The sequence below is a fragment of the Armigeres subalbatus genome, chromosome 2 (genome assembly GCF_024139115.2).
Source record: "Armigeres subalbatus isolate Guangzhou_Male chromosome 2, GZ_Asu_2, whole genome shotgun sequence".
Classification (NCBI taxonomy): domain Eukaryota; kingdom Metazoa; phylum Arthropoda; class Insecta; order Diptera; family Culicidae; genus Armigeres; species Armigeres subalbatus.
In genome coordinates, this window is record NC_085140.1 from 449,079,215 (window position 1) to 449,223,393 (window position 144,179).

The 144,179-nt window shown below is 39.2% G+C and overlaps 4 protein-coding genes across 10 annotated transcripts; 1 reads left to right on the top strand and 3 right to left on the bottom strand.

Moving 5' to 3' along the window:
• Positions 1-28,958: 28,958 nt before the first annotated feature.
• On the bottom strand, positions 28,959-65,277 carry LOC134213719 (1-acyl-sn-glycerol-3-phosphate acyltransferase alpha). Of its 5 annotated transcripts, XM_062693014.1 has the most exons (7): positions 64,503-65,277; positions 53,957-54,763; positions 31,057-31,235; positions 30,580-30,713; positions 30,273-30,454; positions 30,003-30,168; positions 28,959-29,940 (listed from the first exon to the last, which is right to left on the bottom strand). In XM_062693014.1, exons 2-7 carry the CDS (start codon positions 53,984-53,986, stop codon positions 29,780-29,782), a joined length of 852 nt encoding a protein of 283 aa, XP_062548998.1. In that variant the 5' UTR covers positions 53,987-54,763; positions 64,503-65,277; the 3' UTR covers positions 28,959-29,779. The 5 variants fall into 5 exon arrangements, with proteins under 5 accessions (XP_062548998.1, XP_062549000.1, XP_062549001.1 ...); XM_062693016.1 differs by lacking the exon at positions 53,957-54,763; XM_062693017.1 differs by lacking the exons at positions 53,957-54,763; positions 64,503-65,277 and adding an exon at positions 45,036-45,059.
• An 11,163-nt stretch (positions 65,278-76,440) lies between these two features.
• LOC134213721 (1-acyl-sn-glycerol-3-phosphate acyltransferase alpha-like) lies at positions 76,441-110,223 on the bottom strand. Of its 3 annotated transcripts, XM_062693020.1 has the most exons (6): positions 109,370-110,223; positions 78,562-78,845; positions 77,615-77,793; positions 77,421-77,554; positions 77,176-77,357; positions 76,441-77,111 (listed from the first exon to the last, which is right to left on the bottom strand). In XM_062693020.1, exons 3-6 carry the CDS (start codon positions 77,683-77,685, stop codon positions 76,797-76,799), a joined length of 702 nt encoding a protein of 233 aa, XP_062549004.1. In that variant the 5' UTR covers positions 77,686-77,793; positions 78,562-78,845; positions 109,370-110,223; the 3' UTR covers positions 76,441-76,796. The 3 variants fall into 3 exon arrangements, with proteins under 3 accessions (XP_062549004.1, XP_062549003.1, XP_062549005.1); XM_062693019.1 differs by lacking the exon at positions 78,562-78,845; XM_062693021.1 differs by lacking the exons at positions 78,562-78,845; positions 109,370-110,223 and adding an exon at positions 82,268-82,416.
• Positions 78,852-93,408, top strand: LOC134213722 (uncharacterized). The gene is made up of 6 exons (XM_062693022.1): positions 78,852-79,135; positions 79,211-79,468; positions 79,532-79,631; positions 92,678-92,779; positions 92,843-92,998; positions 93,069-93,408. Exons 1-6 carry the CDS (start codon positions 79,056-79,058, stop codon positions 93,120-93,122), a joined length of 750 nt encoding a protein of 249 aa, XP_062549006.1. The 5' UTR covers positions 78,852-79,055; the 3' UTR covers positions 93,123-93,408.
• Positions 110,224-111,732: 1,509 nt separating the features above from the next.
• Positions 111,733-128,981, bottom strand: LOC134218173 (1-acyl-sn-glycerol-3-phosphate acyltransferase-like). Its single transcript, XM_062697067.1, has 4 exons — positions 128,812-128,981; positions 128,539-128,743; positions 128,339-128,472; positions 111,733-112,373 (listed from the first exon to the last, which is right to left on the bottom strand). The coding sequence occupies exons 1-4, from the start codon at positions 128,840-128,842 to the stop codon at positions 111,817-111,819; spliced, it is 927 nt and encodes a 308-aa protein (XP_062553051.1). The 5' UTR covers positions 128,843-128,981; the 3' UTR covers positions 111,733-111,816.
• Positions 128,982-144,179: the final 15,198 nt, after the last annotated feature.

Sequence of the window (144,179 nt, forward strand, 5' to 3'; positions counted from 1 at the left end):
ATCTACAGAAATGATCGTCTTGACAGCGCCTGTGGTGGGGTCGCCATTGTCATTAATAGACGTATCAAACATAAATTATTTTCTTCGTTTGAAACCAAAGTTTTTGAAACCTTGGGAGTTTCTGTTGAAACAAATTTTGGTCAATTTTCCTTCATTGCAGCCTATTTGCCTTTTCAATGCAATGGGCAGCAAAAGAATTTGTTGAAAGCTGATCTTCAAATTCTGACTCGCAACAAATCAAAATTCTTCATAATTGGTTACTTCAATGCCAAACACCGTTCATGGAATAATGCTCAAAGCAATTCCAAACGCAACATTTTATTTGAAGATTGTTCTGCGGGATATTATACTATTCAATATCCCAATGGCCCTACTTGTTTTTCTTCCAGTCGAAATCCTTCTACAATTGATTTAGTTTTAACGGATTCAAGTCAGCTGTGTGGCCATTTGGTAACTCATGCTGACTTTGACTCTGATCACCTTCCTGTGACATTTGAAATCTCACAAGAAGCCATTTATAATCCAATCAGCTCTACTTTCAATTATCATAGGGCTGATTGGGATTTATATAAAACGTATATCGATAGGAATTTTGATGTTGATATTCCTCTCGATACCAAAAGTGATATTGATAATGCGAAGGCAATACCAAAGAACTCGCGATCCCGCGTTGAAAGTTATTTGGCGAGATTTGCAAAATGAAATTAAAAAACGTTTCGCTATTCTGAGTTGGTAAACTTTGAGAATAATGTCTCAAAGTTGGATCCCAGTTCGAAACCCTTTTGGAAATTAACGAAAATTCTTAAAAAAAACCTCAAAAGCCAATTCCAGCGCTTAAAGAGGGAAATAAAATTTTATTAACAAATGGCGAAAAGGCTCAAAAACTTGCTCAGCAGTTCGAGAGTGCCCATAATTTTAGTCTAGGTCTCACTAGTCCAATTGAGGATCAGGTTACACGAAGCTTCGAAGACATTCTCAACCAAGATAATGTTTTTGACCCTTCGTTGGGAACTAATTTGGATGAAGTGAGATCTATTACTAGAAAATTTAAAAATATGAAAGCCCCGGGTGATGATGGTATTTTCTATATACTTATCAAAAACTTCCTGAGAGCTCTTTATCCTTTTGGTTAATTTATTAAACAAATGTTTTCAATTGGCATACTTCCCAGATAAATGGAAAAACGCCAAAGTTGTTCCAATTTTGAAGCCGGACAAAAAATTAGCTGAGGCTTTAGTTATCTCCCAATCAGTTCGCTTTCTTCAATAAGCAAACTGTTTGAAAAGATTATTTTAAATAGAATGATGGAATGGATTCTATTTTTGCTGATGAGCAATTTGGTTTTCGCCATGGGCATTCAACCACTCATCAGTTATTTAGAGTTACGAACTTAATTCGGCTCAACAAATCTGAAGGATATTCGACTGGAGTTGCTCTTCTTGATATAGAGAAAGCATTTGACAGTGTTTGGCATGAAGGTTTGATTGTAAAATTGATGAATTTTAATTTCCCTCTGTACATTATTAAACTGATCCAAAATTATGAATTGTAGGTAAACTATTAGAATTCAATATCTGATAGATTACCTGTAAGAGTCCCAAGACAGCATACAGGGGCCCATTTTGTATGACATTTTACTTCTGACTTACCTGATTTACCGCCAGGGAGTCAGCAATCTTTGTTTGCAGCTGACACAGGTCTCTCAGCCAAAGGGCGTAGCCTTCGTGTCATTTGTAGTAGATTGCAAAAAGTTTGGATATTTTCTCCACTTACTTGCAAAAATGGAAAATTTCCCCGAATGCTTCCAAAACTCAGCTTATAATTTTCCCACATAAGCCGAGAGCTTCTTATTTGAAACCTTCTAGCAGACATATTGTCACTATGAATGGGGTTCCAATTAATTGGTCTAGCGAAGCTAAATATTTAGGACTTCTGCTAGATCAAAAATTAACTTTTAAAAATCACATTGAAGGCCTTCAAGCCAAATGTAACAAATATATTAATTGTCTATATCCAATTATAAACAGAAAATCAAAACTTTGTCTTAAGAACAAACTTTTGATTTACAAACAAATTTTTAGACCTGCCATTGTATGCTGTGCCAATATGGGCTAGTTGCTGCAATACCAGAAAGAAGGCACTTCAGAGGATTCAAAATAAAATTCTGAAAATGATTCTGAAGTTGCCTCCGTGGTATAGTACCAAGGAACTTCATAGAATTTCTAATATTGAGACATTGCAACAAATGTCCAACAAAATAATTTCCAATTTTAGACAAAAATCGTTGCAATCTTCTATTGCAACGATTAGCTCCTTGTACCCTTAGTATAAATTAGGATAAGTTTAGTTTAAGTAGAAAACATTGTAATTCCTACATGGTTCAATTCAACCAGAGGAAAAATTCTAACTGCCAGAGGCAATTGAAATGTATTAATAATAACTAAAACTATAACATAGCAAATAAGGATGATAGTGTTAAGAAAACACGGAACACCTAGTCTAAGAGATGAATGCATGTATTAGATAATTAGCAAATAAAATTAGTAAAAAAAAAAAAAACCGTAGTATTAACGTTGATAAGATTCTTCGAATGGCTAGTTTAAAATAAATCAAAACGAAAATAACCTTGGAATTGCCAAAATTTAATCAAAACCATCCATCCAATCATGAAAAATGTGTCTTATGTTACTATTATAATTATATGCGAGTTTGTATTTGAACCATTTCGCTATCAAGCGCCTTTTCGCATTGTTTCATTAAATAAATAGGGAAGATCCAATAATTACGAAACGCAAAAATCGGCCTTTTTCTACCCCAAACCCCTCCCCCTGTGTCACACTTTTTGTATGAAACATCTGAAAATTTGTATGGGTTGTCACACTTCAGGGAGCCCTCCCTGCTCCCTCTAAGTATTACGTACTTTATGGATGTTCCCATAGCCTAAAACACACCTCCGAGAAGACCAATTTCTTGTCAGTATTCTTCCATCTTGACATCTCCCAGCCAAACATCTTGGTAAATTCGTTGTTAAAAAACGACTCCTATTGCTCGTTTGTTCACCTGAAAACGAGTCGAATTGAATATTATCGTTTAAAAAAGTTACTCTATTATCGCAAGGAAACAGTCACTACCGCCAGCCTGCCATTGCCGAATCTCGACACATCCATCCGATAATGATATCGTACCCCACAGCACAGTGAGGAACTTTCCAACGATAAAACCAATTTTCCCTTTGACTCTCGAGCTTTGTGGTAATTGAATTTGGATATTAGGAAAGTTTTTCGGTTGTCAGAGCATGTGTCTATTTACTTATACCGAAAAATCCTCAGCTTTGCAGCATCACCGTTCCCGAAAGAGTTTCGTCGCATACATAACTTTATCCAGCGGATCTTACCGCCTTTCACTGTGCGTGCACCTCCGGAGGTAAACCGAAAAGAATGTCAACTGACTTTTGACTCTACCGCAAAAAGTTATCAACTCCGGCTGGTATCAAACAAACTTACCCCCGGATCAGCCGCACTGAGAAACATAATACCTTTTACCGTGGCATCCGTAGCGAACCGCCATACCTATCTCGACGGAAGCCGAAATTCCGGATTATCAACAATGACACATCTTCCCCCTCAAATACCTACCTTGTGGAAAAAGGGAGGCTTTGAGGTATGTGAAAGCGTTTATCGAACTGGGATCCGGCCTAGTGAGATTTGATCTAATAGACCAAGCGAAGAGAAGTTCCATACGGACGAATGGAGAGCAGGTAGGGAGGGATAGATATAAGAATGGAACCTTCGAAAATATTTTAGACGGCGAAGGGTGACCAAGTTGTTTTCCTTTCCTACCTTTCCTACCGGAATTCTTTCTGTATCGTTAGAGCAGTTTAAGTTTTTCCTCACTATTTTTGTAGATGCATAGATCAAATTCAAGATGGAGCATTACTAACATTTTATTGTTTTATCGGGATTCGATTTTTCATCACTCTTTTCATAATATATATGTATTCGCCACATATGATTGATATAACAAAAGTAGAAGTAGAATTTTCTCTTGAATTCATTAATTCACAAGTTTCATGGGCACCCTAGAAGACATTATTAGAAAGCTGGCATCCATACGAAATTGAAAGTTTTTCGATTCCAATGGCACCGTAGTAGGTGAAATGATGAAAAGAATATCCGTCCTACATTCGTTGACCCCGGAAGGGGATTTTTCGTGCCCAACTTGGCCAAACAGAAGGGGAGGCCAAAATAAATTGCAGAAGCGGTTTACAGCATGTTTACTTTATACGAGGAATCCCAATAACTTCTCTAAGGAATCCTAGAATGCGAACAGTACAAAGGGAGCTCCAGCGAAGCAATCAAAATTTTCTTATTTAACACCAATGATTGTTTAGGGGAGATCCAATCGACCGGCCACAAGATGAGAACGATAATTTAAAAATCCTCACCACAAGATTGCGTCGAGCTGTTGTTAATACTCTGCGGCGGAAAGCCATGATAATGTGTTTATTTTGACAACAGAACTTTTTCGTCTGCGAGGGAAACTCGCCAGTTTTAAACTGCCAAATCATCACTCAATCATAATTAGATGCTAAGGGAGATAATCCGCTTAGAGGCAGCCAGCTCGTGACCATGCTTGTTAAATAGAGGCGGGGAAGAAAAGAAAACTGCATGCACTTTAACATCATAATCAACTGTTAAATGTGTTTCCCTTTCTTTGGTGAATCAATGTACTTTACGAGACCAATGCTCGTGAAGGACCGACGCACAGTTGGAGCTTTCGAAAGGAAAGTTCCACATACCACCTATGGTGGGGTGCAGATGGTGGACGGTATGTGGAGAAGACGAATGAATCACGTGTTGCATGAGCTGTTGGGAGAACCATCCATCGTTTACACCGTGAATATCGGATGACTGCGGTGGGACGGGCTCATAGTCTGAACAGTCCGTTGATTTAATCGGAGCTAAATTGTGTAATTTTGGATTTATTGATCGAATAGCATCAGCCGAAAACTTAAAAGTTCATTTAAGCTTATGCAACAACCGATTGAGCTGAAATTTTGAGAGGCTGATTTTCTTACCAGAAGACACAATCCTGGTGGGTGCCCCGTGGAATTTGACAACTTTTTGTTTCCTAGGCCAGTCTAGTGGCCATGAGCAGAACATTTACTTACTTACTTACTTATGGATCCTGTACACCTCCGGTGGTGCAAAGGGCCGACTTGAAAGATCTCCATCCTGAGCGATGCCCGGCTATCGCTTTAACCTGTTGCCAGGTTAGATTTCGGTCGACTTCTTTTATTTCTTTATTGAGGCTTCGCCGCCATGAGCCTCTGGGTCTGCCTCTGCTGCGATGTCCCGCTGGGTTCCAGTCTAATGCTTGCTTACAGATTTCGTTTCCGCCCCTACGTAGAGTGTGGCCGACCCAGCCCCACTTCCGATTCCGAATTTCTGTTGCTATCGGCCTCTGGTGACAACGACGATGGAGCTCGTTGTTTGAGATCCAGTTGTGAGGCCACCAGGCCCGAATTATATACCGCAGGCATCTGTTAATGAACACCTGCAGCCGTTGAGTGTTCTCCACTGATACACACCATGTTTCGCTAGCGTATAACAGCACAGATTTCACGTTAGAGTTGAAAATTCGTATTTTGGTGCGTTCACTTATCTGCCTGTTTTCCAGATATTTCTTAAACTCGCAAAGGCAGCCCTTGCTTTCTTGATCCGTGCGCCTATGTCGATCTTGGTACCGCCGTCTGACGCCATTTGGCTACCAAGATATTGGAAGCTTTCAACATTCTCCACTGGTTGCCCGGCTACTGTGAAACTGGAAGGAGTCACCGTGTTTACATCCAACGATTTGGTTTTGTTGACGTTGATGACTAAACCTGCCGAGGAGGAGCGATCGGCAAGGTCGTTGAGCTTACTCTGCATATCAGAGCGCCGTTGCGCGAGTAGTGCAACGTCATCCGCCAATTCGAAGTCGTTTAGGTGCTCCATGGTTATAGGCTGGCATAACAGCCCGCGGTTTGGTTCACGGTCAATCGCATCTACCAGAATCTCATCGATTACGATGAGGAACAGTAACAGTGATAGAATACATCCTTGCCTCACACCAGCTACGACCCGGATAGGGTCGGACAGGACCATTGTGCAGCACTCTACACGAAAAGGCCTCGTACTGTGCTTCGATGAGGCCGATGATTTTCTCAAGGAACACCCTTGCGTCTCAGGGCGCCCCACATATTCTCGTGATTGAGACGGTCGAAAGCTTTTTCGTAGTCAATGAATACCAAGTAAAGGGACTCTTGGAATTCGTTGACCTGCTCCAAAATGATGCGGAGCGTGACAATATGGTCCACACAGGATCTTCCGACACGGAATCCGGCTTGCTGCCGCCGGAGAGTCGCATCGATCTTCTCCTGAATCCGGGCTAGGATAATTTTGCACAGAACTTTGAGAACGGTACCCAGCAACATAATGCCTCGCCAGTTATCGCATACAGTCAGGTCACCCTTTTTGGGCACCTTCACTAAGATACCTTGCATCCAGTCGACCGGGAAAGTTGCGGTGTCCCAGATATTACGAAATAAACGATGCAGTAGTTGAGCGGATGTCATGGGGTCAGCTTTGAGCATCTCGGCTGATATGCGGTCGAGCCCTGGGGCTTTATTCGATTTCATGCTTTGGATGGCTGTTTGAATCTCTAGCAGTGATGGAGCTTCGGTATTGACACGTGTTATACGTCGGATCCTAGGCAGATCATGCCGAGGTGGTGATGGCCTGGGTGGCACTTGAAAAAGTTGTTCGAAGTGCTCGAACCAGCGTTTCAGCTGGTCAGTTGGGTCGGTCAATAACTGATCATTCGCGTCTTTCACAGGCATCGTTGCATTCATCTTCGCCCCGCTTAAGCGTCGTGAGATATCGTAGAGGAGGCGAATGTCCCCGGTTGCGGCGGCTCTCTCTCCTTCGTCGGCCAGAGAGTCTGCCCACGCTCGCTTGTCCCATCGACATGAGCGTTTTACTTCCTTCTCAAGAGCCGTGTATCGTTGACGGGCTAAGACTTTGGCTCCTCTGGTCTGGCTCTATCGCGACTTTGGCTTCTCTTCGCTCCTCTATCTTCCTCCAGGTTTCATCGGTGATCCATTGTTTTCTCTGGGTGCGTAGTTCACCCAGATTGTTCTCGCTGGTGGCGATGAAGGCATTCTTGATGGCGGTCCATTGGTCTTCCACGCTGCCACCTTCCGGAATATCTGCAGCACGCGTCTCCAGTTCTTCAACGAAGGACCGTTTCACCGTGGCATCTTCCAGTCGGCGTGTGTTGAATCGTCGTCCAACTCTTTCCTCCTGCCGACGAATCCGCGCAATGCGCAGGCGTATTTCGCCGATGAGGAGGTGATGATCAGACGCGATATCGGCACTACGTTTATTCCGTACATCAAGAAGGCTCCGTTTCCATTTTCGGCTGATGCAGATGTGGTCGATTTGATTTTCTGTAAAGCCGTCACGGGAGACCCACGTGACCTTGTGAACCGGTCGATGAGGGAAGAGCGATCCCCGATCACCATGTCGTTATTACCACAAAATTCTGCGAACAGCTCTCCGTTTTCGCTCATTTCTCCGAGACCATGGCGTCCCATAATGCGCTCATGGTTCGAGTTGTCGGATCCGATCTTCGCATTGAAGTCGCCCAAACAGATCTTGATATCACCCTTCGGAATTCTATCTACGACGGCATTGAGTTGACTGTAGAAGTTCTCTTTGTCTTGCAGATCGGCAGCATCGGTTGGCGCATAACATTGGATTATAGTAAGGTTTCGGACCCGTGTTCTAAATCTGGCAACGATTATCCTTTCACTTATAGGTTCCCACTTCATAAGCGCAGAGTGTGCCTGAGCGCTTAGTAGGAAGCCAACTCCGCGATGCCGGGGAGCGTGTTCACCTCGTAAACCAGAGTATAGCAGAACTTGTCCCGACGGCGTTCTGTGTTCTCCAAAGTTTGGCCAACGGACTTCACTCAGTCCCAGGATCTCAAGCTTCATGCGGCGTGCCTCATTGGCAAGTTGTGCCAGTTTACCCTGCTGGGCTAGGGTTAAAACGTTCCATGTTCCTATTCGTGTCCGTTGTTTCGCGCTAAGAGTCGTCGCCGTAAAATCAGTCCGAATTCTTTCATTATCGGATTCTCGAACAAATTGATGTTTCGGGAACAGTAGGTTGTTGGCCCAAGGTTCCCTATCCACCGGGATGGGGCTGCCATCTTAGGTATAGCTTCCGGGGAATAGTATTTCATACTCAGCCGCTGGATGCCAGAACAGACGCTGTTGGAGCCGCACCTCCTTGGTGGACAGACGCTCGATCAGTCGGGTCAAATTTGTTTAAAGTCCCACCCAACACCAGGAGTGCTAGTGCGCTTTGAGCGGCACACGGTCGCTTTGATAGGGCCTGCTTGGGGACACATGCAGCTTTTTATAGAAGTTCAACAGAGCCCACTGTCGAACCCCACCACATCCTAGGCAGACCCCATAGTACGCACCCTCTCACTCTAGCTGATGTCAGAAGGACAACAGTGCCCAGGCTGCACTACCAGCTAAGTACGCAACCCTTAGCTGGCGGTCAATTGTCATCGGAAGACCCGTGGAAGCGTGAGTATTGGAACTTGTGAGGACCAGAGCTATGTTAGGCGCCCCTTCCCGGATGTCAACTCACCATTTCGCAGCCCAGCAGAACATTTGGAGAAGATTTTTATGTACTGCAAAGAGCTTAGACACTTAGTGACTAGACACATTCTTTATCAGCAAATACACTGATCAAGTATATGTTGTGTGTGCTATTTGCCAGCCGGTCGTCAAGCGTGTACTAGTCCACTGTTATGGGTTCTGGCACATTTTTCTGACGATTTTATCGGTGGTAGTGTCCATTCCACATGCCTCCAACTGGGGACAAGTGAAAAGGGTGTTCTTAGCGATTTCTGTCACGTGTCTAGGAAAATGCGAACAGGCGGGGGAAGCCGCAAATTCAAACCTGTGCAGGTATCACCTGAAGCATCCGTGGCCTATTAAGAACTGGGTCAAGCCAAAGTTTACCTCTCCATGAGGTCTGATTAATCAATGCAGAAACTTTTGGGAATAGGGACTAGGCGATGGGTCCACCTGCCCTTAGCCCAGTTGTCCCTCTCCCTTTGCCATTTGGCTACCGTTGCTGCTTTGATATTCCTTCGAGTTTTCCTCCTCCACCGCCAGTTTGATAGGCATCATGTCCGCGAGTACAAATAGTACCGCAGACAATTCGACCTCCACGATGGACTCTCCATACATGGTCATGGTAACGTCATCGGCGAATCCCACTCACTTGACTCCTGGCGAAAGCTTCAACCTCAGCATGCCATCATATATCACGTCTCCACAGTATCAGAATTGATCCTTGCGAGACACCTCCACCTAACCAAGCCCTCGTCTGTCTCGTAGAATCTTGTACAGCCCTAGCGGTACTCCCAGTGGCAGCAACAAGTTTGCGATCTCCATCCAGCACGCACTGTTGAATGCACTCCGCACGTCGAGTGTTATTACTGCGCAGTAACGTATACCGCGTCGCTTGCATTCGATGGCGACTTCAGCGGTGTCAACCAGCGATTCAATTGTACCCAGGGTAGACCGTCTTCTCCGAAAGCTGAATTGCTCGCTCGATAATCCTCCCGCCTCCTCCACGTATGGTGACACTCTGTTTTGGATCAACTTCTCCAGTAGCTTCCCTACCGTGTCTATTAGACAGATTGGTCTGTACGTTGAGGAGTCTCCTGGTGGCCTACCCGGTTTCGGTAACAGGGCCAAACGCTGTCTGATCCTTATATCCGGAAATATCGGCTCATCCAAGCACCTCTGCAGGCTGACCTGAACATTTCCGGATCGGTCATTATAGCTCCCTTCAAAGCTACGCTCGAGATCCCGTCCGTACCAGGTGCTTTACTCGTACCAGGAGCTTTACTCGTACCTGGTGCTTTAGCTACTCTACCGTCACCCTCGCCATTTCTTCGTCAACTGCTCCTACCCTCACTGCTGGCGGCCAATGGGTTGGACCGCGGTGCGGGAACAGTACTTCGATTATCGTCTTCAGCCTCGTTGGACATCGCTCGGGAGGAGAGCCATCACCACCCGATAGGCATCTCCCCATGGGTTCGAATTGGCGCTCTGGCACAGTCTGTCGAAGCAATCTTTCGTGCTTTCTTTGATGGCCTTTTAGGGAAAGCACTGCCGCTTTAAAAATCTCGATGCGCGCTTCCCCTACTTCCGCCGAGCGTAACCTTTGTAATCTTCTTCTACCCCTGAGGCAGGTTGCTTGAAGGGCTGCAATTTGCTCGCTCTACCAGAATATCTGGAGGCCTGCAGTTCCGTGGTCGTAACTTTCTTGGCATAGTAGCGTCACACGCTCGAGACAGGACCGCAACCAGTTCGCCGCCGCTCAAACTTTCCGTGTTTTCTTCCAGACCCATACCTTCTTTTTTTATATCTTTATTAGGGGGCTTTCAGCCCTTGGCTGGCTCACCTCCGAAAACCCATAGCTTCTCTGAAGGTCCTACCGTCGAAGGGGACGATCTTCCACGCCCGGATTGTAGGAGTAACTCCCCGGCATTATCTCCTTGTCTCGCTGCTTATCTTGTACTGGACAGCCAACAGTGACTGTGGATGTAACCGTCGTCCACCCTCCACTGCAGATCACCAACCAAACTTGGACTGCAAAATGTTACGTTTATTATCGATTCCACTCCGTTTCGCTGTAAGGTACTTCTCGAGCCTTCGTTGCACAACACGACATCCAGCCTGAAGCCTCTAGCAACGTTTGCCCTCTCCGGTTAGTAAAGCTATGTCCATTTAGAATCCGGAATAATAAAATCATATATATATCTCGGTAACGGATTGACGTACAAAGAAGGTTAATACATCAAATCAGGGGTAATTTACTGTACTTTAAGGAAAAATTATTGATACAAATAATTTCTTCTTGTTTCTAGTGAAAATTCGCACCCTCTTCTTTATTCCTCTCATCAAAAGTTGCACACCTCCGGAGTCAACTTCCTTGGCACATTTGTTCCACATTTCAGGCATCTGAGTCGCGACCCGAGCTGTTTTTCCACTTTTTCCACTTTTCTTAAGCTTCCGCTTCATTACTACCCAAAATGTCTCGATGGGCCGAAGCTGTGGGCAGTTGCGTGGATTTATGTTTTTATCGATGAAATCTTCGTTATTATCACGGTACCACTGGATGACTTCCCGGCTGTAGTGGCAACTCGCCAAATCTGGCCAAAACTTCACGGGACCTTTATGGTGATTATAGAATGAAGCCAGAAATCGGCCATTTTGTAAACCACGTGCTTTTCCTACATTTTTTTCAAGAGCACAAGATGAATGAACCATAACGCGTATGGGGCTGAATAATGGAAGATCGTTTGCTTAGTTATGCTGAACATTAATAATTTGAGTTTCGGCACTGTACGAAAACTATTACGCCAGATTTGGGCTTTTGGAAATGTATGTGGATAAGCGTGTGGTGAATTTGAAATTCACCACGGGCTTCATTCTATAATCACCTTATGGGCTTTATGGAAGGTCAACCGCGGTTTTTGAGACATTCCTCCTTGTACAGCTTCGAGTCCATCGTCTTATTCGTCACAAACACTTAGGTCTTTGCCCCACAGTTGCATATCCCTTTCCAAAATCATCCTTTTTTTTGCAAGTTTGTCCAAAAATCAAACTTAAACTTCGCAGGAACTACTCCTCGTGCCGTCACCATGGAGAATTTTTGGCTAGGAAGCTGTTCGAAATCCATTTTGACGTAGGTTCCATCGTCAATGAGCAGGATTATCAACGTGGGTGTGCAGACTTCTTTCTCTCCTTTCGGCTTCCATCTGGAATAATTTTTGACACGCTGCTCGAAACTTCGTGAAATTTATTCCACAGCAAGTGAGCGCCTAGGTAGACAAACCCGCTGTAAAATAATTCTTGCAGCGGTCACTTTCCGTGCTGCTGCAATACAATAAATGATTCCGGATTCTAAATGGACATAGCTTTACAGCAACTTCCCCACTCTATCGCCCACGCATTGAAGTCTTCTGCAATGACTACTGGCTTTCTACCCACCAGGTCTTTTAGCTATAACTACACCCTCCGCTCTTGCGTTTAGCACCTCTTGGATCAGGTATCTTCCCGTCGTACAAACCGCCGTTAATCTGGATCCATCCGCTACCCAGTTTCTGTTACCGGCGGGGATGCGGTACGGGTCTGCCAGGATAACTATGTCCGTGCTCGCTTCTGCTACCGACTGCTACAGCAACTGCTGGGCGGCCGCACAATGCACCATTGCAATGGTTGAGGTTGAGCTGCGTTACTTGTACGGCTTCCTCGTATAACCACCCAACAGACACGCAAGTCCACCCATGGCGTGGTTGTGTTCCTGCTTTCTGTTTGCACATAACGGGTGGCCGCTGAATAGCGAGAAAGTAAAGAATGGCTCGAGAAGAAAACTACAAAGAAGTACAGTTCAATCTTATATACGTTACATAAAAAGTTGACATTAGTCTTTTAACTTAGATTAATGAATAAAAGCATATGGTTCGTGGTACGCCGTGCGGCGTATTTTAATCTAGCAGGTATCACATGACCGCTGGACGGCTGCCATTTCCGGATGATGTCTCTGATCCTTTTGACGAGTTGCTTCGTGTCTTCGGCCTTCCAATCACCTTTGAATACAATGGAGCTCAGTAGACCAAAAATACTTTAACAGTTTTCGAAACATTTTCAGGCTTGAAAATTGTCCACCGTGTACTTTCCCCACGATCTTTGTTCGCTTGAAATAATTATACAATGCGCTGTTTTGACGACATCTTTTGCTTTATCGCACGTGCGCGCTTTATGACCATCTTCGCCGCACCGCCTGCATAAGTTATTCCTGTCCGGCCCGTTCCAACCCCACGATTTGTGTCCCGCTCCGAGGCAGCGGAAGCATTTATCGACTACCGGTGGTTGGTAGAGGCTGACTGGACATACTGGCCATCCAACTTTCATCTTACCAACTTTGATCACCTTGTTGGCGTCGGTGGTCGGTAACTTCACCGTGGCAATCTGCGTCCCCTGCGGTCCTCTCTTCCAATGTCGTGAGCTCATCCAGCAGTTTACAGTGGAGGGTCACTTCGTCGTGTAGAGCCCTCACCTTTAAACTCTCGTCTAGGACTTCCTGGGCTAGCGCTCCATATGAGGTACCGCTCGCCTGTGAGCCCTTCTGTGACCCTTTACGGACCAATTTTTTCCAAGCAATACCATGCAGTAAATTTGATGTACTCCCCTTGTTTTGGTGCTCAATAATGAAAATATGGCTAAATATGCAAAAAAAAACTTTTTTTGGTTGTGTTAGGTCATTCAAATTGTCCTTGAGTTCAGGGTTCAAATCTACTCTTGAATCGATTGTATTTTTTGAAAAACAAGGAATCGTTATGAGGTCAACTATATTCATCTTACCTTCTGAAAACCCAATAGACTTCCTAAGATAGTTTTGAGATTCCTAAGACAGATTAGATGGAAGCCTATAGCTAATAACTGGTGAAGAGTTTTGAATTATTCCATCTATTAGAAAAATTTTATTAACAATTTTGTTAAGCGTTGTTTGTATATCATTCATAAAAAGGTGGTTGGTTGTCAGCACCTCCAAAAACTCATTCAAAACTCTGAACTACGAATTGAGGGTGTTATGGCTAAATATATCGAGATTCATTTTGACAATTGTAATGAAATTTATTGCATTTAAATACCTACCGTGTACACATTTTATCAAGATTTTAAAAATTGTTGTTCTATCTTACAACTTGGCTTATAGCCAGAAATTAGGCAATAAACTGATGATTTGCCGGATTTTCGCCGAGCCGCAGAATTTAAAACTGAATGTGTATGTTTTCTGTTACAACGGGGTACCACCTTTACGCCAAAAGCAGTGCACCGCGTATCTGTTTTCAAGTCTTTCCTTCAATTGATTTACAATGAACGCAGCGCCGTCGAATATCCATCACAGTTATTAAATGATCTTTTTCCATTCACCGTCGTTTCGCAATCCTCCCAACCGTTCTCTTGTTCTCGTTTGTTTGTTGACTGTGAGAAATCATCTGCTTAGAGAGCGGAATCAAAAAATCTATAAATTGCTGTTAAGTTTTTCCTTTCAGTTCCTTGTTTAAAATAAACAATTAAAATAAAAAGCATTTGAAACAGTGACCATGACGTATTTAAAAAAAAATCGTCTCCAAAATTTATTGGTTTTCCGGTTAAAATCATACAGCGCATACAGCATACATCATACAGTCCTGCCTGATCAACGCCACCCATGTACTTGTTATAAAATTCTATTACTTCCGGACAACTGACATTTTGACGCCCTTCAGTCTTACTAGTGCGTTTCACAGTTGTAGTTTGGTCATAGTGACTGTTACTTACTATCAAGACTTCCTTGGTATCTTGCCAACGGTTTAGTGTAAGTCCATCCTTGTACAAGATTTCATACTTGTATCAATCTACCATTTGCGGTTTCATCGGATTATACTGTTTGAATGCAAGCCTACCTTTGCCTTTCGTCATCATTTCGTCAATGCTTTGAAATGTACAGTTTGATTGAATACGTTGAAATGAATTGTTGAAAGCAGGAAGCTTTTCCAACTGGTAGAGCTTTCTAGCTTTCTAGCTTGTTTGGGGTGTTGAAATACAGTTTCGAAAATATCAACTTGAACCGATTACGGGACATAGTGTCTTTGATCAACTTATTTTCTAGTGATGGTTTGCGTAACCAGTACATCCTCATCTCGGGTAAACGATTGTAGCATGATACTAAAACAATCCCGAAAATAGCATAATTATCCGAAAGCGTTGCTGGCTGTACCGTCTTATTTCTCTTACTGCCGTAAATCAGCAATCTTTCATTTGTGTGCTTTTGGATAAGTTCAAAAAAGTTTGCATTAAGAAAACAGAAAACAATGTCAAGTTCTGTATAAGTTTCCGAAAGTTCATCAGTTATGGTAACAATGCTTTCGTCTGGAGCGTTTTGAGTGAATGAAAGTCTTGAAATACTGCTTGCAAATCTAATACCGTTTTATCAGTACGACCTATTTCACTCGATCTAAGAAGCGTATTTTTTATCAAAAAACGAGCAATGGGTAATGTTTTCAACATAACCGCGAGTAGACGTAGGACTTGTATAAACGTAACATATTTACATTTAACTTCTAACTTTTGGATCTATAGAGTTTGATTATAGGTATTGATATTGGAAACGACAACTTCCATGCTGTGTAGAATTATTAGCAATTTGTTTATTCAAAACTTCTGGAAATAAAAATAATAATTAAATACATAATTAGAATTGCTTTGTTTCTAACTATTAAGCCCTTATTTACTCAAGCAAATGTAGGGCATCTTTAGATTTCTTATTGATGATAGTATTTGAAGTTTAAAAATTGTATTTATAAAACTTCCAGACTTGGGCAAAATGTGCTATTTTAGGGGAACTGTCCCGTTTTCCAAACTAAGAAATACAGCACCAATTTCGTTGCTTCTTTTTGCTAACATGCGTGCTTACTGCTGAAAAAAAATCACAACAATAAGAAACAAGTCAAGGAGCAGTAACCCTACTAAAATAGAGGAGGTACTGCTAATACGTCAACGAAAAATTATATAATGTTTTGATCCCAAACTCCGAGTCTACGTCAAGTTTAATAATACAATGTCTCAGAAAATGAAAAACAAAAAATAAAATAAAGTTCATTTAAATATTTTTCTGGAAATTATTTTTTACAGACTTTTTTAAAACATTTACATGTAAGACAGCGAAATTTTCTAATCTAAGTGGATATTAACACTATTGCTGATTGTGCATCTTTAATTGCTAATGCCTTTTGCAAATAAATGAAAGTAATTATTGCGCTTTTTGCACTTTATAAGAGTTCTGCGAGATTTTTTTTCTCACAGTCATCTTTTTCTCACACTCAATACACTCAAAAAAGTTTGATTTTCCGTGCATAATATTTGAGTGTTAGTGCCCAATCTGAAAACAAATAGACGTCAAATCTTGGCGGGAATCGATTTAGTGTACACGCTTACATGTGACTAACGAGTAATGGGTTATAATTGGGTAAATTTCAGTAACAAAAATCGATCAAGCCGAAATGAGAGTGAGTGTGAGAAAAAGAAGCGGGCAAATCACAATCTACACATAAGGGTGATATCAGGAGTGATTCAGTTTCATTCTAAACTTTCGACCATTATTCTAGTTTGAATCTGGAGCAAAATAGAACAAACTCGCTGGTTTCCCCAACAGTGTTCTATTCATGTTTTTCAAATTTTCAATTAATTGAAATCATTATGTTACTGCCAAGAAATGCGCCGGAATTGCAAAGTGGATTGATCCGTAGATAAAATGACGCATCCACACACCAAAACAATTGAAAAATATTTGAATCTCGTGATTCAATCGTGGTTCAAATCTGCAGAAAATAGAACGGAGCGTTATACCAGTTTTATTTTTTTGACAGTTGACTGGTATAAAAACTGAATCTAGAACAGCTGCTGGGAAAATGAATGTTTCAGATTCATATTCAAACTGACGGCCCCGAACGATTTGAATCACTGCTGATTTTACTCTAACTCTTCAAATTGGTGAAATCGGCAATATTTTAATCGAATTTTTATTTTCATCAGCGTACTTATATTTTTTTCTAGGGAATCAGAACTGTTATAGTATAACCATGTTTCAATGTACGTGTGGTTCAGTATCAAGCACAACTTAACATATGGTCAGTCATATGACATGACTCATACCCATCCCGGGATCATATGGATTATGAAACCCATCACCTGGATGAGCAGACCAAATCTCTCTAATTTTATTCTTCCTCATCCACCACCGCTGCCCTCGCTGCCACAGCTATCATCGGCCTGTAGCCGTGAACCCCGAGCGATGCGATGGGCGATTGCATCCATCGCAACCGACACCACTGCATCCGACCATCATCAAGCACAGAATGACAAAAAAATGCGCCCACTTCTTTTATGCATATTCGCAGACCCACCCACCGGCAGTTCTACCGCTGCTGTCGCTGTGTAGGTAAACACAGCGAACGAACGAACGAAACGAAAAATGCAGGAGCAAAAAGCACGTCAGTACGCGCTGCTGTCACAAATTGTAATGACTCGCACACGGCAGGCACTGCTTCTTTTATACACAAAGAAAATCTTCCGGTAGACCCGAACATACCGTGACATACCGCATTCTGATGTCCGTGTTATGAATGCACGGGATTGGTTACATATGAAATTTTGACTGACTTTGACAAGAATTGAAATTTTCAGTAGCTAATCGTTAATAATCTTAAGTTTCAATAAAATAGGCAAAATGGTGGAGAGTGTCCAAGTCGATTGATATATAATTCTTAAAAATCCATCGAAAGATAAAGGCGCTAGAAACGTTCAAAATCTTCCCTTCCCAGCGTAACGCTCTCGATTTCCAAAAATCTAAATGGCACCCAGTATAGTAAAGAAAGACGTAAGTCCTACGTCAAAAAGTACATTTGTTATTACTTATATTTTCTATTTGAACTAAATTGTTTAATGTTATTGAAAAAATGCACTGCATTCTTGCTTGAGCTTAAACTTGATTGACTACCCGTAGTTGCTACTCTATTCAGACCAGACCGGCTGTTCTTGCAACAAATGCTCGCTTGGGACTATCTTTAACCAAATATAATATACTTTATTATACTTTAAAATCTTTGCTTTAATGTTCAAGTACTGGTGATCTCATTTGGCGCCTGCCACGTCATAATGCAAGTCAATATAGAGAAGGGGCACGAAATGATGATGCAACCCATTGGCGCTGGCAGTGGGTAGGACAAGTAGGACATGTCCTACGCATGAATGTTCCTGGGTAGGACAGTCAAGGCATTGGGTCGTATGAATAAAAAGTAGCAAAACTCAACGCTTGTAGTATCTACTCAAAAATAAAGTCCACAGAGAAAACTACATGTTCGATATGAATAAAAAATGTTTCGAACTTATGACATATGCTACATTCGAACATAGCCTTTACTACAGTTTACTATCATTTACTACATGGAGAAACGTCAAAACAAAACAGACCCCATGATGACGATGATGATTTCATCATTTTTTGCGGCTAATCAACAAAAGACATGTCTGTTTTGTTTGTTTTCCCTAAATTAGACTTCTATTTTCAAGAACAAAGCCGATTCGCTTCGATTCTAATAAATAATCTGCATTGAAAACATGAGTAGCAACGTCTTAAGATCACTCCTGACAGAATCCAAGTTTCAAAGTGCTCGTGTTTTCGGGGGCACACCACGCACACCACTCGATACGGAAGCAACGCACAACTGTCATTTTTATTTTTTCACGCATGCTGCGACGCAGCAAAGCTCAATCAACAAAAATGACAGTTGTCCCCCGCCTCCGTATCGAGTGGTGTGCCCCCGAAAACGCGAGCACTTTGAAACTTGGATTCTGTCAGGAGTGACCTTAAGCAGACTACAAGAAATCAGTAGTAAACTCTTGTTTACCGAATCAGTTGTTTGTAGTATGTTCGAAATGTGTAGTGTAGTAAAGTCTCTTTTATTCATACGAACATGTTCCATAAATGGCGTTTACTACTGAAAATGTAGTAAAGTTGAACTTACTACTTTTTATTCATTCGACCCATTGTCCCACCCATGATTATGGTAAGAACCTGAGAGAGAGAAGACAGCTCGCTTTATTTACGTTCATCCTAATGTCACCGCGATCCAGTCACTGCGAACCGCAAAAGTAAACACTGCGATGCAACTTCAAATGGCCGTAACCAGAATTATTTATTTGGCAATTTATGTTCGCAACTTTTCTTATATCTGCTACAATGAATTCAACCCGTAATTATCCAAATGAATGATCCCGTATTATGAGAAATCGGGTTTGTTCCACGTTAGGAAGTTCATAACCATTAAAATCAGCTAATTCGAACAAGTTTTTATTGGAGTGAAAAATGTTGCTTCCGACGTTATGAAATGTTACTTTGATTTGTTGAGTTTCCACGTTTTCGAAACAAATAAAGAAGAAGAAGACATAGTAAATAAACGATCTGTCAGTGAGCTGGCTTCTCTCTCTCAGGTAAGAACATATCATCTAGTTAATTGTTTATATTGATTTCTAGATTTCTAGTTCTATGTACAACAACATAATCAATTATTATGCAGCTTAACGTGTGTAGTTTTGTACAGGGTCATTGTCTAGCTAGATCTGTGTGTTACCAAAGGAGATATCAAAGTTATTTACAGTAAGTAATACACAGTAATAAACTAATAGAAGTTCTGGTATCCTGGAAAAACATTTCAATCATCACTTGTCATAAGACGAGTTTGTACAATCCCATTGAATTCCACCACTTAATTGTATCTTGACAGTATACAATGTATGTATTTCGACCTCAACAGTAAGGCCGTCTTCAGTGTCATCTCTAAGTCCGCATAAAATCTAGTTTGCAAGGAGTTCTGAACTCCACCAAATATTTTTTTATGGTCACATGTTTCTTCACATGCTACGGTCCAAAAAAATTCTAGTTGTTCTAAACGTCCAAAAAGTTAGTAGACGTATTTCGCGCCAACTCTTCTATGGGGCTGGCAGCACCATCTCATAATCGAATGAAACTTGGTGGGCATAAAGATATGGTATTTCTAAACCACTCTTCATACTTAGTTTTTCAAAAATTGTCAAGAGTAACATTTTATGAGGGCCTAATTTTTTTTCATTGACTCTAAAATTACACGACTTACAAAAAAGTGTTGTATAGCGGACTGTCGTGAAATTCCCAGAAGTTTTTTGGAAAAATATTCAAAAAATTAAAAACCGATTTCTACACTGAAAAAAAAGCCTCGGGCTGAAAGTCTCGATAATAAAGACAAATATATATATATATATATATATATATATATATATATATATATATATATATATATATATATATATATATATATATATATATATATATATAGGAAGGAATTTCTTCAGAATTTCCAATGAATGGAATTTTCTAGAAAACTAGCTTTTTTCACGAGAAATCCTCTGGAGTTTCAACGGGATTGCCATAAACTGTCGGCGGTGACGGCGCACACCTCTAACCACCGTGTGTTCCTCCGGGATATCTGGAGGATCCCAAAACATGAAAACCACCAAGCATCAGGCACCACCACCAAAGCACCAAGATTTTTCAGATGCACTTGATGTTGTGGCTTATACATGTCGTGGCCTTCCGAAAATTCCGGAATATTCATGAAACAAAACTAAAAATAATGAATTTTATCGCATAGCACCACTTGACATTCTAACATCGGAGTTTATTTCATTTGATTTATTCAAACTAAGGACTATGCAATACATAAAATTCATCTACATTCAGCTCGGTCTGCAGTTGCACGTCGCCACTTTGTACTCCACGGAGGGACCTCAAATCGATCCACCTTGCTCTCTGCGCACCTCGCCTTCTTGTCCCCTACGGATCCCTATCAGGAACCATTTCACCGGGTTATTGACCGATATTCTGAGCATGACATTGTGTATGGATCACCTTGGCCACCGAGTGATTCTTTTAAAAATTAAAATATTCATTTCACCATTACGGAAGATCCATTAATTATGTTACCCAAAAAGGGCCATTTTCAATCCCCCAAATGTTCGGGATTTGAGTTAAAACGGTAGCCTTTACGTATCCAGGTTTTTATTATAGCTGCGGATGAACTGTGACAAACATTTTTCCGTTTGCCTTGTACAGTTACTATGGCGCAATCCTAGTTGCCTATGAGTTGCCTAGGGCAGTGGTCTCCAGCATGCTTACAATCAAGGGCCGTATAGCAATTTTGAACTGCAGAAACGGGCCGCAGTACATACACATATGCTTATAGCTTAATCAAAATTATTTTCAATACACCTATTTCACATTTGAATAAAACTTGTTGCTATGAATCTTCTTCAAATAACATACTAGTAAGCACATTTTATTCTACGGGTTTTATTGCCGTAGCTGTCTTCTAGTTGATACTAACAGATACTTTTGTGGTAGCGGACTTGGCACGAGAAACATATTTTCGCATAATGTCACCCGATACTAAGATTTTAAATTTTTATTGAAGGATTATTGTTCACTACAAAAAAGTAACGATTCCTGATTATGGATCATACGATCGTACGTACGTTTTAATTATACTCGGCTACTCAATCTTATAATTTTTACAACAAGTTTATTATTGACCCGACGTTTTGCCACGGGGATTGTGACTTTTTCAAGGGGAAAACATTTTTATTTTTTAATTATTTTAATAAATATAAGTATCGATTCCTTAACCTCATTCTATGGTCTTTCAATATGCAACAAATTTTCGCGTAAATTTATGGAATAAAAGAGATATTGATTAGCTATGATTTGACTCTGATAATTCTATTTCCAATTTGGGTAGTCAAAATATGGAAATCTCCCAATTCTGTGCCATTGAATAGATTAAAAGAAAAGATAAGAGACTCCACTGATCGTTACTTGGCGTGTCAAATAACGTCAAACATGTTTCGGAGCCAGGTGAACTTGCCAGCAATTTTGAATAGAAGTTGAATAAATAAAAAATCTGAATTCCGCACTAATTACCGTGTTTCCAGATTTCCGATCAATTGAAATTTACTTTCAATATCATCAACTAATCGGAGCATGGACAAAATCTTGACTTTGTTAAACAATTTAGGTAGTTAAAAGTACTTTGATATTCAGCTTTTTTTGACGTAGGACTACGTCTGTGTTTTCTATATTGGGGTACACTTTAGGATTGCGAAAATCGGAGACCGTCACGAAAATATGACAGATTTTGAACTTTGATATCTCAGCCGTTTCTCGATGGATTTTCAATTTTTTTGGACCATTCGATCAAGGATGAGTCAACGCTTCTTTGTATTTATTTGAAAATACTGATTTTCAACTATTTATTATCGATAATTGATAAAAATTTAGAAATAGATCAACCAACCAATCACGTACATGCATCACTAGCACAGACATCAAAAATCAATCACTTGCGGGTTTGGATCTAATCATCAGTTTGAACAAGGTTTCACACAGAGCAGACGCATCAAAGCGATCGCAGCGGAGCGGACACAGCATCACGGAGGCACTAATAACATTTTCAAAGGAAATCCATCGCATTGGTGGTGGTGCTCGATGTGTTGCTGCAGATCATTCAACCTCAACGAACCAGCATTTCATATGAAGAAAGGGTTGACCATAAAAATAGCACTGTGGCGATCCCGCACCGCCAGTGCCAAAAATTGTGGTGTCAGTAAGTTGGGAAGGAGCATAGGGAAAAGAAAAATTGGTTCTTCTCAGGACCAACATTTTATGAAAAAAGAGTTAATTGCGTTAATGGACTGTATCGGTGGCATCGGGTCTGGCGTGGTAGCTTGGTTGCCTTTAGTGATCTCCCTCCGACGCGCTATCAAATTCGGTATTTACGATTAAGTTTTACACTTTGAAGAAAGTTTATTTCGGATAGTCGGATCAACCTTCTTTTGTATAAAATGGTGGCTTTTGTATAAAATCAATGATGACGCCACCTGCCGAGAGATAATAATTTGTAATATGAAGAAACTTCGTCTTGAGTCAAATTTCTGTTGTCATTCCTCGCAGCAATACACATCTTAGATAAACAACATCTCATAAACAAATTCAGAATCTTGCGAGAAAATTTCATAGGATTCTTAGAATTTGTCATCCTCCGAACGGTCCGTTGTCTGCGGAATCCCGATCGAAATAGCTCGCGCGCGCCGAAAAGCAGCTTTCTTATATCTAATGTAGTAATTCCATTAGCCCCGCCCCTTCATTATCGTTATGAGTGCACATTATATTTACACCCATATCAACTCACAAAGGGGCGGGGCTAAAGGGCTTATTTTATGAAATACAAGAAAGCTGCTGTTCGGCGCGCGCGAGCCATTTTGATTGGGGTTCCACAGAGAGCGGTTCGACATTCGATGCAGCGGAGCGGACACAGCAGCACGAAGGAGTGGGTGGTAGTGTGGCAATGCTGAAAAATTATTCCAACCTTTGAAGGCTTAGCGAAAAATCATCAAGTGGCGGTCAGACAGTTGCAACGCAAGGTGTCGACAAGCGGTTGGATGCAGTTAGTTATTGGAATGGCAATTGGGAAAAGAAAATTGGTTCTTCTCAGGACCAACATTTTATGAAAAGAAAGAGTTTCGGTGGCATCGGGTTTGTCGTGGTAGCTTGGTTGCTGTTAGTGATCGCATCCATTAAAATTTACTACATCATCTCCCTCCGAAGCGCTATCAAATTCGCTATTCACGATTGAGTTTTGCACTTTGAAGAATGTTTATTTCGGATAGTCGGATCAACCTTCTTTTATATAAAATGGTGGTATTTGTATAAAATCAATGAAGACGCCACCTCAGTGGAAAATATCTACAGCAACGGTGAACGTCGCTCGGACAGACAGATGCCAAGAGATAATGTTTTGTAATATGAAGAAACTTCGTCTTGAGTCAAGTTTCTGTTGTCATTCCTCGCAACAATACGCATCTTAGATAACCAACATCTGATAACCAAATTCAGAATCTTGCGAAAAAATTTCATAGGATTTTCAGAATCTGTCATTCTCAGAATGGTCCGTTGTCTGCGGAATCCCGATCAAAATGGCTCGCGCGCGTCGAAAAGCAGCTTTCTTATATCTAATGAAGCAATTCCATTAGCCACGCCCCTTCGTTAATCGTTATGAGTGCACATTATATTTACATTTATATCAGATCACAAAGGGGCGGAACTAACGGGCTTAATTTATTGAATACAAGAAAGCTGCTTTCCAGCGCGCGCGAGTCATTTTGATCAGGATTTTGCAAAGAGTGGTTTAGCAAGATTTTACGCTAGGAATGGGCGTTTTTCGGAAAAATATCGATACTGTCGAATCGATGTTTTTGCCTTTCTCGTATTTATTATCGAAATATCGATGCGGCGTTGAAACATCGATATTCCGATAAAATTAAAAGCACGAGCAAATAAAAGAAATAGAAAACCTTAGATTTCCCATTTTAGATCATCGAATCACACATCAAAAAATCGATACGGTCAAATATCGAACTTAAAAAAATCGATACAAAATATCGATTAATCGGAGCGAAAATATCGATTCCCGATATATCGTATCGGTATCGCCCATTCCTATTTTACGCAGAGCGGACGCAGCGGAGCGAACACAGCAGTACGAAGGCGCTCTGGTAGCATTTTCAAAGGAAAATCATCGAATTGGTGGTGAAAGTCTGCGTTGGTGGTCGTCATTCAACCTCAACAACAAATAAAAATCCTGTGAGGAAATTCCATTTGACTGCCACTGACGCCATACATTTGAACAAACTCATTGCATCATCTCCCTCAAACGCGCGCTTGTGGTTGTGCTACCAAAGGGCAACTTTCGGTCGTCGCCATACGTTAGTAACCTGGAAAAAAATTTCTAATGACTAACGAATCTAAACCAAAGAATCTTGCCAGAAAATTTCACTTTCCGTCAACGACGGCCAAATCGATGAAGACGCCACCTTAGTGAAAAATGACGTTTAGCTGCCTTAGTTTGTCAAATGGCGCATTATTAAAAACAATAAATCTTTCCAAAATCGTCATTGTCATTTAAACAGCCGAACAGTCTGTTTGCCTGGGTAAATAATTTCCCCAACAATCAAAACCTCTTCTTGTCCTGAAAAGGACTGTTTGTAATTTATTCTTCAAGTCCCGCTCACTTTCCCCCAGCGCTACAGAAAACGATGCATGTACGCTTCCATCGCCGGCGGAAGTCGAACGTTGCAAATTAATATATTTGTGTTTGGTTTCGCGCCACCTCCGATTATGCTTATTTTTCCTTTATTCCGGACATTTTTGAAATAATGTCTTCTAGGATTCTGATGATATCCACTGAAAGATAGACGAGTGGCTTCAGTGGCGTTGCGGCCGATGAGTCGTTCCTTTTCCACGGCTGGTTCATCCAACTGGGAGCTACTTTCAGTTTCTTGATTCGGTTGACCTCCGAGCAGTTTACACAATGCTAATAAATTGATACAAATTATGATGAAAAATACCCTCCATTTCGTATAGCTACGTAGTCCTACGTCACCTTTGCGTACAACCTGATTGGGCTGCACCTTTGAGTTTTCTGGAGTTAAAAAACCAATTCAAATTTTGCCAAATCCTAACTTGTATTGAAAGATTTCTCATTTCAGAGCAGTGTATGACAACATTATTTTTACCTCAAGTCCAACATTCAGTTCGTTTGAATAAATATGTGAAAAAAAACTATTTTTATAGCCCGGGGCAATACCATCACAGTTGGTTGTTGTTGTCCTACGTAATATATGAAGTGATGAATTTAATCAATCACGATGGTTCTTAAACATCAAAATGATGTGAACTTGACAGATTCCCTGAGAAGCACATACAATTGGGCATGTTGAAAAGCATTTGGTGACATCTAATGCGTATCAACGGGTCACAAGAAGTGTATATTTTGAAATCCCTCGCGGGCCGCAGCAAAAGGCTTCGAGGGCCGCACTTTGGGGATCACTGGTCAAGGTATTTGCGAAACAGTTTGCTTGTCAAAAATTTTCTCTTGATTCTTACGAACTAATCGATTAATATCGCCACTTTTGGTCAAACTCAAGGTATTGGTATTGATTGGACCATGATTTACGAGAATAGTCGTGTTCCAAGCCTTCTAGTATGTGCTTTGTTTTCGACGCGTTGATGACCCGATTCCCTCGGATTTTCTCCAGTCAGTCTGATGTAAATATTACTTCTCCTAACTGTGTGCAGTTGTATCGATATCATTGGGGTGGCCATGTGGCTGAGTGGACCTCATGAGAATCGTGTCAAAGGCTGCTTTTGGTGTTACTCTCTCTAATCCAATAGACTATGGGCCACAAATGATGTTTTATATTTTTCTTATATTAAGCAATGTATAGATAGGAAGAAAATATCCAAATGATAATAATCTACGCCCCAAATACAGAGATTGCCTTCGAGTGCTCAACCCTGCAAACATATAAGATGTAAGAGGTAAGGACTGGACACATGGTCTTCAAAATATGCCATTCACCGGAATAAGGGTACAGGCTTATGCACTTAACTCTTTATAATAACAAGGTTATACAAATTTATTATTTACTGACCCTAGAATCCGATCATCCTTCATGTTATTCAATACTAGAGTTAGCGTAACAATCACCGTTGATTTGCGTTATGTCGTTGCATAAAATGTAGGCTACCTTTTCATTTGATTCGTATATCTTTTGCGACTATGACTGATTGCGACTATGTGCGGTTTAGCAAAGAGCTCTGAAGCTAATAGTGCGGGGTTTAGCACACATAGGTATTTCGGTCTTTTTTATTATCTGCAACATAAAAAGTATCCACCAACAAATGCAAGAGAACAATTTTGACCTTTTCACCTGAAATAAACAAATTAGTAAATACGTATCGTAGTATTGAAACTTATTTATTCGAGTAATTCCGCGTCCATGGATCTATGATTGACTAAATTGCAGTTTGATCGTTACAATATGGATATTGAATCGTATGTTCCTTGGCTGTACGCTGCGGCATGGAAACAGTTTGCGGGATTAAAACTTTTGACATCTGTAATGTTTGGTGCAGATTTCAAGGCTACTTAGGCCAGTACCATAAAATTTGTACAACGCATACATCAAAAATATGTAATCACAGTTTATTTTTGGCTATCGTAAAAAGTTGGATACTTTGTATACTGCCCTTCTACGCATAGTTGTCCCATGTTAGTTTTCCTGGATTTTGACTTTTCGCTATAGAGCAGTCTATTTTGACGCATACTCTTAGAAAACTCTAACAGATTTCGAACTTTGTTCGGAAAATCATTGAAAACAACATCAAGTCTATTTGTACCATTGCTTAATTTCTACGCATAATTGTCTCGCGGTGATTAAATTCATCATTATGGCGGATTCTGTTATTTTATGGAGCAACACACATTCAAATAGCATTTTCTGTTTAGATCTTCCAATCTTAGCCTGTTCCACTGGTTTAATGGGGGAAATTTGTACGATACATTTTCTCATATGCCGTTTTTTGAATTTGGTACAAGCATGCGTAGAACGGCAGTATACGAGAAAGGTAAAACTCGAGAAGCTTTTTTCATACCCCTCATATTAATACTAGTAGAACCTGCCAGATCTTGTTCAGGTTTGCATTTTTTGCGTTCAATAGATGAGCCCATTGCAACGCCGCACTCAAGATCGACTACAGCGCAATCTGAGAGTGCAAGCTTGACAATGGCCGTGACTAGCGTGTGCGTCATTGTGCTTAATAATTTATGATTGTCACTGCTCGGTTCCAAAGGCCACTTATTTGCTCAATTTCGATATAAACTACACTTTAATTATGTGACTGTCCGTCCAATCACGGAATGTTTTCTCCACAACACACCAGACCGTTGCATTTTTATGATGGTCCTGCTTTACCAGCACAATTCTCCGCTTTTTCATATATACAAACACAGCGGATCCCAAGACGAATCGATTAGTGAAGAAATCTTGCAAATCGGTCCATCCGTTCTTGAGTTATATTGCCTCAAAGGAAATGTAAATTCATTTTCATATATAGCAAATTGTAACGACCTAAGGTCCTTCTGCCGACGAGACTGTGAAGTATGCTGTGTAACCGTTAAATCACAAAAAAGGGATTAAATCACATTCACAGTTTACGAGTGGAAACGCGCAAGTATGGCGTACCTATCAGTGTGTGCTATCGGTGCACACAACCACACAATGATAACAATGTTGAGCCACTAACACAAAGAAGGTACACATTCAAGCAGACCCCGTAAAACAAATAACAATAGTAATCGGCTACTTCCATTATCGAACAGTCAAATCAAACTCAGTAAGCCGTTGCGCATCACACAGCCATGTGGCACGTGATCGCGTGCAAATTCAAAACAACTCAAGCGCCAAACAAACCAACCATCAAAGTAAAATGTCCAGCACCGGGCCCGTGTGTCGAATTTGTCTGTCGAACGACGAACTGCAGGTTTCAATTTACGGCGCGTACGCCCGTAAGCATCGACTTTTGGTGAAAATACGCGTGTGTCTGCCGATTACCATCGAAGAAAACGATGCCCACTCGAAGACGATTTGTTCCAGCTGTATCTCGATGCTGAATCGGTACTACGATTACTACTGCAACTCCCTGACCACGCAGCGCGTCCTGGAGAATGGAGACTCGTCGTACAAGGAGTACTTTCGAAAAAAGGTAGATCAACGATTCGCGGCCGCGGTAGCGCATCACTCGCGACAGGAAAAGGACACGAGAGTCGTTCCAGCGATTATGGATGAGCCGAGCACTTCACTGCAGTCGTCGGACGAACGAGATGCTGCGGATCTGCTGACACAATCACCACGGTCTCCCCGGATGGTGGCCGTTACGAATGTGACGTATGTGGTGGAACCAGGCAGCCCGAGACCTCCGACGCCATCGGTTAGTTTTTTAGATCTGGGAAGGAGTTATAAGAAGAAAAAGAAGAAGGACGTTGCACCTCGGCGGATGCTTATGACATACGACGCTAGGCTGCCGCGCGTATCTCCGGTATTGTTTGAAGATAATGTTTCAGATGTACAATAAAGAATTGTAATTATGTGTTGTATATAGTACGATATTTTATTATCATGAGGACATTCATTCCATTTCAAAGCAATATTCTCAACCCGTTGTGTGGCAAACTGCGGTTATGAACCAAGCAGAATGAACAGAATGAATACGTACTGCATAAGGATTCTAATGTTAATAATAATAACTATGGACCGTTTTCGGATATACAATTCAAACACAACCATATTCACTTCTAGAAATTTTATCAAACGTGTATCACAAGTAGAAATATTACTAAAATCTCATTACTCTAAATATATGTAGCTTTGGTTAGGAATATTATAGCGCCATTGCTTCTACTGCTATTTACATTCAAGATAATTCCGCATCTCTGACAATCTTTTGCATCAACCCACATATCTACTTTTTTTCAGAGGAACATTTTACAAAAATTCAAACCAATTCATTCACCCACCCCACGCAGAATGACATGTTTCCATTCCAAGGGAGCCTGTACCCGTCCATTCATTGCAATTGCTAAGACACGATGTATTATGAAACTTTCTATGACCATTACTTGCAACTACTTACAGCAAAATTAAAACCAAGCATTCAAAACCAGCTTCCACAAATCGCGGTCTTCTATACTATGTCTAGTCTAATGAATAAATTCCTTTCTAGGTATAATGAATTGGTTGGTCCTTCGAGGACAGGCGGGGGAAGATTAATTCGTTGAGCAATCCTTCTTGCCCTTGTGCCAATTTTCCTTAAAACCTAGTTCAATTTGGGATATAAAATAGCTCTGCAGCTCAAGCGCTTCAAGGTGGGAGGAGAGGATGAGAGAACACTTCATTCCTTCAATTTACGGTCAAGAGTTGCGTCGTTCTTTTGATTTGCCGGCTCGTGACGCGAAAAAAAGCTGTGGTAAATGAAAGAGTTCTTCGTTTGTATTTTTATGCTGCAAATTAATGCCCCACCCCATGTTGGACCTATGAAAGCATTCTGATGCTTCTGTCTGCAAGTGTTTGTAGTGTGCGTATTTAATTTGTACTGTTAGCGAAGGAACTTTACAAGCTCTTGCTGATATTATTAATCGCCAACGATTCATCAGTGAGTGCTTCGTACTCGGTTTGCATCAGTTTTTGGACTCGGTCCATCAGAAAAGGCATATCTTCTTTGGTCATTCCGGCACAGGAGATTTCCGGGAGAATTTTGATGATGTTTTTACCTGGAAAAGCGAACAAAGTAAAAAGGATTCTCATGTGGAACGAATATTAATGAAGATTCAACCTCGATTGAAAAGTTTTGCTTTTGAATTCAAGAAGTGATATTTGGAAATGACTACAGGTTGGATGTAGCCTTGAGCTTCTATAGCCACGTGGAAGGAACCTTTTTTAAATGGCAGTAAATTGTCTCCGTTTCCTCGCGTTCCTTCAGGGAAGAATAGGATTTTGGCCTAAAATGATCAAAAATAGTGCATCAAAGTTTTGACGAAAGTAGCTTATCAAATATAATTACAGTCAATTTTTCTACCAAGTGCAGTTATTCAACACAACTAACCTGTTTTTCGTTAATTGCCTTTGATTCTTTATTGATTGTCGATTTCGCAGTGTTTTTATTCTTTCGATCGATGAACAATGTTCCCCAAAGCCAACTGGCCAATCCGAATGGAAACATATAAAGGACCTCCCTCTTGGCTACCACAGTTGCACGTCCGATGATGGGCCACAAATAAGCTAACACTGAAAGTTGTCGATAAAACAAAACAAAAAGCAATTCATTTATCATCTATTTGAATGTGTACTCCCAAAAGCCAAACTAATTGCCAATTTCCTGGCTATATTCCCCCACGCAAACCAAAACTTACCGACCAAGTCCAATGCGCTCTGGTGGTTCATTAGGACGACCCCTCCATTCTGTCGATTAACGTTTTCCCTGCCGCGAACCTCGAACGAAGCGCCAAGCATTTTCCCAAACTTCGTACACAGATAGGCGGGCAATCTGAAAGCGTGGACATGTGCAAGAAAGCAAATAAAACTGTCATTACCAATAATAACGGCTTCTCGTCTTGGAATAGCCGAATAGAACCGCAATAACTAGACAATGGCCGTGTCTAGCGTGTGCGTCATTGTGCTTAATAATTTATGAAGTAAATTGTCCCTGCTCGGTTCCGAAGGCCACCCTTGCTTATTTGCTCAAATTCGATATAAACTACACTTTAATTATGTGACTGTTCGGTTCGTCCAATCACGGAACATGCAAGGGCGCCTTGTTCTATGGGACTCATTTTCCAAAGGGAAATTACTTACGCTAATGGATGCGCTCGTTGAGACAGGATACTTACAAGGCATTCCGGTAGTCGCGTGGTCGTAGAAGCATTAGAGGCACGGGACCCACGGCGCTTATCACCGACAGTATTATGAAGATGAAAAATTTGAAATAGTACCGGGCGGTAGAGGACAGGGTGATGATGAAGAATGCCATGAAGGCAAGCCCCAGTAGCTCACTGTTGGTGGTCGTCATCTGCAAGGAGAGGATAATGAGAAGGAAAATGGGTTACCCAAAAATCTACGAATAAGAGATGTAACAGTGCCATTACGGGAGTTTACGGATGTTTTATATGATATGGCATATATGTCGTTGATTTTGAATTCGCCAATAATATTTATTTTTAGTACGTCACTCATCAAAATTCTAACCTTGCACGAAAACCCGTTTTGCTCAATTTAAATTTACGTAGCAGTTTCTACAGAGATAGCACAAAGAGATAGGCTTGCAATCACAATTTGTTGAAAACAACACCTCTGTCTACTCTGATCAATTGAATATTTATCTAAACTGATTTGATCATGGTTCTGCATAACTTGCAGTTCTTGTGACATTTCGTTCGTAAATTAATTATCTAGTCTTGTCTTGTCTTAGCACATTCACAGCCAGTATTGAAAAGCATCCTGGAAATGTTGGTTGTACTTCCGAACATTTTCTTGTCAGCATTGATATTTGTAGCACATCATGAATATGGCACAAATATTAAAACGACCAGACCCACCGTATAGGCTTGGTGACATTTCGTTTGTCAATTAATTATCATCAAATTAATTCATATCAATTCATCATGTGTGTATACATTTGATGAAGGATTTTTTAAGTTATGGGGTCGAGGGATAGCCAGTACGGTTTGTGATCATTTGGATCTGCCACACGAAAATTTGAACAAAACAATGGGAATTTTTTGATGGCGCTTGGTGCAATTTGACAGGAAAGGAATCAAGATGTGCAGAGTTGCGCTAGTAAAGCAATGCTATCAGCCAAATAGAATAAGATGCCCCTTAGTAACATGCCGCCAGAGCAGCTCGAGATTTGGTACACTGTCTGTCACACCCACCATGATCTCGTTGATCATGATGAGGAACAGTTGTGCTCATTCTACGTCTCGAATGACTCGAAAATAGTCGAATTCGACACGTCTCACGTGAGACGACCGTGTAATTTGGATGGGAGGTATCGACAATTGTCACTTCATTCAAAACTCCTCACCTCATACGAGACGCAGAATAAGCACAAATAACGGAGATACAAACATCCTTGCCTCACTCCAGCAATTACCCGAATTAAGTCTGACAAAGCTCCGTGGCTTTGTGCACACATTATGTATCGCAAACAAAAACAGGATCTTGAACAAATTCATCACTCCCTCATGTTATAACAAGTAACGCCCTTTTAGCCCAATTTTTAGAAAAACATCCGAAATAAAATCATTACACAGCTCAACAAGATTTTGTCCCTAACACCAAAAAATGTGTCCCTAGTAGATTTTGACTCGCTGAATCCGAATCTGACTTCAGATTTGCTCTAACACGTCGAGATTTTGAGAAATACCTCAATAAATGTCCTAAAATTAATGATTTTGAGCATTTTGGAACAGCAATCGTTAACCCTATAAAAAGAATTACTAGTCAATCAAGGTCCAAAATGGTTCTCAAACATCTAATCTTTCGAAATGTGGTGCATTTTAAGCAAGTTAATCATAATAAGTGTGATTTATCTACAATTTTAGCAAGTGAAAGTTATTTAAAAATATGTTTTATGCAAGCCATCTTCGAAGACTTGTATACAAGCCTGGTTATTTCCTGTGAACGGTTTTGAGAGGAAAGTAACAAGAATTCAATATAATAGTTTGTCCAAGCAAAAAAATAATATGTTTCCATTGAAGTAAGTTCTATTGGATGGAAATATGATATTGTATTTCCTCTGGCGCGATAAATTCAATAATTGCTCAAGTGATATGGTGTATTTAATGTCAATTGAAGCTCCTTTATGATGTTCATTCGAATAAAGCAAGTACGAGAACTGTGCGCAGTTCTGTATATTTTGATTATTCCTGCTATTTATGATCATTCCAATATTCCTATGATAGACATTTGGGCGAAAAACTATCAATTAGCTAAATCAATCAACGAATCGATAAGTTGCATTCGATCGTTCGTTGTGTATGATTGCATACAAGCTGAAGCGAAGTTGACGGCTACGCAACAGAAGCCTGAAAACGTCAACAACCTCAACAAGCAATAATCCCAATGCAATTTCTTTTATCTATGGCCAGCTTATAACAGTGAAACGGGAAAAAGTTCACTAGTTTTATCAAGCTTTGTTATGTGCTAAGACGCAAAGTTATGCGCCAGAAAAAAAACTTGGGCCCGCTCCACTTGTGTGCTGTTCAACATGTTACAGTTACCCGAGCTTATGGTTGAATGATTCACCATTTCTGCACTCTGATATTTCTCTTATTTAAGCATGAATGAAAAAATTTACGATGAAGTTACAAAATGTTTAAGTTTCAACTTATTTTCCGAGTGCTGGAATGTATTTTATTAGTCATTGTGGCTTGAATGCTCTGGTAGGGGATGTAATAGAGGATTTGAATTTGTTCAAATTGCAATCCGATCTGTTTCCTTGTTGATTAAAAGTAAGGAACTTTCTGAATCATCATGTTCGCACTATATTCTAGCACAACACAATTGCAACATGGTAACAGATTACGTGTGGTTATTGGAAGTTGATCGATAAAAAAAAACCCTGATCAATCCACCTAGCGGTGATGGTGCCTTTCTCGTGCATTAAAAATAGTATTTTGGCCATTACTCTTGAGCCCATAGTCCGATCTGGCCAGTTTTCAATAGGAAACAATGGGAGAGTATCCTGCGTCGAATGCAACTTGTTGCGAGTAAATCGATTTAGGATATGTGCCTGAAAAATGAGTGACATTTTTTTTTGGGGTGGGTGCGCACAGACACACACACACACACACACACACACACACACACACACATACACACACACACACACACCAAACCTTACATCGGTTTGGACATACTAATTCACCGTTATGTCCAGAGTGCGAGAATGTCGAAGAGACTCCAGAACACGTGGTATTCGATTGCCCAAGGTTTGCGGAAGTACGTAGAGGAATGCCTGCCCTAAGGGCGGACAACATCGCAGAGCGAATGTGTCACGAAGAAGGCACGTGGAATGTGTTCAGCAGAGTCGTGACGCAAATACTGTCAGAACTGCAGCGTAGATGGAGAAGTGACCAGCGAATAAGCGTAGTCTCGGGGGGAATCCAGTGTGAGTCCAGTGAGCAGTGTTTGGCCTCGGGTCGTCGGGGCGCCAGCGAACCGGAAGTCTTCTGCCAACCGGAATCGTTGGACCGACCTCGGCACTCGAATTGCCAACCTGCTGAAGAAAGAAGAAGGAAGTGCTTCGGGTATGTAGGGCACCGCCAGTGCGGACGTCATCCACCACCGGAACTGTCGGACCACCTCTGCAACCCGAAGACGAAGACGGCGCAATGCGCGAAAGCGTCCCCTGCGATAGCCGCCGGTAGTCGGGGCACCATCAGTGCGGAAGTTTCCTTCACCGGAACTGGTGGACCACCCTCGACGCCGGGGGAAGTCAGGAGGATTCGAGTCAGGAAGTTCGGTGCATGACCGTCGAGGGATCGAGACTACGTTGCAGTGGAGCAGTGGATTAGCCAGCCAGTCGGCGAACTAGCCTAAGCTAGGGGCCGGAATTTTAGAAGAAGTGCATGAGCACAGCCCCCCCCCCGAAGTAGTCGCAGCATCCCGTGGTCCCGGGGGGATCGAGGCAAGGAAGATAAGGGACCCGGTTTATCCGGGAGGCACATTTTTAGCAGGTCGGGAGGAGCCCATCCCTGTTCGCCTTCGAGCATAGTGTGGATGCTCGAGGTGTCTGTCGCGCAGATTTTTGATGGCCTTTAACCCTTGTAAAAAAAAAAAAAAAAACACACACACACACACACACACACACACACACACACACACACACACACACACACACACACACACACACACACACACACACACACACACACACACACACACTATAAAACGTTTGTTTTTGGAGCGATCATATAGCCTTTACGCATACTTAGTATACGAGAAAGGCAAAAATGGATATTTTATCGAAAGTCGAATGAAACATATATTTACAAACTGACTAGTATCTCTATACTTCATTCAACATTTTCATATCTCAGTTCCTCTGGCCGTATGTTGTTGAATTTTTGGTGGATTCGAACTGGTGGTTAAGCATATGCGGTATTTCGAAAAATTTCGTTTCAGGTGGTTCGAAACGAAATTCCGCGGAATTTCGCGGAATTTGAGCATGGCGAAATCTGATTTATTGATTTCGTTTCGTTTCGTAAAATTACAAAAATTTCGCTTGAAAAAACTAGCTCATAACGAAATTTAACGGAATTCCGCGGAACTTCGAAACAAATTTAGACTTAAACCATACTGTCTCGTAGGTCATGTATTATCAAAAATTTTGGCTGCGCCGCTGAACCATAAAGCTGTTTTCAAAACTTTATGTTATACAATTTTTTCTATTAACGCCTACTACAAAATTCCATTCTGAGTCGACAAATACGTATTCAGTTTTTTTCTAAAAAAATCTTCGATGTTTTGTTAGAAATGTGCAACAGAAAACTAAAAATTTCTTATATTATTCTATCCCATTTTTTTTTCAAAAGTTATCCGACTCAATATTTAAGACGTTAGGGTCAGAGTGTAAATGTAATCAGATATGAATGAGATCAGTACAACTTTGTCAAAGAAGCAAAGTCGTGGCGTGGATTCCCGAGGTCCTTGTGAAGTATTTTTAGAGCGCCTCTTTTTTAGTAAAGGCCAACTTCTTCACCTCTTATGTCTCAAACCAGATTTAAGCGCATGACTAAGTACATTCGAGTTTTCAAAATAACTTCGTTTACAGTAAATATTTAGTCGCTTACCATGGTGGCTTCACATGAATTACCTTTTCAACAAACCAAAGATTCCTTTCCCGTGGCGCTTACGGAGATACAGAGCAATCCTCTTATAATCTTATAATAATGAGTATCAAACTAATTCTCCTCTCCTAATCCTAAATTGACTGTAAGGGCGTAACCGGCTCATACTGTTCGAGCAGCTGTTTCTTACTCAATTGAAGGGTTTCCGAGCCTCTTATAAAAATGTTGAATTTGGAAGGAAAAAGACAGGAACACCGTCTTCGACCAGAAAAAAATGAAAGATGATATTGCAACACTGACTAAATGGTTGAAATTTAAAAAACTGAATATACAAAAAACAAAATCAATCGTTGTAACCAACAAAAAACAAATAAACGAATTAAAACTTTATATTGACGGAACAGAGATTGATAGAGTAACTGTGTTTATATTTAGGTGTGCATATTGATCAGAGATTAAATTTTAAAGAGAATATAGATAATATTGTTAGAAAAGTAGCAAGAAAGTAAGGTATGTTAGCTCGTTTGAGAAGTCAGTTAACTTTTTGGAGTAAAATCTTTTTGTATAAGTCTCTAGTTGCACCGCATATGGATTACTGTTCGTCAGTTTTGTTTCTGGTTGGCGACACGCATCTCAAAAGGCTACAAAAATTGCAGAATAAGTTTATGAGATTAATTTTGAATTGCAATAGATATATTCCAATCAATATTATGTTGGATGCACTACAATGGCAAACTGTCAAACAACGAATTACATTTAATGTGCTCGTGCTAATTTTTAAACTAAAGAACAATCTCATGCCAGAATATTTAACAAACATTATTGTTACAGGACAAAATTTAAATCAGCATAGAACTAGGCAAATTGACGATTTACGTGTTGTACCATTCACAATGGCGACAAATCAAAAGTCATGTATTATAGAGCAATAAGAATTTTCAATGAATTACCTTTAGATATAAAAAATGCAAGAACTATTATAGAATTTGAAGGAAAGTGCTCTGAATTTGTAAAAACTATGTATATGTTAAGGTGTAAACTGTATGAATTAATTCTAATTATCTGAAGATAAATAAATGAACTAAATATTATATTATATTATAATTTATTTAATTTACAATAGGAACTGCTGCCGTAAAAACTTTGCGATCACATTTCTGAAATGCAATCTGAAAGACTTATCTTTGTGCATTTTAAAAATGAGCAGAGGATTCGTCTAGCGAGCAAATAGTTTTGATTTAGCTCAATACCTTAAAACCTCGCTGATAAATGAATATGAAGTATGCTTCAGCTTAATCACATAAGTCTTAAATGAAATAAGGCGAAATAAAGTTAAATAGAATTTAAATAAGAAAAAAAAATCCCAAAATTCCCATATTTTTATAAACATACTCACTGATATAAAGCTGAACTGATATAAAATTGATCAGATTCGGAAGCACCCACTCCACAGTGAATTCCTTTGAAGACGGCACAAATGGAACACGGCGATTTATCACAGCCTGCTTATTATGTTACTATAATTCAATTGGTCGCAAAGCGGTTATTTGACTTTGAGAAAATGAAATTAGAATTGCCTACATAATGTAAAATCAATTCAATAAAAATTCACGGGAAAAAAATTAAAATTTCGTTTTGTTTCGAAAAATTTCGAATTAAATGGACGTTGATTTCGTATCGTTTCGAAGTCTCGAAAGTAAATATATATTTCGTTTCGTTTCGAATCAACACAGACATTTTAAATTTCGTTTCGTTTCGTCAGGAAAAAGTGTCTTATCGCATACCCTTACTGGTGGTGATGGCGTTTGCATGCAAGTTTTTGAAACGGACTTGTATGGAATATTTTTAAATTAAATTCACTGAACTTAAATTCAAGGAAAACCGAATAGAAAACAATTTTAACTTGCAAATCTGATGAAAATTCAATAGATCAGATGTGCTTATACCGTTTCGGGTATTGATTGACCTAAAATTATGTTTATATACTACAAGAAAATCCTTCGAAAAATGTCAATTTCTTCAAATTAACGGTATTAATCTATCTATATCTCAAAATTTGGACGTATTAGAGCATATCTGAGGACAGATTCGGATTCAGCGAGCCAAAATATACTGAAGACACATCAATTGGTTCTGAGGACCCGCAAAAGGTTAAATTTTGTTCCCCTGTGTTATTGTTGTTTTTTAAATGTTTTATACTATTTTATGCAGCGCAATATATTATTGCAAATTGTGTATCTGATTTTGATTTTTTTAGTTTGGTTATTTTGTATCGTAACGATTCACTAACTCGTCGTCTCCCGGTGTATAAGTTACGGTTGTCCAAACCCCTCCCTCCCCCTCAAAGGTTCCATCATTTTTGCTCAAGGCCCTACACGTAAAATCAATTTCACACTGCCCTTCGATGAGGCCGACGATTTTATCCGGAACTCTCTTGCGTCTATGGACGCCACGGATTTTCTAAATTGGATCCTAAAATGAAGAATCGATATTCGATTTTCTTTCAGAAAACGATGAAGTTAATCGTCCTGAACACGTAAGTTTTTCTTCAAACTCAAAAGTCGAAAGCAACATTGTTTAATTTGAAATTTTGAAATAGATGGAAAATATTTCCTCGACATTTTCGGTCTTGTTTGACGTACGGAATAATATGATTCAAACGCACTAGCAAAACACCGCAGGGCACTTGACAGTTATTATATGAGCCTGACGTTTTTGGCTTGATGGTTCATTCGTTCTGATATGTTGCCGTTGCTCAACCCAAAACATGTCTTGGAAAGTTTCAAGCACAAAAATATCATTTTTACTGACTTAGACTATTATCAGAATTTATGTACAGTAGACGTAAGATAACTGCAAGTCATTTAACTGCAATGCTTTTTAACTGCAATTCGATAGTTGCAACAGTTTTGCAGTTATCGGACCGCTAAACTCCAAACTGATGTCAGACTCGATGACACCTGCATCGCGCTGCATATTTGGATGCACTTTTCTTGCATCTGACGTAGATTGGCAGCTTTTTGACGTCTAGAATGCGTTGCAGTTATCAAACGGCATTCGTTAACTGAAAAGTAAACATGTTGCAGTTATCAAACGGCTACTGTAACATCGGTTCATGTATTCTGGACCGATGCACTATCGCTTGCAACCATAAACGATGTAGGGCTGTAGGACCCAATTCAAACAGCCAAACGCCTTTTCTCTTGCGGAATTTGTTGAGCAAACGTGACAATATCAGAGTGTTCACTCATCTGTAAAAACAAAATTCCTTGGTTATTCAAGGTGCTTTACATTACTGCCAAAAAAATAACAAATGTGCCATATATAGGGGAGGAGGTTCGGTTGTGGGCACCGTTCGGTTATGGGCACCCCTATGTATCTTTTGACAGAAAGAGATGCTGTCATTCTGACAACCGTCATTTGTTTGCTATAATAGCATGATGTTTTGTGCTCAATATCAAACCGGATGGGCATCTCTACTTTGAACTAGAAACAAATAAATTTTTCGTACAAGAAAAACAACACGAAAGTTTTTTTTTGCCTTTTTCAAAGTGTCATAAATTAAAGGATTTAATTCAAAAAGTGAGTTCTAATGCGTATTTACACAGTAACTCTATTAATCTATTTTGAGGCCCAATGTCGATTGCCATCAAAATTTTAGCGCGAATTTTTTTTTTCTTCTCGTTCCAAAAAGGCTGCGAAATTCGGTTGTGGGCACCTTTATTGGTTCGGTTATGGGCACCCTCATTTTATTGATAAATCATTCAATATCGTTTTACTTGTCCCTTAACTTATTTTTAATAACGTTTTAAGGCAGTTTTTATAATTAGTTTGACATAATTGTTCGAAATAATGAGTTTATTTAATATTTTTGTTCTTTGGGCATGTCTAGTCATTATACACACACTTTTTGGAACAAAGCGTTGACCGATTTGCTTGCAACAAGTTGCATTCGACGGGGAATGCTTTCCCATTGTTTCCTATTGAAATTTGGTCAGATCGGACTATGGGATCAAAATTTATGGCCAAAATATTATTTTTTGAAATGAACGAGAAAAGCACTATTGCCGCTAGGGTGGTTAATCAGGATTTTTTGACTGTGATGCATACCAATAAAACGTAAATCAATGAAAAATAAAACCCATTTACCTAAAGTGCTATTTTAGACCTTTCTTATGTGATTTTTTTCAACATCCTCCTTAATGCACCGAGGGAGGCATCATCACTGCTAGGTGAATTGATTTGAGTTTTTTAGCGTCTCCTGGCTTTTAGAATGAATAAACTATTCCTTGTCTTTAAATCTGGGTGGTTTTTATTCATGCTTCTTTATTTTTAGCTAAGTTTTCAAGGGTGCCCACAACCGAACCACGAAATGAAAATGTCCAAAAATGTCAAATTTTCTAAATTGTCAATATTTTTTCTAAATCGATGAAATCATATTAATTTCTTTGCTAGTAGTAAGGTTATAAGTTTAGCTTTCGATTGCTATGCAAATGTCGACATAAGATCAACCAGGGCCAAAGTTATATTTTTATAATTCCAACAAGTGAATATTGCGAAAAACCTTTTTCAAAAGAATTTATTGGAGGCTTCACATTTTTTCGCATGCTGTTAGGAGAACCATCCATCGTTCTCACTTACTTACTCATGTATCCTGAACACCTCCAGAGGTACATAGGGTCAACGTAAAATATCTCCATCCTGGGCGGCTGCTCGCTTTACCCTTGACCCAGGTTAGATTCCTGTCGACTTCCTTTATTTCCTTTATTAGCCCCTGGGTCTGCCTCTGCTGCGATGTCCTGCTGGATTCCAGTCCAGCACTTGCTAGCAGATTTCGTCTCCGCTCTTTCGTGATGTGTGGCCGACCCACCTCCATTGAAGCTCTCGAATTTCTGTCGATATAGGTTTTTGAAAGCATCGTCGATGGAACTCAGCATTCAAGATCCAATTGTGAATCCACCAGGCCCGGATTATAAAACGTAGGCATCGGTTGATAAATGCTGCTGATACACACAAGTCTCACTGGCGTATAACAACACAGATTTAACGTTTGAGTTGAATATTCGAAATTTGGTGCGTTGACTTATCTGATTGGATCTCCAGATTCAGTCAGAGTCCAGTCGCAGCAACCGCTTTATTACGACCTACGCTCCTCAATTTTCAGCTTGATTGCATCCGTAATCCACTCCTTCCGCTGAGTGCGCAGCTCACCCAGGTTGTTCTCGCTTGTTTCATTAAAGGCATTCTTGATGTCCGTCCACTGATCTTATACGCTGCCACCTTCAGGAACATCCACTGCCCGAGTTCCAAATTCTTCAATGAAGATCTTGATGTCACCTTTCGAAACATTAACCACGACGGCATTAATCAGCTCATTGTACAAATTCTCCTTGTCCTGAAACTTGGAAACTCGGTGCATAACATTGGATTATCGGGAGGTTCCTTACCCGTGCTCTGAATCTGGTAATTAATTGGTTCCCACTTGATGAGCGCCGCCTATGTATGGGCGCTAAGCAGGAAACCAACTCCTCGGTGCCGGGGAGCGTTGTTCCCTCGAATACCGGAATATATAAAAACCTGTCCCGATATGGTAGTTTCTGTTCTCCTAAATTTAGCCAACGGACTTCACTCAGTTCCAGGATTCCGAACATCATGCGCCATGCCTCTCTGGCGAGTTGCGCCAGTTTACTTTGCTGACCTAACGTTAAAATATTCCATGTTCCGATTCGTGTCCTTTGTTTCATGCCAACATTCTTCGCCGTTATATCAGTTCTCGATCTTTCTTCGTTGGTTTCTCGAACGGTTTGTTAAGTTTCGGGAGCAGTAGGTTGTTGGCCTAAGGTTGTCCCTATCCACCGGGATGGGGCTGCCATCTCAGATATAGCTCCCGGGGAAAACATTTCTTACTCAGCCGCTGGATGTTAAATTTGTTTAAAGTCCCACCCAACACCAGGGCTAGGCTAGTGCTCATTGAGCGGCACATGGTCGCTTTGATAGGGCCTGCTTGTTACACTACCAGCTAAGTATGCAACCCTTATCTGAATCCTAGAAATTGTTTCGAAATTTCCCTCAGAAATGCCTTCAGAACTTCCCCCATGATATCATTCAGAAATTCCTTAAGAAACTCCTTCCAAAATTTCTCAAAAAAATCCCTCGGAAATACCTTTGTAAAATACTTTGGAGATTTCATCAGGTATTCTTTTGAAATATCGTTGAGAATTCCTTTAGAAATTTCTTCGGAAATTTATTTAAAAATTCTTTTGGAAACTTCTTTGAAAATTCCTTTGGATTTAAATTCGTTAATTTCTTTAAAGAAACTTTCCAGAAATTAGTTGTGAAATATCTTTGGGATTTTTTTCAGAACTTCTTACAGAAATTCTTTTTGAAAAATCATTTGGGGATTCCCTTACGAGTTCCTTCAGAAATTCTATAAGCTATTTCCTCGGAAATGTTTTGACAAATTTCTTTGAAAACTCCTTCAGAAGAATTTCTTTAGAAACTAATCCGGAAGTACAATTGATGCAAAAGTATAAGTTTTGGAAATTCCTTTACGAGGTTTTTTTTTTAAATTTTAGTAAATTTATCCCAGCGATTTCTTTGGAAATTCTTCCAGTAATTTTTCAGAAATTCCTTCGGACATTCCTAGAGAATTTATTTCAATAAATCTATTCAAAAATTTATTCGGAAAATCATTTTGGAATCCCTTTGGAAAATCCATTTAAAATACTTTTTAGGAATTCTTTTTAGAATACGTTTAGAAATTCCTTTAAAAATTCCTGTTGGAAAATCCATTCGGAGTTCTTTCCGGATTTTTTCGAAAATCCTTCACAAATTCCTCGAGATTTTTTTTCGTAAATCCCTTCAAGTTCTCCTTCAGGAATTACTTAAAGAATCCATCGAAAATTCCTCCTGACATTCATTTTAGAACTGCTCCAGGAATTCTTTCAGAGACTTATCTTTTTAAATTCCACCAGGAATAATTTAGAAAATTGTGCAAATAAATTCTAGGACATACTCCTTCAGTGATTCCTTCAGAAATCCTCTGGAATTTCTTCTAAAAATTGACCCCAAAGTTCTTTCGCAATGTTCCTCTAAAAATTGCTTTGAAAATCCTTAGTAATTAAGTATTTTTTAATACATTCCTTGAAAATTTTCGGGTGAATTTTCAAAAAAAAAAAACGAAGCGATCTCTTATTGATTTCCCGAATCAATTCTCAGATTTCTCTAGGTATTGCTTCGGAAGTTCACCAGGATTTTTTTTGTTGATGTTATAAAATAAATGTTCAACTCATTTCCAATTGCATGATATGATTGATACATTAATTCACTGGGCTAACTATCGAGAAAGTGTATGGATTAATGATTAAAGTAAGGAATGCCTTCGTATATTATCCAGGAATTCGTACGAAAGCAATATATTATCAAAAGAGTGTTTTTTACGGAACAATTTTGGCGTTATATAATCTAATTTAAGGATAAATATTCAAATCGGTAGGACACGAGTCCTAGCTCGACTCAGCTCCGTCAGTGGAGGCTAATACCAATTGAAAATCGGAAACGTAAGTGGGACTGGGTTGGCCACAGCTCACGTTAAGGCGGAAATGAAATCTGTGAACAAGCATTAGACTGGAACCCAGCTGGACAGCAGAGGCGGACCCAGAGATTCATGGCGGCGGCGTATCCTTCATAAAGAAGCAATGGTTTAGTTTGGATGGTTTCTTCAATCTCCTGCGTTGATGGAACTTCGGAACGCTGGTAATGCGTCGCACTCTTGGCGGCTCATGCCAAGATATTTATGGTTAGCCAAGCGTCGAAACTAGAATAAGTTGTTTGAAACAACTTTTTAGCTGATCAGTCGGTGAGTAACTGACCTGTCGCGTTTTTCACTGGCATCCTTGTATTCATTCTTGCTCCATTTCGTCTTCGTGATGTATCATAGAAGAGACGAATATCACCAATTGTTGCGGTTTTCGCCCCTTCGCCACTACTCACGCTCGCTTGGCCCATCCGCAAGAGCGTTCAACTTCCTTCTACAGAGCAGAATACCGATGACGAGACTCATATTTGGATGTTCTAGTTTTTTCTTTCTCTATCATGGCTTATGCTTCTCTACTCTTACATCTGGTTGCTTCAGTAATCCACTCTATTAGTTGTTCTCGCTAGTTTCGATAAAAGCATTCTTGCATTATTTTTCCGTTACTTACTGCTTTTTTATCGCAACCACCTGCCGGAACGTTGACTGCGGGGTTTCCAAGTTCTTCAGCGAATGCACAGCTGAATTGCCTAGTCAGCGTATTTCGAAACACCGTTTGTTAAGTTTCTCAAACAGTTATTGGCCTAATGTCCCTATTCACAGGGCTTCCTTCTTAGGTATACTTCAACATTTCTCATTCACCCACTAGATGCCTGAACAGACGCTGTTGGAGCCGCACTTTCCTTGTGAACAGACGCTTGATCAGTTGCGTCAGATTTGTTAAGAGTCCCACCCCACAATCCCAGTCCTGGATTGTTCGCTTTATTAGTAGACCTGTGCGCCGTTTGAAATTTTATCTGCAGCGGCGTGGTATTCAATTTTAGCCAGTGGTGGCGGCGTGGTGGCGTCACGCAGTTGGTGATCGGCGGGAACGGCGAGGCGGCGGTTCCTCCAGGACTTCCTCCGGAAGTTTCTCCAGAAATTCACCCGGAAGTTCCTCCAAAAATTCCTCTGGAAATTTCTACAGGAATTCCTCCGGAGATTCTTCCAGTAATTGCTCCGAATGTTATTCCAGGAATTCATCCGAAAGTTATTCCAGGATTTCCTCCAGAAGTGAGTAAACATTTTTTTCCGAAAGTTCATTCCAGTTCATTCAGTTCTTCCGAAATTTCCTCCGGGAAATCTTTCAGAAGTTCCGGCTGGAGTTTCACAAGGAGCTTCTCCAAAAATCACATGATAATTCACTCTCCTGAAATTCCATTTGAATTCCGTTCAAAATTCACACAAAATTCATTTGATCTAGGGGTCAAAAATGGACATTTACCTTACGGTTGATTATGCCTCCAAGTCGTACAAGTTGTAACGTCTCCTGCCGGTTGACCCTCCCTGCTATGAAGCAATATCTCAACTGGTCAAAATACACAAGGCAAAGTCAATATTAGATAACTGATGAATGAATCATTAGATACCGATCGTTTGGTATTTTTTTTCCAGACAAAGGTGATTCCTATCACCCAGCTAATCAAACATGCCAATTTGATGCGCACTTCAAATAGATAACGTAACGTTGTTTACCAACAATTCGTTCACAAGCAGTAGTACACATGCAGATTGCACCTATACGGATTCAGCGTAACGTGAATGTCACGGCACGTTATTGCCGGCAGCAAGTCGTTTCACACAGCCTTATTGCCCCAAATCGGTTTACGTAGTCGAGTCCAGCACAAGGCAGACGCGTGTTCTTTTCTTTTATTAGATGATTAGTCCCAATTCACGAACGCATTTGAAGTCGATGCTGTCGAAATAATAAATTGGTGATTCTTAATTACTGAAATATTTTTTCCGTGAAATGTGGTTCTACTATGATCTAAGTAGTAAACAAATCAACGTAACATGGGGTACGAGTAGATTTTTGTTTTGTGAAAGCTATTGTGCATTGGATTCATTTAATTCAGCCGTGAAGTTGTACCCTGTTGGGAATTAGTTTCGGACAAAAAACAGCCTGTGGCCCCATATGGGCAAAGCATGAAGTTAATTCTGTGTAACCATAACCATTCATAAGAGCCATGACACCGGCATCAGCTGTTCGGTAGCGTGATTCAAACTTATCGGATGAGTCTCGCAGCCAGCACAAGCAGTGAATGGCACTTGAACAACGGCTGATTCGATTAAATTACCAGTTCTCCTCACCAATCATTATCAGCCAGGCAACAGGCTTAATAGACGATTGACAAAGTACTACAACGACAAGTAGTAGATTGTAATGAAAGGGCAATCAATAAATATTGATAAAACTTTCAGTGGCTGTGGTGTGAAACAACGCAGCAAGTGAATCGTTGAGAGCGGGTAGGCTTTACTACAATCAAGTGGATATGATAGACTACGGATGGTATGATTTGATAAAAACACGATTTTGGTTCCGTGCATGCGTTACAAGAATATTGCAGACGAAATCTATCTCATAAAAAGGCATCAAGTGGTAATAGCTTCGACAGCTTCGAAGCGACACACATTAGAAAGGCTTTCTAATGAACAAAAAATATTAAGATTATGCCTTTTTCGTCATCAGATATACAGTCGCATCTCCACATCTCGATATTGAAGTGACCATCTAGATAAGAAGATCGAAAAAAAGCTCGTTGCTCTGGAAAACGACAACAAAATGTCATTTCTTAAAAGATATTTTAGTTACTAGATAAAGATTGTCGCTTCGGTTCCCTTTGTGGGGCCGTACACATATTACGTAAGCACTTATGGGGAGAGGGGGGGTCGGTCAATATCTTACGCTCCATATAAATAAAAAAATCATTTGTATGAAAAAAATCTTACATGCGGGGAGGGGGGGTCGAAAAACCCAAAAAAATTGCTTACGTAATAAGTGTACGACCCCTGTTCTGCTGTCCGAAACATGTGTGGTACCTAACTGTCAAATCGTATGTGTTTTTCCTTCATTGACATTTAGATCCCCTATCCTCGCTAGCAAAAGATGTTCCGGACAGCGACGACAGCGACAATCTTTATCTGGTAACTAAAATATCTTTTCATTTCTTGGTTTTGATGTGTTTGTTATTGCGGGGAAGGGCCGTTTGGCCGAATACCGTTCGGCCGAACCCCATTAGGGCGAAAGTTGTTTGGCCGAGAATACCATTTGGCCGAACAGATCATAAGGCCGAACAGACCACAAGGCCGAAAGTAATTTGGCCGAATAGGACATTCTGCCGAACAGAACACTTGGAAGAATCGGTTATTTGGCCGAACAGGACATTTGACCGAATAAGACATTTGAAAAGTGAGAAATGAGGTGCGAAAAGTGAGACATCTCACTTTCACTCCTTATTTCTCACTTCTCACTGTAAAAAGTGAGAATTGAGAAATGAAGAACGAGAATTGAGACGTCTCACTTGTCGCTCTTCATTTCGCACTTCTCACTGTGAGTGAGACGTCTCACTTCTCACTTCGCACTACTCACTTCTCACAGTGACAGGTGGAAAACAAATAGTGAGAAGAGAAACGCCTCACTTTCAACACCTAATTTCTCAGTTTTCAAATGACCTGCTCGGCAAAATGACATGTTCGGTCAAATGACCTATTTAGCCAAATGATCTGTTTGGCAAAATAACATATTCTGCCTAATGTCTTAATCGACCAAAGGTCCTATTCGGCCAAATGAGAAGCGAAGGAGGCCTTGGCTAGGAAGGAAGTGTTTTTCTCTTTTGCGCTGACATTTTTTCTCTCTACAATTTCAGCTATGAAGATTGAAGATTCTTGAAATTTTTCGGATTGACCATGGCAATTGGCTTCATTTTGGAATTGGTCTCGCGTAACGGAAGGACTTTTCACTTGGGTTTGGAGAATTAGTAGCATCACTATGGCGAAGGCAACGTTCTGGAAGATCAATTCTGCGGTGTTTGTGCCGTGCTAGAGAGGGAATCAACGACATGACGTATTTGTTAAGTATTTTTTATCCATGTAGTTCTACTTAATTTTTCTCTCTAGATTTATTCTAAATTTTGTATAAGTATTGTTTTTCCCTCCTTTCGGTTAATTACGGAATCCAAGGGCAGTGCTTCTTATTTATGTACATCGTATTTATGTACATCGTATTCTAGAATCAATTCGTCTTGATCCTGGTCTAATAATTTATCCTTCCTATTTTCTTGGGGAATACTTAAAAAGCCAAACCGTGTAGTGACCATTTACATAATTTAGTTCATGTTTGTTGGCATGGGTATATCAAGTTCCTACTGTGATCCCCTGATATGGGAGATTGCATAATAGTTTCTTCTCTTTGGATCGTCCCGAGCGGACGGCTTTTCGAGTCTCATTATCCAAGAATGCAAGTAGGTATTCGTGGTTTTCGATCGCTCTGAAGTAATAAACAGCAAAACAGTTTTTGTTGAAGGGAAAGCGGTTTTCTCCGCCAATTGAAATTTGTTTTCATAATTAAATGTTCAACTAATAATTTCTAGTGAATGAATGTTGCACAAACTGCCAAAATTTCTATAGGATAACATAAATGTTATATTTTTATGGGCAGTATAAGTAGCTTCTGTAAACACTTCCATCACCGAAATACACTCTCAATATTTATTTCCACGGTACACAAACTTCAAACAGTGAAATTTTATACATATTAAAAATCAAAGTTTATCACATTTTAATGAAATATTTGTAAAATAATCAGCAAAAGCTGACATCTGATCACATTTCTTACATTTGGTCTAGAGGATCTATGACCGCCCCCACCCTCTCTAGGTCCATGATAATCCCGTCTTGAATTATGTTTACAAGTTTGTTTTTTGCATTGTTGTTGTACATATCATTGCTTGATCGAAGTGCAATTTGCACCAGTTCTGATCATTCACGGAGTGGCAGCCATTGATATGTACTGTCAGTCTAGGCTAAGCTAAGCTAAGATATGCAGATTGTTCGTGAGAATCAGAAGCTTTTGATTTGCTTGTGCGGTCCATATGTGAATAGATTTAATTAATCGCAATGCTATACTTGAAAACATGCCTCAGAGACTTTTATAGGAGTATCAAAATTTCTGTCGGAATTGAGTGAAAAAAGTAGATCATGTTTGTTTGTTGCTTGAAAGACAAATGTTCAGCATTCAGAGGTCACGTACAGTCGTGATTTATTTAGTAGGCAGAACGATCGGCCAGTCATCACATAATTTGTTCTGCTTTGTGCGGTTAGCAGAACGATCGCCCGATCATCGAAATGTTGTTCTGTTTTGTGCGGGTGAGTAAATTAATTAGAAAGTGAAGATTCAGTTCGCGTCAGTAAGCAGAACGATCGGCCGGTCACCGAAAATGTTGTTCTGCTTTGTGCGGTTAGCAGAGAGATCGGCTGGTCATCGACAATTTTGTTCTGCTTAGTGCGGTCGGTAATTAAAATAATTAATGTTCGTTCGATTATGTTTTGAATTGATCAAACTACACGCTATACACGGCATACCGTTTACCAAAACGAACCCTGCCACAATACCTACCCCATATATCCAACATCCCAGTGATTTCTCGTGGAAGTGCAGATGACTCGTCGGCTTCTATCAAAGCGAGTATCACGTCAACATTTCCCTACCCTTTCCTTAATTGACCTGCATTCGGACACGGCCGGCGCTGGTATTGCTTATTTTTGGGTCACCAGTTCTTACACATTGAAGATGATGTTAGTCCCAAACTTCATCTGTTGGTTCTCTGTGTAATTACAGCTGACCTGGCAATAACGGAGTAGCAACCGTGGGCGGTCAATCATGCTCATGCTCATGCTCAAATGTCCTATTCGGCCAAATGACATTTTCGGCCAAACGTCCCATTCGTCCAAATGATCTGTTTGGCCAAATGACCTATTCGGCCAGGGCAGCAAAATAAAATGTCCATTAAAAATTAGAAATTTTCCATAAACAATTAGGAAATTGCCAATAAAGAAATTAGGGTATGAGCAATAAATAAATATAAAATTTCCACAAAATTTCTATAAACAATTAAGAATTTTCCACAAAACAAAAATAAATAAGCACTTCAAAAGCAAAAATAGCAATTATCAAAGAAGAATTTTCGATAAAGAAATGAAAATGTTCCTCGAAAAAAATTCAAAATTTCCATAAATAAATCAATATTAGCAATAAACAATTAAAAAAATTTCCACAAAATAAATATTTTTTTTCCATAAAAAATTAAAAAATTTCCACAAAATAATCAATAAAGAGCAATAAAAAAATTAGAAAATTTTCATAAAAAAGACAAGAAAGCAATAAAGCTGATGAAATTTTACATGAACTTTAAACGCTTTTAAAGAAGGGGTCTTCTATGGAAAAAAAAAGCACAGTTTGATTGCTTTTTTATATTTCTTTATGGAAATTTTCTTATTTTTTCATTGCTCTTCAGGCCGTTACAAATATTTAATTTAAATTATGTCCTACTTGTCTCCGAAAAGTCAAGGGGGGGGGGGAGCAATAAAAAATAAATATTTAAATGAAAAAAATCAATAAAACTCCTAGGATTTGTTAAACAATGTTTTGAAAATCCTCAAAATTGCCCGAATTTTTTTTGTTGCCCCCTCAAAATTTTTTTTTGGCCGAAAAAAGCCGAGGGGAGGGGGAGACATAATTGTTTTTAAATATTTGTATCGGCCTAATATTGATCATTTTGTGGAAAATTTATATTTTTTTATGGAAGAAATATATTTATTTTGTGGAAAATTTTGTAATTGTATATTGCTAATATTGATTAATTTATGGAAATTTTGTATTTTTTTTTTCGTATAACATTTTTTTTATGGAAAATTCTTCTTTTATAATTGCAATTTTTGCTTTTAAAAGTGCTTATTTATTTTTAATTAGTGGAAAATTTTTAATTGTTTATGGAAATTTTGTTTTATTTGTGGAATTTTTGTATTTATTTATTGCTCATACCCTGATTTCTTAATTGGCAATTTTCTTTTTTTTTTAATGGGAATTTTCTAATTGTTTAGGGGGAGTATTCATTTGGGGTTTGGCCAAACGACCCTTCCCCTATGCATTCTCGCCTTAATAACCCCTGATTTCGAAAAATAATGTAATGCAAAGAAAGAAACAATGGTTTTTAAATAAAAACGAATCAAATATTATTTTTCAAAATTGATATTTTGGATGAATTCTTCCGGAAAAAATCTACCAAGAATTCTTTAGGGAATTGACCTTTCCCGTCATATTTTTTTATTCGCTTAACTTGTCGCTCAATCGATTCTTTATTTTATTTAAGATCAACTTTCTCAGAGAATCCATAGTATTTTTTAAATTGGGAACAAAAAAATCTAAAAAGTGCTGTTTTTCAAGAATGGCCTTACATGTGCCCAACTTTGACGAACATCGGGTGAATTTTTCAGACCGGTTCACACGGGCAGGACTTTTTCGGTTTTTGTTTTTGATTTTAAAAATAGTTAGAGACTTCAAAAAATGTGGGTTTTTTGGGATAGTTGACCTTAAAAAAGCCAAAGAATCGACTGAGATAATAAAGCGAGATACAATTTTTGACGGAAAAGGGCAATTCTCCCAAAATTTTCTCCGAGAACTCTTCTAGAAACTCAGCCGAGAATTTCTCCACAATTCCCCCCGAGATTTTTTTAATGAATTCCTCAATAAATTGCTTTTGGAATTCCTCCAGGAATTCATCCAGCAATTCCTGCGGAAATCCCTCCAGCAGTTCTTCCGAGAATTCCCCCAGTAATTCCTCTGGGAATTTATCCAGCAATTGCTGGAAGATCTCCCTGAGGAATTGCTGAAGGATTTCTTTGAGTACTACCTGAAGGACTTCCTGGAGGAATTCCCGAAGGAATTGCTGGAGGAATTCCCGGAGGAATTGCTGGATGACTTCCTGGAGCAATCTCTAGAGGAAATCCCGGAGATGTCTGAAAGAATTCTCAGAGGAATTTCCGGAGGACTTCTTTAGGAATTCACGAAGTAAATTAAGGAGAAAATGCTCGGGAATTGCAGGCGGAATTTCTGAAGCAATTATTGTAGGAATTCCCGAAGTATCTTGTGAAATTCTTAGAGGAGTTTTCGGAGGAGTCTTTTGAAGAATTCCCGGAAGTATTCTTGAAGTACTCCCTGGAGCAATTCGTGGAGGAATTTCTAGAGGAATACCTTAAGCCTAATTCCCGGAGCAGTCTTTTGGAGAAATCCTGGAGGAATTTACGGAAGACTTACTCGAGGGATTCCTGGAGGACTTTTTAGAGGAATTCCCGCAGAAATTGCTGGGGGAATTCATGGAAGAATAGTTGGAGGGATTCACGGAGATATGGCTGGAGGAATTCGCGAAGGACTTCCTGGAGGTTTTCCCGGAGGATATCCTGGAGGAATTTCCGCAGGACTGCCTACCCGGGTAGGAGCAATGAACAAAATAACAAAACATGATATGGACTTGATTGATATAAGAGATAAAAGAACAGGCAACAGTATCAAAAATTTGCACCAAAAAATCATTTAATTCCACCAATTATTTCGATATCTTTGCAGATACGTATTTCGACCACAACTGGTCGTCTTCGAGTCGAGTCAAGTACGAGACACTGAAGACGACCACCCAGTTGTGGTCGAAATACGTATCTGCAAAGATATCGAAATAATTTGTGGAATTAAATGGAGAATACTTAACTCGTCTTAGACGGTATTGATCAGTTATTACAAATAGCATAACCTGATATCTTCATGATATTTTAGTGCAAAATATTGATATTGTCGTCTGATCTTTCAATCATGTCCATATCTTATTTTGCTATCTTATCAACATTTGATATTATTGCGCTATTTTCGTCTACTCGGGTAGAGGGATCCCCGGAGGATTTCCTTGAGGAAATGCTGGAGGAATTCCCAAAACAATGCTGGCGGATTTCCAAATGAATTGCTGAAGGAATTCCCGGAGGTACTGCAGGAGGAATTTCAGGAAAAATTCTTGGAGGAAATCGTGGAAGAAATTCAAGAAATTCCTCCGGGAATCCCTCTAAGAATTTGCCCATGAAGCCTTCCAACAGTTCTGCCGGAAATCCCCCCGGAAGTACTTCGAGAATAGCCTTAGGAAGTCCTCCAAAAAAATTTCCAGAGACTCCTCCGGGAATTTCATAGTCGTACCATTGAATGTGCTATTACAGTAGCCGTTCGATAACTGCAAAATGTTTACTTTTCAGTTAACGAATGCCGTTCGATAACTGCAATGCATTCTAGACGTCAAACGGTTGTCATGTTTTTATTAGCCTAATATTTACAATCAGCACGTCAGAACGCCAAATTATATCGAAGTGAGGACTATAATCCAAATCGTAGATGATGACAGTGTCTGCAGTGCCCATGTTGATACACCGGCCACGGTTGGTGAGAGTAAACAAATTTGCTGCGTTCCGGTTCAGTTCGGTCATGGATTCCAAGAGGTATTGCTGAAGCAAATCCTAACCTAATATCCTGGAGCACTTCCTGGAGAAATTCACGGAAAATTTCATGGAGGAATTATTGAAAGAAATCCTAGAAAAAACTTCGTAAAATTCCTTCACAAATTCCATCGGAAATATATTCGGGAATTCCTCTAAAAATTTCTTCGGAAATTTCTCTGAGAATTCCTCCAGGACTGTCTCCAAGGTTTTTTTTCAAAAAAAAATCATGAATTCCTTCGGTAATACCTCCAGCAATTACTTCAGGAAATGCAAGGAAATATCTCCGCTAATGCCTCCAGAAATTCCTCCAAGAACCCTTCAAATACCCCTACGAGATATGGATAAAACAAAAGACACATGTTATTGGAGGACACATTTAGGTTGATTTCATTACTGGGGACATCGTTGATGCCGTGGTTACTATAGTTGGCCATTTTAATCAAACTCCAGATCATTTGATGATATTAGAAATATCGAAATCAAAATTAATAGAGCTTCTATTGTTTATATATTAAGGTTTTCTGGCTTTTCCTGGATATTACATGATGAAATAATGAAAAAACAATGTATACAAAATAACCCACATTGACATAAAACCCGAAAGGTTTTAAAAAAAATCTTTTTATCTGATATTTGTAAAGCAACGATAAAATTTTTTGTATCCATTTAATCAGATAGGGAAAACCCATAAAACATATACACGAACAGCTATTCGCTGGAGATATAAAAATCCACTACGGAGTCCATCTCCATATGGTATGTTATCCGCCGTCTGAAATCCCAAAGTCCTAACTCCCTTAATCACGATAATTAGAAACGGCGGGTGTCTTTACTCACCTTTACTAACCAGTCAGCCAGATTAGCCATTGTAATCAAGCAGCAATCTCGACTCACCAACACAACAAACAAATCAAACGTGACTGATAATGAAATTGAAAACTCTTCGTCCGTTATCAATCTCCCCAGGAAGCGACGGCAGGTCCCACTCACCGCCGCGGCGTGCCCTGTGTATCGCCTATCTTCATCGACGGCAATATACCTGTCTCCTTGAACTTTTGTGCCGGCTTATCACCTATGTATGGCACCTAATCGCACCCAGGCCTGGGGTGCTATAGAAATAACCTTTAGTACTCGTGCAACAGTTAATCCACGATATCAGTGCTGCAGAATCTCCCAGCGGGTGAACGTTACAACAACAATTGTATTTCAATATATTTTTTTGACTGCACTTGATTCAATGACTCCGTTGGAATTCTTTCTGCACTGGTAGCGTAACGAAATCTCAACCGTTCCGAAATCACTATGAAACACGTGATAGAGCGCCGCTGTTTGCAGCAAAATCAATGAAACCCGAGCACGATTGTTGAACGTGTTGATCAATTCAAAAGAACATCTGTTTCACTATCTATCAATTGCGATGGGGACGACCTGCAACTGCACCTCGACAGCTTCCTAGCAATGGCTGATAGGTGTTAATCGTGTTCGTCGTAGGGTTGCCAATAATAGAACATCGGTATACTGTCAACGATGTAAGTGTGAAGCGCTTTTAGCGATTCGTTGTTGATTGTCATTTAATAGCATTCTCCACAATCGGTAGTGCGAACTGCTGACAATGCATCAGCTACAGATGAAGCGCATCGTAACCTACAGAAGATAATGAAAAGACTTCATGTCAGATGGTAATTATTAGAGGTTTTTGAATGATGACTCGTTTACGTGTGTAGCGTATGTGGGGGATGCTTCCACCCGGGCGAATTTATTCAGTTTTTAATGGTGGGTCTTTCAATGACACTTGTAACATATTTAAACATGGATGAGATTGGGGAATTCTCTTATAAATAATGATAATATCTAAGTTGGCAAGCAGTAAATAAGCCACAAAGTCGCACCCAAGCGGGTTTTCATGCTTTGGGACGTGCGTGTGCTTCACACTCTCCATGCGGGTGCTTTCGCAACCCCAGTAATGCCTCCATAGCGGATACCGCAGCAGAATACACGATAAACTACATCTTCTCGAGGCTTGTCATGGTTTCTAAGTATTGGGGTCTGCCCCTATATGGTTGGATATAGGGGAACGGTTCGCCACTTCATCTCATAGCTCCTATTCCCATCCTATCAAAAACAAAGCAATGGAAAGGAATTCTGTTCGCTTATTATTTTTGTGATTTTTTTCAGCAGTGAGCACGCATGTTGACAAAAAGAAGCGACGAATTTGGTGCCGTATTTCTTCGTTTAGCGATGAGATGGATATATGTACAGTAAGATGGAGATCAGAACAGTTTCCCTAGTTATTGCTTTTTTTATTTGATAATTTTCATATTTAAATTATGGACATTTTTGTGGAAAAAAAATGTGAAAATTTTGTAATTGTATATTGCTAGTATTGATTTACCTATTTCTGAAAATTTTATATTTTTTCAAAGGATAATTTCTTTACGGAAAATTCTTCGTTGATAATTGCATTTTTTGCTTTTATAAGTGCTAATTTATTTTTTGTTTCGTGGAATATTCTTTATTCCTTATCTAAATTTTGTATTATTATTGGAAATTTTATATTTATTTGTTGCCTATACCCTGATTTCTTTATTGGAAATTTCATTGGCAAATTCATGACACTTTCCAAGCCCAATTTTCCAATACTTGTTGTTATCAGTTCTATTGTACATTCTTCTAATATTACACAAAAAATACTTCCCGCGGGAAACTCTAAGAAGATTTTTTGGAATCTTTCTGGAATTTTCACAACAAATTTTCTTGGATTTTCACGGAAAATTCTTCAGAGTTTCCGTGGAAGATTGTTCTAAATGTGGATTCCTACAAGAACAAAGTTTGTATTGCAACAGAAATTGTTCGGAGTATCATTAGAAAACCAATTGGAAGAAGCACAGATTCTTTGTTCCAATTACTATGAAAAGTTCTTTTTCTCGGAACGTTTTCCACAATATTTGACCGTCTAAGACGAGTTAAGTACTCTCCATTTAATCCCACTACGTTTTTCAGAGCTTAAATTTTTTTTCTCAAAATATTTGGTTTCTTCCCCGGTCGCTCTGTGGAAACGATTCTTGTCAGTTTTACTTTGTTTTGCATGGAGAACATGAGTAAAAAATTTCAAATAGATGCCGTTTACACCGATCTCAAATCTGCTTTTGACAAAGTTAACCATGACCTGCTGCTTGCAAAACTAGAAAAAATAGGCTGTTCTTTTGCTTTATGCACCTGGCTCCGATCTTATCTGGTTGGCCATAAAATGTCGGTCAATATTGGAAATGATTTATCCGACTGTTTCTCGAACCTTTCTGGAGTTCCACAAGGTAGGACCATTGCTATTCTCGTTTTTCATAAACGATGTAACCCTTATACTGCAACGTGGAAGTATGCTGCTCTTGTTTGCCGATGACCTTAAAATCTATATAGTTATCCGAGACCTCACTGACTGCTATGAGCTACAGAACCTTCTCGAAATCTTCCATGACTGGTGAACTCGGAATATAATGGTTCTAAGCATTCCTAAGTGCTGTGTCATAAGTTTTCGACGCACGACTAATTTCATCCAGTTTGACTACATTATTGCTGGTTCTCCACTTTAACAGGAGTTATTTTGTATGAAAAGCTTACCTACACCCGCCACTTCTCAAATACCATCGATAGAGCCAATCGCCTGCTTGGGTTCATGTTCAAAATCTCCAATGAGTTTCAAGATCCGTTGTGTTTTAAAGCGTTATAGGGGAAGTGCACCGGTTTTGGCCAACTTAGTGCCTAATTTGGCCAACCCTTAAATATACATATTTTCCCAAAATAATCGATCAGTTGAAAGCAGCGTTGAAGCATGAGGGATATATCTCTTGTTGGAACTAATAAAATTCTTGCAAATTGCTTTATTTTTGGAGTTATTCGCAAAATTGGCCAAATTAGGAACATGGCCAAAACCGGTACAGTTCCCCTACTGCTCTTTGGTACGCTCAATACTAGAGTTTGAATCTGTTGTTTGCCGATCGCTGTCGTCTACACGGATTAGATACTCTAGCCAAGCGGAGAAATGTTGCTCAGTGTATTTTTATTGCCAAGATTTCAACATCTGATGCTCCTGAGTTGCTGTCGAGAATTAGTTTACCACCTGTCCGAACGCTTCGAGCACGAGCGCTGCTACACGGAAAGCCACAAACAACTAACTGTGCTGCTAACAGTTCCATTGTCGCCATGATTCATCGATTCAACGAAGTGTCCCACGAATTTGATTTCCACATTTCAACATCCAGATTTCGCTGTCGTTTGCTGAGCCGTATGTAATGTTTTTTAATGTTTGACCACAACTACATAGATTGAAGAATCTCTACGTTAGGCTTTCAAATTTTCACGGAAAACGGTATTCTAACGGAAGTTTTTTTCGATTTTGAAAGGAGTTTATTTGGATTTCCACAAGAATTTGTTTGGTGTATTGTCCATAAGAAAATCTTCAGAAAATCTATGAGAAATTATTACCGAGAAATAGCGAAAAACGACGATAAGCCAAAAGCCAGCTTACCTAATTTCATATGGTCAAAATTAACGTTTGGGCGAAACGGTTTGGCCGAAATTGTCATTTGGCTAAAGCGACATATGGCCGAACCTGTAATTTGGCCGAGAAAGCCGTTTGCCCTAACAGATCATTTGGCAGAGGAGGTCATCAGACCGAAAATGCCGTTTGGTCGAAAGGTTCGTTTACAGAGAAAGCCGTTTGGCCAAAAATTTCATTTGTCAGTAATACATATGTTCAAAGTGGACTTCAATAAATATGGACTTTTTCGATGCAAAAAAGTCCATGGAATACAATTTTCTTCTTTTTTTTCTTTTTTTCACATTTTTTCTCAAAATGTGTGTTGAACGATGAAATTCGTCTTAATACAATATAAAAATATATGTTATTTGCGTTTCAGTCTAATCCGCATATTTTGGTCCATTTTAAGATGATTCAGTTTTTATAATAACGTAACCATTTTCAGTCGCTAGCTTGCACACCGCTCTCAGATTTCGTTAGTTTTAAATCCTTTGATTTACGATGATTATATTGATTATATTGCACAGTTTAACTAAGTTTTCTTTTAGACGAATCAGTTGAAACACGGTCTAGTGAGGTCAGTGGATAACACGATAAGAGGCCTACTCTTAGCACCACATATCTATTTATTTATTTCAGACAATAGTACGTTTGATTTATTGTAGTTGTACAACCTATCATTTGAAGGGTAGTATACACCACAGTTAGTAATGAAGATTTCGCTAAGCTTAGTGTAGACACAATAATATACTTGGTCACAAATACTAACTACAAAGCCTACCTGTTTTAGTAACAAAGCAAACTCTATGTGCATGAGAAAGTTCGCTTCAAAAATATTCAATCGATTCGATCGCTGCAAATGGAATTCAAAGGTGAATTAAGTTCCATTTTCTCCTATTGAAAATTGGCCGGTTCGGACTATGGGCTCAGAAGTTATGGTTAAAACACTTTTTTTGCACAAAAACGTGTAGAAATAGACTCTTTTTTCTGACACTTATCGTCGACTGATCTGTTGGCAACAAGTGGCGTTCCAATATCCTACAATTGTTAGGTGGAATAATCAATGTTTAAAAAAAAAATGTTTTGAATATTTTGGACTATGTTCGTACGTTAAAGCAGGATCGCATTTTCCGAGAGGCTTCGAAACTCTAATATGTGCTGGGGTACTATTAAAATCGGTTTTAAAAAGATATATTGCTTTTATTTTCCGTCGGCCTATATCTTTCCGAAGACAACTGCCGACGCCAGGAAGACGACTCTACCTGGGCCCAACATATCGTACCCATCATGGCGTGGGCTGAAACATATGGCTTTACTTCCTATCCGAGGAAAGGTGCGACCAGACATTTTTTTGTCTTTACTGGAAAAAACCAGGCTTCTACAAGTTTAAATTTCAAACTAAACTTTTTCGAGAGATTACTTGTACTTTTTTGAAAAACTTTTATTATTGGGAAATACATATCTTCGTACATTTTAGAAAGGTGCACAGGATTCTTCTGGTGAGCAAATGTATGCTATATATGTAGACAAATAATAAGAAGGAATAAGTTTTGGCTGTTACGCCCTTTTCAAATGTTGGTCTAGTAAAGTCAGTTGTCTATCTGCGTATACGCCTGGCAGATGTGGATACATAATTTAGCATAATGAACTAAGGTTTTAAACGAAATTTGAATCAGAATATGAAAAATCCCACAATTTCTTTATTTTTATATACTTACTGCTAAAAAACTGATATAAAATTGATCAGATTCGGTAACACACGCTCCACGATGAATTTCTTTGAAAGCGGCACAAATGCAGGGGTATTGTCTTATCGCCAATGGTATATGCGGCGAAAATGTGGCGATTTATCACAGATTGCCTTTACTGTTATTGTAACTCTTTTGGTCGCAAAACAGTTATTCGACTTCGGAAAAGTGAAATCAGAATTGCGTACATAATGTGAAACTGAAAACAATTTTAAAAAAACACCGCGGAAAAAAAAATTAAAATTTCGTTTCGTTTCGAAAAATTTCGAATTTAATGAACCTTGATTTCGTATCGTTTCGAAATATCGAAAGAAATCTTTATTTCGTTTCGTTTCGATCCGAATCAACATAGACATTTTAAATTTCGTTTCGTTTCGTTTCGTTAGGAAAAAGTGTGTTATCGCATACCCTTAGTGTTGGTCAGTAGTTTGTCCAGCGGTAGTATTCGACGCCATTGTGGAAGACGCCATTTTGTTCCAGACCACCAAAGAAATCTCGAGAAATCCCACTTGGCGAAACGGATAATCGGATAATCAGCTTTCCATCCATTCGACTTTCCGGTGCGGCAAGCCGAGCCAGAGGTTCCTCATCAATATCTAAAGGAACAACCCATTGCTTCGACCTGGCACGATCTGACACGCCAGTCAAGCGGGCGATATCGACGATCGCCAAAACCATTCAGTGGTTTCCCAGCAGCTCCATAAGTCAGTCCACGACCCACAGTAATCCGGAAAAAACCGTAATTCGCGCTGTTTATTTTTAGTAGTAATAAGCCAAATTGTGTATCAGAGTTATGAGAGGAAAATTCGTGATCACGGAAGTAGGACAAAACTAGGTAACAATAGTTCGAATAAATAATGCTTGTCAGCATTTTGTATTACCCCAGAAAAGCCTAGTTTTCTTTGGAGATAGAAATTAGAATTTCTTAGAAGGCACACAATTTGCTAAATACCGTCATTAATTCGAAGCAAACTTCGTTAAGAGATAGCTTCTCACCCCTCGCTTCTTGACGTCTTCCAAAAGTTTGAAAACGTTAGATTGTGATAGCTATTCAGTTCCAACCCTAGTAAATGAACACCCTTTGAGTTCATTCAAAAATTATGTTGCGTTTATGCTGAGTTTGCATGTATACTGAACTGTCAACAAATTCGCATAAAACGACCCTGGGAGTTTCCTAACCACGTTCGGAACAACGTTCGTATATCTATAAGCTAAATGACATTTTCGGCCAGATGGGTTTTGACCTAATGGTTTGTTTGGCCAAATGACATATTCAGCCGAACACTTTTCGATCTTGTGCCCTTCGACCAAATGGCCCTTCCCGTCGTTCGACCGAAAGTCATTCGGCGAAAAGTAATTTATTCTTCTAATGCCACTTGACCGAATAACACGTATGACCGAAAGTCATCTTGCCAAATTACATTCGGCCGAAATGAAAGTTGGTCTGAAACGGCTATTAGGTCGAAAATAGTTTGACTGAAAATGTCATTGAGCCAAAAACAACAAACATAATTTTGTTCGGCAGCATTTTCGGCGTCACGCCGAAAGCTATTTTAGCCGGTGGCGGCGGGAATCGGCGTGACAATTTTTCATTACCATTGTTTCTTTATACAAATACATTAACAGAAAAATCATTTGTATTCCGCCGGGAAAATGTTATAAGCTTTCTCAGGGAAATCTTCAAAATTTTGCAAAATATTCATTCGGATTTTTTTGAATTGTTGGAAATTTTTACTAGCAATTATTTGAAATTTTCTTAAATTTTTTTTCGAATTTCCAATGAAAGCTTTTAGAAATTCCCAGAAAATTTGTTAGGAATTTCGAAATGAAATTTTTTGGAATTTTCAAGTAATTTTTTTATGAATTTTCGTGGGAGATTTTACAGAATTTCCACGGAAAATTGTTCCAAATTTAACGATAAATTATTCAGAATTTTCGCGGGTAGTTCTTCCACATAAAATTCTTTGTAATATCTTGTATATCAACTCTTAGGGCTGTCCATATACCCCCCTCCCCCAGCGTGGACAACTGCCCATATAAATTTCCAAAAATGTGTATGAGCCGTGGAATTTTCACTTGTCATAATTTGGAATTGGAATTGTAGAATTTTGCCATACACCCTTCTCCCTAAACTGTCCACGTGGTATATGGACAGCCCCTTACAAGTTATCACGGAAAACTCTCTGTAACTTTCACATAAAATTCTTCAGAATTTTCAAGAGAGATTCAAGGCGAATTTTACAGAAAATATTTGGAGTTTTTGTGGGAAATTGTTCATAATGTGGAAGAAATTCTTTGGATTTCAACGAGAAGTTGTTTTGATTTTAAAAGGGAAGTTTCACAGGAAATTCTTTGGAATTCGCATGGGATTTATTTTTACTTCCAAGGGAAATTTTTAAGAATTACGGAAAATTATTTGTATTGCTTGGAAATTCCAATGGAAGTTTATCAAAAGGGGAAAAATCATATGGCCGAAAGTCATTCGGCAAGTTGAAAGTTATTCCAAAATTTTGAATAGGTCGAAAACGGTTTGACGAAAATGTGATTTGACCAAAAGCGACATACGGCAGAACTGGTAATTTGGTCGAATTGGTCATGTAACCGAAAATGCCGTTTGGCCAAAATGTTTACTTGGTCTACGGCCGAAACAACATTTTTAGCCAAATGGTCCTTTCTAATTAGTTACGACAGTGGTTCTTTCAGCGAAACGACTTTTCCGGTAGTATGTCAATGTCAGCCAAATGGCATTGGAATTGGACGATCGACCGAAACGGTTATTGGGTCAAAAATAGTTTGATCGAAAATGCTATTTAGCTGAAAGTCGCATACGGCCGAAAATGACATTGCCAAAGGTGTCATATGGCCAACAATTTCGACCCGTTTAACCTATTCGAACAAATACCCCTTTCAGTAAAATATTCAGTTTAGGTAAACAACACTCTTGACCGTATGTCCATTTCAGTCAAATGAAATTTCGCCAAATGACTTACGGCCAAACGACCCCTCTCCATTCAAGAATTTGATTTCATCGAGAAGTTCTTTAGATTGCAATGGAAAGTCGTCGGCAATGTCTGTGGAAAATTCTTCTCAAATTTCACAAATCATTTTTTTCCAGGGATTGAATTCAAAAGAGAATGAAAAAATCGATATTTACGATATGTAGCATACCATGAGAGACTTTTTTCGCAAGCTACCATGATGAAGAACTGATTTGAGTGGCTATACCCCATTTCTTTTAAAAAGCTCCAAACGCAATGGGAACTGGTACTGATGATGCATATCAACTAGCTTTACATAGCTGTGGGAAAAAATATTGGCCCCAACGCTAAATGAGCGAGATATCATCACTTCTCGGTAGGGGTTGCCTATCCGATTCTGTTTTTTTGCACTTGCATATATGTTTGATAAACTTGCTATCATGGCTTGTAATAATTCAAAACAGTGTTTGCCTCTCTTTTATCGTTGTTCGTTATCTATTGATAGCAATTTCTGCAAACCCTGTTTTTTCCACAAGAGGTGAATCTTTTTTTCGTTGGAAATTCTTCGGAATTCACTCGAAAAAAATTTCCGAACAATTCTTCCAAATTTCACCGGATTTCTTTCGGGATTCCAAAGCGAATATTTTCAGAATTTCGAAAAATATTCTGTGGATTTCAATAGAAAATTCTTCGGCGTAACTTTTACGGAAAGATTTTGATATGGAAAATCATAGATCAGCGGCGTGACACGACGGCGCGCCGATGCATAGATGTCGGCGACGGTGTGATGCTAAGAACTAGCCCGAAAATGACTTTTCTGCAACAAAATCTGTCAAACGGCATTTGCCTGCAAAATAATATATTCGGATAAACGATTTTCTGGCAGAATCAACCATTCAACCGAACGACACTTTCGGACGAATTTCCATTCCGGCCAAATGGCCCTTTCTGTCAAACGACCATCCCTTCGAAAAGGTATTTTCGGGCAATTGAGCTATTTGGCCAACAGATTTTTCCAGCCAGTTGAATTGTTGGACCAAATGATATTTTCGGCCAAATAACTTTGAGTGAGTTTCGGTCAAATGATTTTTCGGTCAAACGAAATATTCAACCAAAAAAACTTTCGTCTTTGTGACCTTCGACTAAATGGCTTTCTGACAAACAACCCTTCAGAAATGCTATTTCAACGAGATTTTTTTAGATTTCAACGGAAAGACTTGATTTTGTTTTTAATAGTTTTATTAACAAAGTTCTAAAATATACATAAAAATTGACTGTTCTTTGATAAAAAAAATCAAAACTAACTGCAATAACAGGGGACAAAGACTCTCACTCACCAAAGACGTAAAAAAATCTAATTCACGTGTCCGAAAATCACAACTATGTCAACTACTTTTTTGGCCATTCTGGGCATTTTCAAAAAAGAAAAACGGCCGTAAATGTTTCGGCTAAATAACAAAATGTTGAGAGACAGGATTCTACAACTTCTCCGTACTAAACAAGGCTAGTCTTCTTCTCTCCTCCATGGCTCCACATTCCAACTGGAACTTGGCCTAGCTTATCAACTTAGTATTCTATTAGCATTTCCTCAGTTATTAATTGAAAGCTTTTCTATGCCCACCATTGCATGATGAGTATGTATCTTGTGTGGCAATTACAATGTCACTATGCCCAGGGTGTCGAGAATGTTTCCAACCCGAAAACATCTTAGACCGGACCGAGAATCGAACTCGCCATCTCCGGATTGGCAATCCTACGCCTTTGCTCGCAAGGCTACTGGAGATCCCTGGAAGCTAGTATATTTACGATATTTCAGCATAAAAACCACAAGATTAAAATATGTTTCAATGTTTTCGTATGCCAAAAATTGTTTACATAATTCATGAGAAAAAACGCCTTTAGTTTTTTCTCTTCAGTATCGGAACAACCCTTCTATCACCTTTTGTTCTAGATGATGAATCAATCATTTCCCAGTAAAAACAAACGACACATACAACCTTACTTTTCAAAATCTCGGATCTCATCTCACCCTCCCACCATTGAACCACATTCCTTCCATCTTTCTTCACACTAGCATGGAAAAATTCTCTACCATATGCCGCACGAGTTCAGAATCAATTTACCTTCGCTCCAATATTGTTTTGTTGTTCGGCCGACGCGTCGCAACTAGATTGGCCCTAAATTGGTCCACACATTTAATTCAATTGAAGAACTGCTATTCTCTGCGCCGTCCACGCGAAAACGACTCAACGGCGTGCTATTTTTGAATACTGCAGCTTCTTCCACGGCCACAATAATCGTATGACCACTTCGTATCACACTCTGATTGCACAATTGATCAACAATAATAAATACTTCGAGCTGCTGCTATCACAGTACGCCACCCGCGCGGAAGCTTCCCGTCCGTGGAGAGCGACTGTTCACACTAATCGGATCGTGCACGTGCCAACGACGCCGCTATGCTTTTTTTCACGCCCCAACTAAACAACCGGCCGGCTGGCACAGAACTGATGCGAAGCTTTCGCTCCAAAATTTCTGCAACGGTTTTCCCACGAGCACGCACACAATCAAATGAATCTCTTTGGTAATCCACCCACGAGCAGAATAGGCACGCACTGCTTGGTAACCAACACAGCAACGAGACACCACCCACCGGAAGAAGGTAAGGATGTGGATCAGCAACAAACTTTCAGCGAAAGCCAAATGAAAACTAATGTTCAAAGCGCTAAGTTTTTTTTATGATACACCCTCCTTCAAATTTGATTTAATATTCACACGCAACTTCGAAGACGACTCCGGATCTGAGGAACGCAAAATTTCACAACAGTTTGAAACCGCACCGAGCAACGAGCACTTCCCGTGACATGTTCTTCCCGTTTGCTATCGCTGAACTGAGACGAATGCGGTGATTTTGTGTCACGGCAGCTCTATAAGCTCGCGAGTGAATCTCACAACGGGGTGAGCATAAATAACGTGACGTAGCTTTTCTAATCCGAGAGCTTATATCATTCACTTTAATTTTATGTTTCAAGTTCAATTTTATGATAGATTCTATGAAGTATGTGATCAATCAATGATTCTTTTCAACAGATCAAACCAAATGTATGGATGATCCCTGACCATGCATAGACCGTATGCTAATGTTCAGAAGAGCTGCCAGCATGATAGAACATTTACTCTCATGTATATTTCTGATAGCTCGCAGCCTGAATTATTATAACATTGATACGTGGACAATATTCAACAAACTCAAACATTCTTCAGTAAAAGTTTAAATGTTTATTCTATGCAAGCTGCGACGAAGCATTCTTAAATTAAAAATGATCGACGGTTGGTTTTTTTCAGAGGTTATTATTAGTAATTGTTTACAACAGTTTAGATTCTGAACAGTTTTACCTTAAAGTGGATTAATCCTAAAGTTTGATTCGGGATATTCCACATTTTGTACACCAAGTGGAAAATGTCATAACGTCGCAAGAACAGCTTATTTGCTTGTCATAAGACGAGTTTATACAATTCCATTTGATTCCACCACTTAATGTACCTTGACAGATACGTATTTCGACCTCAACAGTAAGGTCGTCTTCAGTGTCTCGTACTTGACTTGACTTGAGTCGAGTCAAGTACGAGACACTGAAGACGACCTTACTGTTGAGGTCGAAATACGTATCTGTCAAGGAACATTTAGTGGTGGAATTAAATGGGATTGTACAAACTCGTCTTATAACAAGTGAAGACATTCCACTAAAAAGCTCAACATAATTTTCTTAAGCTTGTTTGCATCAAACACGATTTGTGCGATTGTGTGTTGTCTTCCAAGAGTTTGTTGACTAACATCAACCCGGAAAACGTCTTGGATATGAGTATTTAGTATCTATTATTTTGGACCTACCTCAACTTTATTGTAACACATCCCTTCAAAGCCTCTTTTGATGAAAATTAAGAAAAGCTATCCATTTGGCAACCCCATTGTCTTAGCTCAATGTCGTGTTATCAGCAATACCCAAAGTTAAATCTGCCAGTACCTAATCAAAGCACCACCGGTAGGAACTGACTCGCTTGATAATTCTCTTCAATTTGTTGATCGCAATACTAGCACACAGCCTGCACTACTAACAGTTTGATTGTGAGAGAACTTACTCTCATGTGCAAATAAACGTACTTACACGTCTACCTCATGCATTACAACCCTGAGCTTTTCTCTCAATCCACTCTCGTTATTTCATGCTGTCATAGCTTTCCGACTACCATGTAGAACTCGGCGAGCTTTGCGTGTTTTCACCTCATTTCTCTTGAACGACCGACCAACGGTGGAATACGCTGCTATGAGCTTTTCGATTTTCCTGATAATGAAAGTGGAAACTACAATATGGTGGCGCTTTCTAATGGTCCGACATGCGATGACGCCAATTCATTGAACAGTCAACACACAGTTTTTCTTCGCACTCCATTGAACACTCCGCGGGCAACAGATGTTTGATTGCCCGTCCACCACCCACAGCAAACAAGGTGCTACGAAAACATTCATTGTCGCTTGATCTGAAACTGGATAAGCATTCACATTGTCAACGGGAAAATGACCATTCAATAAATCATTGTCAACGACGATGTATTTTTGTCCTTCGTATAAAAGTGTTCTGAAAGGATAAGAGATCGCTATAAAAAATGTGTTTTCATACGAGACCATGAAAGCCAAGTGTGATAACTCATTTCGATAATTTGAGGTGATTGAATCATTGGATTATATAAATAAAAACGCTGATTAGTAAAATTAGATGTCACACAGCTTTTGTCTCAAATGTTCTATCTTGTTTCCCATTGGTAATGAACTGCCAATCCTGAGGAGGGGAGTTCTAGTATTTTAAAAAAATTCCTGAAGGCAAAAACATATTGAAGATAAATTTAGTTTAATTGAAAAGTTGATAATAAATACGAATCAATTTATTATACATCTGATTAAATGTGTATTAATCAAGATTTAAGTTTGGTGTTTATGATATAACATAGTAAATAATGTTAGACCACATACACATTTTAAAAAATACTGCAAGTCTTCTGAGCTTTTACTTTGAAATATGGTATTGATCCGAAATGAATGAAAGGAATTTTAAAATATCTAGGTTTGTGTTTTAAGATATTCTTTAGTTATTGGTTTAGTTGACGACGATGCCCTCTCTCACTCGGGTTGTGCTCAATTATGCTTTATTACACATATTTTTGTAACACTTTTTCCTAATCAATTTAAAAAATAGTCCTCCGGTCCTTTTCTCTTCGATCGTTACTTTCTCGTATGGATGTTACCAAATGGTGTTTAATATTGCATGTCAGAACGAAAACAAACATTCCTGAGAGGGGGAATTAATTTAACTTATGAATACAATGTCCATTTTCGGTCAGCTTGAATAGGTAACCACGGTTCATTATTATGCTTATTTTTAGGACAAAATGGATTAATCGCACGCAACGTAGACAGTTGAAGCCTTCCGAAGCTCAGCGAAGGGACGTGCGGCTGTGAATCGGATCACACTAAAGGATGTCTGGATTCGAATCGAACTTCGGACAACGAATTCTATAATGAGCAATTTTATCGACTGTGCATTTCTGCACTATACAGCGAGGTGGTAAAGTCTCCATTCTGGGAGGTAAAGTGCTCTCTCTGGTTGGTAATTCAACACCAAAAAATGCTCCTTCATCAGCTTGTATAACATATTATTAACGAGTTCACAATGGGTTGGTCGATATCTTTAGCTTTTGCTGCTAAAAGGTTTTTTTAAGTTCAACATAGGAGTGGGGTTATGACCTTCAAAAACGTCGCTTATTTGTTGTTTTACTATTATTCTATTCGCCCGTATATAAACGAACGCGAATAGTTATTTCATTAATTTTATTACACACAACATGATTATGCGATAACCAGCCAATTGTTAAACACGCAGTTCTTACATAACTGCTTGATTTGAATTTCGTCCTTATGCAACCGTAGTAGGAACTTCTATAGCCTTCTCGTACAACAAAGTTGTACCGAAAGGCTGTAGGATTACTCCAAAAATGAACTTTTGATAGAAGACCCGGAGATCCATAATGTTATATACCGATCGACTCAGCTGGATGAACCGATGTGATGTCTGTATGTGTGTATATGTGTACACATTTTGTAAACACATTTTTTGGAACTTGGCATTACCCGATTTATATGAAACAAGTTGCATTCGACGGGTTATGCGGTCCCACTGTTTGTTATTGCAAATTGGCACGATCGGATATTGCAATTGGGTCCTAAAGCCCTATACATCGTTTATGGTTACAAACGATAGTGCATCGGTCAAGAATACATGAACCAATGTTATATAAGTTCTGATAATAGTCTAAGTCAGTAAAAGTTATATTTTTGTGTATGAGAGAACGAATGAATTGTCAGGCCCATATATTACCTGTCAAAGGTTGAATCAAGTGCCCTGCCGTGTTTTGTTAGTGCATTTGAATCATATTATTCCGTACGTCAAACAAGACCGAAAATGTCAAGGAAGCATTTTCCATCTAGTTTAAAATTTAAAATTAAACAATGTTCCTTTCGACTTTTGAGTTGGAATAAAAACGAATGCGTTCAGTTTGATTATCTCCAACGTTCTCTGAAAGAAAATCGAATTTTGATTCTTCATTTTGAGACCCATTTATTGAAAAATCATTGTTTTTTTCCAAGGGTTCCCCCTAAGAAAACAAATTTCAAAATTAAAAATAAAAAGTTTTCAAGAATGGTGACAATGCATAGTAATTAATGCAAAAACATGCAAAATAACTGAAAAAATGCGAAATATTCCCATAAAGTGCTTTTTTCAATAGCAAAAACTCCTGCTTCAATTGCAGCACACATGTTTGATATAGGTTAATGCAACTCATATGTGACCAGATTTAGTCACAATCCAGTTGCTGCAACCATTTTTGTCTGTCTTGTGCTGCTCGGGATCTCACTCAGCTCCTATACGGACACCGTGGTTTGCACCAATATCTGAACCGGTGTGGCCATGCGTGTTTCGACGTAGAGTAGACTCAAGAGCACGTGTTATTCGATTGTCCGAGGTGTGCGAATGCACGTAGGGGAGAACGGTCCAAAATGCTCCCCTTAAGCTTTTTCGATGTTTTCACCCATATAAACAATAATATCCATCAATTTCAACCTATAGGTGCAAAATTTACAAACCCAGCTATATTTCACAATGATCTCCTATTCAAAACAATAAGGTTTTCATGACTTTCTAACGCATTTAAAAAATGTTTTAAAAATAGGCCTGGGGCAAAACTCCCGAATGGTGGTCTAAAATGACTCAATTGCATGTAAAATGATGGTGAACGCATGGTTGTTTGTTTTTTCCTAAAGGATTGAGATGCAATCTTACGGATGTGGTGGAAGAATAGAAAATCGTTAAACTTGAGAGAATATGAAGGGATTTTGCAAAAATTTTCCAATGGAGCTCAATGGATAACTAATCATGAATTGTAATGGTAATTTTCGTTCATAAATGTACTAGGGTAATTCGCCAAATGTTGAACGGCTAATTTCTTCGCCTATTGTTGAACACACGTGCATTTCTTATGGGAGTTCAACAATAGGCGACAAAATTATCCGTTCATCATTTGACGGTTTCCCCTACAACAGATTATATGAGTGATTTTATGATTGAGGCCATTTTGCCCCAGGGGTGCATTTTGGATCGTTCTCCCCTAGAGGAATGTCTGCCCTAAGAGCGGACAACATCGCAGAGCGAATGTATCACGATGAAGATACGTGGAATGCGGTAAGCAAAGTCGTAACGCTGATACTATCAGAGCAGCAGCGTAGATGGAGAAGCGATCAGCAAATAAGCGTCGACTCGGAGGAAAATCCATCGTAGCGAGCAGTATTTGGACTCGGGTCGTCGGGGCGCCAGCGAACCGGAAGTCTTCTGCCAACCGGAATAGTAGGACCGACCTCGGCAATCGAGCCAACCTGCTGAAGAAAGAACAAAGAATAAGGAAGTGCTTCGGGTATGTAGGGCACCGCCAGTGCGGACGTCATCCACCACGCGAACTTCCACCTCTGCAACCCGACGACGAAGTTGTCGCAATGCGCGAAGGCGTCTCCTGCGATAGCCGCCGGTAGTCGGCACCATCAGTGCGGATATTTCCTTCACCGCAGTTGGTGGACCACCCTCGACGCCGCCGGGGGGCCAAGGTGCAAATCTTACTGAACATCTGTTCTCCATGTCAGAATCGGCTCACAACAGCGTCTGTTCTCCATGTTAGGGGCGGCTGATCATCGTCCGAGTGCCAGCGAGAGACTCTAAGTGAAACTGTGTACCATGGTCCACCGGGAATAAGGATAAGGAGGAATGGTCCTCCAGAAATTTAGGGGGTTTGGTGTCAGGCCCTGCAAGCCAGTCTTAAAAAAAAAACATACGCAACGAACAATAACACAAAAGAGTACGGACCGAAACCATCGGCAAAGACCACTGCGACGAAAAAGGACTAGCGATTGGAAACTCGGTTCGAGGAACTGCAAATCTCTCAACTTCATCGGAATCACACGCATACTCGCCGATGTGCACAAGGACCGTAGATTCGGCATCGTAGCGCTGCAGGAGGTTTGTTGGGAGGGATCAATACCATCTGTAAACCATTTCTGACGGTGATATTCGAGTTAATACACAGCTCGACTGCAGGTGGCCACCAGGCAGCCTTCCGAATAATGTGGAACACCCGCAAAATGGTCATTTTGTGAAATATATGAAATATAAAAATATATGTACTACGGCACTACGCAAACAAATGAATGATGAATTCTATGATAATAATACTATATATTGACCATTGCACGAGTCAAAATCTCCATATAAAAAAATTGTAAACATTGCCCTCATGAGAAGTCACTCCCATTTAAACATGGGTAAAAAAAATGTAAACATTGCCCTCATATGGTGTCCGATGACGTCATGGTGCAATCGTTAATAATAGCCCTGTTTGTCTGTCCGGTGACTAGCCAACCAGAGGCAGCACGCGGGGAAATTCTCACAAAAAATAAAATATTTGACACTTCAATTCTTTTTTACTATCAGATGCAGAAAACAAAACCAGTAACAACCTTAGATAACCAGATACAGCATTTGATGAAAAAATCACAGACAACAGGCGTTGAAAATTTTGATTTTTTTATGCATGATTTAATGGACCGTTTATATTAAAAAAAAAACACTTGCCACGGGCGCTACTGCGTCCTCAAATAAACTAGTACTTGAATAGTAGTCATTGATGATAATAACCACATCAAGTATTCGAGAGATATTGAATACCAAATCAATACCTTGTCTAAGTTAAGTTATACGACAAGTATGATGTGTGACAATGGCCAGCTGAATTCCTGAAAATATCTCAATGAGGTACCATACCTACTTGAGGTACATACAGTGTACTTTGCCTTACCTTTTGTACTGTAAATCTATGTGAATCCTGGCTAGTATGATCAGTTTTTTGATAATAATTTTTGATAATAATAACGAGTAGTCAATCCCAACAAACATTGAATGCTGTTAGAGGTCTCATTTAGCCAAAAAGAAGCTATTTCAGCTGAAAAAACTTTGTTGAGATGTGATAGGAACGCAATATACGGAATTCTAATTTGATGTAAGAATCAAGTTTTTCCTGCATCCTGTACAGGATTGAAATGGAAACGCTACGACATTCCTTTTCCTGTTCTAGCGATTGCTGTAACATGAGAAATATACAAAAAGATACAAAGTAGGCGAATGAAATGGGCCTGAGATCGAATTCAAGACCTCCTGTGTATGAGGCAGAAACGTAAGTTGTATGACTATCAAGCACACTTTTCTAAACATATAGGTTTTCAAATCCCAAATAACTGTAAATGACGGCACTTTTAAATCCCACATATCCTGCTATATGCAACAAAACTGGTTGATCCATTTATCACCACCCAGTGGATGTAATCCAAACTGAACTGTTTTTCAGAATAATGGTTTCCATCCTCGAACAGCTGTGAAGAAAACGGACACTCTCTAATATTACAGATCCGGGGTTATATAATCAAACTGGTGGTCTCACATGTACTATCACTACTCTACGGATGAATTTTAAACTTCACAATATTTCAACATATTGGTTTCCAACCCCGAACAACTTTGTAGAAGACGGAAATTTTCTAAATCCCCCAGATCCCAAGATATCGAAGAACTCAATACCAAATTTTCAAAACTACTTATCTGCTTTTGTAAACAAAGATTCAAACGCTGATTTGACGAATCTGAGAGCACTCCTTCGCGAACCAGCATCATAAACAGGTAGCAGAAGCCTCCACTTACGTATTAATGGTATTGGTTTGCGTGAGAGTGCTCTCAAATTTGTCAAATCGACGTTTGAATCTTTGTTTACAAAAGCAGATAAGTCGTTTTGAAAATTTGGTATTGAACTGATATCTCATATGCAGTAGCAGCTCCTTGCGGATTAATTTTAAATTATTCAGTTTTTCAACATACTGGTTTCCAGTCCTCGAACAATTTTGGAGAAGACTGCAATTTTCTAAATTCCACAGATCCCGAAATATCGAACTAAACCGATCTCTCATATACACTAGCGTCGCCTTATGGCTAATTCTGAACTAAACAGTTTCTCAACATATTGGTTTCCAATGCTCGAACAACTTTGTAAAAGACGGCAACTTTCTAAATACCACAGATCCCGAGATATAGAAGAACTGATCTCTGATATACAGTAGCGCCTCCTTGCGGATGAATACTGAATTATTCAGTTTCTCAACATATTGGTTTTCAGTACTCGAACAACGTTGTAGAAAACGGCAATTTACTAAATCCAACAGATCCCGATATATCGCGAACTGAACGGATTTTTCATATACACTAGCGACGCCTTACGGCTTAATTCTGATCTAAACAGTTTCTCAACATATTGGTTTTCAATCCTTGAACAACTTGAACAACTGTAGAAGACGGAAATTTCCTAAATCCATAGATCCCGAGATATCGAACCAAACTAGTATTTTCATGTACAGCTCAGTGGAAGAATTCTAAATCATTTTTTTTTCTTGACTCATAGGACCGCATGGGATTATAGATCCCGGGCAGAAGCCATGAACAGGATAACAAAACATGATATGGACTTGATTGATATAAGAGATAAAAGAACAGGCAACAATATCAAAAATTTGCACCGAAATATCATTTGAATATAAAAATATGCTATGGATAAGAACAAACTAATGACACATGATATTGATCACTTCTTACAAATATCATAACTTTATCGCCTCATGATATTGTAGTGCAAAATATTGATATTGTCGTGTGATCTTTTATCTCTTAAATCAAACATATCCATTAGAGTGATACAAATTTTGACTTTTTTGTCCCCGTTGCTTAAACGATTGCATTTGCATTTTTAACCTTTTGTCTGTGCTCAAAAAAACTTACGTTGTCTGTGTTCTGGGGTCAAATTGACTCCAAATTGAAATTGCTATAACTTTTTATTGTTTGGCCGATTTTGGATTTGTGGGTTTTTTTCGAAAGATAATTTAATCATCTTTCATGTCGTTACCAAATATTGGCTATTGATGGGCGGGTACATCGCGGGGAGGGGTTTTAGTGAACAAGGGTACAAAAACAGTGATTTTTCATGAATATTTTACTTATTTTACTTATCCGAAAATCCTACCCATTTTGAACTGCACCTTTTTTTAAAAAGGTTCTACAGGAAGGCGTGTGCTTTGGCATGAGGCATCGATAAGTTTAGAACTTGGCCGCCAGGTGGTGGTATATTTGAATTCATTATTTTAGACTACTCAAGATTTTCCGATATCTATAGAATTCTCCTCAGTGTAAATATTCTTATCGCACAAATTTAAAATTTGATAAAAAGGCTAGTTGATCAAAGGTCGTCTAGTGGGAATGGACTGTCTTGTGACGGAAGTAATAATTGAGAATTTTACAAATAGGCGGCTATTTGGCTGATTACGCATGTAGACCCAAAGGCCTTAATTTCAGGGTTTTCTAGGATGACCTAAAACATATTCTGTGAACACATTCTATTATTTGCTGCATCGCTGGACAAAGAAAAATTTTGATGAACTCTACCACAACATTCATGTTTGCCAAAATGCTACAAACCAAAATGCATCAGATCTCACATGAAACAATGTACTCAAATATAAGAGCTCACTAGCGCCGCATATTGGAAGAAGTGCTCATTATATTGAGCACCGCTTTGTAGTCCTGGACATCCTGAACAATGTTGCCGAATACAACTTGGGTGTAGGTATGAGAGATCTCAAGCTAAAGCAATATTTCAAACATGCAAGAATATTGCAAGTACACTAGCGCCGCCTATTTGTAAATTTCCTAATTATTTATTCCGTCACATGACAGTCCATTCCCACCAGACGAACTTTGTTAAAGACGTCATTTTTACAAATTTCAAATTTGTACGATAAGAATATTTACAATGAGGAAAATTCCATATATCGGAATTACTTGAGTAGTCTAAAATAATGAATTCAAATATACCGCCACCTAGCGACCAAGCTCTAAACTAACCAATGCCTCATGTCAAAGCACACGCCTTCCTGTATAACCTTTTTGAAAAGGTGCAGTTCAAAATGGGTAGGATTTTCAGATATAAGTAAAATATTCATAAAAAATCACTGTTTTTGTACCCTTTTTTACGAAAACCCCTCCCCTGAAAGATGATTAAATTATCTTTCGAAACAGCCCCAAAAATCCAAAATTGGCCAAACATTAAAAAATTTATAGCAATTTCCATTTGGGGTCAATTTGACCCCAGAGCACAGACAACGTAAGTTTTTTGAAAAAAGTACACTGTAGCGCATATTTTCATGATTTTTCAAGCGAATTTGCACCTAGGAGACAGATCTCGGCGAGTTTTACCAAACTACCAAAAATTAGGAGAATCGGTTGAAAACTAAAAAAAGGGGAGCCACTCAAAGTGGCCTGGGGTCATATTGACCCCAGAGCACAGACAAAAGGTTAATTAGCCTCCTAAATTTTTAGTTGATTCGGATGTAATTTGAGTGAGCACGCGCGGTTTGAAGTTCGTATGAAAATTACTATGAAAACAGTAACTTTCATGGAAAACCGTTCCCCAACGCTTCCCTTAAGCTCTAAAAACATATGAGTACATCGGCAACACAGGAAATTTTACAAGGAAGCAGGCCGTCTTTGTTGCGAAACGATTTGATGTTCGCAGGAAAATTTATTAAGGAAATACTGAATCGCGGGAAATTCGATTTAACCCGTAAAAGAATAACATCAATATCAATAATGAGCATTTTTGTTTTCTCAAGTGTTTTCTTCATAACTTTGCTTCAAAACGAGAAATCGCTTCGCAACAACAACTGCCTTTCAGCTTGAGAAGTATTCTTTGTACTCAATGTGTTGATTATATTTAAATAGTTCATGTGCCACCTCACGGAACGGTCTTTTACATTAGGGTAAGTTTTCACAGTAATTTTCATACAAACTTAAAATGACGTGTGCACAGTCTAATTACCTCCAAATTTGCTAAAAATTTATGAGGAAAATTCAAAATTTAAATAGCAAATGCAATCGTTTAAGCATCGGGGAGCAAAAAAGTCAAATTTTGAATCACTCTAATGTCCATATTTCATTTTGCTATCATATCAACTTTTGATATTATTGAGCTATTTTCGTCTACTCGGGATGGTTTTAGATTTTTTCAGAGTTTTTAGAGTTTTTAGAATTCTTATAAGAAACATTGCGCCATTTATCGAAAAGATGAACTATTTTCACCGGTGTTCCATTGGTTCCGGATCTTCCGAGGACCAGCAGAAGATCCAGTGGACTTAAAAAATGTCCTCAATGAGAGTATATATCCCCTTTATTATTTTCCCGAAAAAATCACGTTGGTATCGTTTGAATTGGCTTCATTTTAACGGATTTTAGGACTGTTATACTTTTTACAACACACGAGATGAAAGTTGAAGCGAGTTGCGGAAGGTTAATAAAAAAATGAATACAATCAGGATAAAACTTTTTAAAAATTAATCATATTTATTAAACATTCAACTGTAGAATGAACATGATCCCCTAAACCTATATTTCTAATGACCTTGGAAATCTAAACAATATCAACGGTAGTTAATAGTTTTTAAATTGTGATTACAAAATGCGCCTCATTGTAGTAAAATTTTTGCTCCTCACTCTTCGACCAATTGACTACGTGAAGTACTTGAGCATGCTCCTCAAAACTCAGGTACTGATGAATGCAAGTGACTACAGTTCTACGAAATACTTGTCATGCTCAGTACTAATCAAATTGTTAGAATTCCTATGCTACTGTAAACTACACAACAGAGTCCTAAGCTAATTGATCCCTCACTTTTACAGATGGCAGTACTGTTTAACTTCCGCACTGAGTGCGTCAAATTCCTTTTGCATAGTGGTTTGGCATTTTTCCACCAGAGAATTGATGTTGTCCTTGGTCATGCCCTTAGTCGAGATCTCCGGCAAGATCTTCACGATCACCCGACCTCTGCCGAATCGCTTCTTTTTGTGATCCAAAAAAGCGTACTTGGAAACTATGATCGGTTGGATTACCGACTGTGAATCGATAGCCACGTGGAACGAACCCTTCTTGAAAGGGAGTAGCGTGTCTTTGCCGTGTCGTGTGCCCTCGGGGAATATGGCCAGCTTGAGCTAAAATAGAAAGGAATCAATTATTTCAAGTGAAAATCTACTCCAATTTGACCCATCTTCATACGTTATCCCTTTGAATAGCAACCGCTTCGCGTTTCATGACATCTTTTGCTGAGCTGGTGTTCTTCCGATCAATGAAAACCACCCCCACCAGATAGGAGGCAATTCCAAAGGGAAGGGCATAAAATAATTCTTTCTTCACCACGGGGACAATATTTCGGAACTCACGCAGCAAACGTGATAGCACTAGAAAGCAGATAAATCTAATGAAAATAGGGAAAAGTAAGAAAATAAAACTTTCTAACTTACGCACGATGTCAATGGCACTTTGATGATTGATGAGGGCCACCCCGCCATTATTGACGTTGATATGTTCCTTCCCCCGAATTTCGTACTGCACTCCGAACCATCGGATGATTTCGCACGCAACAATACCCGGAATGCTGGAAAGAGGTTTTTTGATCGAATTAGATGACGTTACTTCCTTTTCGATGACTACTTACAGCGCATTTAGTGGCCAACGGGGCTTGAATAGAAATAGCGGAATCGGTATAACCAGCACCAAAAAGGACATCAACAGGATTGCGGTGAGTTTCGCATAATACTTGAACGTGGGCCACACAAAACTCAAGAGGATGGAAACTGCGATAATCTGAACGCAGGTGCTTTTCAGGAAGACGTCCTATAATGGGAAAAGAAGGAGATATTACATTGGTTAGAAATATTAGATTTGGCATTAATCAAAATTAACGAGCTCCTTCTGTATCTGAAATTGAGTTAAAATATGCTCAGAGAAGTAAAGAAAATTTCCAACTTGAAAATTTTCTAGACCGATAAATGAATACAGCCACTTTCGGAATGGTCTGGTCTTTCTGAATGCATTGAACAATTCAGAAGAATTTTCTATGAATAATCCGAATAATTTTCAGTGGAAATTTCGAACAAAAAGAAATGCAGAAATTTAAAAAAAATCTTTTTGGAAACTCCGAAAATGGGAAATTGTAGTGAGAATCCGTATAACTCATGTAAAGTCAAATAAGAGGATGGAAAAAGCTTTTCGTTATAACCCTGGAAATACTGGTTTTTCAATGTCATATATAATTTTCTTCCGTCCCTGTCTCGTCATGATTTCTTCTGGATGACAGTATATGGAAAGTTGTCATAAAAATTAACATCAATGCAAAGCTGAGCGTAGAAAGCTTACTGTACTTCCAAATAAATAATTTGCTGTTATGACGAGAAACGTGACTGCTTTACAAAATCATAATGCTCAGTCACAACATGAAGCTCATTGCTTAAAAAATCACTATAATTACCATCACGCACTATAAACCCTCCAATAAATGCTTACTCACAAAACGGATTTAAGCTCCCCACATGGATGTCCATTTCACAAGTTTAAGGATAACGTCCTGCAGTCAACTAACCCTCCTACGAATGACAATCATACCCGGTCTAGTTCACTTCGGCAGTCTGGAGGAAGTGTATCCTTTGGTGATCAAGCTGCTGAAGCGATGCGGAGCTTGGGGCAGCCGGCGTCGTCTGTATGGATTGTATGGATTTTTCTTGTGCCATTTCTTCCTGCGACTGCTGCCGCTGATCCTGTATCTTGATGTGGTCGATGTTCATTCGGCGGTGCGCCATCTTGGCGAAATCGTGTTCATCTCGATGATGTATCCGGTGTTCATTGTGTATGTGTGGAAACTTCCGGAGCTGATGTTGCTGATCAAAACCCTGCAAGTGGCGTTTGCTGAATGTAATATCTTCGAAATTCGTAATACGTGCCTGAAATATTGAACAATTTGTTTTTATTTAAACCCAGATTGTGATCCGAGTCAGCCATCGGTATACCGAGAGACGATCGTGAAGACAAATCTGTTTATTAGAAACATTTGTCGATTCTACTTCGCTTACACTGGAAGCAACATTCCGGTGTACATTATTATGCCTCCAGCGTTTACCTTCTACAAGTATTACACGTGGAACAACTCAAGTGGACCGTACTACTTCAACTTTCCCAATGAGTAATTATCACAATTGAGTGGTATAGTGGATTAGTGGATTGTTCATATCAACTATGTCGCTGGTTATCATTTCAGGCTGCCCTTCATGAACCACTACAACGTGTTCCACTATGTGTTTGTTCAATCGCTGATTGCGCCCATTTTCTTCTGTAGTGCCATATTCTTAGCCACGAAATCGATGGTCTACTACAGTCTGATAAAGTACGTTTCGTTATTGTTCAAGCTGGTGATTAAGCGCATCCGAATGCTGGACAGTTCCATCTACATTGGAGGAGGGTCACGACTGCATCAGGCTGTAGACGACGTAATTAGAGCCCATTATCTTGCGTTGAGGTGAATGACCAGCTTGGAATGTGTTAATTGTGAGAAGTGTACAAGTTGACAATGAACTTGCAGGTGTGCCAATTTACTGGAGAAGTTGATCAGCCCGATCTTATTGGCTCAATTCTTGGGATGCGTTATCGTGTGGTGTTTACTTCTTTTCTTCATAACATTCGTAAGGACAAACTATTTTATAGTACTGATAACGTCGCAAATGCAAATTGTCTCGATTGATACTCATTCAAAACGGTCAGTTTGCTAGTATTTAGTCTGGGCGATCTCAAGTAGCAGACGGTGATTCAAATCTGTTTTTCTTTTTAAACTCGTTAGGTTGACTAGCTAAAATCTCTAAAATCGATTGGTGATCACTGTTTACCTCATTCTTCATTTATTTCTACTACTGGATTTTTACTTTAACAGATACACTCAATCCTCATTTTAAGTCACTTATTAGAAGGACGTAAAAAGAATATGAAGTAGATAAAATTTTGCTTCAATTACTATTTTTCGATTAATTGATTCATTCGTTCAGAAAATCGTTGTAACTAAATATTTAAATGGCTATATCTCAGTGGTTTTTCAACCGATTTTCTAAGTTTTTTTTACCAATTTCTTAGCCATCTCTTCTGGGAATTTCTGGAAATTACAAAATATTATGTCTAATGGTGTTCAATTTTTTCGCTGGACAAACATTCACTAGTTAAGCTAACATCAGTGTGATGATTTAATTCAGCGCTGTGTTGAATTATTTCTGTACTATCTCTTATCGCAACATATGTTCAAGCTTTTTTCACACAATTTTGGAAAAGTTATACAGCTACAACATCTCATTTTGAAAAAACATCTTTATTATCTGATTTGTTGCTAAGTCTTAATTCAGCTACATGTAAATTCTTCGAAAATAATAACGCTTTGAGAGTAGCATCCGTCGAATCCGTTTGATCATCCCGCCGGTTACGTTGTCATCCGCGTCATCCTTGATTTGTTAATTATGGCTAACTCGATGCATAACATAAATATTCTAATTGCTGAATATGATTCATATAAGAGTCCAAATTCAACAAGTCAATTCGTTAAACTACAATTGGTTAATAACCAGGGTTTGCAGGAATCGCTCTCAATAGATATCGAACAACGATAAAAGAGAGGCAAAAACTGTTCCGAATCATAACAAGCCATGATAACAAATTTATCAAAGTTGTATACAAATGCGAAAAAACAGAATCGGATAGGCAGCCCCCACAGAAAATGGGGATTCTTGCTTTGTTTTCGCTCATTTCGTGTTAGTTACTGCACAGCTGTGCAGAACAAGTTGAAATGCATCATCAGAGCCAGTGTTACCCGCATTTGGAGCTTTCTAAAAGAAATCCATCATGGGGTATTCGCTTTGACGAAGCTGCGCTGTTGCCATCTAGCGGAGACGGACGTGTGCGTGAAATCACTGTATTTCAACATGGTGAAATATAGGAAGTATATTTTAAAATGCTTTTAAAATGTTATTAACAGTGATATATTGAAAACTTTTTAATAAGTAGGATTAGAAATTTGAAAAACTACATGTTAGACTAATTATCTACACATGTTTTTTTAATCAAAATATTTCTATTCTCGTGTTTCTTATTTAAAAGAAAATTAAATTTCTAACCCGAAAAATCCAACTATTTTCAGCTAAAATGTGTTTTAACGTTTTAATAAGCATTTTAAAATTGACGTCCTATATCCCTTGCCGGGTGAAATAGAAACGCATCATCCGGCCCCCATTTTGTTTTCTCGCTTTCGTCAGGGCCAATTGGCGCTTTGATGTTGCATGAAGAAGAAGAAGCAGAAAGATGATAATCGAAAAAATCTCCACGGGAAACCATACGGAGAAGTTTTTAAAACTCTTCTCAAAAATTCTAAAAGCAATTTATTTAAAAACGGTAATTCAACCCCGTACTGCTTACCGTTTTTAATTAAATTGCTTTTAGAATTTTTGAGAAGTGTTTTAAAAACTTCTCGCTTAACTTTTCAAAAGGACCTAAGTAACAATTTTGAAAAAATCGAATTAAACACTGCCATTGATAGCATTTTTACTAATCTGTATGTCACATGAATACCCATGCAAAAATCTTTCAATGCGCAGAGCAAATCCAAACATTGCAGAACGACCAATGTACATATACGATTAAACTGAGTGTGATTGTTACATAGGACGTTTGATCATCGTTTCAGGAAAAATTGCAATGTAACTCCACGATAAAAACAAATCGCGATTGTACATAGGTCTTTCTCGTTCTTATAATAAGAATAGCCAGCTTTCTACTCTTCAAGGCTTCTCAGCAACGAAATCATTCCATGATTCGTACTTTCCCACCGGCCTCGTGGCCTTGCGGTTAGCGACGTCAATCGTCTAGACGTATGTGCTATGGAGTGTGAGTTCGATTCTCGCCCCGTGACACGAAAAAATCTCCGCTGGACCACTGGGTGTTGTGTAAATGTTCTGTGCGTTGTCTTGTCTTAGATGTTAATTGTTCAGTCTGCACGACCACTTGTCGATGACGGAGAGTCTGTCTTTTTTATATGACTAAGGGACAAAATTCTACAAAAAAAAATGAGCTGGCGATCCCTGGCGCTTTATGAATTAATTTACACACACTCATTGAACGATTACTGGTTTCCAAACATCATATCAATAATGGTGAAGTAAGATAACAAATAACGGCTCAAGAGAAGACAATATCAGCAAGTCCCTGGAATTTGAGTCGATATTGACCAAATCGAGGTGGTTGATGAATTTGTGTACTTCCTAGATCCAGACTAAATTGTACTCACTTTGGATTCAGCAAGATCTTCTGATCACGTAGAGTTTGTCGCCGTACCAAATACACCTTCTTCGTTGCTCATGAGATCGGTAGTCTTCTATACGACACAAGGCCTGGACGATACTCCTAATGGGCCAACGGAGTTTGAATCATAAACATGCTGCATAATTCGAACGACTGTGGTAGGGTAAAAAATTTGTTTCAAATTGTATTACTTGATTATTGAAAGGAAAACAATAAAACTTACCTAAATTCCTTGACTTGGCAATAGTTTCAACCCCAGCTTTACATTTTGCTGACCAATAACCATTGTAATTAAAATTAAACGTGAAAAATCAACAATAATTGTTTCATGCAATAAAAAACCTAAGTACAAATTTGGATTTGTTTTTATGTTTTGTCACTTCCGTCGTTTCAACTACTCAAAAAATGAAACGTCTTATCTACCACTCAGAAAAGAATAATTTCGAAATTGTACATTGGTCATCGTGTAATGTGCCGTCCATAGACTTGTCTACATTACTACTTGCTATATCAAATATTGATGTGAAACGCATATGTATTATTTGCAGTATACGAACATTGATATCAAGCTACTATTTGAAACAATTTTTTTAGCCCACCACAATCGTTCAAATCTGAGAGTTCGAATTACTATGCGTTTTTATTTTGGTCCACTGAATAGGAGCATTGTCATATATAGAAGACTACCGATTGATTGGTCTTGCTGAATCCATGGTAAGTAAATACGATTAGTCCATAGAGCATCATTAACGTGCGCGAGTATTAGGACAGAGTAAACGCGACTTGCGATGCAGCTCGCGGAAATGAATAATTATAAATGATACTCTGGCTTTCCCTCTCAGTCGTTTAGCAGCGCAGTATCATCACCGACGATCTTTGATGATGTCATACTCTTTATCAAGACACACTTTATCAAGTGATAAAGCTTGTAGCCTGAGTATAATAAAGTGCCTGGATTTATATCCTTCATGTTATGTGCCATCCAGACTACGAGCTATATCACTTGATATAGAGTAGCTTGGCATCAAAGTTCACAAATCTAATTTTCACTGCAAATAATTAGTATGACGTATCATATCAAGATTCTCTATACCAAGTAGCTATATTACCAGTCTGAACGTAGTCTTGTATTAGGTTATTATTCCAGCCTTGTTTGACCTTTTCGGCGTTCTATTCCAAATGTTGACAACAGATTAAAGCGTGATAAAATTTATTGAGCCTGGTGTCTTTTTCATTTATTCTCCTGTGATAGAATATCTTTTTTAAACTATATTTATGTCCTGTCATAAGACGAGTTTATACAATCCCATTGAATTCCACCACTTAATTGTATCTTGACAGATACGTATTTCGACCTCAAAAGTAAGGCCGTCTTCAGTGTCTCGTACTTGACTCGACTTGACAAGGAGCAATGTAATTAAAAACGGTTAGCAGTACGGGGTTGGACTTTCCTTCTACTGCATATTAAACGCAATTTTTCGAATTCAAATTTTATTTTATGATGCAATACTTGATACACAGTATAAGAAAAGTCCAACCCCGTACTGCTTTTCGTTTTTAATTAAATCTCTTCTAGAATTTTTGAGAAGAGTTTAAAAAAAAATTCCGTGTGCTACCCCGTGCAATATTTTTCTAATATCATCCTTCGACTAATTCTTCTTCTTCATGCAACCTTTAATCGCCAATAGCCTCCCGAATCAGTTCTCTATCATGACAGCTTGCGAAAAAAGTCTCTCGCGGCTATAGATAGTAGAATCTATAGATGAGCGAAAGCATGGCTGAGTCGATTTTTTTGCCCGTGCACACGCGCATATGACGTCACAGCCCTTAACGTTTCCATTGAAATCGTGACGTCATGCTCGTTTGGAGACACGTTTAACAGTTCGTTTGGAGATAGAGGATTTATCTTCGCTCATCTATATATTCCACTATCTATATACTACATATCGTATATGTACACTAGAGTGATTCAAATTTTGACTTTTTTGCCCCCCGACGTTTTATTAACCCACCTAAATTTTTAGCTAATTTGGATATAAATTGAGTGAGCACGCCCAGTTTGAAGTTTGTATGAAAATTACTATAAAAACAGTAACTTTCATGGAAAACCGTTCCCCAACGCTTCCCTTAAAGCTCTAAAAACATATGAGTACATCGACAACATAAGAAATTTTATAAGGAAACAGACCGTCTTTGTTGCGAAACGATTTGATGCTCGCAAGAAAAGTTATTAAGGAAATACTGAATCGTGGGAAATTCAATTTAACACGTAAAAGAATAACATCAATATCAATAATGATCATTTTTGTTTTCTTCATAACTTTGCTTCCAAACGAGAAATCACTTCGCAACAACAACTGCCTTTCAGCTTGAGAAGTATTCTGTGTAGGCAATGTGTTGATTATATTTAAATAGTTCATGGGCCACCTCACGGAACGGTCTTCCACATTAGGGTCAGTTTTCACAGTAATTTCCATACAAACTTCAAATGACGTGTGCACAGTCAAATTATATCCAAAATTGCTAAAAATTTAGGAGGATTATTAAAATGGTAAATGCAATCGTTTAAGCATCGGGGGGCAAAAAAGTCAAAATTTGAATCACTCTAATGTACACACACGCTTAAAGTAAATTACACATCGCATGAATAATTTTCACACATGACGACGATGACACGAGAGAATAGCAATCTGTGTGAAAATGATGTGTAAGACATGCACAGTCGCTGTGTAATGTCTTTTATTCTTTTAATATGTGTAAGAAACTTTGCTTCGAACTGTCAAGTCCATTTTGATTGCCATGATGGCGGTTGCCTCCGGCATGCATCGCAACGAAAATTACTTTTTCTGTGGATTTTCGTCATCTTTCGATACGATACAACTAAAATGTTCGACTATAAACATCGGACTTTAGTTTGGTCATATTGAAATAAATGGGAACTTCTCTGAAATAGTATAAAAATGTTGCGATAACTTTCAATTTACATGAAAAAATATAATTGAGGTTAGGTCCGTTTTCCGACCGCTCTCTCACTGTGTGAAATGAACTCATCGGAAATCGTTAACCGTCAATTACACTAAAATAAGTAACATGGCAGTTACTCATAATATGTGTTGCTCCAGGTTAGGCCCGTTTTGTGTGAACGAAACACAAAATTGTGTGAATGACTTTAAGCGTGCAGAGATGATAAGTGAGAGACTTGATCATTCTCTTTAGGATTCAATCCCTGTTAATAACTAAACAAGATGTTTAGTTTAACACGTACAAAAATAACCTTATATGTTATGACAAAAAACCATTCGAAAATATTTATACTCTTCATTATGGCACCTAATGAATGATCCCATATCTAAAAGCTAATAACATTCATAAGTTAACGAAAAGTATAAGTTTCCGAATGTATGTGACTAATGCGATGTAAAAGTTTTTTCTTATACATGTTATTAAGTGCCTGCTTCGGCAAAAAAAAAATTAGAAATTTTAATAAAAAACAACAATAAATTCATAATCATACACTGGGAAAAATATGAAAAAAAAGGTCAAAACGATAAATTAAAATCCGTCCCCAATGCTATTCATGGAATTTACGAAAATCAAACAAACTAGGGGAACTGTTCCATTTTCCATCTCACTGAACATATATTCATCTCATCGCAAAACAAAAAAATACAGCACCAATCTCGTCGCTTCTTTTTGCTTACACGCTGAAAAAAATCACAAAAATAAGAAACAAACCAAATTCCTTTTCATTGCTTTGTTTTTGATGGGATGGAAATAGGAGCTATGGGATGAAGTGCTGAACCGTTCCCCTATTTGGCCTTGCCCGGAATCTCTGAATAACCAGTACACATTCAACTAGTACATATCTGGGAGCTGCGGACTCGATCGATTCTAATTTTCAAGATATTTTGCTTGAAACCCGAAAATTTCCTCTCAGTGTTCAATGTACACGCTACGATTTTCTCACATCGAATTATTATTATGTTTATCTTTTAAAAAAATATTTCAAAGATTTCGTTGATTTACTGCATTGCATAAATTATTGTGCCGATCGTAAAAATAAATCATGCTGTTCACTTATTAAAATTCCTCGATAGGTTTGAAATGACACCAAATAATTGAGTTTTGTTATAAATGAACTATAATTAGTATGAGTTGATTTACACGTGTACTCTCTCGGCTGCGCTCAGAATGCTCACAAACTCTCTCGATGCGATGGATACTTTTTGACAGCTTGCTTTGGAGATTTTTTGACAATCGTTTCGACTCTATCCGCAGCTCCCAGGTACATATGAAAACTGTAACAGCCATGCAATATAGTCGATTTTATCTATTTCTTTTGTTCCTATTTTTTATTGAAAGTCACAATATATCATATTTCTCGCGCTTAGTTTCATAGGGGCGTAACTGTATTGATCGATTTCTCTTAATCGATTTTATATTTTGTTAATAACTCAATTGTTTCAAAAGCTATAACCGTGATTATTAATTCTGGTGCAAGATAGAATCATACTTTATCAAACAAAACTATTAAATCATCGACAAACTAGCGCAATTCGGTACAATAATAAAAAGAAAAAATCGACGAAGAGAAATCGATCTATACAGTTACGCCCCTATGAAACTAAGCGCAAGATTTATTATATATGAATTTATTTGTGTTCGTTTCCGCATAATTTGTTATTTGAAGTAGTGACAGGATGCCAAATCCAGCCAAAATAGCATACCGCTACCGAGGGACTGCATGAAGAGCAGCAAGGGCTTCTGGAGGCACTCGTATTGGTACATTTGTCCATTGATGGCACCCGTTGTGATGAACGGCTGGCTCATCTCAGGAACGGCCAACCGTGCTGTGCCAACGTAAAACTCCTTCCCGGCAATTACTTTAAATCCGCCTTGATGTAATTCCCGTCATCCAGCGCGGTGCACCTTTGCGGGTGCGGTATTTTGTTTATCGTTCCGGTTTGGTGCCTTCCTGACCATTGTAAACATGGAGACGTGTGCGCCGCCGCCGGCGTGCTGCCGTTTAAAATTTGTCACGCCGCTGATCTATAGTTTTCCACGCCGATTCAAATTTGAAGAAGTCCGTAAAATTTTCATTGGAAATTCCGAAGATTCAGTGGGATTTCCGTAGAATTTTCTGATTGATTTCTTCAACATCACGTTGAAACTCCAGAGAATTTTTCGTGAAGATATCAATGATTTTCTTGAAAATTCCAATTTCATGTTGAAATTTTAAAATACTCTCCGTAAAAACTAAGAAAAAACTCGTGCGGAAGTTTCGAACGATTTCCCGTTGAAATCCAAAGAATTTCTCGTTGAATTTTCGTACCGAAAAGGATTGTTCGGCAGAAAGCAATATGACCGAAGACTACAAGTTGTTTGGTCGAATATGTCGCTTGGCCGAATAGATTATTTGGTAAAGGACTATCTAGCTTAAAGTTATTTGGCTTTTCTCATTTGGTCGAACAGTTCATTTGGCCAAAAGTGTCGTTCAGCTGCAGCCCATTTTGGCTATTTTCAAGACAATAATGGAAAGATATTTGAAATTTCCCTGGCCACTCGTTTGGTTAAATGGCCTTTTCGACAAATGATCATTAAATAAAATTCCGTAACCTCTACTTTTTAAGTCGATACTGGCCTTTAAGCCAAAAGTCATCTAGCCAAATTCCATTTAGCCGAGCCGAACTGAACGTTTATCTGAAACTGTTATCAGGTCGACAATGGTTTAGCCGCAAATTTAGTTTGGCAGAAAACGACATACAGCCAAAAGGAACATTCGGCCGAACTGGTAATTTGATTTTTCCATTCAGCAATTGACATTTGGTCGTATGACCCTTTGGGCCAAACGACATTTCGGCCAAATGGACCATTGTGTCAAACGATAATTTCGGCCAAAGGCATTTTCGGGCTGATAACATATTCGGCCAAACGACCTGTTAGAGAAAACGAGTTTTTCGGCCAAATTACAAGTACGGCCGTATTTGGCTTTTAGCCAATGGAATTTCCCAAGAATTTCTAACAGACAATACACTAGTCGTTAGATAACTGATGTTTACGTTTCCGTTAACGAATACCGTTCGATTACTGAAACGCATTCTAGACGTTAAACGGTTGTCAGTCGATGTCAGATGTAATATAAGTGTAATTGAATTTCAGTTAAATTACTTGCAATTATCGAACGTCTGTAACAAGAATTTTTCGTAGAAATCTAAAGCAATTCCTTTAAAAAATCTGAACAATTTTCCATCGAATTCTACATTTTGAACAATCTTCTCCGGAAATTTCCGTAGAAATTCCAGAGAATATCCCTTGAAAACTCCTCCTCTCTATGCATAGCATAGCATAGCCAAACTAGCCGATTCTAGACTGAGCAAGCCTACATTGAAATACCCATTCTACGAGCCGCACTCTTCTACAATTATAAAGAACTTTCCATGGATATTCCGAACAATTTTTCTATAGTAATTTTGAACAATTTCTCTTGAAGTTCTGAAGAATTCGTCATATGATAATTCCGTCGAATTATCTGCTAAACTTTTTTTTTGAATTCCCAAGAGCTTCTTTTGGTAATTCCAAAGAATTCTCGAAACATCAAAGTATAGTTCTTGTGAAAAATCCTAAAATAATTTCCAAATTGATATTTCGGAAAACCTTAAGAATTTTTTTGAGAAGTTCATCAGATTTTCAGGTGAAATTTAAAAAATTCTTCCGTAAATATCTTGAAAATATTTTGAAAAAAAAGCAAAAGAAAATGTTAAAGAAACGTACTAAAAAAATCGCTACGCCGATTCACGACGCCGTCGGCTAAAATGGCTTTCGGCATGTCGCCGAAAACGCCACCGCCGCCGACCAAAATTCTGTCAAACGCCGCCACTGCCGAATTTCGCACCGGCGCATACCTCTACTTCCATGCCTTCTCCGGCTTCGTTGTCTTCGGTTTTTTGCCGCCGCCTGGCCGAAGCTGGGTTGTTTAGATCTCCTGGAATGATTTCACCTCCCGAGCCGATGTTTCTCGATTCATCAGTTGTACATAGTCGGATTTTCCATAATTTTTTTGCGGATCGTCTCTTGTTTCGATGACATCTCAATAATCATTTGACAGATTGTGATAAAGTTCCGTCAATGTAAACATTACGCTCTTATCCAGTTTCAATTAAAATTTCATCATATTCAAACGTCAAAACGTTTCATTTGAAGCAATTAAGATTTGTTCAGCTTCAATTACATATTTTTCGGGTATTGGCCACCCGACATGGTCATTATTTTACAATGTTCTAAAAAACTCCATATACATTATGTGGAAGATTTTGATTTGAAAAATGTATTGGAGATAAAAAATAATTCTTCTATGAGACTCGAACCCATGACCTCAGTTTGATTCAATTTGGGTCTATGGATCACAAAGAGCATGGACCATTTTTGGAAAGATCTGGTAACCGTTAAGCAATATAGTCCCAGAGACTGTTTGATGACCTGGAAAAAAGTTTTTTTTAAACATATTTAATTTGATTCAATGGATTACAAACTCCACGGAGTTTTGAATGAACTTATGCGTTAGTATTAAATTTCTATGTTATGAAATATCTACTGTATAAGAATCTAATCTCACGATTGGCATATTTCTTAGTGTTTGATAAGTACATTCAATGTTGCGAGGTTACTATTCCTTTTTTAAAAATTTGACTAAAAGGAACAAATTATATGGCCATGAACAAACATGCGACCAAATTCGTCATTTGACAGAATAGGCCATTTAGCTTTAGCATCGTTTGTTTTATGTGCTTGAAAGCCATTTCGACAATTGCCATTAGGCCGAAAAAAAAACTTCTAATATTATGAGAAGTGAGACGTGAGGTATTGTTAGTGAGAAATGAATATTGATCAGTGAGACGTCCCACTTTTCCCTTTTCATATCTCATTACATACTTTAAAAAGTGAGAATTGATAAATGATTTTTGAGAAGTTAGTAACGAAAATTGAGAAGTGAGAAGTAAGAACTGACGATGGAGAAGTGAGAAACGAAAAATGAAATGAGAAATGATTTGATCATCAACATCAGTAAACCAAAACCGCATGACTGGGATGGAACAACATTCTTGGAAGAAAACAGGACAAAATCACTAGAACTAAGATAGGCATTTTCTCTGTAATTTTTTCATAATTATTGCCTGCTAAATGTTTTTTTCGACCAATCAATTGGCTTAATCTAAATTGGCCAATCCTATCGAATGACTTGTTTGGGCGAAAGCTTTTTTTGTTTGCTAAACAACGTTTTCGGCCATATTATCCGTTCGTCCTAATAGCCCGTTTTGTCAAACGACCCTTTCGTGAGCCTTATGGCATTTTTGGCTAATCGACCTGTTCGGACAAACGGCATGTTCGGCCGATTCGGCCTTACAACATTATCGGCTGAATGACTTGTTCCGATAGATGACTTTCGGCCCAATAATTTGTTCAATGACATGACTTATTCGGCCGAATGATTTTAGGTTGCCAGAAATTGTATTGTCTAAGCCGAGTTTAGTACTTTTCATTTAATTACACTACGTTTTGTTATCTTTACAGATACGTATTTCGACATGAAGACGGCCTCACAGTTGATGTCAAAATACGTATCTGTAGAGTTAACAAACCGTAGTGGAATTAAATGGAGTTTACATTGAATTTATTTTTAAACTCTCATCGAGAAATAAAATGCTGCATGCTCCTTAAAAAACTCGGCCGGAAAAGGGTGTTGAACCTGAACCCTCCATACTTAACGCTTTTCGACTGACGCGCCAATCATCTGGACGAGGATATTCTTTATCAAAAAAACACGCAAACAGATGTACATATATATAAACAGTGGAAAAGCCGCATGGTTTGGTTTAGCAGCACCTCGGCCATTTATAAAATTAAAATTATGTCCCATGAAGCAATTACAAATTTAAAAAATATGGCCAGGGTATCACCGAGCACTTTGTTAACGTTGCAGACCTCCAATATCTAAACTCTACAATGGTTTAAAGTACGGTAGATGTCCTGGGAATTGTGACATGCTTATTACTATTGAATAATTACTATTCAAAAGTATAACCAGGAACTCGTAGATCGCTTTGTTAGCCATACAGATCTGAACTCGAGGGTAGTTTTTGGGAATCGTTGATATTTTGGGAATACTGCAACATGTTTACAATGAAAAATGTTCTCGCTGTACTGGGACATTTTTATAATACGAAAGTTATTCTAACTCAAAAATATACCCAAGGCTCGAATGACGCTTTCTGGATGATACATATGACCAAGATCTGAACTCAAGGATAGTTTAGAGTATTGTTTGATAATTGACGTTCTGAGAATACTGACATTTATATATTTACATTTGATTTAGTTAAAAGGAGATATTTCAGCTTCAAATCACCACTGAGCCTCAAAAACCACAACATTAAGATCAACATTTTTGGAAGGTATGAAAGAATATTTTTCCACATAGATCTAATTTTTAAAGTTTGCATAACTTTTTTTAATCGGTATAACCAAAAATTATTAAGTATAAACAAAAATTCGTAGATATCGGTGAAGCATAAACAAATTAATGGCTACGCGACCTCATATCATACCAAATGGATAATGTAAAGGGCAGGGATGGGAAAAATCAATTTTTTTAAAAATCGAGGATGATCAAACTCACCCGCGATCTTGCTTTTAAATTATCAAGTGATAAAAACTCGCCAGCGATTAAGAATCGTTTAAAACTCATATCTTAATTTGAAGCATTTGCCGTTACATTTTGAACTTTTTCTATTTACTACCATGAAACCATAACGCTAAAAAGAAGATATAATGGGATTGTTGACAATTAGCTGATATCAGTGAAGATTAATGTGTGAATAAAAATTCTGTGTTTATTATCGTTTGAGTACAAAATTTGAGAAGTTGTCGCCGGCGACAAGTTGCCTACTGTTTTCACGTGAAAAGTTTTCACATGAAAATTGCAATCATTATCATTTGATAGTGATTCAGCACAACACTGGTAAAGGGCAAGGAACACAGAGTACTAATGGAATTGAAATCCATTTAAAAAAGCCTCGATAAAAGAAAATTTAATCCGAAATATTAGATCAATAATCCAATCCGAAGTTTGTGAAAATCTACAATATATTAGCACTTAGAAGTATATCGCAGATTTTTTGTTGAGCTCAAGAACCTGCTATCGATACACAAGAAATCTAATATAATTTCCTTTGTTCTTTTCAAAAATAGTAGATTCCGTTAACATTTTACTTTTAAATCCAATCATTCAAATTTGAATATTTGTAGTCATTAACATTTAATCTGCAAAAAGGATCCTATTATTATACGACTACTAAATGCATATATTTCGTCTATTAAAACTACATTACAATCAATCCAGGGCTCATTCGGTTTGGGGGCGATGACAACACTTATTCTGTGCGAAATTGTCGCATTTGAAATGCTCGCATTCTCGTTTTTCGGAACCGAATTAACCGACATAGTGAGTAATGCCATTTGCTGGCAGCATCCGAATAACAATTACAGCCTCACACATCTTCATTAGAGCGAATCATTGGCGCGCGAGATCTACAGCTATCGATGGTACGAAGCCCCCATATCGGTGCAGAAAAAGGTGCTTCTGATGTCCGTCCGGTCGCAGCAGATCGTTGGGATTACCGCCTTTCGGTTCTACTACGTGAGCATCGAACAATTCGGCAAGGTAATCAACGCGCGCGATCGGCCACAATTATAATTGATAGTTGTAATTGCTCTTTATGTTTCAATTGCAGGCCGTCCAAACGACGTACTCGTTTTATCTCGTCATGAAGAAGATGTTCGAGTAACAAATGATTCGAATGTTCAACACCATTGCAGGCAAACTTTGGACTGAGAAATCTATGCGACGCCTCAAGTGTTTGAATGTGAAACGTGAGCAAATAATACTCTCATGTGCTCTCATGCATCATTCAGCTTCGGCAGAATAAGCTCGAGAAGCACAGAATAGATTAGTCACTTAGATATTGATTGAATTTGCGATCACTTGGAAACACCTTATTAAACTACATTTCCAGACAAATACTTTTATGTAATGCATAAATCTGAGAGAGTTTTCACCAATAAATAAAAACTAACAAAGAATGTTGGATCATCTACTTTTTACAATTTTTACAATGCAATTTTCCATCTTCTTATTGGCATTACATCCCCACACTGGGACAGAGCCGCCTCGCAGCTTAGTGTTCATTAAGCACTTCCACAGTTGTTAACTGCGAGGATTCTAAGCCAGGTTACCATTTTTGCATTCGTATATCATGAGGCTAACACGATGATACTTTTATGCCCAGGGAAGTCGAGATAATTTCCAATCCGAAAACTGCCTAGACCGGCACCGGGAATCGAACCCAGCCACCCTCAGCATGGTCTTGCTTTGTAGCCGTGCGTCTTACCTCACGGCTAAGGAGGGCAATTTTCCATCACCACATGCAATATTGTGTCTTTCGTCGTTTTATCTTGCTTATTGTACCTAATTCATTCCCATCCCCAAGCTGCATGACTCAAAATCTATAAGTGGTTTTAGTTATTGTGTCTAATGATTGATCGCCTTCTTTTTCCTCGTCGGCGCGTCATTTTTCATCGTATTATAATACTAATAATATCCCCACAAGTACCTATCAATTAAAAACGTATTTGCCATGCACAATGTTCCAAAGAGTGGAGACATTCCCATCTAATCCAATAGAGAATTGATCACATTGTCTTCTGATTGGCGATCCTACGCCTATGGATAGCAAGATTAACTGAGGAACCTAGTTAGAGCTAGTAAGAGAGGTTCGAGTTAAACAAAATACTATTTTCTACACTTTGGTTAGTTGGCCCCTTCGTTCCTTCGTTGTCGACACTTTTCCAATCTGTGTCAGACTGTCAACAGACGAGCGACCCTGAAAGGCAATCAAAGATCAATGCGCCCTATGCGCTCACTTGCGCTGTTTGACGTTGCAAGTCAACATATCGCCTCTTAATAGCCGTTATAGTAAACAAGCCACCAGTCAGTGCCTACTATGTGTTCGCTAATTATCGTATGTTTACTCTCACTTGAAATATCTACTCAGTGGCGGTCTAATCATTGCAGTCTGTTTTGTTTCACCAACAGTTCGCATTCTCAGATTCTTTGCTTGCCATACTCTTTCTTATTGCCGTTCACAATCTGTACAATGTAAATACTTCACAACATTTTTGTGGATGCTATTTTTTGCTTATTTGAGACGGCGTCCGAGCAACAAACCGATATATAGTTACGAAAATAGACTCTAAGCGTCGAAGCAAAATGTCGTTGATGATGCTCGTCGCTATACCACCAATGAACGGTCCTATTGGACGATTACCTTTTCTACGACACAATGTGGAGGAAAATGGGTTGAAATGCTCATTATGTCGCAAGTGAAATTGAGATATTGTGATGTAAAAACTTGAAACAATTAATCATAATAGCGAGGTGTTACCCACAATAATTCATTTATTTTCAACACTGATGTTCAATCGGTTTATTGCATGAAATGCCTATTCGAGCAGAATGCAATTCATAACTGAGATATGATTTCCAAAAACTTTTCGTATAATCAAAAAAAAACACGATAGTTTTATGAATATCCAAGGGATAAGCACCTTGCCTAACCAAGTATTGTTATCATTTTCTCAACTGTAGTTGTATTGTTTGAAATTTTCAAAAACCATTTTCTAAAAGTGATTATTATTCTAAGGAGTAACTGTTCTTCGGTCAACTGGAATGTCTATAAAACAATCCAAAGATCGTAATACATGAGTCGCTTCCTAATCCCCACACAAACTCCAAGCACTCCTCAAAAATAACACTTATTCTTCGAAAATTCTTAATACTTTTTTGTTTCATTTCAATGACCTTGTCAGTAAAACCAAAAAAAGAACAAGGATGTTTGAACCATCGCCCTCTACTACAGTAGTCAGCTGACGCAAACGTGGCTAAGTGGTGACCCTGTTACATTTAGCGGTATTTAGAGGATCAGATTGCCCTCTATGCAGCTTTTCCCGACTACAATGAACATATACCTAACAAGTGGGAACAAACGAGGAGCAACGATGGACGTTGGTCTATCAGTGCTGGAAATCGATTTTTAGCGCCGTGAATATTTTATATGTATCATGTTGCACGTGCTTCCAAACTAAGAATAAAAAACGTGCGTGACAGAAATCCAAACAAGTAGCACGTTCCAAATTTATGACGTAGAGTGAGTTTCCCTTATGCCTACTAAAGTGCTACTTCAATGCTAATCCGCTTTCCAACAGCCGTACAACGGTCATTTATGACAGATTGACGATACATATCGCCATTACCATGTAAAAAAAATAAGTCTAATAGATTTTTTGGCGGAATCCTTCATTTAACAGTATTAGCCCTTAAAAACGTTTGCTGTCAAAACATTTTCCCTCCTTCTTGATATTCACCATGAAGTAATAGAAGAATAAATAAGTATAAACCGATTGAAGTTGAAATGAAATAATTAATGAAATAATTAATTGAATTGATCGAAGTTGCCAAGATTGGAGAATTTCTCAATTGACAATTAACTCTTGCGGAAATTCTTCCTATAGAATTTCCATTCTAAAAGAAAATTATTTGCTCTAATTGGGTTTCCAATATTCGTAGAACGTTCTTGCTTAACTATGCTCATTCTAAGAAATTGAAGCGTTTATAAGCTTGCGGCCAATTCACAGAGTTTATTCTATTCCGTTTAATTCCACCACTTTAGCTCTTGAATAATTTTTCCTAGTGCTCAGTTAAGGTTTCCCTTACTGCCATAATAAGCAATCGTCTTAAAAAAACATTCGCCATTCAGATAGCGGATTCATTTCGATTCGGGTAACATTCGGAAGAAATGTTTGTAGCGTTAAATTTTCTCAAACTCTGGCAATTGTTTTGTGTTTTTATATGAAAAACATGAATGGGATGAAAAACCGACTCGAAACCAATATGAGCTCTGGAATTACTAAAAGCCGGTTCCATCATGTGTAGTGTTTCGATCCGAATCGATTATACTTTCAGGCACAATCCAGGCCATCAATAATGCATTACATACCCACATACATTTTGTTCACGGCAACAATCACAACTCAGAGAGAAACGCGTGGTCGTCATCCGATAGAGGAGTAACTAATTGCCTCCACAATTATTATTGTCTCCCTGGACGGTATTACAATTGCTGCAGTGAGCGTTGGGAGTCGTTGGGCCTCTAGTGAGCTATCATTTATCGTAACTCACACAGGCATGCACAATCGTCACAGTCCAGTTTGTTCGGGGCTTCCTTTGAAATCTGTAAGGGTATGCGAAGCTCCAAAAATCGTTTATAATGATTTTTTTTGGTTTGTAATAGTACTGTAAAGGGTCTCCATTAGCCTTGCGAGCAAAGGCGTAAAATTCCGGAGATGGCGAGTTCGATTCTCGGTCCGGTCAAGGATGTTTTCAGGTGGGAAACATTCTCGACTTCCCATAGGCATAGTATATTCATTGTACTTGCCACACAAGATACATACTCATGCAATGGCGGGCAATTAATAACTTAGGAAATGCGAAAAGAGAAAAAACTAAGTTAAAAAGCAGGCCAAGTTCCAGTTGGAATCTAGAGCCATTGAAGAATAATGAAGAGGAAGAAGAAGAAGAATAGATGATCCACGGTGCTCTCCTGATCGTTATTAACGAAAAAAAAATCTCCATCAAAACTAATACCTGGAGCTGAATTATGGGACTAAACTGCATCCCTGGGTAAAAAAAAAATGTTAGAGCCACTTTGGAGTTACGTCTTCTTTAAGCCTTTTTATACACAGAAACTGGACTTTTAATTTAAGTTAAATTAACCATGGATTCAGACAAATTCCTCACTGATACAACACAGCTAACAACATTTCGCAAGGACAACAGTTTATTTTACTGCGTGCATGATAAACTCAAACGGGTTTGTTATCTGCTGAAAACCGTCGGTGCATATTCTTAGGGGCAGCAGGGACTATGTCCAAGGGCTTGACGATCCCTCCCCAGGCCATCTGCGAGTTGTGGTTTGATACTGGGCCCTGTTAAACCTCTATAAAAAGCTGCATGTATCCGCAAGTAGGCTCCGCCAAAGCGACCGTGTGCCGCTCAAAGCGCACAAGCCCAAGTCCTGGTGTTAGGTGGGATGCTAAACAGCCCTGACACGACGGCCCCTCCGACAGGAGGTTTGCGCAGGCCCAATAAGCCGCCTGGAAAACCAATAATTACGAACTATATAAAGAGTTAATGCGACTCGATACAGTCGGCAACGACCTAGGCGACGAATAAAGGATCAATTACATCCCCGCAACTTCGACGTCGTAGCGCTGCAGGAAATCTGCTGGACAAGACAGAAAGTGTGGAAAAGCGGGCATCGAGCGGGCACCTTCTACCAAAGCTGTGGCACCACCAACAGGCTGGGAAACGGCTTCATAGTGCTGGGAAAGATGCGCCAACGCGTGATTGGGTGGCAGCCAATCAACGCAAGGATGTGCAAGCTGAGGATAAAAGGCCATTTCTTCAACTATAGCATCATCAACGTGCACTGCCCACACGAAGGGAGACCCAACGACGAGAAAGAAGCGTTCTATGCACAGCTGGAGCAGACATACGATGGATGCCCACTGCGGGACGTCAAAATCGTCATCGGTGACATGATGAACGCTCAAGTAGGAAGAGAGGAAATGTATAGACCGGTCATCGGACCGGATAGTCTGCATACCGTATTGAACGACAACGGCCAACGATGCATAAACTTTGCAGCCTCCCGCGGAATGGTAGTCCGAAGCACTTTATTCCACCACAAGAATATCCACAAGGCCACATGGAGATCACCTAAACAAGTAACGTAAAACCAAATCGACCACGTTCTAATCGACGGTAAATTCTTTTTCGACATCACGAACGTACGCACTTACCGCAGTGCGAATATTGAATCCGACCACTACCTCGTTGAAGTATGTCTGCGCTCAAAACCCTTGACGGTGATCAACACGCGTCGGAGTTGTCGGCCACAGCTAAACATTGGGCGGCTACAAGACGGTAGGCTACCCAAGATTACGCGCAGCAGCTGGAAGTGGCACTCCTAACGGAAGAGCAGCTAGGCGCAGCATCTCTTGAAGAAGGCTGGAGAGATATTCGATCCGCCAATGGAAGCACCGCAACCGATGCACTTGGCACGTTGGCTCCGGATCAGAGAAACGACTGGTATGACGGCGAATGTGAGCAGTTAGTGGAGGAGAAGAATGCAGCATGGGCGAGATTGCTGCAACACCGCACAAGGGCCAACGAGGCACGATACAAACGGGCGCGGAACAGACAAAACTCTATTTTCCGGAGGAAAAACGCCAGCAGGAAGATCGAGACCGTGAAGAGACGGAGGAACTGTACCGCGCTAATAACGCACGAAAGTTCTATGAGAAGTTGAACCGTTCACGTAAGGGCCACGTGCCACAGCCCGATATGTGTACGGACATAAACGGGAACCTTCTTACAAACGAGCATGAGGTGATCCAAAGGTAGCGGCAGCACTACAAAGAGCACCTGAATGGCGATGTGGCAGACCAACTACCAGGAAAGGTTCTTAAACACGGTGGAAAGGCACTGGCAGTTACAACCAAGCCCCCATCTAAAACCATGGATTCGCTGAGGAAACGAAACTTCTTCATCGACATCAGTGGCATTTGCAAGGTTGAGGGACGAAAGTATCTTCAACTTCATAGCAAAAAACCTGAATTTGACACTAATGGAAGTTGCTGCTATCTAGATTGATCGAATCGAAGGCAAAGTATTTGTTGAGCTACGGACGCAGGAAGCTGTACGGGAGGTAGTGGAACAGTACGACAACAAATACGTGCTCAACAGCAATGGAGCTAATCACCGTATCAGGCTGTACGTCGAGGACGGAGGTACGGACGTAAAACTGCATCATTTGCCGCCTAAGATGCCCGAAGAGTGAATTGTAGAATATCTCTCACACTACGGAGAGATCATCAGCATCAAGCACGAAATGTGTCGTTCGCAATTCTTCTCCCAAACACCTAGCGGGGTGCGTATCGTACGCATCCGTATGACAACACTGATTCCATCGTTCGTCAGCATCAAGGGATACAGTAGCCACTGCACTTGCACTAATCAAATTCAAACGTGTAGGCACTGTAACCAGGAAGTCCATTTCGGTACCAGCTGTGCAGAAAACCGATCGAAACTATCTAAGCAAAACAAAAGCTCATCACTCTATTCAAGAGTACTTGCTGGTTCATCGCCAGATTTAAGCGAAACCGGAGTTTGACAAAAACGCGCCACTAGAACAACACTCACTGACACAACAAAAAGAACAAAATCACTTCAAACGTCCAGCTTCATCACTCGATACTGAAACCCGGGGGAAAGCAGTGAAAACCACAACCACGGAGACCGAATGTACAACTGAAGAACCTGCAAAGCAAATCGCCAAGTCGACAAGGAGCAGCGTAGTGAGTGACCGACCGCTTATCACACCAACGAACAGCAGATCCAGTTATCTTACCAGAGGATCGGAGAACTGAACACTGATCACTAGAACTGTCTCCGAACGCCGAACAACATATGAGCAGGTTGAAATAACTGGTATTTTGCCTGTCTTGGTAAGATAGTTCACACACTATCAGCCAAGCCGTTCCTGGGTGGACGTTAGGTAAAATAACAGCGATTTCAATTTCGTGTTGTTCTTCAATGGCCCTCTGCTTACGTTTCAACTTCTATTCAATTTTTATGCTTGTCGCTCGCTTGCGATAACTTTCAATTCTGTGCTTCATAGTGCTTTGCAAACATGCTCCCTTCCGCTTTGAGCTTAGGTAGTTTGATCTCACCGATAAAAGCCAATGAAAATCAATCAATAAGGATCGGAGAAGCCTTCGATGGAGATCTCGGACGACGAGTTACTAGACAACATGAGAGCACGACGATCATCAAGGACCAGACAAGACGGTAAGTAACTCAACGGACTATGGGTTACTTAAATACTATGCCGAATTATACGTATACATTTGCAACAATCAATCTTAACGGCATAAGTAACACAAACAAAATAAACGCGCTGAGGGCTTTCGTCTACACACTAGATTTGAATATTACAGCGTTCCAAGAGGTAGTCGGAGAATGTATAAATATTCCTGGATATCAAATGATAATGAATATCAATGAAACAAAGAGTGGCACAGCGATAGGAGTGCGTAGTAGTATTGATGTTAGACGAGTAGATCGTAGCTTGGATTCAAGGGTGATATCCATAGAATTGGGAAATGACGAATATTTGGTGAAGATGGTAAACATTTACGCACCGTCGGGTTCAAACAACAGAGTTGCGCGGGAGATGTTTTTTAATCAAACTGTACCACAGTATTTGCAAAGCTACGCTACGCATACCATATTGTTGGGTGACTTCAACTCAGTAATTGATCCCATCGACGCAACAGGTGTGTCCAACATAAGTCCAATGTTGAAGCGTTTGTGCGATAGTCTGAATTTGGATGATGTTTGGGAGCGATTCAACCAACATATCGACTACTCATTCGCAGGCTTGACAAAACTCCTCACCCTCGCTAGAGTCAAATAAAATCATCATCAGCAAAATGCTGCCTTCGCATCCTCACAATTGAGTGGAAGCGTAAAAAAGCAGAGGTACAAAAAACAGAGTGAGGAAAAGCAAAATAAAAACACATGTGAGTGAGGCGTCGGGCGAAAGAGCACTCATTGAGCCTCCGGAGCGACGCTTTGTATGTGAAAAAAAATCTCGGAGGCTTTTTGAGGTTGAGTGTATGTGAGTGACGCACCAAAAGAAAAAGATGAACAGATAGACTCGCTCTTGTTTTGCGACGCACACACGCTTAAAGTCATTCACACAATTTTGTGTTTCGTTCACACAAAACGGGCCTAACCTGGAACAACACATATTATGAGTATCTGCCATGTTACTCATTTTAGTGTAATTGACGGTTAACGATTTCCGATGAGTTCATTTCACACAGTGAGAGAGCGGTCGGAAAACGGACCTAACCTCAATTATATTTTTTCATGTGAATTGAAAATTATCGCAACATTTTTATACTATTTCAGAGGAGTCCCCATTTGTTCCGATATGACCAAACTAAAGTGCGATTTTTATAGTCGCACATTTTAGTTGTATCGTATCGAAACAAAACGAAAATCCACAGAAAAAGTCATTTTCCTTGCGATGCATGCCGGACGCAACCGTCATCATGGCGATCAAAATGGACTTGACAGTTCGAAGCAAAGTTTCTTACACATATTAAAAGAATAAAAGACATTACACAGCGACTGTGCATGTCTTACACATAATTTTCACACAGATTGCCATTCTCTCGTGTCATCGTCGTCATGTGTGAAAATTATTCATGCGATGTGTAATTTACTTTAAGCGTGCAAGCTCGGGTTTAATGATGCACAATGTTGTGAGTTTTGATGCTTATTTCTGCTCCTCAAAAAAACTCTTGCTCTTGCTCATTTTCTACTCGGCGAGGAGTTTTTGGCAAGCCTGCATTCGTCCGTGGTAGATCGATATCGAGAATAGACAGAATATACGTTACATCAACGTGTCTGTCGAATGCACACTACTGTAGGCATGAAGTTAACTGCTTCAGTGACCATAAAGCTGTTGTATCGCGTATAGTTCTCCCATTGCTTTCAGCGACCGTACTGGAAACTGAATAATCAGCTGCTCACTGACGAGAATGTGAATGAATTGAGGAGTAAATGGAACTACTGGGTGCGGCAAAAAAGAAATTACGGCTCTTGGGCTGACTGGTGGGCTTCATATGCAAAAAAGAAAATAGCACCTTTTCTTAGCTGGAAAAACTCTAACGCATTGCAGACAACACGAACAACACCACATATGTAGGGGAGAACGGTCCAAAATGCACCCCTGGGGCAAAATGGTCTCACTCATAAAATCACTCATATAATCTGTTAGTACATTTATGAACGAATATTACCAATGCTATTCATAATTAGTTGTCCATCATTGAGCTCCATTGGAAACATTTAGCAAAATCCCTTCATATTCACTCAAATTTAACGATTTGCTATTTTTCCACCACATCCGTAAGATTGTAACTCAATCCATTAAGAAAAAACAAACAACCATGCGTTCACCATAATTTTACATGCAATTGAGTCATTTTAGACCACCATTCGGGCGTTTTGCCCCAGGCCTATTTTTAAAACATTTTTTAAATGCGTTAGAAAGTCATGAAAACCTTATTGTTTTGAATAGGAAATCATTGTGAAATGTAACTGGGTTTATAAATTTTGCACCTATACGTTAAAATGGTTGGGTATTTTTGTTTATATGGGCGAAAACATCGAAAAAGCTTAAGGGGTGCATTTTGGACCGTTCTCCCCTACGTGTTTGCATCATGCTTTTGAGCAGCATAGGGAACAAGATTGCACTACCGAAATAAACAGGATCAAAGCTATTATGCTGCAGAAACAAAAACGTTTTACTGATTCGAAGAGAAAAACAAATGTTGCGTTCCTGAGAGGCGAAGATGTATCTATTTTTCAAATTGCGGAGCAAGAAAACAGGAGACGGGGCACGAATATCACAACATTGGAGGTGAATCAACAGCGAGTTACGGAGCCGGTAGAAATACGTCAACGGATTCTAGAGCATTACCGAAACCTTTTCGACGAAGAGGAGGTTGTAGAAGACGAACTTTTTCACCCTAGGAGAGTACTGGCTGAAAATCATGATGGGAATAGTCGAATCATGGATGACATAGATGAGAATGAAGTTTTTCGCGCTATGAAGGATTCTGAAATAAATGAAAGATGGAAGATTTCAAATAAATCACCGGGCAAGGATGGCCTCACAAGAGAATTCTATGTCAAATCATGGGATATAATAAAACGAGAGCTGGTGCTGGTGATGAACAGGGCTGACAATAGTCATCGTCATAGCACGAAATGCCACAGTAGCGACGAGTTGCAGTGTCTTCATTGCTACTCTACACATCGTCAATGACGCACACGACGTTAGCTTTCGTCGTGTAACCAAATCGTCGTGACGACATCGAAGAACGAAGACTTCATACCGTGACGACATCGAAGAACGAAGACTTCATACCGTTATTCTTCAAGCGGCAGCTGCCATGCGAAGATTTTTACTAATCCTTTGTAATAATGAATTTGAAGCAACGTATGAAAGCATTATGAATGTTATCGATACATTTATGTTACCAAAGTTCCTACTATTTGTTTATTTGAGACGCTATTATGTTTTTAACCAATCCGTCTATAATGACGTGCAATCAATTGTGTGAAGAAGTGACGACGAAAAACGTCGTACCTTTTGGCTGCGCGACTATCGTCATGGTACGCATGCGGCGCGAAGAAAACGAATAGGTGTTGCGTCGTGCAATGTTATGAAGAAGACTAAATTTCTTTCGCTTTCTTCATACGACGAGAATGACTATTGTCAGCCCTGGTGATGAACGATATCAAAAGTGGAGTGGTTCGACAGGATCTGCAGGATGGAGTTATTGACTTGGTACGCAAATGTGGAGGAGACAATACCCGTAACGCTGGGTAGACACCTTTACGTGGTGTGTTACGGGGTAAGTTCTACCATGGTCACATTGCCAGCTACAGGCACATCCTGACCCAAAGAATACCTTCCCAATATCCAACTCCGTGGTACTTATTCCTTCTCTCCCTATTAACGGTACAGGCCAGAAATAGTTATTCTAATGCTTTTGTCATTTTTGTCATAGATTGAAATTAAGGACTACACCCACCTTGATTTCTGATAGCAATCTGGACAGAGATGTCAAATGAAACATGAGTATCACTAGTTTCCAGTCCACGAAATAATGTATAGTAATTTATTTGTTTTCCATATATTCATTATACTTATATTTCATATTTCATTATATTTATTTTTCATATTTTAACATTTTAAGTTTTTAAGTTTCCATATTTTTTATAATTTTATATTTTTACATTCTATTATTTTTTTACTTACGTATTTTATACTTTCCTAATCTTACACGTTCATGTTTTATTATTTTTGTGTCTTAAAATTTTCATATTATTATGGTTTTAAATTATCATATTTTCATATTTCTTTAAATTTAAAATTACGTTTTTATTTGATATTTCATGTTTTAATATTTTTAAATTATTATATTTCATATTTTTGTATTTTCATATTTATATAATTTCATGTTATTACACTTTCATATTATCATACTTTTATATTATCATATTTTCCATATTCTTATATTTTTCTTATTTTTAGTATATGCTCACATTATGATACTTTTATATTTTTATATTTTCATGCTTTCACATTTGTTATACCTGTATATGTGCAAATTTTTATACTTTTGGATTTTTAAATTTCAAGTTTCATATTTTATTCTTTTGTATTTTCATAAATTTGTATTTTCTTTTTTCATGCTATCATATTTTCATATTGTTATGATTTCTAATATTTAATTTTAATATTTTAACTTTTTTATCTTTCTTATATCCTCATACTTTCATGTTGTTATAATTTAACTTGCATATTTTCATATATCTATATTTTTCATGTTTCCGTTTTCATATGTTTGTATTTTTATATTTTTATCATTCAATTTTTTATACTTTCATATTTCCATGTTAGGGGAAAATACGGCTTTCACAGATTTTGTTCTATTATCGTCAGGGGGGTTTTTGTCGACCGATTTTTATGAAATTTGGCCACAATATTCTTTGATATGCAAATAATGTTTAGGCCAAATTTGAGCATAATCAGTCGTAAAAAACCCTCCTGACAATAATAAAGCGGAACCTGCCAAAGACGTCATTCACCCTATATATTTTTGTGTTTCAATATTTTTATATTATCTTATTTTCAGATCTTCATATTGTCATATTTTCAAAATTTTATTCTTTAATATCACCCTTTATATTTTCAAATTTTCAATATTTTATGTTTTTTGTATTCATATTTTTGTATCTTCATTTTTTAATTTCATGTTTTCATTTTTTTCATATAGCAATTTTTATTCTTTTATTACATTATATTTTTATGTATCTTATTTTCGTATTCTAAAATTTTCATATTTTCATGCTTTTATATATTTATATTATTGTATTATGTTCCTTCATATTTTCATGATTTAACATTTTCATAGCCCACTACAAAACATCCCAGGACGGAAAACTTCACAACCTCTCATGTAACCTTTATGCAGACGACGTCCTGGCACATGACCTGCTATTTGATACTCATAACATTCTAAAAAATAATTAAATTCTTTACAATTTCCAGCTTTTTCTACACGAGATGTACATCCCGAGTTAACTTTGGCTCCTAGTTGATGTTATATTCTACAAATATATATAAAATTTGATATAATTTTTTATTATAATGTTATTCATTTCACTACATATTTATATACAATTACCAAAATAAGAACTTAAAAAGAACGCGGTGCGTATGGTACGGTATGTCCACGCATCCTTCAACCCCTGTAGATTCGTGATATGTACCATGTTGAAGTGACTACTTGAACACGATACATCTCGAAGAATCATCTCTGCGGCAAACACAACGCAGTGGGCCTGGCCGCTTTGAAGTTTATGTCATACCACTGGTATGCTGTGAGCCTCAATATTGACAAGAAAAATTATTGGGCGTCATCTAACTCAATGATTTTCCAGGATGCTTTCTTTGTACTGGCTGCGTTTGTGTTCGATTAGATTAGATTAGATTAGGTACGCAAATGTGGAGGAGACAACAGCCTGAGCTCGCTTAGACCAATAACACTTTTGAATGTTGACTACAAAATATTCAGTAGAGTGATGAAACATCGCCTCGAACAGTTTACACCAGCTGTGCTTTTCCCTCACCAAAAATGCAGTAACGGGAATCGTAATATCTTTGAAGCAACATGTACTATTCGGGACCGAATAGCAATTTCCAAACAAGAAGGTACAGGAAAAAGTTATCATAACATGTGATCTTAGCCATGCTTTCGATAGGATGAGCCGGTCATACCTTATGTCAACTATCCGTAGGATGGGTTTTAACAATCGTTTCGCGGACCTTTTGACTGCTCTAACAGCTCATTCCAAATCTCAACTAGGGGAACTGTTCCCTTTTTCATCTCACTGAACATATATTCATCTCATCGCGAAACAAAGAAATACGGCACCAATTTCGTCGCTTCTTTTTGATAACATGCGTGCTCATTGCTGAAAAAAATCACAAAAATAATAAACAAACCAAATACCTTTTCATTATTTTGTTTTTCGTGAGACCAATATCGGAGCTATGAGATGAAGTCCAGGAGCAGTAACCCTACTTATCAATGGCCGAACAAGTGAAAGTTTTGCCATTAGAAGATCTGTTCGGCAAGGAGATCCACTTAGTATGCTACTATTCGTGTTGTATCTCCAACCACTTCTAGATGCCTTGGCGGAAATATGCCAAGGATAATGTGTAATTGCATATGCAGATGACGTTACGATCATTGTGCGCTGTTCATCAAAAATTCAACGGATTTTGGACTGCTTTGAACGTTTTGGTACAACAGCAGGGGCAAAACTGAACATGCGAAAGACGTCAATGAACATCGGGGCATCACTTCCAAACTGGTATGGTATAATCTAGAAAAAAGCAATCCAATTTCTTGGCGTGATTTTCAAAAACAATTTGAAGGATACTTAACAACCAACCCGAGCAGCACAAGTCAGACAAAAATGGTTGCAGCAACTTGATTGTGACTGAATCCGGTCACATATAAGTTGCAGTAACCTATGTGGAACATGTGTGCTGCTAAGGAACTTATGGCAGACAACAATAATGAACATCAGTATGATTATCCAACATACTAATATTAGTTTCGAAGATCTCCACTATACTACAATAAATTGTAATAGAACAGTAAAAGGTAGAATTTTGAAAATTTTCGATAGGTACATAATGTACAATTTAGAAATTACACATAATAATAAAAGCAATGAATCCCTGAGAAGTTACTTGACCATGTACACCTGAATCTGTAAATAAAGCATTTTAAGAACAAAAAAAAGGGATCTACATTTCATTCAAAACCATTTTGGTATAATAACTTTTTCTAGAAACATTTTTTTTCCATAAAACTTCACTTATACCATGTACCGTCTCTCGTAGAGTGCAACAAGCTATGCTATTTTCGTCGTGCACTGATTTTTGTTTTCCGAAGTATTTGTGTAGAACATTGAAATTAGTTTTGCTATAGCTTGAGCCTACCTGTTAACACATTACCGTAATATTCATACGTGTGCCGTTTGTGGTCGGTGAGTAAAGAAATTAGTGCGTCATTGAACATTTGCAAGATCCGGGTTACTTTGTTCTGCCTTGTATGGTTCATTTTGGGATATATTTTAATGACTTTTTACCATATATTTTTATTGACAAACGCTTTCTTTCCCGAGAGAACTATGAAGGTAGTATGGGTGCCATGCATCTTAACTAGTAGATGTTGTACTAACATTCCCTGCTTTCCTTCCGTGATTGTAAGGACGTACCCAGGTATAAAAATGCTTCTGTATAAGAAAAGGTACTTATCCCAAACATTTTTGTTGAGCTGTTGAGCATTGTACTGACGTACAATTGCTCATGCTATGCTAGGAACCATGAATGCAGATTTCCAAAAGCTTTTTTTATCGGTTGAACAAAAGAAGAAGTGGCGTTACCAATGAAGTAGCACAGTTTTTTACAAGTAACGGTAGTAGACCATCAACTCCAGATCCCTTGGAAACATTTATTTTTCACAACTCGCGAAGTATTGTGCATTACAACAAAGTACAACTTTCGTAATCATTTTCCAAGGCTTCCACAGATCTTAAAAATTTATCCGCAGAACAAATAGCACGTGCTATAAAAGCATTTGCCGCTACAAACCACCACGTGGCGGTCAAATTTTCAAAATTATCAAAGTAGCGTCTTAAAATTAGCATAGCCTTATCCAGCCAATATGAAACAATGGGCAAGAAATTTACGGAAATAAAGAAAACAAAACCAAAAAACTATAAAATAATTTCTCGAATATTAAAAAGCCACTAGGATTTTTGTATAAAGGAAGCTAAAAATACGTCGTTGAACTTTCACGACATTCAGCCTGTTGGGAAAAAAATCTTGGCTATCCATCGATTTCATTCCTTTCAAAAACTGAGCGTGCAAACTCAGTTTTATGCTCGTAAAAGCATTTCTGGTATGTCTAATAGTGGCTGTTGGGATTCTTCCTCAAGCAATTATTTAAATTCTTAACTATTCCGAATCAAAATAGAATGTTTCGTTAGAAGATGAAGAATTTTGTTGCTTTTGAAATAGTTCGAAAACTTTTTTTAAACTGATGGTCCTGGTTTCTAATTGATAGTTCATCTACTTCACTGAACATGGATTAATGTTATATACCTATATGTATATAATTAACAATAATAACACAGTTGTCCCTGCTGTTATTTGAAGAATTGCTCATAAACAGGCCTGTATTTATTTCATGATCACTATCGAACCGCACAGAATACAAAAGTACAATCATAATCCAAACTGTTAACACTTTTTAAGCTTTGTTTCCATGAAGAAAACCACACTAATTAACAATGGCATCAAAACAAGAGTATTTGTACTAGAAACAACTTTGTAGACCAATCTTTTATACAAAAGAATCATGCTTTAGTTAAGACATTCCTATCGCCACATATTTATTGGCCGATTCATTTGGCATTGTAGGAATCATTGAATTATCATTTCTTGAATGCAAAATGCGTCGTAAATGCGTTACAAACACAATCCAGATCGCATACCCTTAACGAGTGCATTTTTGTACACAAACTGAACATGAAACAACCCCCCCGTGACAAGAAGGGCTGGCTGGCCGGTCTGACGTTGCTGCTATCGGTCTCTGCCTATCGTTGCCATCGCAAACACGATATCGTAAACCGAACTGTAACTCACCTCACTGCCGCACTACATATAGCGTTATTAGGCATATTTACCTTTATTGTACTAATTATTGCCTCCATCGCCTTGCCGCACTGTATTATGATGATGTTGTGCCACTTGCGTGCTGTTTTATATATCGAATCTCTTCCGATTGTATAAGATTTGGCCGTTTTTTTTGGGTCTCCCCGTGATACTGATGCTGCAGTCTTTGTATATTTATATGATTGATGTATAATACTTGAGGGTATTGCTTTTGATTCGTTTATATATCTTCACTTCACATTGACCTAGTTTTTCATTGATTTTTTCTTCAATTCCTACAATAATCTAATTTATATTCTAGAGCTAAGGTAAACTTTGCACTGCATTTCTGTGAACTGAACACAGTTTTTATTTGATAAGTTTCATTGGATATTCACAGCACTTTTCTCAAAGCAAACACATATTTCGACTATCAGCAGTCAGCACTTCTCGACAATGTTGCTCGCCAACTCGAGAATAATATTGCGATATTATCATTGTGTTTTGGCACCAGACAGCAGAATAGTGACATCCATTCTTCGCGTGTAGATTTGCTCTTCTCGGACAGGCAAAACAGAAACTTCAATCGCTCACACTTGCCGGCGTTCCATGCTTTCGGTCGTGCAGCTGCAGTAAGACACTCTCAACGTCGGGTGACGGAGTGATGTACACGCGCGCGCACTGCGAACGACTCTCGCAGCCAACCACCCAGCGACCGTTTGGTATGGAACGATATCGCTCCAATCCTTATAAACCGTGGTTTATCACAAGAGAAAAAGCACGTTTTTGTAATGCCTAAACCAAATGTTAATCTCCGCAAACTGAAAAGTACGAAGCTGCAAACACTTCTTCTATTTAGTTCGACGAATGAATCGCGACTGAATTCAATTGCGTGCGAGCGAGAGTCCACTGATATATCTCCGATCCGTTGCTTGTCTCGTTGGTTTGGTGCGCTGTTGACTAGTCGCGGTATGGGATTGTCCCCTCATTTTTTTTTGTGACGCACTTCAACTTCTTGCACCGCCACACTTTGTGAATGGTATTCGAATAATGGAACCCTTCATTTTTTTATTTCATGCACTACACAAAGAATGTAGGGTTAGATTAAGCCTTTGAATGTGTCTTATTAATAATATTCGACAATATAAAAGTTTATGCGCGGATAGTTGATTCTAGTTTTGTTATGACTCAGGGCTAACATAAAACGGAAAGATAATGAGTTCAAATAAAGGTACTTGCTAATGCTATGCTAATGCTATGCTAATGCTATGCTAATGCTATGCTAATGCTATGCTAATGCTATGCTAATGCTATGCTAATGCTATGCTAATGCTATGCTAATGCTATGCTAATGCTATGCTAATGCTATGCTAATGCTATGCTAATGCTATGCTAATGCTATGCTAATGCTATGCTAATGCCATGCCATAATGCTATGCTAATGCTAATGCTATGCTAATGCTATGCCAATGCTATGCTAATGCTATGCTAATGCCATGCCATGCTGATGCTGTGCCAATGCTATGCTAGTGGTATGCTACTGCCATGCTAACGCCGTGCTAATGGAATGCTAACGCTATGCTAATGCTATGCTAATGCTATGCTAATGCTATGCTAATGCTATGCTAATGCTATGCTAATGCTATGCTAATGCTATGCTAATGCTATGCTAATGCTATGCTAATGCTATGCTATGCTATGCTAATGCTATGCTATGCTATGCTAATGCTATGCTAATGCTATGCTAATGCTATGCTAATGCTATGCTAATGCTATGCTAATGCTATGCTAATGCTATGCTAATGCTATGCTAATGCTATGCTAATGCTATGCTAATGCTATGCTAATGCTATGCTAATGCTATACTAATGCTATGCTAATGCTATGCTAATGCTATGCTAATGCTATGCTAATGCTATGCTAATGCTATGCTAATGCTATGCTAATGCTATGCTAATGCTATGCTAATGCTATGCTAATGCTAATGGAAACAAATTATGGATAGTAACAACGTGTTCTTTCATTAACGAGCTGCACTATTTACGCGCTACAAAGCAGTCTCAATGAATGACTAAATCAATGAGCCAATCCTGAAGTGGTGTACATCAGAAGAAGTGTGCAGATAATATTTCACTTTCACTGTTAATAAATGCGAGGTTACAATACAAAGTTACAATTAATTCATTGCAACACACTATACTAAAACCCAAAGAGGCGAGTCAATTTCAAGCTAATAAATCACTGATGAAGGGCGAATGTCTAACTTTATCTCACCGTCATCCTCACTAGCGTTACGGATATTTTATGGAATTTGGTAAGCTTTTATCGCGAACCGAGCGATTAGATTAGGATACTGTGATGGACCTCGTATCGGAAACAAATGATTTCTAAAACATTTATTTTGATAACACCAATAATGATTTTATTTGAACCACCAGTGGAACTTTGAACCCACGAAAAAATAAACATCTTAAAACTATTAATTGGTTTTCTTACCATCGTATGAAACAAACCGGGGTCGACTGGCTTGCAACCATTTGGGGTTGGCCAAATTGGCATCCATTTCAGCCGACAGTTTCTCGTACTCTGTCAGCATGGCATCGCGAGTCCGCTTAATCAGATCGTCCAAGTTATCCTTGGTCAAGCCTTTAGTCGGTATCGGCTTCAGTACATTCATGATGACATGGCCCGGCTTAAAGCTGTACTTTTTGGGATCGATAAAATAGATGTGCGAGAACACCACCGGAATGATCGGTACGCCGGCCTCGATGGCCGTGTGGAAGCCACCTTTCTTGAAGGGAAGCATGCCCTTCTCTGGAAACCGAGTGCCTTCCGGATAGATGTACATCTTAAAACCTTTCTGCACCATTTTACGCTTGCAGCCCTCCAGTGTTTTCATCGCCGACGGACGGTTCTTGCGATTGATGAAAGTAATTCCAGCCAGCCAAGCAGCAGGCCCAAATGGGATGAGGAACAGCAATTCCTTTTTGGCGATTGAGATCACATTTCGCATAGTGCTCCATAGAATTTCGAGACCTGCAGGACAAAGGAATAATAATTTCAATTGTGCAAAAATAAATAAGACTTGCTCAATAAAAAATAACAAGTGTGAGTCTTTTACATTGTTCTTCAAAATATTTGAGGTTTTTAAAGATGATTTTTCATTCGTTTCAAATAAGTTGAAATTCGTTTAATTTATAAAATCATTCATTTTCTCAGGTTTCATTATGTTCGTGTCTGCCTGCATATAAAAGTTCGAAAATAATACGTCCTATCCCTCTAGCAATACGATTTTTACGTTTCTTGTACACATTTCAGTTTTTTTTAATGCATAGGGAAAAGCACCAACACCAGTAAGTAGATTAATTTTGGTTTTTACTCTAATCAATAAATTGAAATGCATACTGCGCTGTAAATGGTCGAATGCAGTAACGAGTCAGCACGGTACAATCACCCATCACCTCCCGGGCGACCATGAAACAAGTTCTATGCATGTACTTATACTGTTTTCGGGCAATAGATCGCCTCAATCGAACCGACAACCCCCTCACCCCACAGACAGACAACACGTCGAGCGGTGGTTCTAATTCTTAAGGTGAGTTACGGCGGCGTCCAAAAATGGCAGCCACAATGGCCGTGCTATCCCTCACCTCGCGTTTTTGCTCGCACAAATGTGAATATTTAGGCGGTTAGCACATCTGGAAACCATTTTTTCGTGTATGCTGCAAGTGAGCAAAGGTGAAAAACTACTTTCCGTTTATGTCTGTCGTTTACTTTTCGAGTTATGTGCCCTTCAAAGCGCTATGTAGAATTTTAATTGGACTCCAACGCGATTCACCTTAACACGGTGCGACAAATTTAGCAAGAACCAGTCTTGCAAAATCTCTCGTACAAGCCGCGTTCGCCGTATTCTAATTCTAAGAGCCTGACAAGTTCCAATCGTGTAGAATCGACGCGCAGCCACCGAACCGAAAGGAGGTCACGATCAAAACAGTACCTAATCAATCGAATGACAAGTGACAAACTGAACCGCACCATTAGAACCGTACATCTCGGTTTGACTTATGTGCAGATAACCAGCCAAGGTGCCCCGAAATGAGCAGTAGCTTGTAGCGTGCCAATTTATCCTTTATTGAATCGAGGCGCGCTGATAGAGAACGTTCTCTGGACATCTGTGTAGGATGAACATATTTTGCGGCGACTCTGTAAAAGCAACACTCGTGGCAAATGGCACAAATTCTAAATATCGAGTTGATTGATTTCTTAATAATTTCCATGCGAATTTCTTTTGAATTTCAGTAATAAATTTCTCAAAATTTGGATGGGAAATAATGATACAAAAATTATTATAAGCTTTTAATGGAATGTATTTACTTATCATAAAACGAGTTTGTACAACTCCATTTAATTCCACTACTTTATTGTACCTTTGACAGATAGATATTTCAACCTCAACAGTAAGGTCGTCTTCAGTGTTTCGTACTTGACTCAACTGGGGAATAATACCCACTGAAAATTCCAAAATTAGAACGAGGAATTCTTATTGAATTCCACGAAAAACTCTTCTGAGCTATCTAAAATGATTCTTCTAACTTTTCATAGGAAGTTCTTTGAACTTGTTATAAGACGAGTTTGTACAATCCCATTTAATTCCACCACTTAATTGTATCTTGACAGATACGTATTTCGACCTCAACAGTGAGGTCGTCTTCAGTCTCTCGTACTTGACTCGACTAAGTCCTCTGTTGTTGGAATGTGAAGATTTTCAAAATTGTCCTGATTGACTACCTTGACTGGAGTATTTAATGATCTGCTTGTCCAGAATCCAGCATTACTACGAAGGAGAAGAATCCATCATGCAGTATTTGTGGCGATTTTGAAGCGAATCTTCTTCTTCTTCTTCTTATTGGCATTACATCCCCCAATGGGACAGAGCTGCCTCGCAGCTTAGTGTTCATTAAGCACTTCCACAGTTATTAACTGCGAGGTTTCTAAGCCATGTTACCATTTTTGCATTCGTATATCATTAGGCCAACACGATGATACTTTTATGCCCAGGGAAGTCGAGACAATTTCCAAACCGAAAATTGCCTAGACCGGCACCGGGAATCGAACCCAGCCACCCTCAGCATGGTCTTGCTTTGTAGCCGCGTGTCTTATCGCACGGCTAAGGAGGCCCCCCGAAGCGAATATCGACAACATTTTTTGGAACTGGTTAAGTATCTCAATCTCTTCATTTGATGCTCTTTATTTAGTTTAACCTTTTGAAGAAAATAGCCAAAACCTTTTTATTTACGTATTTCAATTCTTTCAGCTTTGAGATCAATTCGAACAAAATATTCGATAAATCACCTACGAAATCGTCATGCCAGCTTTGCTTGCCAATTTCATGTTTCTTAAACAAAACTTGGTTAATACACCCAAGATGAATACACAGCTAGGTGTTTCAATCTGCCCAGTTTATGGACGAGAAGAAGGCGGGGGTGAAAAATTCATTTTCGGTGCAAAACATAAACAAACCGGCTGGCTCTTCCATACTAAAATTCAAGATGGCTGAATCGTGAATTTGGCAGATTGGAACACCTAGTGGTGTATTCATCTTGAATACACCCATATTGGGAGGATGTTGGACTGATCGAAGTGTGCCGTGCTCGCGAGTAGACGTGTTATAGTTTCGTCACGATATTTTTTCGTTTCGGCCGATCAATGAAATAAATGGCCAGTGATTTGTGTGTCAGAGTTCTCTTGTATTATTTTTATGTTCGTTTTTCGAAATATGTTTTGCGTGATTGTGATCGGGAAGTTAATTCTGTGCTGGAAAAAAGGACGGCTCGTGGAAGCTGCTCAGACGAGGTCAACACTGCGTTACGCTCAAAACGAACGCAGCTCGATGTTCATTATGCGTTTTTTTCTGAACCCTGCCACTAAAATAGTGCAATTTGGTGCAAATTAATTCGATATACGATTTTAACGGCAAAGCCAGTGCATTTTTAAGAATCGGCATGCGAGTCTGCTGGAGGTTAAAATAAATACCGATTACCACAGGTATTCTCCGAATTTTCTTCAATTTTTCTAATCCGCAATGAGTGAAAAGAAACACCAACATCAGTGGCTCCAAGAGTGATTTAACCACAGATCGGATGAAGCGTTGCTGACTGAGGATCGCAGTGGAAAATGAATTCACGCGTTGGCGCATCTTCTATAGCAGCCGTTCTCAACCTTTTTCTTGAGAGGTACCCCTTCAAAAATTTTGCATTATTTGAGATACCCCCTATTTTTGTTGCTATGAATGAAAATAAGCGTAGATTAGATATATGAAAAACGGACCTGAAAACTAACGGGAAATATGATTCCAGGAAGTTGCCTGAAATTTTCACTATTACGTGTGAAATTCCAATTCAAAAAAAAAATAAACATCAAGCTTCCTTTTTGTTTTTTGTCTATTGGAAACTTCCGAGCATCTTGAAGGAAGGCTTCCGAGCACCTTGACGAGAGGTTTCAGAACCTCTTGAAGGCGGTTTACGAGCCACTAAAAAGGAGGCTTCCGAACTTTTGAAAGTATTCTTCCAAGCTTTTTGAAAGAACAATTCCGAGTCTCTCCAAGGGAAGCTTCCGAGCCTCTTGAGAAAAGGCTTCGGTACCTCTTGAAAGGAGGCTTTCGTTCATCTTGGAAGGCGGTTTTCGAGCCTTTTGAAGGGAGGCTTTCGAGCATATTGAAGGGAGGCTTCACAGCCTCTTGAAGGGTGACATCAAAGCCCCTTCCCAGTAAACCACATATCGTATAACAAACAGCAAATAAAGTCGCATTTGCGTCCATCAGAAATCTAAATCGTATTCTATATCAAACTTTGTCAGATTATTGTCGAAAAATGTTGTATTGAATGCATCGTATACGATAATTTTTACCGTAGTGAAAATCAATCGTAAGTGTTTTTAATAAAAACTCGTAATGATTTATATTCCTTACAATATCCTTTATCAGTGCGAATGAATGTCTATGTGAATCGTAATACAATCGAAACCACTTCAGTCTAAATGGCTTGTAGACGTTTCAAGCAGTTGTAAAGATATAAATTGTGTAGTTTATGTTGGACAAAAATCCACCTTACTTCAAAATGTGCAGTATAGTGCAGTGGTAGAGTACCCGCCTGCAAATCTAAAGATCGCATGTTCGAGACTTGGTGCTGATAAGATTTTTTTTATTTTCTATATTTTAATGTTTAATCGTAATAATGTTCTTTTGATGTCGGGAAAAATCGTAAAATAAAACTCGTATGTACCTATATCGCCTCCACTTTGGTACGTATATAGCCAATCTGTGCATTATATACGATTAAGTTGGTTCTTATATAGAAACCTATATCAAGAGTTATAGGTACCAAAATGTTGACTGGGTTGAAAACGGCTTACGAGCCACTTAAAAAAGGCTTCTGAGCATCTTGAAAGTACGCTTCGAAGCCTCTCGGCATAAGAATCTCGTGCCTCTTGAAGGGAAGCTTCCGGGCCTCTTAAAAGGAGGCTTACGAGCCTTTTGAAAGGAAGCTTACGAGCCTCTTGAAGCGATTCTTCCGAGCCTCTCGAAGGAAGGCTTCCGATCCTCTTGAAAGGCGGCTTTCGAGCCACTTGAAAGGAGGCTTTTGAGCTTCTTAAAAAGAGGCTTTTGAGCATCTTGAAAGTACGCTTCCAAGCTTGAAAGACGAATTCCGAGCTTCTTGAAAGGAAGCTTCCGAGCCTCTTTAAAGCACCTTGCAGAGAGGTTTCCGAGCATTGAATGGACGCCTCTGAGCCTCTTGGAAGTAGGCTTCCAAGCCTCTTGAAAAAAGAATAGTAGGTTGCCGAGCCACTCGAAGGGAAGCTTCCGAACCTCTGGAAAGGCGGCTTTCGAGCATCTTAATAGCAGATTTCCGAACCTCTTGTATATATGCTTCCGAGCCTCTTGAAATGAGGTACGAGTCTCTTGAAAGGAGGCTTCGAGCTGCTTGGATGGAAGCTTCCGAGAAATGTAGAAGGATGCTTTCAATTCTCTCGCAACGAAGCAACTGAGATTTAAAGAAAAAAAAGTCTCGATACCTCTCAAATGGAGGCTTCCGTACATTCAGACTCTTTTAGTAAGATTTATGTTCAGAAACATGTTTGTTAACATGTTATGCAATATCTTGTTTCGAAAAGGTAGATTGCATTGAAGTTTTTAAAATTGTCCTTGATTTTTATTCGCTTGATTTTTTATCACACAGACCTCCATACACTGTGCTGGTTTTGAAGGACAGGATTCAATAGGCTTCGATTTACCAATCGCCATGCATATTATGTACAAAACATAGTTTTTAAATAAAAAAATTATACAATTATCAATAAGTTTTGATTGGAATTGTAATACAGCCGCCATTACGCATTCTGTACGAGTACGTGAACCGCTGTTCTATAGCGCTATGATGAGCAGCAAAATAAAATTTCTATGAAGAATTAAAAAAATATAAAATTTCCACAAATAATATAAAATTCCATAAGCAATTAGGAATTTTCCACAAAAGAAAAATAAATTAGCACTTTTAAAGCAAAAACAGCAATTATAAAATTTCTAATTTTTTAGGCGAAGTTTTTGTTTTAGTCATGCCGATTTCCAGATAGTTGCTGATGCTACAGATTTGGTGAGATTGTTCCAATTTGCACTCTAATTTGATTGAAAAAAAAAACTAAATACGCGCTGTATTGGATAATCCGGAAGTTTGTTTATGGATCCATTGTCCATTTGATAATGGTAGCATATACAGGCGGGGCTGATTGTTAACAAAAGTGTCCTCGGACTGGTCATGTAATACAATACCAGGAAGTCTGAAATGGGTCACTGGAGCTGCAAAAGAGCTAGCACTTCCTGACTCCCGGATTCAGTATGACTGTTTAAAATGAAGGCATGAATGGTAATATATCTCCGAAAGTAATGAAATCACAAACTTGGCGTCTTCGACAAAGTTTTTCAGAAGAAGTTTTGCGACAACTTTTGTGAAAACACAAACCTCGTATGTTGTAAAGTGAAAAAAAAAATCATCTCACTTATAGGGGGATCGATCATCGCAAAAAATATCTGCTCTTTGATATTACACCATCTAAACGATTTTATAATCTTAATTTAGTAAGTGCGATTAATAGAAGGATAGAGCCAAAGGAGCGCGCGCGCTGAAAATGCACTCCAGTGTATTTTCAGGTCGCGCGCTCCTGTTGCTCTGGGGTGCATTTGTTATAGTTTGGCATGACATTTAGAAAATTCAAATATTCTTTTATAAGTTGCACTTAATATATTAATATTGAAAAACCGTTTAGGTGGAGTAAAATCAAAGAGCATAATTTTTTGCACAGAGTATAAGACAACACTGATCACAGGTATAATTTTCCGGAGGACGGAAAGAGACAAACGTCACACTGTTTGTGGTGATTCGATCGCAAAGCTCTATCCCTCGTTCAAATTTTCTTGCTCCTTATGGCTAAAGATTGCCACAGTTTTATGCAAGTTTAGTGAAAAATACGAATGGTATAAATTTCGGCCTTGGAAAATGACTGGAAGTGGCTATTTTGCCCCATTTACCTTCGTTTTTTTTCTCTGGAAGCTAGTATTTAAAATTGATTGTGGCTAATTATTTCTATGTTTTATGATGCTAATTTCGGCCTTGAATCATGACTGGAAGTGGCCGAATAAAATGTATTCCGACCTTATACCACGACTGGAAGTGATCATTTTGCCCCATTTACTTCTTGAAATCGATTGCGGCTAACTAATTCTATGTTTTCTGATGCTCAAAGTAGCCTCACTCCTCGGGAAAATTTTCCGCTGATCTCAATAATTGAAATGGAAATAGTAAGGCGCAATGGATTTCAAATAGTAGCTGTGTTAGAAAAAATGATTTTTAGGGGCAAAACGGACACTTGCAGTCATGATCCAAGGCTGGAATATGTAACAACCGTATTTTATTACAAATTAGCATTAGAAAACATAGAAATACCTAGCCGCAATTGATTTTGAATCGTGGCGGTCATACAAAAAAATATTTTTTTCTTGAAAAAGAGGCATATTGTCCATTTTTAGTCACGATTCCAGGTTTGTAGTTCCTACTGAATTTGCATTAAGAATCATAGAAATAATTAGCCAAAATTGATTTTAAAGTCTTAGCGATCATATGATAAATTGACTTTTAGAGGTAAAGGGGGCAAAACAGCCATTGCTAGTGGCAGTCCAAGGCCGGATTATATACAATTTAGACCAATCGTATTTTCTACTAAATACGCATCAGAAAACACAGTAATCGTTAGTCGAAATTGATTTTGAATTGAAGCTGTCATAGAAAAACTACGCTTTCGTGGGTAAATGGGGCAAAATGCCACTTTCAGTAATTTTTCAAGGCCGGAATTCATACCATTCGTATTTTCTACTGACTAAGCATCAGAAAACATAGAAATAGACAGCCGCAATTGATTTTAAATTATAATTTTTAATTAGCATTACATCCCCCACTGGGACATTGCCGCCTCGCAGCTTAGTGTTCATTCAACACTTCCACATTTATTAACTGCGAAGTTTCTAAGCCAAGTTACAATTTTGCATTCATATATCATGAAGCTAACACGATGATACCTTTATGCTTAGGAAAATCGAGGCAATTTCCAATCCGAACAATGCCACCCTCAGCATGGTTTCGCTTTATAGCCGTGCGTCTTACCGGTAGGCTAAGGAGGGCCCCGATAATCATATAATAAGTCGTGTTGATTTTTTTAATTTCATTTTAAAATATTTACAGATTTTTTTTTAAATAATTTACAATTTTCACAGTAAATGAATGTGCCAAATTTTGTGAATGTGCCAAGAGTTCCGGAAAAATGTCTACACAAGATATATTAGAGATTCAAGGAAATCCAAGTTTTCCATGGATACTTTGCTCCTGATTCTAGAGAATTGCAGCTGCATCAGAAGACAGTAACGAGCACTGAATGATGGAAGATTGAAACGGAGCTGGAGTGCAGCCGTTCCAAGGATATGATCTTACGATGATCTAAAAGAAATATGGCTTCAATCATGGAAAACGAAACCTCGATAGTGCGGAAAGCTGCCATTACACTTCTGGACGAAGCACCTGCTGATTTACGACGAGAACAACCATCCTGTTGATGTGGTTTTGAAGTTCATATTCATTAGATTTGGAATAAGAACTTGTTACTTTCTGGTTAACATCGTACCATCGAAGAAATTATAGCTAATCGACTTGATTTATTGCATCTATCAAACTACCTCTGCTGAACTTGGAAGGCCTAGATCAGGATAACTAGCATGAAGAGGGAGCGATATTATCAATTTTCCCGAGTGAGTGAACCTTTTACAGTATTCACGGAAAATACACCATTTTGAATGAAAATCTATCCTTTTCACTGTGTCATTTTCCTACTGTTGAGCCCTGTTGTTCGAGCCACGACCCTACGGATAGGCGGACTTCACCGGGAATTGCACTGCTGTTGGTTTCTCTAGTTGAGTTTCCGCCCGGCCGAAGCCGACAATATTTGGTAACTACACCTCGCATTCTCTTATTCGCCCGTACTGTTGCTCGAGTCATTGGTGGAATCATTATCCACTACAAAATTTGATTTTTATGGGAGTTTCACCGTTACCGTCGTCGGGGGTGACAATGGGTCAAATGGGGGTGAGTATGGGTCGCTGTTTAAACTACATGTAATGTTATAGAAAAGATCTAATAATGTATCTGATGACTGAAAATAATTATAAGAGACCTTTTTGAACGATTTTGTTATCCGACTTACGGATTGTCAAAGAGGGCGCTGACCCATTCTCACCCCCGGCGACGGTATTGGTTTCTTCAAGCTGCTTATTCGTCGTTCAACTGTATTGGAACAACGCAATTTTCCCGGTCGGGTAAATTTTGCAGTATATGCCTTGCCTTATCAAGGTTTTTTCCAAGCATACTACACCACGCCTTTATCTTCTGGTTCGGTGATTTAACGGAACAAAGTCAACATGAAACCTGAATTCAGTGACCGGTATAATCAGCTGAAGTCTTTTTTGATGGACAAGCTCAAAGAGTTACAGAAACCATGGAGAAGCATGGACCACGTGCGTCTGTCACAGATTACTCTACAAACGTTCAACGGGAACATAGACGACTGGTTCAGTTTCCAGGACCTTTTCTCCTCGCTCATACATAGGAAGGTGTAGCTTCTAGAGGTGAAAGTTTTACTACTTGAAAGGATGCCTCCAAGGCGAACCAAGAGCGTTAATCGGTCAGCAACTGAAAAAGCTTCTAGTCCAAGCCCTATTTAAGTTACCTACATTAACCAAGGAATCTGCTATCGACTTGCATAATCTGTTCGAACACTTTGAGAGGATTATGCATACTCTCGATCAGATCATTCAACCGATCGACTATTAGGATCTTTTGCTTGTGAACATCTTTACGACTCGTTTGGATCCGGTTACTGGGAGAAGGTGTCATCCAAGCAACAGGTTATACTCAACGATTTGCGTGTTTTTATGCAACGTAGAGTTCAAGTGCTGAGCTGTTTACCATCGAGATCGACTAACTCCAGGGCTGCAGCACAGGTACAGCAATTGTCAAAACAAAAACCGCAACCGGTGAAGACGTCAAAAGTTCATTGTGCAGCTGGCTCTTCGGACCACTTGCTCTACCATTGTATGGAGTTCCAACGTTTTACGGGCTAGGTGGTTCAATCCCCCAGGCCAGTTTCATTCCTCCTACTTTGTATCTTTTCATATATTTCCAATGATCTAGCAATCGCTAGAACTGGAAATGAGATTTCATACCGTTTTCCATACCTTCTATCCCTTTACCTACAACTTGATAATTTCGATCAGGTAACTAATTCGAAATGAATAAAAAAGCTAGATTCGGCTTCCAAATAGAATATATCAACCTTTCATTCCTATCACATTGGCAATCCGTTAACCAAGACCAACCTCTGCTACAGAACCTAACCCCAAATTCCAATAAAATTCCGCAGGAACTCATGACGAGTGCAAAGGTGTTCTAGGCTTGCAGTGGGCGAGTGATTGCATCATCAATTCCTTCCCACCCCCGAAAAATCGTGAGGTCGTAGCCAGCGCCGTTATCGACCATTCAGAATATTTGAGCTCTCGGGCTATGCACATTGAGGTTGGAGAGCAAATCCCACGCTTCCATCCATTGGTTACTTGTACAATTGTGATAGCTCTTGTCAATCACGGAGCAGCAACTACAAAATGCACGGTCATCATGCTCATACTCATGCTCATTGCATGGAGTTCCAACGTTTAGCAGTTGCTGAGAGGGACAATTTTCGAAAATCGAATGAACTTTGTCGGAATTGTTTTAGGACGGGGCACCTCACCAAGGATTGCCATTCTGCAAAAATTGTAAGGAACGTCATCATGATAGAAAAATACGGCAGATGCAGAGGGCAGCATGCCTTCTGCTTCTTCGGATCAACAGGACTCATCAAGATCGTCTTCCAATCAAGTGACCAACGTTGCGGCCACAAGGTCTGTAGCCACGGCAGTGGTTGTGCTTGACGACAATAATGGAAATATAATTCCTGCTCGCGCTCTATTAGATTCAGGATCGAAAAGGCAGTTTTGTTACGGAGAGTTTAAAACAACATTTGAAGGTAAAACGAGATTTAGTGGATATATCCGTCCCAGGAATCGGAAAAATTGCTACAAGGGTCATACAACGAATACACACAACGGTTAGATCACGTGTATCGTCATTTTCATGTGCGATGGATTTTATCATCCTTCCGAAGGTGACTGTGAACCTTCCAACCACCAACAAGGATAACTGGTCACTCCCAACAGAAAGTCACCTGGCAGATCCCGGATTTTTGAAAGCAACGGTGTTGATCTCATGTTTGGTATAGAATTCTTTTTTACTTCTTCTTCCTATCTGACCGGAGAATCTAGCTGGGTATAGGGAATCACACTCTCAACGAGTATGTTTTCGGATGTGTTTCGGCTGCCAACCATTATAAATCAACTGCAATGCGATAACAATGAAGGAATGTGATGATGTCTCGACTCTGAGGCTCAAGAGAGGGCAATGTAAGGCATCCATCACGAGTTTGTATCGGTGGTGACAAAATAGAGGTGGTTGAATAATTCGTGTACTTTAATTTTAATGCGATGACCTCCGATAACGATACCAGCAGAGAAATTCGGAGACGCATTATGGCAGGAAATGGTACTTACTTCGAACTCCGCAAAACGCTCCGATCCAATCGAGTTTGCCGCAGCCCTGGGCTGGCTCACTTCTAAAAGTTGGAGAGCTGATTTATTGGACCAAGGGCAAGGATTGAATCCAAAAGAGAATGAAAAAGTCTCTTACTTATCATCTCTGTATACATATACGATATGAAGCATACCGCGAGAGACTTTTTTCGCATGCTGTCATGATACCCGAGCAGCACACTTGCGGTATAGTGGTTTCTGTAACCTATATACAACTGAATTAGACTGATTTGTGCGCTTCTAGGGTAAAGAACTGATTCGGGAGACTATACCTCATGATACATTTATTTAAAAAAAAAAGACCCAAACGCGGGGAGCACTGGTTCTGATGATGCATTTCGACTTGTACTACACAGCTGTGTGGTTCCCAACACAAAATAAGCGAGAATCATCACTTCTCTGTGGGGGCTGCCTATCAGCTTATGTATGTTGCACTTGTATACAAGTTTGATAAATTTGTTATCGTGGCTTTTTATGATTCGGAAAAGTTTTTGCCATCGTTTTAACGTTGTTCGTTATCTATTGAGAGCGATTTGTGCAAACCCTGAGTATGGTTGGTGGTGAAGCTAAGGCCGAGGTTGGTTCGCTTGGAGGAGTATTCAAGAGAGGTGTAAAATCTTCTCTTTTTATCTGTTATCCGAGTGTATCGTGCAGAAACTTACTATTACTTTGTATGAAAGAGCGTCATACCCACTCTTCAACACACAAGCCCACTAGTGTAAAGAGTACAGGAAAATTACAATTTGCTGTTTTCTGTGTTCTAAATCTTCCATGTAAATAAATTGTTGTGAGCGCCTGAACATAGACCGCTAGAGATATTATCACTCATTATCGAACATGTTCCTCCCGGCTTTACTAACACGCAAGTGTAAACGCTTTCGAATGTGAATCAATACACTTTTCTTTTTATAAAATCTCTACACATTTCAAGGCAAAGTGCGAGAAATGGCCAACCTTGGCTCCAGGGTTTACTTGAATGACCTAAACATATTCTGTAAACGCATTCTATCATTTGCATCACTAGAGCAAGTTGAATGAAAATAAAACCTTTGGAAAACCTTACCGCAACATTCATGTTTGCCAAAAATACTACGCCTCAAAATACATCAGATCTAACATGGAACAATATACTCAAATGTAACTGCTCATGAGCACTAGCACTCATGAGCTAGTTCACTAGCGCCGCCTTTTGGAAGAAGTACTCGTTATACTGAGCACCGCTTTGTAGTGCAGGACATCCTGAGCAACTTTGCCGAATACAACTTGAGTGTATGTACAAACGCTAGAGCCATATTTCACACATATTGCAGGCACACTAGCGGCACCTATTTGTAAAATTCCTAATTAGTTCTCCCATCACAGGGCAGTCCATTCCCACCAGAAAATCTTTGGTATATGTAGACATCATCTTTACAAATTCCAAATTTATTCGATAAGAATATTTACAATGCACAATATTTCATATATCGGAGTATCTTGAGTAGTCTAAAATAAAGGTTTCATACATACCACCACCTAGCGGCCAAATTTTAAACTAATCAATTCCTCACATCAAATTTTGAAAAGGTGCAGTTCAAAATGGGTAGGAACTTAAGATATAAGCAAAATAAGCATAAAAAATAACTATTTTCGTACCCTTTCCTACGAAAACCCCTACCCGCGAGGTACCCGCCCACCTATGGTCAATCTTAGGTAACATTCTAAAAGATGATTAAATTATCTTTCGAAACAGCCCAAAAAAATCCGGCATTAACCAAACAATCAAAAAGTTGTAACACTTTCAATTTGGGGTCAGTATGACCCCAGAGTCTCCGGTAGCCTTGCGAGCAAAGGCATAGGACTGCCAATCCGGAGATGGCGAGTTCGATTCTCGGTCCGGTCTAAGATGTTTTCGGGTTGGAAACTTTCTCGACACCCTGGGCATAGTGTATCCATTGTACTTGCCACACAAGATACATACTCATGCAATGGCGAGCATAGAAAAGCTTTCAATTAATAACTGAGGAAATGATAATTGAATACTAAGTTGAAAAGCAAGCCAAGTTCCAGTTGGAATGTAGAGCCATTGAAGAAGAAGAAGATGATGACCCCAGAGCACAGACAACGTAAGTTTTTTGGTAAAATTAGACGGTAGCGTTTATTTTCATGATTTTTCAACAGAATTTGCACCTAGCGGAAGATCTCGGCTCGGATCTAGGGTCATATTGACCCCAGAGCACAGACAAAAGGTTGATATGCATTTATTTATCTGCATTCGTATGCACTTTTTTTTACCGATTCCAAAGTAACTGCGATAAGCTCCCACAGTCGGTTATTTTATCACAACCCCGGTGAAGATTACGCTATTGCTAAATGTAAGACTGACTTATCGCATAATATGAGTGATTTTGACGTAGGACTACATCTGTGTTTTCTATATTGGGTTTGCGATTGCGATTGCGATTGCGAAAATCGGGGACCGTCACGAAAATATGATAGACTTTAAACTTTAATATCTAAGCCGTTTCTCGATGGATTTTCAATTTTTTTGGACCATTCGATCAAGGATGAGTCAACGCTTCTTTGTATTTATTTGAAAATACTGATTTTTAACTATTTATTATCGATAATCGATAAAAAGTTTAGAAATAGCTAAACTAACCAATAACGTACATGCATCACTAGCACAGACATCAAAAATCAATCACTTGCGGGTTTGGATCTAATCCTCAGTTTGAACAAGATTTTATGCATAGCAGACGCATCGAAGCGATCGTAGCGGAGCGGACACAGCATCACGGAGGCGCTAATAACATTTTCAAAGAAAATCCATCGCATTGGTGGTGGTGCTCGATGTGTTGCTGCAGATCATTCAACCTCAACGAACCAGAATTTCATATGAAGAAAAGGTTGACCATAAAAATAGTACTGTGGTGATCCCGCACCGCCAGTGCCGATGCTGAAAATTTATTACAAATTGTGGTGTCAGTTAGCTGGAAAGGAATATTGGGAAAAGAAAATTGGTTCTTCTCAGGGCCAACATTTTACGAGAAAAGAAAGAGGTAATTGCGAAAATGGACTGTTTCGGTTGCATCTGGTTTGGCGTGGTAGCTTAGTCGCTGTTAGTGATCCCATCCATAAAAATTCACTACATCATCTCCCTCCGACGCGCTATCAAATTCGCTATTTACGGTTGAGTTTTGAACTTTGAAGAAAGTTTAATTCGGATCAACTTTCTTTTGTATGAAATCCATGAAGACGCCACCTTTGTGAAAACTATCTACCTACAGCAACTACCCATTAGTGAACGTTGCTTGGACAGACAGTCGTCAAGAGATAATGTTTGGTAGTATGAAGAAACTTCGTCTTGAGTCAAATTTCTGTTGTCATTCCTCGCAACAATACGCATCTTAGATAAACAACATCTCAACCAAATTCAGAATCTTTCGAGAAAGTTTCATTGGATTCTTAGAATTCATAATTCTCCGAACGGTCCGTTGTCTGAGGAAACCCGATCAAAATGGCTCGCGCGCCGAAAAGCAGCTTTCTTATATCTAATGAAGTAATCCCATTAGCCCCGCCCCTTCATTAATCGTTATGAAAAGGGGCGGGGCTTACGGATTTAATTAAATACAAGAAAGCTGCTGTTCGGCGCGCGCGAGCCATTTTGATCGGAATTCCACAGAAGGCGGTCCGACATTCGATGCAGCGAAGCGGACACAGCAGCACGAAGTGGGTGGCAGTGTGGCCATCCTGCAAATTTACACAAGCGATTGGATGCAGTTAGTGTTTGGAATGGGAATTGGGAAAAGAAAATTGGTTCTTCTCAGGACCAACATTTTACGAAAAGGAAGAGTTAATTGCGAAAATGGACTGTTTCGGTGGCATTGGGTTTGGCGTGGTAGCTTGGTTGCTGTTAGAGATCCCATTCATTAAAATCCACTACATCATCTCCCTCCGACGCGCTATCAAATTCGCTATTTACGATTGATCTCATAACCCAATTCAGAATCTTGCGAGAAAATTTAATAGGATTCTTAGAATTGTCATTCTCCGAACGGGTCCGTTGTCTGCGGAATCCCGATCGAAATGGCTCGCGCGCGCCGAAAAGCAGCTTTCTTTCTGTTTGTCTGGGTAAACAATTTTCCCAACGGTCAAAACCTCTTCTTGGAGAAATAGTTTAAGTCCTGAAAAGGACTGTTTGTAATCTATTCTTGAAGTCCCGTTCACTTTGCCACCAGCGCTATAGAAAACGATGCATGTACGCTTCCATCGTGTGCGGAAGTCGAACGTTGCAAATAATATATTTGTGTTTGGTTTCGCGCCACCTCCGATTCTGCTTATTTTTCCTTTATTCCGGACATTTTTGAGCATAATGTCTTCTAGGATTCTGATGATATCCACTGAAAGATAGGCGAGTGGCTTCAGTGGCGATACGACCGATGCGTCGTTCCTTTTCCATGGCAGGTTCATCCAACTGGGAGCTACTTTCAGTTTCTTGATTCGGTTGACTTCTGAGCAGTTTGCACAATGCTAATAAATTTACACAAATTATGGTTAAAAATACCCTCCATTTCGTATAGCTACGTAGTCCTACGTCATCTTTGCGTACAATCCGATTGGGCTGCACCTTTGAGTTTTTTATCAGCATTTTCGATTGAGCCGTGACGGTACTCTAGTCAATGCCGCCGAAATAGTTGCTATCAATATCCAATTCAGTTCATTGAAAAATCCACAACTCACTCACCCAAAATATCCATAGACGACTGGTGATTGGCCATCACCACCGCCCCTTCAGCTTCCCGCAGAATCTTGGCATTGCGTAGCTCCCAGGTGATTGGCAAAAGGGTGGAAGCTCGTGACGACACTGCACAGATTATTCTAAAAATAATTGAATAAGCGATTGATGATGCGGAAAGCGTGATACGAATAAGAGCTGATACGCACCCGGCGTTGGCGGGATTCCTTGGCCTTAGGAGTGAGAACGGCGCGAAAAGTGTTGTGAACGCTTGTGTCGCGTAGTAAATCATACCGAACTTTGCGTAGTATCTGAACTTGCTCCCATCGCTTCCCACTTTTGAGGCCAATATTAGCAGAAACCAAACTCCAACTCCAATCACCCAAGCGTAGAGGTAGTATTTGACCAAAAGTCCTGAAATACGACAAAAAACACTTCAACAATGACCCAAAAGGGTTGGAAAAAAAGTTCAAACAGCTCACCGACAAACTGACACAATGTACAATCCGTCATTATTCGAGACAGCACAATCCCAACGATCAAAGTTCAAAATTTGGGTAAATAAAAACAGAGCCGAGCCAAAACGAGAGGGACCTCCACTCAAGACGTATCACCAAATAATACTAATTTCGGATGTCGTGCTCAAACAAACAGCCGTTCACTGAGAACGTCCGCCGAAGGCAATAATCTCAATCAACGGTAATCAGTTCATTCCGCAAAATTTGATAACCGAATGCGTTTGGTCTGAGATGGTGTGGCTTGGCATGCGCGCGATTACTTACTCGCTCATTGATGATAGGCTATCATTGATAGCGATGGCCAAGAAATCGGTAGCGTTTCCACTGAGTTTCCATGTAATAACGTAATACATAAAGCTCATATGTTTTGACCTCGGTTACTTAAGTGCGTGAAAGAAATGGGAATATTCATAAATAATGAGTTGCCAAAAGCTATATTACAGTTGGTTCGCCAGGCTATGATGACATTGTGAAATGCCTTCTAAACATCGATTAAGGCAATGGTGTAGGTTTCGCAAACAAGCTTGGTCTGTAAGGTAAGTTAATCGTGATGTAGACCATAAGTGAGTGCTCAACGAGTATGATGCAATGATGCATGGAAAATTCGATAAATATAAGGGAATATGAATCCCATCCACTCTTTTATCTCCATGTGGCGCTAAAGTCATTTAATGCCATATAAGTCGTTACAAACATTTAGTAAAAAATTATGTTCTACTGGTCTTCGGATTCGGAAGGTCAAAGGAGGGATAATAAAAAATAAGTATTAAAAGAAAAAAAACAGATTAATCCACCTAGCGGTGATGATACCTTTCTCGCACATCACAAAATACACTGAGGAATATGCACGCAATGCATGCAAACTTCTTATAAAAAAAATTCACAAGGAATCGGTATAAATTTCAATATAAATATTGCCTTATGAATTATGATTTTCATGCAAACAACACGCCCATCGATGCTTTAATACTCCAGAAGGTAACTGCGTATAAGAAGCACTGTTGAGGGAATAATTAAAATAATTAGTCGAAGAATCATAAAACGCCAGTTCTTCTTCTTCTTCTTCTTTTTCTACTTCATTTGCATTACATCCCGCACTGGGAAATTGCCGCCTCCCAGCTCACCATTTATGCATTCGTATATCATGAAGCTAACACGATGATACTTTTATGGCCAGGGAAGTTGGGAGTCGAACCCAGCCACTCTCAGATACCGCACGGCTAAGGAGGGCCCCGTATAGACGCCAGTTATGAATTTCGATAGTACAGTACGCTTAGTTCCACCCCCTGAAATGAGATGTAGTTCTTGAAGCCGTCTACCGATTGGGTGGCGCTAGTGTTGCCTTTCCTATTTTAAGCTCCGTTCATACCGCCGCGAGAGCATTGGCGATTGGCGATTTGATGTTGCATGAAGAAGAAGAAGCAGAAAGATGATAATCAAAAATATTCGCACGGGAAAACATACGAAGAAATTTTTGAAACTCTTCTTTAAAATTCTAGAAGCAATTTAATTAAAAACGGTAAGCAGTACGTGGTTAGACTTGTTTTCTACTGCACAATAAACACAATATTTCAATTTCACGTTTTATTTTGTTCAATTTTTATTCTGTATACTTAATACACAATATAAGAAAAGTCCAACCCCGTACTGTTTTACCGTTCATTATTAAATTGCCTCTAGAATTTCAGAGAAGAGTTTCAAAAATATCCTCGTATGTTTTCCCGTTCGAAATTTTTTAAATATCATCTTTCTGCTTCTTCTTCATGCAACATCAAAGCGCCAATTAACCACGTCGAAAATCACGCAACAATGGAATATAATTTAACAATGCAACACATGCCGCTTTCGCATCCGACTGTTCTGACTTCGTATGTTTATTGCTTAACCGGCAATGTTTACATCCAGCACCATGTTGTAGCACCATGTTTTTAGCTTCAGGCGAGTTGTTCGTGGATGACAGCCGTTTCATGTTTCATGGGGGTGCTTAGTTCATATCGCGGAACGTTAAAGAAGTCAAAACAGCAATTAAATGGGCCGAAAAAGAATCTGTGTCAAAAGGTCGAAGGTCAAAACGTCGAAGGACAAAAGGTCAAAAGGACGAAAGGTCGAATAGACGAAAAGTCGAAGATCGAAAAATAAAAGGTCAAAAGGACAAATGGTCGATAGGTCGATAGGTCGAAAAAAAGTTAGAAAAAAATACAGAAAGTTGAAGGAAAAGAAGGTTGGAAGAAACAACTGGATGAAAAGGACTGGAGACGAAAGATCGAAAGAGACAAAAAGTCGACAGAACAAAGAGTGAAATAAACAGAGATTGCAGGTTTCATTCTATTAATCATTGACTGTTCACACGAGTTATGTCTTATATTTTAAACGCTATTCTTTAGAGTTTATTTAACCACCTAATACCAAAATTTCTGTTTTCGCTCAAAATCACTATTTTGCTTCCTAGGACCGATCTGAACACATTTCAAGCAAAAAAAATATTATCACGATTTCATCAATTTCTACCTTTTCAGAATTTTGTTTTTCTAGTTTAGAATAATTTTTTGACCAGATTTGAACAAATTTTGAACTTTACACTTTTTTTAATCTTTCGTTTATTTGGAAGGCTCATTTGCCGTGAAGCGTTACGGAGCCGAAATCAAGTTTAACAATACATTTCTTGATTCTTATACATAGTGTTAGTTTTGGGGAACCGAAAGACTAGCGGTTTAGTCGAGGTTAGGGAATACAATAATACAGTAGGAAAGGAATGGGTTTTAGGGTGCTTAAGTAATTACGATGCTGATGTTCACAAAGTTGACATTCCTCGCATTTTTACATCTGTAAGGGGACAAAAAAACTTTTTTTTTTTTTTGGGAGACAATAACGAGAGGAAGACATACGGAAGGGATTAACGACAGACATGGAAATGTACAACAAGAGGAAGACATTCGATATGGGGTACGACAGACAAGGGAATGGGCAGACAATGATTACAGTTTTACATCAGCAACTTTCAAAAATTGGTGGACCAGGGACATGTACTCTAGATCAAGGCCCGACAACACTTCCCTAATAGGCTTTGGTTGTTTTCCTCGGACCCGGAGATGTTCAGTTAGCGCAGATCTGGGGCCACGATGCTTCTCGCACGCCCACACGACATGATCGATGTCCTGATAATCCTCGCCGCAAACACAGAGATTACCTTCCGAAAGCCCTACTCTGAAAAGATGTGCATTTAAAGTGTAGTGATTGGACATTAGACGACACATGGTTCGAATGAAGTCTCGTCCCATATTCAATTTTTTGAACCATGGACGCTTCGATACCTGCGGGCGAATTTAATACTCCCCATTTGTCCATTTATGTTGCCAGCTGTTCAAGGTTTCCTGACGAACTAATGTGAAAAATTCATCGAAGGTGATTTTCCGATCGTTAATATCACCTTCCATAGCGCCCACCTTAGCCAAAGAGTCCGCTTTCTCATTTCCCGGGATCGAGCAATGAGAAGGAACCCAAGCCATGGTGATTGTGTAAGACCGTTGAGATAAGGCACTCAAAGCTTTCCGTATCCCATTCAGAAGATACGCTGAGTGCTTAACCGGTTTCTTTGACCGAACAGCCTCCAAGGAACTTAGACTGTCGGTGAAGATGAAAAAGTGGTCAGGAGGTAGGGATGCGATTTGCTCGAGTGAATAGTGTATAGCTGCTAGCTCAGCAGTATACACGGAATAAGGCTCTTTGAGCTTAAAATAGGCGCTATGAAAAACGTTGAAAACACCGAAACCAGTGGAGTCATCAATTTTTGACCCGTCTGTAAAAAAGCTTCTCTCCTCACTAGCGTGCCCGTATTTGCTTGCAAATAATGGAGGTATGACCTCCGCACACAGAAAGTCTGGTATTCCATGAACCTCCTGCTTCATGAACAGATCAAAAGTAACAGAGGAACTGTAAGAGTCTAAGAAGTTAGCACGATTGGTGTCAACCGAAGATGGGCTTACCTCCAGCGTCATATACCAGTGGTAAATACTCATGAATCGAGATTGAGGGATTTTTCGAGTAGCTTCTCGAGGTTGTCAATGACCAATGGATTGAGAACCTCACAGCGGATGAGGAACCGTAGCGATTATTCCGCCAGACGATCTGTTAGTGGCAGTACCCTCGCAAGTACTTCCAAGCTCATCGTATGGGTCGAATTCATACATCCTAACGCGATACGGAGACAGCGGTACTGAATCCGTTGAAGCTTCAGCATGTGTGTTTTAGCCGCAGACTGGAAGCAGAAACTACAGTATTCGAGGACCGACTAAATGGTTGTTCGATACAACGTCATAAGATCTTCGGGATGCGCTCCCCACCATGTTCCGGTTATTGATCGCATGAAGTTGATCCGTTTCTGGCATTTTTGTGTCAGATACACAATGTACTTCCCGAAGGTACATCTCGAGTCGAACCAGACCCCGAAATATTTAGAAGACATGCTATGTGTGATTGTCTTACCCATCAGTTGGAGCGGGAACTTTTTTTGAGTTTTTCCACCCGCTTAGAATTTGACCATGTTGGATTGGGGCTCACTTTGAGGCTGTTTTCTAGGCTTTTTCGAGGGTCGCTGGCTCTGTTTTATTCTCTTCCTCGTTGAGCCATTGAAAACAAAGGGAACCCCATTTCCAACCTCGGAGTCGGAGCTACCTTGATCGTCCAAAAGAAGAGACGAGTAGATGGTGTCAGAAACGACTGGAGAAGCGGCCTTCCTCAACATTTCGGCGTAACTTCGCCGAGAACGCTGCTGAAGAGACCGTTTCTGGTGGATACGCTGCTGTATGTAGGTTGGGCAAGCTTCAAGAGCATGTGGAGGGCTTTCGTTACAATAGACACATTTCCGTGACACAATTGTCGCATGTCATACTTCCCTCCGTCACCACCCCCGCGATCTCACACACTGCTGACGGTAAATACACCTTATATTCGAGAGTGAAAAGCTCGCAGGTGGCAATCTCGTTGGCCTGTTTGCGATCACTGACCGTGACGCCAAGCTTACTGGATCCAACCATGTCAATGGTCGTGACAGACGAAAATCGCTTTCCAGATCTTTGCTGATCTGGCTGATATTCAAACGTTTGCCTTTGGGTCGAAAGAAAACAACATACGGCCCACTAGAGTCAAGAGGGTAGACCTTGGGACGGGGGCTCGTAGAGGAAATTTTAGCGTTGCTGGTGTCCATTTCGTTTTGATTTGGAACACCCGAATGCAACGAAACATCTGACATGGAATACGAAGTACCCCCGCCAACTTCGCCTTCGCGCATTGCGCCGCTGCAGCGAGGCACAATCTATTTTAAAACTAAACAATTATCACAAGGACAGAAAAAAAACACAAACACAAATTAATGAGAGGGGAAGACGAGTTAAAGAAAAAGAAAAAAAACTATTCCAATAAGATGGAGAAGAGAGGGGAACAACGAGAAGAAGCTCAAGTAAATACTTGCGTTCACACTGCTGTGTCGCCGGCTAACGGTTCTGGCAGCACACACTGGCTGGATGGACAATCGCCGGGGCGGTGGTGCGGTCGAAGCGAACCCCGCTGTTGTTGATGTTCTTGCCGCAGACAACACTGCAAAAAACCTATACCTGTACTTCAGTTTTTTACTTCAGGAAAAAAACCAAAAGAGAAGCAGACCGTACGCGGACTTACAACCATCTCGCTCGGATGCTCGACGTGGAATGAACTTTACATTATTGATCGACATGAAAAACTTTTTGAAATGTGAACAATTAAAAACTACAAACAAATATCACACTCCCACCCTCTCTCTCTCTCTCTCTCTCTCTCTCTCTCTCTCTCTCTCTCTCTCTCTCTCTCTCTCTCTCTCTCTCTCTCTCTCTCTCTCTCTCTCTCTCTCTCTCTCTCTCTCTCTCTCTCTCTCTCTCTCTCTCTCTCTCTCTCTCTCTCTCTCTCTCTCTCTCTCTCTCTCTCTCTCTCTCTCTCACACTCTCTCTCTCTCTCTCTCTCTCTCTCTCTCTCTCTCTCACTCTCTCTCTCTCTCTCTCTCTCACTCTCTCTCTCTCTCTCTCTCTCTCTCTCTCTCTCTCTCTCTCTCTCTCTCTCTCTCTCTCTCTCTCTCTCTCTCTCTCTCTCTCTCTCTCTCTCTCACTCTCTCTCTCTCTCTCTCTCTCTCTCTCTCTCTCACTCTCTCTCTCTCTCTCTCTCTCTCTCTCACACTCTCTCTCTCTCTCTCTCTCTCTCTCTCTCTCTCTCCCTCTCCCTCTCTCTCTCTCTCTCTCTCTCTCACTCACACTCTCTCTCTCTCTCTCTCTCTCTCTCACTCTCTCTCTCTCTCTCTCACTCAGTCACGCTCTCTCTCTCTCTCTCACTCACTCACACTCTCTCTCTCTCTCTCTCACACTCACTCTCTCTCTCTCTCTCTCACTCACACTCTCTCTCTCTCTCTCTCACTCACACTCTCTCTCTCTCTCTCTCTGACTCTCTCTCTCCCTCTCTCTCTCTGACTCTCTCTCTCACTCTCTCACTCTTTCTCTCTCTCTCTCTCCCTCACTCTTTCTCTCTCACTCTCTCACTCTTTCTCTCACGGATCACTCGAAATAAATTTCATTGGTGGTTATTTTGACGCTTTTTATGACGATTGAATTACGTCCATGGCATTCATGACTTGCTCACTATGGCTGATTTGGCTCCATAACGTCAACAAAATGATTTCGTGTATCCCTCCTTGAGCATATGTTTACGAAATCGGTGCATATGTTTACGATTCGGCCGGTGAAACAGATTGATGTTCTATGCAAAAAAAAAGATTGGATGCTCACTAGCGCCACCTCATGCAAAAATTCAGAATTATTCAGCCAGGTTCTACTGATACTGATTGATGTTTTAAGCGAAACAAATTTAAATGCTCACTGGCGCCACCTCGTACAAACATTCAGAATTTTTTGGATCAATTCTTGATCCGGCAAGGTACTCTGAGCAATATTGCTGAAGACTCCATATTTAACCCTTAAATGCGCAATGTTGTTTTAAAACAACAAACCGAAAATACGTTTAATGTTAATGATTTTAATGGTTGTTTACGTTAAAAATATTTTCGACGATTTCTAAAAAAAATCGCCTTGCGCCTTTAAGGGTTAAGAGAGCGTGAGAGTAAATCGTCGATTTCCCCTCTTGTAAAACAAATGGCGCCAAAGGCAGTTTTTTTGAAAACTAAAGCGAAATAAAACCAAATGAAGCACTGGGGGGTGGTACGAGCACGTGGCTGTCCTTCTGGTCAATGACTGGATGACGGTAATTTGAGATGGTTGGTGCTGGAATGATTTTTTGGCTGTCCTACAGTCGCACTCACGACGGCGGCGATGAGTTTGACCGCAGAATATGCTGTGATATTTATGTTTTTCACTGCATTGACTTTGACATATGGCAACCCTGATCCCTACATTACCACGAAAAGGAAATTTCAATAACTTGGTGTGGTAGACTGCCGAGCTCGTCTCCAAAAGTTGAGAAATGAAACAAGGATATGAGAGAACAATCGTAGAAATATGCGAATATGAAGCAGTTTATGATGATTGTAGCAAAGCTTATGAGAAGAAAATTTTTGAAAGCTTCTAAGAGTTTATTGGAATCTGTAGGAATCACAAATATAGCTATGCTTGTATAAAATCTTAGAAGTTAGAAAGAAATTTTTTGAAATTCTTGAGATTTCTGGAAAACCGTAAATAGTACTGAGCTCCCTGAAGATTTTTGCACGATCATAAGCTTTACTAGTAGATCGTAGCAGTTTCTGAAGATTTCTAATGGTTCGAATTCCTAGAAGCTAGGGATTATTACTTAAAACCATCAAAAATATTTTAAGACAGTCTTAACAATCATAGGGAATATACAACTTATCAGAGGATGTCCAAAAAAATCTCCTAAAATTCGAGAGGAGCTCCCTGAATTCCCTAAAAGTTTTCCATGGATTTGATAATCCAGTTTTTGTCCTACCCACGTCTCGGAACGTGACGGCGACTCTGATTATAGGTACGAGTCCGATGCCCGTCAGAGAAGAGTTCCCATTACCGCAGGAGTTCCGCAAGCTTCTATATTGGGCCCGGTATTATGGAACCTTATGTACGACAGGCAGAGCCGTAGCGTGGCCTCCCAGCGCCCTTGGCGAAACTTTATTGGGCGCCCCCCTTTTTTTCTAAATTTGTTTATTTGAGAGGCTCAGGCGTGTATAACACTTAACGGAGCCGAGACTCTTAATGATATTTACAAACTATATCATTATTATCAACAGGTAGTTAAGGGGAATGGTGTAAAATTTTCTTTATGAATTTCTTAAGTTTCTAAAACCTTCATATTTTCCAATATAGATGTAAGAAGTAAGAATTACTAAAAGCCATAAAATTCCTAGAAATCAATTGGAATTTTAACGAAACTCAATAAACTTATGCAAATAAAAATAACTCTATTGGACCTAGACGAATAAAAAAACCCTACTTTGGAGTGGGTTGGATGACCTTCAGATACTCCATATTGCTTAAGAAAAATCCAACTCTATAGTTGCTTGATTGGTTGTTTCAAGAACTCAACGACTTTTAATAAAATTCAACTCTGTGGTGAAATGGTAGATAGTTGGCTTAACGATTGGACCTAGTCATATAAAGAAAAACCCAAGTCTGGCCATTGAATCAGGCGGTAGTTTGGTGGCAATGGTGGAATTGCTTGGCAGAATTAAATTCAACGTTGAAGTAGGTCAGTCGCCATCATTATTGAAATGCCTCGATGCAGATTCTTGCGCTCAGTATGCTGTTAGACAATTGACATCGGTCCAAATACTCATCCTCGTTTAAAGCTTAACCAGTTTATATAAAACCAAGGGGAAAATCAAACTTATATTATCAATGCTCACCGAATATTCAACATCTTTGCTTTGTTTTTCACTATTGAACTTATACAAGTTTCTGGCTCGATGGAATCGAAAATATCAATGGAACAAATGCGATCGATTTCGAATCAAATAGTTTGTCTGCGTGAAATAAGTAAATTTATCTCAAATCAGTCTAAGCTAAGCTAAGTTAAATCTAGACCAACATTTGAAAAGGGCGTAACAACCAAAATTTATTCCTGCTGATTCTTCGTCTACATATAAAGCTATATATGTGGACAAGGAATCAGAAGGAATAAATTTTGGCTGTCACGCCCTTTTCAAATGTTGGTCTAGAAATAAGTAAATTTATTTCAAATTCAAACAAACTCTCTATCACTTCTTCCGTGCAGTGTTACCACATTCACAGATTTATCTTAATTTCAAAGATTTTTCAACATATTTTATCAAAGATATCTTTGAAAAAAGATCAAAATTTTTTGGAAAAATCAAAGATTTCAAAGATTTTTCTAAAAATCTCGCTCTTGTTATTTATATATATGTTGAAGTTATTCTTTCAATATACTCTGGACATAGTCAATGCAGTTCCGAAGCCAACATATTAACTTGTCATTAACTATCAAACTATCAAACCATCAAATCAACATATGTTTGTTAGTATTGTGAAATTATTACAATGATATTTAGGGTCTGTCTCAATTGGATAATTAAACTGAAATTAAACTTAAAAGTGACATTTCAATAATTACCAAATAACCCTGCTCGCAGAGCAAGATTACTTTTGACAGATATCGAATCATTTTCCATCGATGTCCTATTGGAATTGCTGGGTAGCACCAGCCATTCTTATAACGGGGTGATTTTTGAATTTTCGAACTGTCACTTTTAAGTTTAATTCTCCAAATGAGACAGACCCTTAATATGGCGAAATGAAATGTAACTTATGAGATTTATTTTAAAAAACGCTACAAAAATAATCCCTAAATTTTTCAATAAAGTACATAGCACCAATGGCGCAGTTTGTGATTACATATTTTGGAACTTTTGGATTTAAAAACTTTAGTAGCTTTAGGATGTGAACCATTCCACCGATTCGTTTAACTTTTGGTTAAAATTTGACACTTCGATGATTATTTTCCCATCGTGGTTAAAATTTTACTCCGAAGCCGACCCATTTGAGTTTTGACAGATTGGTAGTTATTCGGAACGAAGTGGATTTGGCGCCAATTTTCTCGCGAACAAAGTTTAACTATTGAACTGTCAAATCTAACCATGCTCCGGAGCAGGGTTATTTTTAACCACGGCGAAATAACCATCGAACTGTCAAATTTTAACTAAAAGTTAAACGAATCTGTGGAATGGTTCACAGCCTTAGAAGCCTGCTTCATGAATGCTCCTTTCCATTTGCGTTTCCTGTTCTTATCATTTTCTTCTTGCTTCTTTATCTGTCAAATAAATGATGAAAAAGACAGCGAAGGCGATAGCATAAATCTTCCAAATTGGGGAAAACGTGCCCTCTGAGCTGACGTCCTAATACCTGTATCAGTTATTAACGGAAAAGGGCTCTCCGGATACTATATACGATTGATTACGAATCGTTGACTATCGAGGAAATCATCAAATCACGAAATCCTTGATTTTGGCGCCCCCTAAGGCCTGGCGCCCTTGGCGGGGGCAACCTGGCCAACCACACGCTACGGCGCTGACGACAGGGTTCTGAAGCTAAAGTTCATTCCTGGAGATGGACGGCTTCGTCGATGACGTATTCTTAGAGGTCTACGAGCAGTCAATTCCCAAGGTAGAACTGACCACAGCACACGCGATCAGCATGGTGGCGGATTGGATGAGCGCTAGAGGCCTGGAGCTCGCTCAACATAAGACGGAGGTGGTTATCGTCAACAATTGCAAGTCGGTTCAACATGCAGTGATTCAAGTTGGTGAAGTCGCGATAGCATCAAAGCGAAGTTTGAAGCTCCTTGGGGTAGTAATAGACGACAAGCTGACCTTCGCCAGCCATGTCGACTATGGGTGCAAGAGGGCTTCGACTGCTGTTGCGGCATTATCGAGAATAATGTCCAACAGTTCCCAGGTGTGTGCCAGTAGACGTAGGCTACTGGCAGGCGTTGCTGTATCTATTCTTAGGTACGGCGGTACGTCCTGGGCGAGAGCTCTGGCGATAACTAGTTACCTGAGGAAGCTGGAGAGCACGTACCGTTTGATGTGGAGTGTTTCGAGCTACGTGGCACGAGGAGTCCGCGAACGCATCAGTGTGACTTCGGTTGCCAGATGGCAGCGCGGGTGGACTAACTCTTCTAAAGGTAGGTGGATCCACCGGCTGATACCTAACATATCGAGCTGGGTGGGGAGACCCCATGCGGAAATTTTCTTCCATCTGACACAATTCCTGTCAGGCCATAGCTGCTTCCGGCAGTACCTCAACTGGTTTGGGTACGCGGAGGGCCCCGTCTGCACTGACCGCCTCGATATCGTGAGATTATAGCCTCGACTTAAGTCCTTACCTCTCAACCACGCAATGTGGGAGCCTTGCGTGAAATAGAACTTGAAACAAATGAGTGTTCAGGACAGGTATCAACCGATTGTATAACATTTCGCCGAAAACCATTTCGCAGAGTTAATTTGGAATTGAATTTTTGCGGACCGAAACGTCGGGCTATGTTAAACTTAGACCTGTGCGCCGGTCATATCATCGGCGGCGGCGGCGTGGTGGGCGCTTTTGCCCCGGCGGCGGCGGCGTCACGGCGGCGCGCCGTTGACTTTTATCGGCGGCGGCGGCGGCGTGAACCGGCGTGGATGAAAAAATCAATGGCTGAAAAAATTAATTACACCGTGGATTTTTGGATTAACGCGGTTTGATTCACACGGTAGGATTAGCCCGTATAAAAACCGACTTCAGTGGATTAAAATTGCAATATTCTGCGTTTGCCGATCATCAAACAGCATATTCAAAATAGTCAATTGCCGCCGATACTAATCAATACCTGATTTCAAAATGTTATTTGAATTACCAATATTTTGTTACTCTTTTATTTTGATTAATCAAATTTAAACAATAAATCCTGCTTCACTTTTTCGTGACCCCTAAGTGCTATGAATTAGATTTCGGAGTCATAGAACAAATCGGTAATAACTATTTTCAAAAGGATTTAGGATTTAGATACACTTCAGTCGCTTTGATCTCAAAATAACTAAGTTTCAGAAAAAATCCAATATTTTCCTGAAATTTGCCTAAATATGTCAACAAAGCTCTTGGTGGAGTTTCTGAAAGAATTTCTGGAGGAAACTATGATGTTTTAAATTCCTACAGGCATTTTTCAGTAAATTTCATTAGGAATTCCTTCGTAAAACCAAATATACTATATTAACAATATGATTCACTCTCACGAAATTTCGGCGACACCACATGTGGCGCCAACTCGCGTCCAAAAGGGTCGATACACACGTAAATCGAACCACCCAAAATATGACGATCGTTTTACACACACTTCAAAATGTCAAGACAAAATTTTCAAAACGACTTATCTGCTTTTGTAAACAAAGATTCAAACGACGATTTGACGAATCTGATAGCTCTCCCACGCAAACCAACACCATCAATAGGTAGATGAAGGATTCCGCTACCTGTTGATGGTGTTGGTTTGCGTGGGAGAGCTATCAGATTCGTCAAATCATCGTTTGAATCTTTGTTTACAAAAGCAGATAAGTCGTTTTGAAAATTTTGTCTTGATGTCATCATGAAGAAATATAGGGATGCTTGATGTTTTTTTCGAAAACTTTATCGATTATGTTTAATCGAATGCAAACGGAAAATCAAATGTTGTAGCAGAAGTGTGGTAGGCATATTTTTGTGGAAATGTATAATAAATTTGATATAGCTCGTTGAACTGTATCCGGCGGGACCATGCCGGTGCACCATATCGAAATTGACGCACGCTGAAGCAGTTGGAGAGCTATACGAGGTTGCTGTGGAAGTTTACATTCTTCTCGCATTGTACCTACTCGGACCATGTTGTTGTTTGCTCATTTGACTGCAACACTTTTATATTTTTTTAATTTAAAGAGGCGTCATGATTCTTTGGGAAATTTGACATTAAAGACGTCAATGAATTGTCTGAGACAAACAACAAGTTGTCTGCATGGCTTATTATACGTATCTGAAATTAGTTGAGATAGCCTTTGTCACTATTTAATCCGCATTTTATTGTTTTTTTTTTGGTTGAATCTGGTTGAAAGTAAATTTAACAAGATACGTTGAAGAATAGCTTAAATATAACATTTGGAATGCATTTAAATTTATATAGAATGAGGAATTATTCCAGCTAAGATTTGACAGTTGGGTAGAAAACCTTATTGAGAATTTTGCGTAAAACGGGTTTGTAGAACTAACGAGGGTGGATTAAAAATACAAGATGGAAATTGGAAGGTCACATTTTCTGTTTACCCGCTTTTCCAAAAGCCTTAAAAAGAACCCAACGTAGATCGAAAATACTTAAAGTACTTCTGGGAGAATTTGTCAATGAAGATAATAGATTCTAATATACACCATTGTGAGATACCACACTTTCATTAGCAGCCAAATAACGTAAAAACACTGGTTTGGACTATGCTTTTGCTAATATTTATACCATTTGATCATGTGTATTTATTCTGGTTCGCCTGAAAATTTCACAACAGTATGTTCTTTAATTAATATTGTAATAACTGATAATCGTTTTAAAAACTAAAACTCAACTCAACTGTTATTCATTTTATTTATTTACTACGTTAATGTAATATGTTCGAACAATATTTTGTTGTGGTCCGCCACTTTGACTTTATATAGTAATTTAATTCAAATATGAATTGGTGGACAGAATCTCCTCTTCATTATGTCATATGACTTGAAATGTTTTCTACAGACCCATGTCAATCAGAGTAATTCTTTTACACTTCCAAGACTCTGTCTTCAAATATGAATTCTACCATCTATGCACAGAGAGAGTATGACCACTTGCTACAAAAAAATAACACAGAGAGAATATAATGCCTGGGAGAACGAGATAGCAAAGTGCTTGACAGTCGAGTCTTACTGGATTTCTCTTTGCATTGCACATGCGTTTCTAGCTCGGTTTCCTTTCAGAAAAACTCTTCATTATATTGTTTGAAAAGATTTCTATTGACAACCCTAAATGAATTGAATATCATGTTGCAAACGGCCTCTTCAATACGAAATACCAATTATCATATAATAAATGGCGTAATCTAAAAATTCTAATGGTAATTGTGGTAAATATTGATTTGAGTTAGCTTTTATTGAAATGTGTAAATATTGTAAATAATGTTAGACTGCAAAACATAAAATATGTAATTATTTTTATTCTTCCTTGTGCTTATTTTCCGCTTGACTACAAATGACATGCTCTGTCATGCCTTCATCACTTGTCTAATGCAAATGTCAATATCAATATCGCTTCACGGTTTATCGAACTATACAATGTGGCACGGCAAGAATGATCATGTTGAGTAAATTCTGGAAGGAATTGGACATGTACAAGTATAATATTGGTACAGATTTGTCATATTTAAAGTCCATTTTTCGTCATTGCAAAAAAAGCGTGTGCAACTCGTTGCAAAACTCGATTTTTTCAGCACTCGTAGTATTTATCCAACTCGGCAAGCCTCGTTCGATAAACGTAGGACTCCTGCTGAAAAAATCATCTTTTTGCAACCTGTTGCACCAACAACTATTTTGATAACTTGTTGTACGTTTATAACGAGTTGTACGAGTTGATATCGAGTTATACGTTTATCCAACCAGGCTAGTCGAGTTGGATAAATACTACGAGTGCTGAAAAAATCTAGTTTTGCAACGAGTTGCACACGCTATTTTTTGCAATGACGGAAAATGGGCTCTAATATGATAAATCTGTAACAAAACGGTACAAACTGATTTACTTCAAATGATCATTCTTACCAATAAATCATGTTGCTGCAAAGAACTGTCATATTCCATGTTATCGTACCACAATGCGTAGCTCGACAAGCCTTGAAGCGATAGATGAACTTGCCTTTGGAAAATTCTGATGTCATGGCCATCATTACCCAAGCTGATTCAGCATAATGTAGTCATGTAACTACAGTGATCGTTCGCTAATTGGGGCACGACCTCACCCCAACTAGCGAATGCCGTTCGCTAATTGGGGCGTTTTGACAAGCGTCAATGTTGTTTACTTTTTGCGTTGAACAAAGGAAAATTTTACGCGCCAGAAAATATCGATCCCGCCAAACACGGAAACAAAACGTCAACGCATTTTTGACATCACATTCTGACGTTTGACTGCTTTTTAATTGGGTTTCGCCCCTATTAGCGAACCCCCAACTAAAAAGCGCCCCAACTAGAAAAACCCCAATTAGCGAACGTTCACTGTACTGATCTGATGCTGGTTTTTTATTATAGCATCCAAATGAGTGCTAC

Excerpts from the sequence above, each read along its gene's own strand:
- LOC134218173 (XM_062697067.1), bottom strand. The coding sequence starts at position 128,842 with ATGACGGATTGTACATTGTGTCAGTTTGTCG. Across the intron at positions 128,744-128,811 it reads TACATTGTGTCAGTTTGTCG|GACTTTTGGTCAAATACTAC; the intron begins GTGAGCTGTTTG and ends GTCGTATTTCAG. Across the intron at positions 128,473-128,538 it reads AGGAATCCCGCCAACGCCGG|AATAATCTGTGCAGTGTCGT; the intron begins GTGCGTATCAGC and ends AATTATTTTTAG.
- LOC134213721 (XM_062693019.1), bottom strand. The coding sequence starts at position 109,396 with ATGGAGGCAATAATTAGTACAATAAAG. Across the intron at positions 77,794-109,369 it reads CAATAATTAGTACAATAAAG|GACGTCTTCCTGAAAAGCAC; the intron begins GTAAATATGCCT and ends TTCCCATTATAG. Across the intron at positions 77,555-77,614 it reads CGTTGGCCACTAAATGCGCT|CATTCCGGGTATTGTTGCGT; the intron begins GTAAGTAGTCAT and ends ACCTCTTTCCAG.
- LOC134213719 (XM_062693014.1), bottom strand. The coding sequence starts at position 53,986 with ATGGCTAATCTGGCTGACTGGTTAGTAAAG. Across the intron at positions 30,714-31,056 it reads CGCGACTACCGGAATGCCTT|ATTGCCCGCCTATCTGTGTA; the intron begins GTAAGTATCCTG and ends CCACGCTTTCAG. Across the intron at positions 30,169-30,272 it reads AGGCAATTAACGAAAAACAG|GCCAAAATCCTATTCTTCCC; the intron begins GTTAGTTGTGTT and ends TGATCATTTTAG.
- LOC134213722 (XM_062693022.1), top strand. The coding sequence starts at position 79,056 with ATGCCTCCAGCGTTTACCTTCTACAAGTATTACACGTGGAACAACTCA. Across the intron at positions 79,136-79,210 it reads TACTTCAACTTTCCCAATGA|GCTGCCCTTCATGAACCACT; the intron begins GTAATTATCACA and ends TTATCATTTCAG. Across the intron at positions 79,632-92,677 it reads TTCTTTTCTTCATAACATTC|GGCTCATTCGGTTTGGGGGC; the intron begins GTAAGGACAAAC and ends CAATCAATCCAG.